The sequence below is a fragment of the Salvia splendens genome, chromosome 7 (genome assembly GCF_004379255.2).
Source record: "Salvia splendens isolate huo1 chromosome 7, SspV2, whole genome shotgun sequence".
NCBI classification, from domain to species: domain Eukaryota; kingdom Viridiplantae; phylum Streptophyta; class Magnoliopsida; order Lamiales; family Lamiaceae; genus Salvia; species Salvia splendens.
In genome coordinates this window covers 14685547-14829725 of record NC_056038.1, presented here as the reverse complement: position 1 = coordinate 14829725, position 144179 = coordinate 14685547, and the positions used below count along the sequence as shown (strand labels likewise).

At 40.4% G+C, this 144179-nt stretch overlaps 6 protein-coding genes and 3 long non-coding RNA genes across 16 annotated transcripts; 4 read left to right on the top strand and 5 right to left on the bottom strand.

The window, feature by feature from the left end:
- Nucleotides 1-1322: 1322 nt before the first annotated feature.
- On the top strand, nt 1323-2581 carry LOC121810458 (polygalacturonase-like). The gene is made up of 3 exons (XM_042211224.1): nt 1323-1718; nt 1964-2253; nt 2344-2581. Exons 1-3 carry the CDS (start codon nt 1323-1325, stop codon nt 2579-2581), a joined length of 924 nt encoding a protein of 307 aa, XP_042067158.1.
- A 61056-nt stretch (nt 2582-63637) lies between these two features.
- Nucleotides 63638-71429, top strand: LOC121741424. 2 transcript variants are annotated; one of them, XR_006037864.1, is made up of 3 exons: nt 63638-64162; nt 70356-70454; nt 71088-71429. It is a non-coding gene; the product is annotated as an uncharacterized LOC121741424 (long non-coding RNA). The 2 variants fall into 2 exon arrangements; XR_006037863.1 differs by having other exon boundaries at nt 63639-64162; nt 71052-71427.
- A 3575-nt stretch (nt 71430-75004) lies between these two features.
- Nucleotides 75005-75909, top strand: LOC121741295. Its single transcript, XM_042134005.1, has 2 exons — nt 75005-75742; nt 75819-75909. The coding sequence occupies exons 1-2, from the start codon at nt 75169-75171 to the stop codon at nt 75836-75838; spliced, it is 594 nt and encodes a 197-aa protein (XP_041989939.1). The 5' UTR covers nt 75005-75168; the 3' UTR covers nt 75839-75909.
- A 1583-nt stretch (nt 75910-77492) lies between these two features.
- LOC121740836 lies at nt 77493-78025 on the bottom strand. Its single transcript, XR_006037685.1, has 2 exons — nt 77886-78025; nt 77493-77769 (listed from the first exon to the last, which is right to left on the bottom strand). It is a non-coding gene; the product is annotated as an uncharacterized LOC121740836 (long non-coding RNA).
- Nucleotides 78026-87644: 9619 nt separating this feature from the next.
- LOC121740837 lies at nt 87645-88176 on the bottom strand. The gene is made up of 2 exons (XR_006037686.1): nt 88038-88176; nt 87645-87921 (listed from the first exon to the last, which is right to left on the bottom strand). It is a non-coding gene; the product is annotated as an uncharacterized LOC121740837 (long non-coding RNA).
- Nucleotides 88177-94715: 6539 nt separating this feature from the next.
- LOC121741214 (polygalacturonase-like) lies at nt 94716-96723 on the top strand. Its single transcript, XM_042133915.1, has 4 exons — nt 94716-95141; nt 95734-96023; nt 96169-96397; nt 96502-96723. The coding sequence occupies exons 1-4, from the start codon at nt 94716-94718 to the stop codon at nt 96721-96723; spliced, it is 1167 nt and encodes a 388-aa protein (XP_041989849.1).
- A 348-nt stretch (nt 96724-97071) lies between these two features.
- Nucleotides 97072-102094, bottom strand: LOC121742711 (type I inositol polyphosphate 5-phosphatase 12-like). 3 transcript variants are annotated; one of them, XM_042135946.1, is made up of 12 exons: nt 101410-102087; nt 100945-101308; nt 100586-100838; nt 99711-100512; nt 99496-99620; nt 99296-99380; nt 99042-99201; nt 98899-98939; nt 98542-98812; nt 98331-98454; nt 97880-98240; nt 97072-97521 (listed from the first exon to the last, which is right to left on the bottom strand). In XM_042135946.1, exons 1-12 carry the CDS (start codon nt 101854-101856, stop codon nt 97240-97242), a joined length of 3315 nt encoding a protein of 1104 aa, XP_041991880.1. In that variant the 5' UTR covers nt 101857-102087; the 3' UTR covers nt 97072-97239. The 3 variants fall into 3 exon arrangements, with proteins under 3 accessions (XP_041991880.1, XP_041991879.1, XP_041991881.1); XM_042135945.1 differs by having other exon boundaries at nt 98899-99201; nt 101410-102089; XM_042135947.1 differs by lacking the exon at nt 97072-97521 and having other exon boundaries at nt 98083-98240; nt 98383-98454; nt 98899-99201; nt 101410-102094.
- A 901-nt stretch (nt 102095-102995) lies between these two features.
- Nucleotides 102996-106635, bottom strand: LOC121742386 (probable thiol methyltransferase 2). Its single transcript, XM_042135509.1, has 8 exons — nt 106372-106635; nt 106136-106266; nt 105320-105406; nt 104453-104553; nt 104261-104360; nt 104119-104165; nt 103905-103983; nt 102996-103285 (listed from the first exon to the last, which is right to left on the bottom strand). Exons 1-8 carry the CDS (start codon nt 106547-106549, stop codon nt 103232-103234), a joined length of 777 nt encoding a protein of 258 aa, XP_041991443.1. The 5' UTR covers nt 106550-106635; the 3' UTR covers nt 102996-103231.
- Nucleotides 106636-115928: 9293 nt separating this feature from the next.
- LOC121741165 (probable thiol methyltransferase 2) lies at nt 115929-121753 on the bottom strand. Of its 5 annotated transcripts, none has more exons than XR_006037801.1 (9): nt 121488-121753; nt 121257-121387; nt 120092-120178; nt 119482-119582; nt 119290-119389; nt 119152-119194; nt 118945-119023; nt 118580-118666; nt 115929-116208 (listed from the first exon to the last, which is right to left on the bottom strand). XR_006037801.1 is itself a non-coding variant. In XM_042133858.1 (9 exons), exons 1-8 carry the CDS (start codon nt 121663-121665, stop codon nt 118613-118615), a joined length of 777 nt encoding a protein of 258 aa, XP_041989792.1. In that variant the 5' UTR covers nt 121666-121753; the 3' UTR covers nt 115929-116208; nt 118580-118612. The 5 variants fall into 5 exon arrangements, 4 of the variants coding, with proteins under 4 accessions (XP_041989792.1, XP_041989791.1, XP_041989793.1 ...); XM_042133858.1 differs by having other exon boundaries at nt 119152-119198; XM_042133857.1 differs by lacking the exon at nt 115929-116208 and having other exon boundaries at nt 118381-118666; nt 119152-119198.
- Between the last annotated feature and the right edge of the window lie 22426 nt (nt 121754-144179).

Genomic DNA, 144179 nt, shown 5'->3' with positions numbered 1-144179 from the left:
TTGCAATTGCTCTATCATTTGATATATATTAATTAGTGGTTTTAAATTGACCAACCTTTAAACAATAAACATAACACAAAGATATTATTTTCCATAAGACAAAAACTGCACCAGAACTCAAAAGATGATACGTTCTAAACAATATTTATGATTCGACCATTTGAGGGAGAAAAGATAAATTTATAGACATAGTACCCTTTAATTTAGTTTTAATTTTAGGATATAATTTTGGATATTTTTTAACACTACTATTTTAGGAAATACATTATTGACCTAGATTTTTTAATTAATTATAATATTAATTAACACACTACATAATTATAAAATACTATATTTAATTTAAAATAATTTTATAACTTAATATAGTACTATAAAAGTTTCGAACAAATTAATATTTATTCAATTATAAATTCAATATCTAGTTTTTCTTTGTTATTTGTATTACTCTCATAACTTATTTCTTTTTTCATTAAATTTTTAAAACAAATTATCATGAAGTATAAATCTTCAATAGAGTAATAAATGGAAAAGTTAATCTAAATAAATGATTTTTTTTAAATAATTAATCATTTTCCTTATTAAAATATGAATTAAATACTAAAATAAAATAGCCATATTGATTAAGCCTATTTCTTTTGCATTTTCTTTTTATTTTTATGTTATTTTCCTTTTGCATTATTTTTTCTAAACTTATTTCTTTTTTCATTAAATATTTTAAATATGTAAATATTTTTTTATTTTAATGTACTTTTAGAGACAAATATTTTTTTATTAAAATATTACTCCCTCCGTCCCACAATAGGAGTCACTCTTATTGTGGTACAGGCTTTAAGATATGTAAAGAATAGTAAGTTGAAAAAGTTAGGGGAATATTAGACTCACTTTTTTATATTGGGTTTATAATAAAATGTGAGTGAAGTGAGTTAGTGGAATGTGGGACATACTTACCATTAAATGAAGTGTGACTCTTATTGTGGTACGGACCAAAATGACAAAATGACAAATGTGACTCTTATTGTTGGACGAGAGGTGTAATAATTATCTTTTCTGTATTTAACACGGAGGGTGCTGATTAAGTAAATTAAAAAATTCAGTTGAAATAGTTAAATTCCATTACTTAAGGAAATCATAAAAATGACATAATTATCCGAATTATGTACATACAATTATATAAATTTATCACACCCTTGAAATATAACATTCCGGTAGACTGAAAAATATTACTAAATCTATACATACGCACCCTTTATAAATTCAGCAGCACCACCCCATTTTTTACAAATCAAAATCTAATATTCGCCTTACTTCTTGAATCTCCAATCATGCCTAAGTTAGCTGTATTTTCTCAGACATTTTTCCTTGTCTTGAATATTGCAACATTGTTGCAAATATGCATTGCTAAGTCATACAACGTTGTTGATTTTGGGGCAAGGGCCGATGGCAAGACCGACTCATCATCGGCCTTGTTGAAGGCGTGGGTGGCTGCCTGCAGCTCAGGCTCTGAATCAACGGTTCTTGTTCCACAAGGAACGTTCCTGGTGGATTCGGTATCGTTGTATGGACCATGCAAGAATAAAATGCAGTTCCAACTATTAGGAAATATTGTTGCTCCAAGTTACGAATCACTGAGCAACCATCAATCATGGATATCATTCAATAATGTTGATGGGTTGTCATTTATTGGTGGTGGCACTATTGATGCCAAGGGGAAGTTATTGGTCATGTAAGAAGCAACAAAGGGGCTGCCCCTATGGAGCAAGGGTAAGTTCTAATTTCAAACTATTGAATTAAGCATAAAGATGTGAATTCTCATTATGTAAATCCAAGATAAACAAATTTAGATTAAGTGAAATTATACTAAATCACTTATAGTTGCACACATTCTTGAAACTATATATAAAACCTACTATTATCAAATTAACTATGCAATCTCACGTATTCTTTGAGACTATTGTAATTGCAGTCATTCTCTCTTCAAGGCTGCAACAATGTACTGGTTAACGGCTTGAAATCGTTCGACAGCGAGGGTGTCCACATTTCTATCAATGAATGCAACAACATCACCATGCAAAATTTGATATTAACTGCCCCAGCTGATAGCCCTAACACCGATGGCATTCACATTGGGAATTCGAACTTTGTTAGTGTCCTCCACAGCAAGATTGGCACTGGAGACGACTGCATATCAATCGGCCCAGGCACTAGGAACATGTGGATGGACCATATTGTGTGCGGCCCCGGGCATGGCATCAGGTACATTTGATAACACCATATATTTACCTATATTCGACAACATTGTAATCACAATACCAATTTTCTTTTATAAATATTCGTTAATTGCAGCATTGGAAGCATTGGTGGAGCACCACGCGAAGAAGGAGTCGAAAACATTGAAGTGCAAAATTCAGTGTTTACAAACACAGACAATGGTGTTCGGATTAAAACATGGGCGAGACCTAGCAATGCGACCGTTACGAATGTCAAGTTCACTAACTTGGTCATGAAAAATGTTACAAACCCTATAATTATCGATCAAGAGTATTGCCCTCAGAGCAATTGCCCAAAAGGCGTACGTACTTGAATTTACTCTCGTATTATGAAATTGTGGATGAACGAACGAATGCTAATGTTGTATATTCTACAGAGCTCCGGGGTGAAAATCAGCAACGTCAAAATCAGCAGCGTAAGTGGAACGTCAAGAAATCCGCAAGCTCTAGTATTGGATTGCAGTCCCACAAATCCTTGTCAAAATATCAAATTGCAGGATATAAATCTAGTTTATTCTGACAAGATGAAGCAAACGCAGCGTGCAACCTCACTCTTTAAACATGCGTATGTTAACTAAGGCGAAGACACACAAGTGCAGGTGAACTCAACCATAGCGCAAGACAGGCCCGAGCGTCAAGTTGTGCGGCCGCGCTATTCGAGAGATCACGTCTAATTAAAGATTTGTTTTGTTTTACTTTTCTTTATTTAAATATCATTTAATTGGGTAGAGCGCAATTATGAGCTTTGTTCTGCGTTTTCTTTGTCGGTTCTTTCCAAGAATGAAAAGGGAAGATTTTAGATAATTATAAATAGGGTCATTGTATTATTTCTTCAAACAAGAAATGCAATATTAGAATTGTTATTTCTCCGTCTCTTCCAACTACTAGTGTTTTTGATAACCCTAGCAACCCCAGCCTCCATCATTCTTATTCTCTTTTGCAAAAAAGGATCAAGCTCTACCTCTTCCGATAAGATCTCCGTTTATTCCAATTTACTAGGAAACTTCATATACATACATATATGGACTTAATTAGCTACTTTTTTTGGGTTCCTACATAGCTATCTAATAATATGAATAACAATATTCTCTTAATAAGCCCATTTTGTTCAATTAATTGTCTTATCTAAAAATGAAAAAAATTTCTCTCATATTTCTCTCATATTTTATTCACTTTTTCTCCTCCACTCTCATGATTTATGCACTTTTATTCATTATTTTTCTATTTTATCAATTTCTCAATAAAACCTGTAGCGTCCACCAATAGGACTATTTTTGGTGAACATTGGGAGTACTAATTAACTGTTAGGAAATCATTTCTCTATTCATTTTTCTAAAACAATAAATAATACTTCATCCATCCGAAGATAATTGCAACGTTTCATTTATGCATGATATTAAAAATTTGATGTTTAAAGGTTAAAGTGGAGTGAGGATAAAGTATGAAAGAAACTAAAATATGAAAGAGAAAGAGAAAATAAAGTAGGAGATTGAATAAAGTTTTTGTCAAAAAAGGAAACGACTCAACTCAACTACTAGAAGAAAAAAATTTCATTTTATTGATTTTGTTCTTTTGCTCTCTTACCCTGCTTCCTTGTAGAAATAAATAAGTACTCTCCTCATCTCATTCAAGATGTCCATATTCTTGAGGGCACGAAATTGTAGGAGGAATTGTTTGATGGAGTAAGTAAATAGAAAAAAGTAGTTGATAATTTAATGAGGAGAGGGATTTATTTCAAAATATAAAAAGTGGGCATTTATATAAGACAAACTAAAAAGAAAGGTGGACATCTTGAGTGGAACAGATGGAGTACTTATTTCACAAACTAATAGGAAAATGACTATATATCATGAACGCTTGCAGTGTCAAAACTAAAGTTTGATAACCTTGGAAAGACGAATGACACTGGTGTGCTATAACACAAAGGCAGTCAGATTTAAGTCCTTACTATTTATTAAAGGACGAGATCTCAGGTATTAATACTACCCCATCAATCCTCCATTATCTGACCCATTCGAATCATAAAATGTTTTCAAAAGTATGAAGAAAAGTTAGTTGAAAATTTAGTAGAATGTGGGTCCCACTTTTATCTACTCTCTACGTTCATAAAAAAAATAGTCTCATTGGTGGATGGATGATAAGTCTCGTTTTAGGCCTTGGTTACTGGTCAGTATAACGTGCTTTATTGGATAATATCTGCAAAAATAGTTGCTAAAGTGTGCAGGATGAGGTACTAATCAGGAGGAAAGGGTCGGAAGAGAAGCAGGTGAAAAGAACGCAAAAAGGTGCTATACTGACCCAAGATGCATGCCATAAAGCTGGAGCACAAGAAGGAGCGAAATGTTGCGAATGATCATCTATCTAGAAGGGCGAAAATCATCATTTCAAGAAGGAGCAGCCCTAGGGTTTTGAGCAAGCAACCCTATAAATAGAAGAACCACATTGAAGAAACTTTGTCCATGCTTAGACCACTTGATAATTTTACTGCACTTCCTAGATAGCTCTACATGCTTTCCCTTAGATAAACTTTACTGATTTCTCTTAGATTAGAGTAGCTAGTGTTTCATCTGAAGTTCCGGCCACTTGCCGGAGAGGGAGTCTACCGTCCGTTCCAGCCAGAATACCACCGCAGTTTCAGAAGTTCCAGTTTTCAAAGAAGAACATCATTTTTACATGCTTTCTTAGTTTAAGAACTTGTTTTACTTGCTTTAGACTTGGATTTGAGTAGCTACTTTGTTGGAAACATCTTTTGGTTTGAATATCTTTAATGAAATTAAGTTTTTGTGGTTTTATTTGAGTTTCAGCTTGTTTATTGCTTTCCTTCAACCGAGGAACATAGATCTGGTAGTTTTACATGCATTTTGTTTGTCAAGTGTTTAGATCCGTCTTAGTTAAGTTAGATCTAGTTTTTATTCAAGTTTCTAAAAGTTTCAATGTGTTGTTTTTCCTTAAAATGCATAGATCTGATGTTTTCCACCATCTTGCATGCTGATCTGAATGCATATGTGTTGATTTCTGCCTACCTAGTTGCATATGTTTGATTTTCGCTTAGATCTAGTATTAGTGTGTGTTTCGCGGTAGATCTGAGTTGTTTGATTCTGACCTCAAAGCATTCATCCATGAAAGTTTAAGTTGCTGATCATTTTTCGTTTGCTTGGTGAAGAAGATAACGTCGCATTCTAGTCTGGGACCACCTTTTGATTTAGTTGTTTTTTCTGTTTGTCCTTTGTTTTTTCAACCTTTTTGTGTCAGTCCAGGTAGCAGTTAGCCAATGAGTCTCTCACTGTTATTCCTTTTTTGCTTTTTTTTGTATCCATTTAGGGTAAAGTTTCACTTTTCATATGCACTAGTTGTCCAACCCTAACTTTCACATACACTTTCCGCAGCATTCAACATTTAGTTACTTACTGGTCAGGATAGGTAGTGTCCAAATTTTATTTTATCGCCTAGGTAAAACTCAACCCCAAAAGCGTGGTTGCTAACCAACCATCCCATATTGTCATCGCAAGTGTATCTCGCCCACATCCATCTCTGTTGGATCGATCCTTTACTCCGCTATACTAGCCAGTAGAAGTGGGTTGAGATTTTTGATAGCAGGTCTAGGGTAAAGGTCCAACGACACAGCTAGGTCTAGGTATCCTTCTGACTGGTTGACAACCCCTGCACTCTAAACCTTGCCTCTTATCAGTGGACAACACGAGTTTTAAGTCAAAATTAATAAATTATGAGAGAGAGATGAAGGGGTTGGAAGCGGAAGCGTGAGTTCAAACGGATCACATAATAATTATGATCTATTTAGCAGATTATATAGACAAATTCTATTCGCGTAATTCTCACATGTATCATGCTTATAACTTGAATTTAAACATGCTTTAGCGCAATTAACACCTAAAACATGTTTGCTACGGAGTAAGCCAATTTACCTCGTTTATTCATTGAAGAATCGAAGATAGCTCGCGCCTTCTCCACGTGAAGATCTTGAGAACTAAACCACGGATCTTCTAACTGGTTCCCGGACTGTAATCTGATATCAGTGTGGGCTGATCTCACCAGAGTACTAGGACTTAAATAAAGAAGACGGAATTTGCTCACGGAGGAGAGCAAAAATCGTCCCTCTGCTTGAAGGAGAGGGGGGCGAAAATTTTATAAAATAAATCTCTTATTTTTTGTCTCCTTTATTCTCCTATTTATATTAAGTCACATATTGGGCCCAGTCAGGGATCTATGGAAGAATTTGGATATGGCCTCCCCCAATTAGCTTTTTACTAATTAAATTGAACCCACAATTTAATATAAGCTTATATTAGAATATTACGAACAGTCTCTACATAAGTAATATTGCACTGCCCATCCAAATCCGAAATTACAAGTATTCCGGGTTTCCATTTGTTTGTCATTTATTTCCAGTGCTTAAGATAGAAACATCTATTAATTAATTAATGTCTGCTATGAACTTAATTAATTAATATATTATTAACTCCAAGAGTGAACTTAACAAGAAACACTTATTCATTATTCATAGAGTAATCAAACTCCAACTAGCTAGGTTCTGAATAATAAAACCTTGTTTCGAGCTCCTCTTGTGGATGTTATCAAACGAGACTCACCAGACTCACCACGCGCACGATTCAACATAATAGCAATCCTAGCACCGCTAGATATTAATCACCACTACCCAATATACCAGGATCATTGGGTTACGAAAAACTCGCACCTATTGGTAAGTCAAAGTAGTACATGATCAATATCGTATGCTCAATGCTAACGTACATTGATTAAGAAATTAATTATCAAGACCTCGTCTTTCAGTAGATAGCATAAAGACTCGTCTTGCCGTTAGATCCAATTCAGTGCTATACCACACCAATGTCATCTTATTTCAGTAAGACTCAGAAATATGCGGACTGACATTGCAACCTTTCACGATAGGTAGTCTAGGCCTATCTAGGTTGTGAAATTTTTATTTTTCTTTGTTCAGAACTGACCGTGTTACCTTAAAGTGGACGACGCCCACAACCGGTCTACTAAAACAAAGACTTAGACTTTGTTACGTAGCTTATACATTTAAATATGCAATAAACATCCAATAAATGTAAAACATAACAACCTTATGAAAAAAATAATCTGTTGCATTCATTGAAAAATAAAATATAGAGTTTTACAGTATTCAATCACTCGAAAGGTGATTTCTAGTATACAAACCCTAACAACAAATTCATTAAAATGGGTAAAGTATGAGATAAATAAAAGATGTGGATAATATAGGAGAGATAATATAATAAGTGGGTAATAAATTGAGAGTAACTCTCAATTTTTAACATGTGACTAATTTTGGTGGACGGATGAAAATTTTTCGTGGATGGAATGAGTATCAATATTCTCAAGACATTTGAGTGAAATAAGTTAGTGGAGTGGTGTGACACCACTTATCAATTGTAGTAAAAGTCAAATGTGATATCTAATGACGAACGTCATGAAATGGCAAAATGAGGCATTTCATGGTGGCAAGCCTAGTTGACCAAGTGGGTGACAATATGGTGCAAACGCACTCGTCCGAATAGAGCTCTCTGGTCTACGCGCACAAATCATCCGATCGGGTGACTACTCGGTTTACTTTTCACCTAGTGGGCGGAAGAGTCTCTGGATGGTTCGATCATTCTACCCGACTAGATGGAATTTTGATGGGGTTTGCAGCAAAAGAATTTTTGAAAACAAATAAATTCACAAATTGTCCATTTAGATGCAAATAAATTCACAAATTAAATTTTATTTAGATGGTTAGATGGATTGATGCAATTCTTGTTTAAATCACATTGATAAGTCGTATTCTAGGCCTTGGTTACGGGTCAGTATGATGTGCTTAATTGATTATATTTGCAAAACAGTTGTTTAAAGTGTGCAGGTTAAGCATTCTAGCCAGTAGGGAAGTTTCGGAATGTTCAGGTGAAGGAGGCGCCAGCATGATCTCATACTGATCAGTATTCGTGCTAAAACGGCTTGAGATGGAGAAGACGGATAGCTGGGACAGATTACCCACAATTAAGGGCAAAGAAGTCAAATTGCAACGAGGATTTACCCTAAAATCAAGGGTAGCCTCCCTATAAAAGGAAGCCAAATTATAGAGACACAAAGACTCATTCACCACCATCTTTAGGTAGAAAGTTTTCTCGGTAGTTTCAGTCTTTTAGCCGTGTCCCGCTTCTTGCCTCGCCGTAGCCATGATCACTTGACGTTCAGATGTTCCCAGAATTCCAGTCATCGTCCATTCCAGCCAGCAAGATCGTAGTTTAGAGTCTCATCGCCCGGAGTGGCAAAACACTTTTACATTGCTTTCGTAGTTTTAAATTTCTCGCTTTCCTTACGTTGGATCTTGTTTGCCTTTGGATATTTTCTGCTTTTGAAGTACTTTGTTGAAGATCCGAACGTGTTATGCTATGAAGTTGATTTCCGTTTCGTTTATTGTGGTGTTTCTTTATTCCCTTGCCTAGTTAGCTTAAATCTAAGGTTTCTCGGTGTTTAAAGTGCTGAATCTCTCAATTCCGTTTACGTAACAAATTTCTTTAGGATAGATAAACAAGTACTGTTTGATCGGAAAGTAGATCGTTGCATGCAAAGCTTAGTTTTAATTTCTGAATCGTTCTTTCATGTTGACCAGTATGCAGAAGTCCAGTTTCAGTGTTTGATTTCAGATTTGATTTCTTAGTTTTGGATCTGTGTTTGTGAGTTGTTAATCTGAGTTTTCCGTGTTGAATCTGGAATTGTTATCTGAATTTTGGAAGTGTTTGTTGAAGAAGATGATGTCTATTTCAATTGGAGGGGACCACTTACTTTTCGAGATGCTTTTGCTTTTGTCCTTCACTTTTAGTTAAGCCCTGTCAGCCTAGTCATCAAACTTCCACTACACTCTGAATATTCTGTTTAGCCCAAAATAGAAACACGTACCTTCCAAATATTTTCTGTTACAAAATTGTCTCCCCATTCCACGTACACAGTTACATTCCAAATGTTTTCCTTACCGTCTGACCAGTAGAACACCTCCTTTAAGTTCCAGCTTAGGTAGAAACTCAACCCAAGCGTGGTAGCTAACCAAATCTCCAAATTGTCACCGCGGTAGTTTAAGAACGCACCATCTCTGTGGGATTCGACCATTACCACCACTATACTGATCAGTAGAAGTGGGTTGAGGAATCTTTGAAACCAAGGTCTAGGTTAGTTAGGATCTCTATCCTGATCAGTAGGATATATCCTTGCTTGAACGACACCTACGCACCTTAGGTCCTTTCACACATTCATCAAATTAAGAACGTAATTAATCCATGAATAAGGAAATATAAATCTTAATCTCATTATTTCTACAGATTGGTAGCCAAAACGAATTTATGTTGTGAATTACAGTTTTATGCAAGGAACTGACTATTTCACCTGGGGTAATGAGATCCTGAAGAATCAAGGATCTTCAACGTATCCCCAGGGCCGCAGTTGAGCCAGAAATGCAAATCAGATCTCGCATTTGATAAGATCGGAAATGTGATGTTGCTTAAGCAGTACAAGGCGATTTACAGGGATACAACGGCGATATTCGACATCGACAAATAAAGTCATGATATATTTTTAAAAAATTAAGAAATTTAGATTTTTTTTATTTAGTCAGTGTAGTTGGAATTATAAAAAAAATTGAGTTGTGGCCGAAATGGCTTGCGGGCTGAATGATTCGAAACATAAACGTGTTATTTTTAGGGCAAATTGCCCTTAAAATCAAAACTTTTTCCATTCTCCGATGTTTTCCACGAACTAAAAAATCGGTGTATAATGACATGAATTTTATCGGGTTATTAGAATTTCTCATTTGACCAAACCATGGAGTTTTCTGGTCGAAATCTTGTGCACGTGGCAAGCCTGAATCTGATGTGGAAAACGCCGGAAACTCATTAACCCTAAAAGTCACAAACTTTTCCCATTCTCTCGTCACGATTTCTTCTCCCACCTGTCGCGATTTCTGCAGTAATCCAATTTTATTTTTTCTCGTTTCAAACAATCGATTTTTGATCAATTTCGATTGAATGTGCGATTTTTCAATTTATTCGAATTAAGTCAAATTTCTGGTTTGAATGTGTGGTTCGATTTCAATTTCGTTTTTTCAGAATAATCACTTTAGCTCTCAAATCTTGACCAATTCAGCGTATCTTTCAAAAATTTAAATGGCTCCATTCCAAAAGGAATAATTTCTCGGCACTTCTCTTTGTGGGAAGCCTCTTGACATCATGTGACCCGAAACTCTGGCTATTATCGCCGGCGGAGGGAAGAAAAAGCTTTGTGGCAGCGCCATTGCGGGAAATTGCAATTGAATCTGTTCTAGAGATGAGGATCCAGAGATCGGTACCCTTAACGCGCATACCGAGGGAGAACCATCGCAAGCCATAGTCGTCACTCCAGGGCAAACCGCCTGCGATGTGAAGCCTCATGTGATCGCGATTCTGCCTACATACTGTGGGAAGAGCTATGAAGGGCCGTATGAGTTTCTGCATGAGTTTTGTAAAATTTGTAGGGCGCAGAGGAGACCAGCAGGAGCGAATGAGGATGATTATAGGTTGAAGGCCTTGCCATTTGTGCTCAAGGGGGAAGCCAACACCTGGTTCATGCGCCTGCCCCCCAACTCCATTGAGACTTGGGCCGATTTCAAGTCAGCATTCCTAGGCGAGTTTTTCCCGTCATCAAAGACAAGCGCGCTGAAAAGGGAAATAACTAATGTGAAGCAAGGGTATGATGAACCCTTGAGCGATTATTGGGCAAGATACATGGGTCTTTTGGAATCATGTCCCAACCATCGCATGGCGGACATTGAAGTGCATCATACTTTCTACGAAGGTATGAACGCGGTAACCAAGGATCTAGCAAATTCATCGTCAGGAGGAAGCTTCACACAATTACGGGTCAGCGAAGCGAAGAGAGTCCTAAGGAAGCTACTGAATGCAAAGAAAGAGTATGACCATTCAAGGGAAGGATACAACCGAGAGCGGGCTGCTGTTGTCTTGTCTACTGATCAGGAAAATAAACTGGAGCAGAAAATGGACTTGAAGATGGATGAGCTGAAGAAGTCACTTCTGAGTGCGATCGAGAAAAGCACCCCACCACCTCCCCCAGCTGGGAATTACAAAGGTGCAGAACAGGGAAATCAAGGACCGAACTATGAACAGCCTAGTGACTACGTGAATATGGAACAGGTCAATGCTGCGGGGTACTTCAATTCCAGTGGGCATTGGATTCAGGGTAGACAACGGGATGCACCATGGAGGGATCATCCAAACTTTCGATGGGGAGACGGGGGCCAAAATCAGAACCAAGGACAGAACCAGTATAACCCAAATCCAACCAAAACCCTAACCGTGGACTAGCAAACCCAGACTACCAGCCCAACTGGTCAGGAAGAAACCAACAAACCCAAAATCAAAGCCCACAATGCCAAAACCCGAATCCTGTTTATGTACCACCCCACCAGAGAAACTTCCACAGTTTCCAAAATCAGCCAAATCATGCACCCCAACACCATCAGAACCAAAATCAGTTTCAAGCCCAGCACCAGGATCAATATCCTCAAGATCAGTACGTCCCTCCTGCCCAGTATAACCAATACCCGCCTAATCAAGGCCAGCAAAACTTCCAGAACTATCAACACCAAGGGCCGAATCATTTCCAAAATCCGAACAGGCCAAGGAGGTCCGTTGAGGACATGATGGGTGAAATGCTAGCGTCACAACAGAGCATCAAAGGAGACTTGCAATCCCATAACGAGGTCGTGCAGGGGATGCAAAATGCCCAGAAAGAACATAAGGCGAACATGGATATGATGAATAGGCAGTTAGCCCAACTGGCCAGTTCGGTGGGGGATTTGAAGGGAAATGCAGGTAAACTCCCATCTACAGTCCAAATGCCCGACAAGGCAAATGTGAGTAAGGTTACGTTGCGGACCGGAACTACTTATGACGCGCCTCAACCCAAACGACCTAGTGGAGGATCTAACGGAACAAAGATAGGAAGCGATACCGTTTCAGCGGAAGAACTAGGGAGGCCTATGCCTCAGATGCAGGATCCATTCTTCTTGGATGCTACACCAATTGTAGGAGATGAACCCGAAACCCTACTGACCAGGAAGGAACCTCATCGAGAGGAAGAGCCCAGAATGGAAGCCCAGACTCAGGAACTACCCCGGAAAGACTCCAAGAAGGTTGCTAAGGGACAAGTAGATGAGAAAAAAGGGGAGAAACCATTCCCATTCCGATTTGTTACAAAGAGAAAGAAAGAGAACCCGGTTGACTATTTGTCGATTTTTGGGAAGTTGGATGTCACCATACCATTTCTCCAAGCCGTGAAACTACCCCCTCTTGGGAAATTCATAAAGGACTTCATAGCCGGGAGAGCCCAGAAAGATGGCAAGATTATGGTGGAAGGGATAGCGTCAGCAATAGTGCAAGAGACGTTACCACCCAAGAGAGCCGACCCAGGTATGTTTACCTTACCAATAACTGTTGGAGATGTGAAGGTCGAACATGCAATGTGTGATTTGGGGGCGTCTATAAATGTCATGCCATTGTCTATCTATAACCGGTTGAAGGGAGTGAGGCTGTCAAGTACTAGAGTATTGATCCAACTGGCTGATAGGTCGTGCATAAGTCCGGAGGGAGTTTTAGAAGATGTATTAGTTAGAGTGCATGATTTTACATACCCTGCTGATTTTTATGTGATCAAAATGAGTGAGCATGAAGCGAGGGAGTCTAGTGGAGTCTTGTTAGGAAGACCATTTTTGAGAACGGCCAAGACGATCGTGGATATGGCTGAGGGGACTATTTGCATTGATTTTCGTGGGGAGAAGTTTACCTTTGATATAAATGATGCCATGAAGAAACCTATTGATTCTGAAAATCTATGCTATGTTGATGTGATTGACCCTTTAGTCCAAGATTTTCTTGAGACCGAACTATTGCAGGAGAAACTCCAGGCTTTAGATGTTTATGAACAGGCTGACGTAGAAACTGCTGCATGGTGTGATCTGATCAGTAGCCAGGGGTTGACCGATGAAGAAATTGAAGGAGCAATCAAGGATTTTTGTCAAAAGTCGGAGTTCATAGGAGCCGCAGGGGCTCAGCTACCAGTCAGTATAGAAGAACCATCAGAAGAAGATTTAGAAAAAGGGGAAGAGTCCGAGAAAAACCCCCTAACCGAAGACACACTTCCACCCCAAGTTGAGCTGAAGAAGTTACCCTCGAATTTGAAGTATGCCTTCCTCGGAGGTGAGGACTCCTATCCAGTGATCATCAGCAGCAGCCTTACGAAGGAACAAGAAACTAGGCTACTGACCGTGCTGAGCAAGAACAAGAAGGCGATTGGATGGAGTCTTACAGATTTAGTTGGAATTAGCCCCGACGTCTGCATGCACCATATTAGGCTGGAAGAGGGAGCTCGAGATGCCCAAAGGAAAGTAAACCCTAACATGCGAGAGGAAATATTGAAGGAAATCTTGAAGTTGTTGTCGCTAGGGATTATCTATTCAGTGCCAGACAGTGAGTGGGTCAGCCCGATCCACATGGTTCCAAAGAAGTCGGGAATCCAAGTCGTCCAAAATGAGAGGAATGAGCTGATTCCAACGAGGCTAGTCACGGGTTGGCGAATGTGCATCGATTACCGCAAGCTGAACAATGCAACAAGGAAGGATCACTTCCCTCTGCCTTTTATCGACCAGATGTTGGAGCGACTCGCTGGGAAGAAGTACTTTTGCTTCTTGGATGGGTACAGCAGATATTTCCAAATCTACGTAGATCCTGAAGACCAGGATAAGACCACCTTCACTTGCCCATTCGGAACTTATGCATACCGGCGCATGCCTTTCGGCCTATGCAACGCTCCAGGTACGTTTCAACGTTGCATGATGAGCATATTTTCTGATTTGATTGAGGATTGCATAGAGATATTCATGGATGACTTTACGGTCTACGGAGACTCGTTCGATTCTTGCCTTCATCATTTGGATATAGTTCTTGAGAGATGTCAAGCGAAGAGTTTGGTTTTGAACTTTGAGAAGTGCCATTTTATGGTCACCGAAGGGATTGTTCTGGGACACGTGGTCTCGGAAAGGGGAATCCAGGTGGATCGAGCAAAGGTGGACGTTATATCTAAATTACCGTTCCCTACTGATCAGAAGGGGATTAGGGGTTTTCTGGGGCATGCCGGATTTTATCGACGATTTATTAAGGATTTCTCCAAAATCGCCCAACCCCTTACCAGGCTACTTCAAAATGACGTGGAGTTCGTTTTTGATGAGCAATGCAAGGCTGCTTTCAATCTTCTCAAGGAAAAGCTGATATCCGCACCTATCATACGGGCTCCTGACTGGGACCATCCTTTCGAAGTAATGTGCGACGCCAGCGACTTTGCGGTAGGGGCCGTGCTGGGTCAGAAGATCGATGGGAAGAGGTACGTAATTTTTTATGCGTCCAAGACTTTGAATCAAGCCCAGCGGAATTACGATACCACTGAAAAGGAGATGCTGGCAGTGGTGTATTCTTTCGAGAAGTTCCGGCCATATTTGTTGGGATCCAAGGTCATAGTATATACTGACCATGCAGCCATTAAGTATCTGATTGCCAAGAAAGAATCCAAACCACGCTTGATCCGATGGGTACTCTTGTTACAAGAATTTGATTGGGAGGTGGAAGATAAGAGATGAGTCGAGAACAAGGTGGCAGACCATTTGAGCAGAATAATGCAAGATGGAAACAGTGACGAAGTGCATGATAAGTTTCCAGAGGAACATTTATGTGAGGTGATTTTTGCGCCCAGGAAAATTGATTGGGAAGAAGTGTACAAACTTACTGGTCAGAATGATACAGCAAAAGGAAAGGAGAAGGTAGGGCAGGAGCCATGGTATGCAGACCTGGCCAACTACCTAGTAACTGGAGAACTTCCAGAAGCACCAAGTGTTACCAAGGCACAAAGGATGAAGATCAAGAGTGAAGCAAAATACTACTTTTGGGACGACCCCTACCTATGGAGGGTAGGATCCGATCAAGTGATAAGAAGGTGCATTCCTGACTGGGAGCAGCGGGATGTTCTAACCCACTGCCATTCGTTAGCATGCGGAGGACATTTCGGATCCAAGAAGACGGCAAGGAAGATTATGGATAGCGGCTTTTATTGGCCAACACTCAACAAAGATGCGTACGAGTTCTGCAGAAGTTGCGAGCGTTGCCAACTGACCGGTGGAATATCTGCCCGGGACGAAATGCCGCAGGTACCCATAATAGTTTGCGAGCTATTCGACATATGGGGAATGGATTTCATGGGGCCTTTTCCTTCGTCCTATGGCAATCTGTATATCCTAGTCGCGGTAGATTACGTCTCCAAATGGGTAGAAGCCAAGGCCACAAGTACGTGTGAAGCAAAGGAGGTGGCCAAGTTCTTAAAGAGTCATATCTTCAGCCGGTTCGGAGTTCCAAGGGCGATAATATCAGATCAAGGTACACACTTCTGTAATCGCACAATTGAAGCCTTAATGAAGAAATACGGTGTGCACCATAGACTTTCCAGCCCGTACCATCCGCAAGCCAATGGTCAAGCGGAGATCTCTAACCGTGAGATAAAGAAGATTTTGGAGAAGACTGTGAACACTTCAAGGAAAGACTGGAGTGTGAGGTTAGAGGATGCTCTCTGGGCATATCGAACAGCCTACAAAACCCCCATAGGCATGTCCCCTTACCGGATCATTTTTGGGAAGATGTGTCATTTACCGGTTGGGATCGAGCATCGAGCATACTGGGCAGTACAGAAAGTGAATATGGATGCTACAGCCTGCGAAGAGGAAAGAAAGTTGCAGCTGCAGGAGCTTGAGGAACTTAGATTGGAGTCATTCGACTCAGCCATGTGGTACAAGGAGCGAACCAAACTGTGGCATGATCGAAATCTGAGAACTAAGGAGCTCCACGTTGGCCAGAAAGTACTACTCTTCCAGTCAAGATTGAAGCTTATGCCAGGGAAACTCAAGTCCAAATGGACAGGACCTTACATCATAACTGCACTCAGATCCAATGGAGCAGTAGAAATTTCAGGGAGTTTTTCTAACTCGGAACCTTTCATAGTAAATGGACATAGGTTGAAAATATTCAGGGAGAATAGCGAATTGGGTGTAGTGGATGAAATTCCACTGCAAACACTTACATCGGTTTCATACTGATCAGAAAGATAGGAATTTGGAATTCCACATGGCTAGTTCCATTTTGATAATTTTCTGCGTATACTGGCCAAGTAGGATTCCAAATTACCCAAGAAAGGTGTAAATATTGTAAATACGTAATTAGTCTTTGCATGTCAGATAATTTCTAAGAAAATCCAAAAATATTTTCGGGCCTTAAATTTAATTTGGAATACACATTGACCAAGAGACTACCTATTTGGTGTTATTTCAATTCTAATTTAAGAGCCCATTTGAATTATTTCCCTTATTAGGCAAGTAATGGTAGGTTTCGAGAAAAGACGAAATTTTGAATTAAGACTTATGCAGCTTTTGCAGGGTGGCAGCGGCTGGAGTGGCGTGGAGCAGAGAGAGTAGACGCGATAGCCAATCAGGAGCCAGCATTCCTAACCGCCTTCCGTCCAAGCGTCGCGACCGGCAACTCCCTATAGCCGGTTGTAACCACCTGCAACTGCTATCTCTCGCCTAAATTAAACGACCGTCCCAAACTTTATCCCTCACAAACCCTCATTTTCAAATTCCTTTTTTTCAAGAGATATTATCTCATACTCTCTCAAGAAAGCGTAAATCACAAACCCTCATTTTCTTCCATTTTCTCCCAGATATCAAGACCAAATTCCACTCTTTACAAGCCCTAATTTTCAGCCATGGGGAAGAAAGCATTTGCTACCAAAATCAAACCGCCCTCAAAGAAAACCAGTGAGGAAGGAAACCTTGAAATACCACCACCACTAAACCCACAACGTCCCGCGCCAACACAACAAGCCCCGCCGATGGTCTCTCTGGATGCAATGGCGGAGTTTCTCCGATTGCAGGATCCGAATAGGAATTGGGCAGCGGAGTTAGAGTATTTTAACCAAGGTAGAGGGCAAGGGAGCGGAGCCGGAGCAACTCATGCGGCAACCATGCCAGTAACCACTATGCAACCCTTGACTCCTATTTCATCTACATTGCCGATTCCGTCGATGATTCCCCAAGAAAGCAACCCCCCAACTGAAGCCGAAATGATAGAGACGGAAGGAATTTTTCCGACGACCCAGGAAGCCGAACTTGAGGATCTCGAGGCCATTGCGGCTTATTATGCCTCTGATGAAGAAGAAAGAGCGGAAAGGCTGAGAAGGGAGCAACAAGACCAGGAAGGGGGAGAAGGAATTGAGGAGACGCCAGAAGTGGAAGCGGTTCGCCAAGAAGTAATTAGGGAGGAGATCGACCTGAATAAGTCGGCCCAAAAGCGCGGCCTCATGACAGAAACGGAGTTTGAATCAATAGTGGAAGAGGTGAATCGTAGGGAAGATACTGCTCTAATGGCTGAGGGTCTAGACCTCGCTTCGAGGGCAGTAGGAGAGGATGAACAAGCTTTTACAGAACCCATACCGAAGGATAAGGCATCCCAGTCAGTAGGGGAAGAGGAGAGGGAAGAACAGAGTGAAGAGAAATGGCCAGAGCCAGTTGATACCCAAGTGGAAGCAGGGGATGATCGAATACAAGTAGATGAGGAGAGACCAACCGTAGACACTCAAGTACCGGAAGCTGTGGCGTCTCCCGTCTTAAAACCCCACCCAGTGAAGCGGCAATTGGTTCTGAAGACGCGGGTATCTCAGCGATGCCTGGGTAAAAGAGCATCCAGCAAGGCCAAGACAAGCACGGCTGAGAACCCAGTAGAGATCGAGAGCGAGGAAGAACAAGCCACTCCAACGAAGGCAGGGGGTGAACCTGCACAGCCTACTGCTCAGGAGGAAGAAGCACAATATCAGCGAGCCAGAAAGAGGAAAGGGAAGGCTCCAATCCAGAAGAAAGCAGTAACAAAGAGGTCCAGGGCAGGAAACACAGGAATTGTGATTACCGAAGCTTCTCAGAGGATCCCATCGAGCCGGCAAGAGCAGAGTGATAGTGAGTATGAGATTAGTGAGGAGTCTGAATCCGATAGCGATACGACCATGGAAGATGAGGAGTACAAGGAGCAGCAACTCCCTAACGATCATCGGGAACTATTGCATCCACCTGCAGAACCACTCCGATATAAGCGTTGGATGGTGGAGCTCACAGATGACGTGGTGGAGGGGATGCAATTTTTTGACTCCAAGGAGCTCCAATCCATCTATCGCACCAAGAACGCAAAAGGCAAGAAGGTTAAGTGTGGAAAGGTAATTCATCTCCCCTCGTTAGATGAATTGAAGGTTCGGGAATCGTTTCTCGCCCTTTTCCATGAATTGGGTTTTGAATGGCTGTTAAGGAATGAGAATTTGAATGTTCCGGTCGATTTGGCCAAAGAATTTTTCGCGACCTTTCGATTCAAGGTCACAACGGATTTGGATGTAGAGTGCATCAGTTTCAGAGTATTTGGAGGAGAGATTAGGATGAATTTGATTGAATGGACTGTTCGGCTAGGGATATGCAGTTTGGAGGAGGCCATAGGGCCCGAGTGGAGAGATAGGGAGCGGGGGATTCCCCGCAGGCATGTGGACTTTGAGCCCCAGGTAGCTTGGGAAGAGCTTACTCACCCCGGGGCAGGACAGTTTCAGTCCACTATCTCCCGATCTATCCATCTCAACGATCCTAATCTACGCCTGGTTCAACTCTTCTTGGGTTACAACCTTTTAGGACAGTCGAATTCGGCAGTCCGGACATCGATGACGGAATTGTATCTTATGTGGTGTGCCAAGAGAGGCAAGAAGTTGCACTTAGGGTTCTGGACTGCATACACATGTCACCTCATCGCTACCCACCCAGCACGGAATATTTCCCTCTGCCATATATTGGGAATCTTTGTGAGAAACAACGTCACCGTTTCAGAGGACGAAGACTTAACCCCCTTGACGATGGTGGACGCCCCAGGATTGTTTGATACCCCCCTATTCGTCCGGACGAATGCGGTATACATGAGGCAAGGCGTGCCACACTTCTACGCGATGGGAGAGGAAGCTACACCCACTGCTCGGTTGGCAGCAGCTCATGAAGCACCGGCACACGACCAGAGACAAGAGGGGATGGAAAAAGCTGTGGAGAAGATAGCGGAGGGATGCAGACAGATAAGGGCAGAAATGATCGGATTGGCATCGGACCAGGAACAGCGTCAAGCCAGAATGGAGAAGGAAATGGATGAAGTTAGAGAGGAGAATAAGCAATTGAAAGCAGAGATGGTCAAGCTAGCGGCAGTAGTGGAACGGGTGTTGAAGGAATCTGCGGAGCAGAGGATACTGACCCAGAGGCAAGCGTCTATGGAAGTGATCGTGACTAAATTAGGAGAGGAGAACCACAAGATACAGACGGAGATGAATAGGATGTTGTCCATGATCGACAATATCCTAGAGGAGGTGAGCCACCAGAGGGCGGCTGAAGCTATGAGAGTAAGGGGCAGTGTAGCCCAGGATACCGGACCAAGCGGCCATGCTGGCCAGGATGTTGAACCACAAGTCCCAGAGACCGTAGTGAAGGAGCAAGAGGAAGAGAAAGCCGAGGTGCCGGCAACTGCCGAGGAGCCGACAAAGGATGATGAGAACCAAGCTGGAATGGAGACAGACCAACCGGAGGACCAACCGATAGAACGACCTGCACCACCTGCCCCACGAAGGAGCAGGAGACTCCGATAGACCCCCCCCCCTACTGACCAAGTTAGTTTTTCTTTTAAGTTTCAGTTTTTCTTTTAACTTTTCGTATTGTTGTTATGAGTTGTTTTTTGTTTAGGTAGTATAATTTGTGTTTGCGCGCAAACCCCACTTCATAACACTTAGCCTATTCCATAGTCTAAGTGTGAGAAGTTAAGGGTTTGTTTCTTTGGAGCATGTTTTCTTTGTTTTGATGTCGCATGCATGTTAGCTCACACTTAGCCCATTGCATGGTCTAAGTGTGAGGAGTTTGTATATATGTGTTTGTGGTTATGTTTTGTTGATCTCTGTATAGGTGATAAAACCTCTCTCACTTAGCCTATTCCATAGTCTAAGTGTGAGAAGTTTTTGTTTTAGTTTTGCTGTTTGTTGTCTGTGTGCCATCGTACTGGCCATTACCTTTTTCCACTTCACAGCCTTATCTGAGGGCAGACACTTGTGAAGTGAGAGGGGGGACGCAATGGCCAGTAGGATGTATGTATATATGTGTAGTCTTTGTGTTTGTGCTTTTGTTTTGTTTTGTTAGGTCTAGTTTTATGTTGTGTGTGATTGGGCTTAAAACTCAACCGTCTTGAGCTGAAGGTGAGGGGAATTGAGGGAGATAGGACATGCTGGAAAACCTAAACCATCCCCGTTAGTACCTCCTAGTCAGGATAGATGAGGTGAGTATGAGAGAAAAGCCCATACTTAGAGCCAAACACGAAAGCCCTCTAAAAATGTGAGTTATAAGCCTTAAAGTGGAACCACTTTCCACATATATTGGAAAGAAAAGAGAGGCTGCCACAATTCGCCTAGGGTGAAGTGATCACGGGTAGCAAATACTGAAGGCAGTAGGAACCCCCCCCCCCCCCCGTTTAAAAAAAAAAAAAAAAAAAAAACCGCCTTTAGAACCCTTTCTTCTTAACCTTTTATATACTCAGATAAACACCCCAGCCGACTGGGACTGTGTAAGGCATGAAACAAATGGAGCTTACTGGCCAGGAAGAAGTGCGGAAAAGCAGAAACCAGCTCGGCGAAAAAGTTAGAAGAAAATCGACCAGGGAGTCATTCCCAGTCCAAAAAAGAGAAGAAGGAATAAGGGTGGCGAAGCCACGAAGGAACGAAAAAAAAACGAAAAAAAGAGGGAACCGAGAAAATGAAGAAAATGGTCAGAAAGATTTGACCACAAAAAAGAGATGAATGAAGGAATAAGGGTGGCGAAGCCACAAGATGCTACTGACCAGTGGAGACCAAAGCCAGAAGCGCCAACTAAAGAAAGCAACTGATCAGAAGCCTAATATACACAGTCCCCCCCGCATAAATAAAAATAGAAATTTTGAACCTTAGAGCCTTAGGAACATCCACCGAAAACATTACAAGCCAACAACCCCGTTACAAGCCTATATGTCCTTCAGTAGCCGCTCGTGGAATCTAAGTCCGAAGCAATTGTGGTGAGCATAATGAGAGAATGCAGTCCTAACATTCCTGGTGAGGTATGAGTGACTGAGCGAACCTAGTGTTGGGCCGAGAGTGTGGGCGATCTTGACAAACAGATATACTGACTGGAAGAGAAAAGGGGGGTGGCAGAAGTTCAAGGCTGTCTAAGGCCGGATTGCACCTGATCCAAAGGGGAGGGATGGTTGAAAATATAGCCCGATCTATGTGTTTTCAGTCTTTTATGTGTTTATGTTTCTCTGTGTTTGTTTGTGTTTTTCTTTGCGTCATAGTTTAGAGTCTAAGTTAGGTAGAGTCGGTCAGGGGAGTAACCAGGCTAGAATTCGACTTATTCTTTTCTTTGTTTGTTCTTCACGCTTGAGGACAAGCCTGTGGTAAGTGTGAGCAGTTTGATAATTCGTATTCTAGGCCTTGGTTACGGGTCAGTATGATGTGCTTAATTGATTATATTTGCAAAACAGTTGTTTAAAGTGTGCAGGTTAAGCATTCTAGCCAGTAGGGAAGTTTCGGAATGTTCAGGTGAAGGAGGCGCCAGCATGATCTCATACTGATCAGTATTCGTGCTAAAACGGCTTGAGATGGAGAAGACGGATAGCTGGGACAGATTACCCACAATTAAGGGCAAAGAAGTCAAATTGCAACGAGGATTTACCCTAAAATCAAGGGTAGCCTCCCTATAAAAGGAAGCCAAATTATAGAGACACAAAGACTCATTCACCACCATCTTTAGGTAGAAAGTTTTCTCGGTAGTTTCAGTCTTTCAGCCGTGTCCCGCTTCTTGCCTCGCCGTAGCCATGATCACTTGACTTTCAGATGTTCCCAGAATTCCAGTCATCGTCCATTCCAGCCAGCAAGATCGTAGTTTAGAGTCTCATCGCCCGGAGTGGCAAAACACTTTTACATTGCTTTCGTAGTTTTAAATTTCTCGCTTTCCTTACGTTGGATCTTGTTTGCCTTTGGATATTTTCTGCTTTTGAAGTACTTTGTTGAAGATCCGAACGTGTTATACTATGAAGTTGATTTCCGTTTCGTTTATTGTGGTGTTTCTTTATTCCCTTGCCTAGTTAGCTTAGATCTAAGGTTTCTCGGTGTTTAAAGTGTTGAATCTCTCAATTCCGTTTACGTAACAAATTTCTTTAGGATAGATAAACAAGTACTGTTTGATCGGAAAGTAGATCGTTGCATGCAAAGCTTAGTTTTAATTTCTGAATCGTTCTTTCATGTTGACCAGTATGCAGAAGTCCAGTTTCAGTGTTTGATTTCAGATTTGATTTCTTAGTTTTGGATCTGTGTTTGTGAGTTGTTAATCTGAGTTTTCCGTGTTGAATCTGGAATTGTTATCTGAATTTTGGAAGTGTTTGTTGAAGAAGATGATGTCTATTTCAATTGGAGGGGACCACTTACTTTTCGAGATGCTTTTGCTTTTGTCCTTCACTTTTAGTTAAGCCCTGTCAGCCTAGTCATCAAACTTCCACTACACTCTGAATATTCTGTTTAGCCCAAAATAGAAACACGTACCTTCCAAATATTTTCTGTTACAAAATTGTCTCCCCATTCCACGTACACAGTTACATTCCAAATGTTTTCCTTACCGTCTGACCAGTAGAACACCTCCTTTAAGTTCCAGCTTAGGTAGAAACTCAACCCAAGCGTGGTAGCTAACCAAATCTCCAAATTGTCACCGCGGTAGTTTAAGAACGCACCATCTCTGTGGGATTCGACCATTACCACCACTATACTGATCAGTAGAAGTGGGTTGAGGAATCTTTGAAACCAAGGTCTAGGTTAGTTAGGATCTCTATCCTGATCAGTAGGATATATCATTGCTTGAACGACACCTACGCACCTTAGGTCCTTTCACACATTCATCAAATTAAGAACGTAATTAATCCATGAATAAGGAAATATAAATCTTAATCTCATTATTTCTACAGATTGGTAGCCAAAACGAATTTATGTTGTGAATTACAGTTTTATGCAAGGAACTGACTATTTCACCTGGGGTAATGAGATCCTGAAGAATCAAGGATCTTCAACGTATCCCCAGGGCCGCAGTTGAGCCAGAAATGCAAATCAGATCTCGCATTTGATAAGATCGGAAATGTGATGTTGCTTAAGCAGTACAAGGCGATTTACAGGGATACAACGACGATATTCGACATCGACAAATAAAGTCATGATATATTTTTAAAAAATTAAGAAATTTAGATTTTTTTTATTTAGTCAGTGTAGTTGGAATTATAAAAAAAATTGAGTTGTGGCCGAAATGGCTTGCGGGCTGAATGATTCGAAACATAAACGTGTTATTTTTAGGGCAAATTGCCCTTAAAATCAAAACTTTTTCCATTCTCCGATGTTTTCCACGAACTAAAAAATCGGTGTATAATGACATGAATTTTATCGGGTTATTAGAATTTCTCATTTGACCAAACCATGGAGTTTTCTGGTCGAAATCTTGTGCACGTGGCAAGCCTGAATCTGATGTGGAAAACGCCGGAAACTCATTAACCCTAAAAGTCACAAACTTTTCCCATTCTCTCGTCACGATTTCTTCTCCCACCTGTCGCGATTTCTGCAGTAATCCAATTTTATTTTTTCTCGTTTCAAACAATCGATTTTTGATCAATTTCGATTGAATGTGCGATTTTTCAATTTATTCGAATTAAGTCAAATTTCTGGTTTGAATGTGTGGTTCGATTTCAATTTCGTTTTTTCAGAATAATCACTTTAGCTCTCAAATCTTGACCAATTCAGCGTATCTTTCAAAAATTTAAATGGCTCCATTCCAAAAGGAATAATTTCTCGGCACTTCTCTTTGTGGGAAGCCTCTTGACATCATGTGACCCGAAACTCTGGCTATTATCGCCGGCGGAGGGAAGAAAAAGCTTTGTGGCAGCGCCATTGCGGGAAATTGCAATTGAATCTGTTCTAATCTAAGGTTGTTTCTCTTGTTGTTACTATTATTTATCCTGTGTAGGAACCGGAGCAGAATGAAGTCGCGGTCAGTCGAAATCGCGGCGTTTAAGAATCAGGAAAGTGAATCCTCCGCCTCCACGCAGAAGCCCCTGGCCGCCGTTGTGCTCATCATCATCGGCAACGATTTGAGAGTGAAGTGAAGGGAATTTGTGGGTGAGAATTTAGGGTAAAAAATGGAGAGTGAATTAGGAGGAGAGTGAATTAGGAGTGAATTTGTGGGTTAAAATACGAGTAATCATAATTTGAACAAGTCAGTATGCACTCAGCAACCACTCTAGCTTAAAAGGACACGTGAGCTGGATAAATTTTTAGTTCGTGGGAAAAACCGATAAATGAGAATAGTTTGTGACTTTTAGGGCAGTGAAAGTTTGTTCGGAACCGTGTGTGCTTTTATGCTAGGTCAGGCTTCTCAAGCCCAGAGAATCCACTAGATCACGAGGTCTAGGAACTCAGAGGATCTTAGAAGTCTCAGTCGCTGGACACACAAATTCCTCATTCAAAACCCTCAACCCTTAATCCACTCCGGATCCAAGAAATCCGAACCCAACTACCACCAAAATCAACTCCATAAACTCCAATTCAACAAATCTGTTCCGATCAACAACAATCATCAACGATTCTACTCTGATTCGACAAGCAAATGCGAAAAGCATCCAATTGGGTAAATAACTACGAGCTCAGAAATAAAACATCATTCATACTCGAAATAAACATCACCATATCAGAAAATAGAAATTGCATAAATCCACGATAATTTTTCAGCAAAACAAAGTCGTTCTTCGAACAACGAAGCTCGGTGAAATTCATAGCAACAAAATGAAATGAAAGCGGTAAATTGTATCTTCGCCCTACGCAAGGACGGTGTTACCCAACAACAAACAGAAAGTGAAACCTGTAATCCCCTACAACTTCCTGGACATCCCCCCAAGTGTGTAGAAGTAAGTGAGCTAAGAGAGCCAAAATAAAACCTAAGGAGTCGAAAAAAAAAACTCTTTTTTCTGCATGCTCTCTCCCTTATATAGGCGCGGAGGATCTTCTAGAAGCCTTCGCAGAAATCTCAATTCTGCCCTTCAGCTTTGCTGTTTCCTCCGTCTAGTCATTTTTCCCATATTGCTCACTTTTATCGCCAATTCCCTTCGCCATGCAATCGTCCTTCTTTCTTCCTGGTCCTGGCGAAACTTACTACACACCTAGCTTAAAAACATGTGTTAGACCCCGTAAATGCATGAATTCAACCCTTTAATCAATGCATGAAATTAGCCTTATCAGGCAGTTTGACACGTCAGAAGCCACATCAGCTTAAAAAGACACGTTAGCTTACTTCCTGGACGGAAAGCCAGTCATGGGAAAACGGCGACCGAATGTAAAGTTCATGACATCCAATTTTTTAGTTCGTGGAAAAAACCAAAATATTGAAAAAGATTATGACTTTTAAGGCAATTTGCCCTTATTTTTATAAGAATGAACTATATAAATAGTCCTAATGTTTCAGCCATGAACAAAGATAGTCCCTAGAGAATTTTTATAGTCTTTTTGGTACTGGAGCCAATTTTTGGGCCCAAAATGCCAGCAAGCCATGGAGGGCATTTATGGACTTTCCACCTAAGTACTAAATAGTACTCCCTCCGTCCCGTGCTACTCGCACGTTTGCTTTTCGGCTCGTCACAAAGTCCTTACACTATTTATAATTTAAGTTAGAATTAATGCATTTAATTAATATGTTAGTTTAAGTTAAGAGCTCTTTTATTAAGTGATGTCTCATTACACCTAAAATTCTTTTTTAATTACACAAAAAAATCAATCCCAAATTTACGGCCTAAAATGAAAAGTGCGAGTAGCATGGGACGGATGGAGTATAATATTTTCTTAAACTTTCTATCCAAGTACTAAATATGATATTTTCATGTATCCAAATATGAGAATATCATGTTTAGTACTTGGATGGAAAGCCAGGTAAAATATCATATTTAGTACTTGGGTGGAACGTCCAAAAATGTCCATCATGTCGTGGGGCATTTTTGTACGAAAAATGTCAAAAGTATCAAAAATGCTACTCCCTCTCTTTTCTAAAAATATAAATTCTTTCATTTTTAGTTTGTTTCCTAAACATAGAAATTCTCCATTCAGAAAATGTACCCACAATCCACTAACACTATGTTCACTACTTTTTCTCTTCGTCTCTCTTTACTCATTTTTTCTCTTCCTCTCTTACTTTACCAATTTTGCGTTAAAACTCGTGTCATTTCCTAAGTTCCTTTTTTTAGGAAACGGATAGAGTACTACTATCTCCGGCCCAGTCAAGACGTCTACATTCTTAAGTAGCACGAGATTTTAGGAGGAGTTGGTTAGGTAGAGTGAGTAGAGAGAATTAAAAAAATTTGAATATTTTAATGAGGAGATAGGGGTTTATTTCCAAATATAGAAAGTGGATATCTTGAATGAGACAACTTAAAAGGAAAGGTGGACATTTTAAATGGGACGGATGGAGTATTTATATTCATGACTGAACATCGGAGACTGTTTGCAATTCACTCTTTTTATAATTCAATGCAAATGTTAAAGAAACTAATCAAATAATAATTTCTCTAGAAACAAAGAGTATATTTTTTAAATTGAATTTATTGATATTACTCTTTCCGTCCAGTAAAGATGGACTATGGATTTTTGGGACGACACGTGTATTAATGTCAAAATGGTAAAGTAGACGAAAGATGGAAAGAAAAGATGATTGAAATATTGTTAGTAGATAATGAAGCTTATCTTATAGTCCCTTCATCCCACGTTACTTGAAGCGTTTCTTTTCGGCATGAAATTTAAGAATTTTGTGTTTAGTGAGTTAAATAAAGTAAAATAAAGTAGAGGAGAGAATAAGGAAGAGAGAGAAGAGTAAAAGAAAGAATAAAGTAGGGTGATTAGATATTTTATTTTCAGTCAAAAAGAAAAATGACTCAATTAACTTGAGACAGCCCAAACTGGAATACTATTTAAGTAACTTGGGACAGAAGGAGTAGGAGATAATAACTTGTCAAAATAAAAGGACTAATTTTGTAAACCTATTGTTTCAAGACTGAGGGAATTTAGGATATATTTAATCATATATATCAAAATCTATTGATATTTATTCCATTAATTATGCAAATATTCATTTTTTCAAAATAATTAAAAAAAAAATTTACTAGATAAGTCAAGATATAGAAAACAAAAAAACATTTTGGTAAATAATAATATAAAGAAAGAAAATAAAAATATTAAGCTCGGACAATGAAAATAGAAAATATATTTTATAGATAAAAAAAATTTGTTGCTAGGAGAAAATATTGATTGTAATCAGATAAATGTGTGAAAACATAAAATGTAAATATAGAAAAGTAACAAAGTTAACTAATATTATCAGTATGAATACTGAATACTACATGATATTTTTATAACTAAGGGGCACATATAATAATAACATAAAAATAAAATGCTGTAATCGGACCAAAACTCGTCGTAGGTTTTTTTTTCTAACTTTAGGGTCATTCATTCCAAAAATAAGAAAAAAAATTTACAGAAGTGGTAAAAATGTATAGACGAGATGCGTGTTTAAAAATGTGTTTCACCTAAGTAGTCTTAAACATGCATTTCGCAAACGCATCCTATATAGGGCTGCCAAAACGGGTAACACGAGGGTAAAAATATGTATTGTAAATAGTAAAATGACTTTAAAATAGAATAAAATAACCAAAAATCATAAACTAAGGGATGTGGTCGAGTGATATGAGACTCGTCCATTCTAAACAAAATAATCAGAAGATCGATCCCAGCTTTAAACCATTTGGTTAGCACTGTCTATAAATTAGTCTAGGAATAGTCGCTGGCCCACCGATAAATACAATTGCTAATTACCATTAAAAAAAAACGTATTACCTGACAGCGGATTTCCCTAGAGAATTTTGACTACTACTATTAAATTGCATGCAGTTCTTCCATATGAAAAAAATAGCATGGTTCATTTACAATAAGTAGCAACATCAAAATTAAACCATAAGATGAGGCCACCGTCGGCAAATAAAATTATGATTCTTAATAAATCAAAACGAGCTTACAAGTGCATGATTACTACATTTGCCTATTTTCCCGCCTCATAGTCCTCGACGTATCACATGGCTTCATTATCCACACATTCATTAATCATGTACCTTCACATATTTTTATTTAGAAATTCATCTGAACTCAATTTTTTAAAATGATGTACAATTTTTTTGTCAACTAGGTATAAGATTAACATGTGTTAAAAAGATATATTTAGACTTGGTTATAATTTAATTTCCTGTAAACCGCCTTGGATGAATCTAACGAAATCTATATATACTTATATAAAACAATTGCATGAAAAAATATTACTCCCTCCGTCCCGGCTAATTTTAGGAACTATTGATTAATGTGTTTAATTGGAGAGAGAAAGGTGGGTGTAATTATTAAAATAGAGAGAGAAAGAAAGATAAATATTTTAATAAGGGTGAGAAAAAGTGGTTGGGTGTATTAATTGGAGAGAGAAAGTTTCTAAAAAGGGAAATGTGTCATTTTATTTTGGACAAACTAAAAAGGAAAATGTGTGGGATGGGGGGAGTAGTTAAATATTATAATGAAGTAAATTAAATGATATGAATCGTATGATAATGAAAATCTAAAACTGCTTCTGTTAAAATCCCAATTTGATTGTGGCATCTCTCTTGAGTACCACTAAAAAAAACTTATTGGATTTAAAAAAATTGAGACACAATTATTTGTATTGGAAAGTTTGAAAAATAATACTCCCTCCATTCTACAAGAATATGCATTCTTTTCTTTTTAGTTCGTCCCACAAGAATATGCACTTTCCAATTTTAGACAATATTTTCTCTCTAATGAGGTGAGACTCATTCCCCACTAACAATACTTTAATTACTTTTTCTCTCTACCTCTCTCTTACTTTACCAATTTTGCATTAAAACTCGTGCCTAACCAAAAGTGCATATTTTTTGGGGACGGAGGGAGTAACAGCTTAGGACGCAGAATAGAACGTTCCTAAATTAAACACGAATTAACTTAATTTTTTCCTCTAATTTTATTTGGGACACTAACAATAAGGACGTTTTTTGAGGCGTTGGTGGTATATTTAGAAACACAAATTAACATCCCTAATTTCATTAAAAATTATCTTTAACGATTTTGTTTTGGAATGTACGGAGATTAAGAACTTATGTCAAATAAAACAAATGAAGATTAAAATAAGATAGAAGTGCTGAAAATAAAGTATGAGGGATAAGAGAGAGTAAGAGAATAAAGTAAAAATGATTATATATTTTGTTTTTTCCCATATAGAAAATAACTTAACAAAGTTGGGATATTCCAAAAAAAAATACGACTTAAATAAGTTGGGATGAATAAAGTATAAAGATGAAGAAAATTCTATGTTATGTTGAAGTGTATTTTTGAATTTCATAACAATATACTCCCTCCGTCCCATTCTAAGTGGAGCAATTTTATTTAAGCACGAGATTTTATGTAGTGTTGTTTTGTGACTAAAGTAGAGAGAATAAAGTAAGAGAGAGTAGTGTTTCTTTTTTTAGAAATGTGTCATTTAGAGTGGGACATCCAGTTCAATTAGAGTGGGACGGGGGGAGTAAATAACAACTATCCTACATTATTATGTGGATGAAATTATCAAATGCTATGAATGAATTATGAAATGACGTTTATTTAAAATCGCACTTTCATTTCTTTCAAAGGATTGTCAATGCCATAAATATTTTTCTTTTGTCAAGATACCTATCTGCTTGGCCATGCCAAATCGAATGAAGGGAATGATTACGAACTCCAATAGGACTGAAGGAATGTACAAATATGGTAGATTGATGGAAAGAACTTAGATTGCGGTCGAACTTTAAGCTCATTGAGAACTTAGTAAGCTTGGGCCTTTTAAGATAAAACCCCTGAGTGTTACTGTGATGGCATGGTAATAAATCTTTTATGTGTGTGTATCTTTTGGCAAAGTATTCACTGAGTACTCTCGTACTTAGCATTGCATGTATTTCTAAATGTGCAGGTTGAGCCGTGGATGAAGTCGTACTGAGTGAGATTGGTGATTTCCGTATCTTTGTAGGACCCTGGAAGGCATATGTCTCCATACATATTGTCACGTTCAGACTGATGGGATACGAACTAAACAATTAGACAATAATTGCGAGCCCAATAGCAGTGGCGGCCCGTCAGCCCAAAACCCAAGAAAGAGTATCAGTTCGGCACAACCAAAGAGTTCGGTCACAGCCTATAGCTCGGTAAAAGCCGACCAATCGAGCTCAACTCTCAGATCGGCACAACCAAAGAGTTCGGTCACAGCCCATAGCTCGGTAAAAGCCGACCAATCGAGCTCAACTCTCAGATCGGCAAAAGCTGATCGGCAAAGTTCAGCAGTTCGGTCTCAGCAGTTCGGTCTCAGTATTCGACCGAACAAGGAGATAGTGGACCCATGCAGGATCTCCACGACCTCCACTACACCCACGATCTATTTAGTGGTATTAAGCAGTTATCAACCCCACTACCAGGGCTGCAAACCACGATCTTAGTTCGAATGTATAAATAGAACATAGATCAGATAGACGAGGGTTAAGCTCTCTAGATCCTGAATCTTATAGCAAATCAGTATTGTAATCTGTAAGCGAGACCAAGCAATACAAATTTGCCCTCTCTTCTTCCCGTGGACGTAGATTTACCTCAGTAAATCGAACCACGTAATTTTCCGTGTTGTGATCGTTTATTACTTGCATTTATTCCCATCAAAAATTTGCCACATCATCACTGGCGCCGTCTGTGGGAAACGACAGAAAACCAAAACTGTGATAAAAGCGAGTTTTTGACCCTCTTCCACCAAAAAATGCATACCAGATCACATAATACCCATACTTCCGTCCGTGATGAACGTGAGGAAGCTAGTCCAGCCCGTAGGTCTGGAAAACAGCCTCGGGAGAAATCTGCCTCCAGTTCACACGGTGAAAGAACAAACCACTCAAAAAGTCATCACACCGAGCCTCCCCAGCAGCTCGCTTTGAATGAGGCTGTCAAGTCGTTCTTGGCTGAGAAGCAGGATGAGTTCTTAACATTCCTGCAAAAGAGCCAGAAGCCGGAGAAGAAAACGGCGGATTCTCCCTCCCCCTCCAGACATGAAAGTCACTACCGCAGTAGTGTCGTATCTTCCAGGAGAAAGAATCCTCACCACCGACATGTTCCTTCTCCTCCTTGTTACCGAAATCACAGGAGAACTCCATCTCCACCATACCGTAGAGATGTCGGATTCGCTATGTATGGAGCGCTGAAGACTCCATTTTCGGATGATATCACCAGAACTCCGTTGCCACAGAATTACCGAACTCCGTCAGTGACTTATGACGGGTTAGTGGATCCTCATGATTTCCTGGGACGCTATCAGTATAATATGGCGAACCAAGGTCTCAATGAGGTTCATACGTGTAAGCTGTTTCCTGAGCTGCTCATCGGGAACGCAAGAAGGTGGTTTGATAGCCTCCCTCAAGGCAGCATTAGATCTTACAGAGATCTGATGGATGCTTTTCATAGGAGGTTCTTCCAGAAAGCGGAAACCCGAATCACGTCGGCTCAGCTGCTTTCTATACGTCAAGGTCGCGATGAAAAGATTAGCGACTTCATGACAAGATTCCACAAGGAATGCCTACAAGTAGATGATCTCAATGATCTACTTGTCATTTCGGCGTTCCAAAATGGAATTCTGCCAGGAGCTCTCTACAGAAAGCTTGTTGAATGCAGTCCGCAAACAGCTCAAGAGATGTGGGACATTGCGGACCAGTTTTCTCGTGCGGATGAGGCAGACCGTCGAAAACGGTCTTTAGACAGCTCTTCCCGAGGAGACAAGAGGAAGCCCGATCATAGCGATCAGGGACATCCTCGCCGAACTCCTTTTGAAAGAATTCAAAGGGCACCGGTACAAGACAGATTGGGACCACGTCTCAATCCTGAGAAACCACCCGCTCAGTTCGTACCATTGAACAAGTCGAGAGCGGAAATTTTCGAACTGCATTCTGATATGTTCGAAAAACCAAAGTCGATGACGAAATCGGCCACGCGCCGAAGTCAGGATAAATATTGCTCCTTCCATCAAGACCACGGTCACGATACCGAGGAGTGCCGAAATTTGGCAGCAGATATTGATGTTCTTGTGAAAGCAGGGACGTTAAAAAAATACCAAAGCAAGCCGCCGAAAAAGAATAAGAAACAGAGAAGTGCGAACTGCGCTCCTCAGGATCCTAAAAGGCAACAGGATCCCGAAGACGATGACGAGCTGCAATATGATGGAGTAATCCAGACTATTGACGCTCTCCCAGCCGGGAAGACTAAATCGTCTCTAAAATCAGAGCGCAGAGGCTTCAACCGAGAGGAGCCAACACATAAAAGGCTGAAGAAGGAGGAAGTGATTACATTTTCAGATGCAGATCCCGTCCCGGCCATTTCTCCTCATCAAGACGCTATTGTCATTCAAGCTGGAGTGGCAAACAAACTGATCCACAGAGTGTTTGTGGATACAGGAGCGTCGGTTAGCATTCTTTTTAAAGAATGTTTTGATAAACTGGAAGTGGATCCAGCTCGGCTCAGTCCGGCCCCACTTCCTCTGAAAAGTTTCGCCCAGGAGGACACCTGCCCTGAAGGTATCATCAGCCTTCCGATTACGGTAGGAAGAGCGCCTACAAGCTCCAGTACGATGATCGAGTTTTTTGTGGTAAAAGCTCGATCCCCGTATAACATTATACTGGGAAGAGACTGGCTCAACACAGTTCGGGCCGTTTGCTCTACTTATCACCTCACAATCAAGATCCCCACTAAAGGAGGGATAGCAGTCATCCGAGGTGATCAAAAGAGAGCAAAAGAATGTCTGCAGATTGCGCTTAAAAGTGCCGAACAATCAGATCGGCACCATCAAGCATAGCAATCACAGCAGCCGGAGTCAGAGGCAGGCGAAATGAATGAAGTCACACCGGAGCCGAACTCACGACCAGTTCAGATATACGAAGACGATCCATCCAGAACGGTCAAGATCGGTTTCGCGGGAACACCTCTACTCCGGGAAAAGACCATCCAGCTCCTCAAAGAGTACAAAGATGTCTTTGCGTGGTCTCCGTTGGACATGACTGGAGTGTCTCCCGAGGTAATTACACATCGGTTAAATATTGATCCTTCAGTCCGGCCTATAAAACAGAAGCAAAGACTCTTTGCGGCAGAAAGAAATCAAGTCATCCACGACGAAGTCCGCCAATTACTGAAAGCGGGTGTATTATTTGAAGTAAAATATCCTTCTTGGGTGGCCAATCCTGTGATGATCAAGAAAAAAGGAGGATGGCGGATGTGCATAGATTTTACGGATCTAAATAAGCACTGTCCTAAAGATTGCTACCCCCTTCCCAGCATAGATAAAAAAGTAGAAGCTCTGATAGGCTTCGAAATTTTCTGTTTTCTTGATTTGTATAAAGGATACCACCAAGTTTTAATGGATGAGAATGATGCTTCAAAAACGGCTTTCATTACTGACTTCGGTATTTTTGCTTATAAAAAGATGCCATTTGGTTTAAAGAATGCCGGAGCCACATATCAAAGGATGGTAGATAAGCTATTTCGGCACCTGATCGGAAAAGAGGTTGAAGTATATGTTGACGACATAGTTGTTAAAAGCAGAAGCACTTCGGAGTACGAAAACAATCTCAAATCCACTCTCGACGTGCTCAAAAAAGCCAACCTCAAACTCAATCCCCAAAAATGTACCTTTTTGGTAGATTCGGGAAAATTTCTGGGTTGTTGGGTTTCAAAGGAAGGACTCAAGGCAAATCCCCTAAAGGTTCAAGTTGTTCAGAACATGGCAATGCCGAAGTCCATACATGATGTGCAAAGGCTAACTGGATGTCTAGCCGCACTGAATAGATTCCTTTCCCAAGCAGCCGAAAAGCAAATGCCGTTCTTCAATGTTTTGAAGAAGGCACCAAAGTTTGAGTGGGGAGCCGAACAGAAAAAGGCTTTTGACGAACTCAAAAGTTATTTAGCCGAACTTCCTATTCTCTCTGCTCCAACAGATGCCGAAGTGATATTCTTATATTTAGCAGCATCAGATCAAACCATTAGCGCGGTGCTTGTGCGAGAAGAAGGCCTAAAGCAGCGTCCTATCTACTTTACAAGCCGAGCATTAAGAGGTCCCGAAACAAGGTATCAACCTCTGGGAAAAATTGCTCTGGCATTAGTAAATGCAGCAAGGAGACTGCGGCCATATTTCTATGCTCACAAAGTATGCGTCTTAACCGATCTTCCACTTCGGCAAGTTTTGACTAAGCCAGAAGCGTCAGGCAGAATTGCCAAGTGGGCCATAGAGTTGGGAGAACATTCAATAGAATATCTACCTCGGAAAGCCATCAAGGGACAAGCCTTGGCAGATTTTCTTGTAGAGGCAAAGTTCGATAAGGCAATCCCTATTATTGCCGAACAGAAAAATCCTACCAATGATGAACTGACACAGCCCCAGAAACCCGAAGTAGAGCCGTCGGACTGTTGGATTGGATTCGTAGATGGAGCTTCGAATAAGACAGGAAGTGGAGCTGGTATTCTACTTATCGCTCCCGACGGACACGAAGTAACTTATTCACTTCGGTTCTTATTCCCGACCACTAATAACGAAGCCGAATACGAAGCCCTTCTTGCCGGACTTCAGTTAGCGCAACGTCTACTTGTCAAATCTCTCAAAATTCATTGTGATTCACAAGTCATAGTGAATCACATGCTGGGTACAAGTGAAGCCCGTGATGAAAGGATGAAAAAATACTTGGGCAAAGCGCAAAGTATTAGCCGAAATTTCTCTTATTTTCGGATAATCCGCATTCCCAGAGCGGAAAATAGCCGAGCAGATACTTTAAGTAAGTTGGCCTCATATCCGAGCTCAAAGGTGGAGGAATTACCGCACAGAAGCATTGATGAAGCTGAAGTACACTCAGTAACCAGTTCACCAAACTGGATGACGCCAATATTAAACTTTCTAGATCAAGGACAACTGCCCGAGGATAAAAGAGAAGCAAGGAAAATCACATGCCGAGCACGTCGGTATGAACTTCATGAAGGAGTCCTATATAGAAAGTCCTACCTTCAACCGTTATTGCGATGTGTGGGACCAGAAGAGACGGATTACATCCTTAGAGAAGTTCATGAAGGATCTTGCGGTAGCCACATCGGAGCTAGAACATTAGCTAAAAAAGTTCTGAGATGGGGATATTATTGGCCAACTTTGGTACAAGAAGCAGTACGGCTAGTTAAGAAATGTACGAAATGCCAAATCCATGCAAATATCCCAAGGATGCCGCAGACTGATCTAAGTGCTATGCAAAGCCCTTGGCCTTTTATGCAATGGGGCATAGACATAGTAGGACCACTACCACAAGCTCCCCGGCAAATGAAATTCTTGATCGTTGCCGTGGATTACTTCACAAAGTGGGTGGAGGCTGAACCATTAGCTACGATAACAAGCTCAAAGGCATTAGATTTTGTCTGGAAGAACATAGTTTGCCGATTTGGCATACCCCATATCCTCATTTCGGATAGTGGGACTCAGTTTACTGACAAAACATTCAAGAATTGGTGCCAAGAGTTGAATATTCAACAGCGGTTCACTTCGGTCTCTCACCCACAAGCAAACGGACAAACGGAAGTAACAAACCGTACTTTGGTGAAAGGATTAAAAACTCGGTTAGAACAAGCCAAAGGACAATGGGTAGAAAATCTTCCTCAAGTCCTATGGTCTTACCGAACTACGCCAAAAACCTCCAACGGTGAAACTCCGTACAGTCTAGTGTACGGCACTGAAGCCGTAATTCCGGTTGAGATCGGCATACCCAGCCCCCGAACTCTTAATTTCTCAACAGAACTGAATGACGACGGGCTGAGAGCCGAACTAGATCTTGCCGAAGAAAGAAGAGAATTGGCCTTCATAAAAGAAGCCAAGTACAAGGAGCAAGTAACCCGATATTATAACCAAAGGGTGAAAAAGCTGCAGTTTCAAGTGGGAGATCTCGTATTGAGAAACAATGAAGTAAGCCGAGCAGAAAAGCTGGGCAAACTTGAACCCACATGAGAAGGTCCGTATCGGGTGTCAGAAGTCCTGGGAAAAGGGTCTTATAAATTGACTCACATGTCAGGAGAACAAGTACCCCGAACATGGCATATTTCCAACCTCAAGAAGTTCTATTTGTAAGAGACAAGGTCCGGTCAGTCTTGTGTCTAGTTCGGTCCTAGGGTTACGTGCTTTCTTTTTGTATTGTTCTTTATACTTGTCGTTTTTTAAAAGATTAAAATCTTTTTCGTCCTTTTTATTTGTCTCTCTATGTGCGTTTTGTCTCTCTATGTGCGTTTTGTCTCTTATAAATGTTACTGAGGTATATTGTTCTTTAAAGGCTGATCCCCTTTTTAGATCAATTATTAAAGACAATTGTGAGTCCAAGCTTCTAAGGAAGATACAAGACTCCACAATTCAGCTTAAGAAACAAGCAATTCGTCTGAAACGAACTGCAATAAGCCGAAAACCACTTCGGTTAACTAGGGAAAGTCCAATCCAAGCGATAAAACTCGCCAAATAAGGACACTAACTAAGTCCGGTCAAAGAAGAGTTTACTTCATAAGACGGGACGAGTACAGGGAAAGTCCAATCCAAGCGATAAAACTCGCCAAATAAGGACACTAACTCAGTCCGGTCAAAGAAGAGTTTACTTCATAAGACCGAGGACGAGTACAATAAATGAAATAAAAAATCGCTGAACTGTAAATACGCAGTGACAGAAGCGAAATGAAAAAATTTCATTTACTAAGTCTTGTTGGGCATACAAATGACTATTCTACTGTCTACGATTGCTAAAGTTGAGCCACCTATCCAAAAAGTCCTCATGATGCTGAGTTCGGGCGTTCCGAGCAGTTGAAGAATCAATAGGTGGACGAGATGCTCTGATCGACCTACCGCCTCTTCTCTGAGTCCGGGAGGTTCTAGCACCTCGGCGGCGAAGAGTCTCTTCACGAAGCATTCGCTGATCTTGCTCACTCATATTCACCACTCCTCTACGAACTTCAGGGCGTTCTTGTCTTGACGTTTCCGGTTGCTCCTGAGTCCGTTGCTGACTTGGAGTACGTTCTTGTCTTGACGTTTCCGGTTGCTCCTGAGTTCGTTGCTGACTTGGAGTACGTTCTTGTCTTGACGTTTCCGGTTGCTCCTGAGTCCGGTGCTGATTTGGAGTAGAAGTTTGAGTAAGTGGATCCGAGGTTTGAGTTGGAGTGTGAGCATCTGTTAGCGGGAAACGGCTAAGGAATCTCTCGATTGAGGGACGCCGGGAAAGAATGATGTCGTACAGAGAAGCCAAGCGCCGCAATGATTTCACAACTTGTTGGCAAGCCGAGCTCTCCAGCACATTGTTCTTCCGGAGTACATGAAGCTCCTCCCACAGTTCGTCAACTTGATTCTGAACTTCAGATATAGTCATTCCCCCGCGCCCGCAGATGAAATCTTCATATGCAGTCCTCTCAGCGATGACAGTATTCAGCTCGGCCTCCAGATCTTTCTTTATGGACTCTAAGTCCTTATTGTTGGACTCCAGCTCCACTAAACGAGCCAAGAGTTCGTCATACTTCATCTGGTCATCTATAGCTTTTTTCTCAGCTTCATTTAAAGCCGAAGAGTATAGCCGCTTCCAGTGAAGTACCTCCAGCTCCTTAGAGTAAAGAATACGAAGCAGCTATGTCAGTTCGGCATTTCAGTTTACCGAGCAGGCAGTAAACCACAATAGGAGAAAGAGATTAAGAAAAGCTATAAAGACACGAGTGTAGAAAGGAGAATTTTTTCATTCAAAGAAAAAATTTACACAAGGAGGGCTTCAAGGCCATTTTACAAATAGAAAGAAACTAAACTAAGAAAAGGGAGACGAAATCATACTTCGCCAGTTTCGTCTCCGGCTTCCCTGGGGATTTCAGCTTCTTTCTCCTTGTCGACCTCGGTCTCAGCCTCGGCCTCCCTCCTCCCTCCCTCCTGCTCGGCGCCCCCATCGCCGATCTGCTGCACCTCTTGTTCGGCGTGCCCGTCGCCTGTCTGCTGATCCCTCTGCTCGGTCTCCTTGCCGGCCTCATTTTCTTGCTCACCCTCTTTGAAAATTGAAGCGGGTGAAACAGGCCCCAAGGAGGCAAAGATGGCCTCCATGTTCTCGTCACGGTCAGCACGGCAGTTACGGACTCGTTCAGCAGAAAGCAGGACCGATGAAGACGCAAGCTCCTCAAGGAGCGGCAGACTCTGGAGGCGCGCTGCAATCTCTCGGCCATACAGCGGCAAAACGACTTCGGGTTCCTGCTCAGCGTTATCGGTCATCAATTTCAGCAGATCGCCGATAAGGGCCGAAAATTGATTGCTCAAAAAGAGTTTCTCCGTGTAAACACGGAGAGCCTCCCCCTGAGCAACCACGGCAGCAGCCTCCCTCTGTTTCGACTGCTCTCTCTGGATGATGAGCTGGTTTTTGGCACGCTGGGCTTCATCCTGAGCCGAGATCCTAGCGGCCCTTGCCTCCTCAAAGTCTGCCCGAGCCTGTTCGTCCTGGTGACGAGCAGCATTCAAATTCCTCTGCATCTCATCATAATCGCTGGACGCTTTAGAGAGTTCAACGGTGACGAGCTTGCAGAGCATATTGTTCCTCTGAAAATGGAAAAAGGAAAAAAGTCAACAGAGGGGCCACAAAAAATATAGGAAAGAAGCAAAACCAGAAAATCAAGAAGGAAATTCACCTCCACAAAGTCCTTTGGCCATAAAAAGGGCTCAGAGATATGTTCCGAAGTGGCCGCAACCGCTCCGGATCCACAGCCCCCCAGGACAATGTCTCTCTGTGGCGCTTTTGGGGGTTTCTGAGTCTTCGCCTTCCCCTTTGCCGAAGTCGATTCCGGCTTTTTTGGATCCGAAGACTGACTCGAAGAGGTCTTCTGCCTCTTCGGATTCTTCTCGGCATCAGACGCCGAGCTGGTGGCTCTCTGTTTCTCCGGCTCCTTGGATTCGGAGGATTTGCGACCTAGCCTGCTTAGCATGTTCACTGCCAAAAAGCGAGAAAACAAAGTTAGTTTTCGCCGCTAAAGCAGTAAAGCATAAAAAAGAAATCCTTACCCTCAATCTCTTCGTCCGAAGACGAGGAATCGAACACGAAGTCGCCCTTGACGAGCTCAGATTCCGAATACTGTTTCCTAATCATGGGAATCTTATTGAGCTCGCCCTCAAGCTCGTCCAACGGTTCTACCCGAGGATGAGGAATTACGGACTTCGGCCCTCTCCAGGAAAAGTCCGGAGCCGCTGTCCTATTGTAAAAAAAGAAACGATTTTGCCACTTCGGCCATTTGGTTTTACAGAATGCTCTAAAGGGCTGTAAAGGGATCAAGTAAAACCAGGATCCCTTTCTCTTAAACTGAAAGAAATTAAGGATTGCCCTCAGAGACAGATCCTTTTCTAGTCTACGCAGCTCGGCAGCAAAGGCCGATAAGTGCCTCCAAGAATTTGGAGTCACCTGACCTAAAGGAAGTTGAAAAAAATCAAGAAGCTCTACAAAGGCAGGGGGAAGAGGGAAACGAAGCCCGCATTCTAAGCAGGCTTCGTAAACGGTGGCATAACCCTCCGGCGGCGAGTTAGCCCTATGAATGTCGTCGGGAATCACCACTAACCCCCCAGGAAGAAAATATTTTCCGTGTAAGGATATCACAGTATCCTTACTCAAAATGCTGTGAAAATATTCTACAGTCTTCTCCCCGGACCTTTTCCGGCCAGAAGACCCCTTACCCCCCTTCCTACCACTACCTGATTCAGAAACAGATTCAGAAGAAGAAGACATGATTCTTACTCTTTGATGGTCGAAAGTCGGAAGAAATTCTTGAAGAAGCGGAAGAAAATTTTACGAAAAAGAGAGAGAATACAGAAGAAATAATCGCAAAAGTATTCCAATGATGAAGAGAGGAAATATTTATCAGATTCGCAAAGGCATTTCAAATTCGTCGCACCGTTTCAAATCCCACTTTTTCTGGATTCTCTGGCCGGATTTGCTGTCACATTTAATGCAGACACGTGCGGAGCACGTCCCCTGACGTCAGCCTCCCCCTTACACTTATCCGAAATGCCGAAGTGATTCACTTCGCTTTTCGGGGGGGGTGGTGATGGGATACGAACTAAACAACTAGACAATAATTGCGAGCCCAATAGCAGTGGCGGCCCGTCAGCCCAAAACCCAAGAAAGAGTATCAGTTCGGCACAACCAAAGAGTTCGGTCACAGCCTATAGCTCGGTAAAAGCCGACCAATCGAGCTCAACTCTCAGATCGGCACAACCAAAGAGTTCGGTCACAGCCCATAGCTCGGTAAAAGCCGACCAATCGAGCTCAACTCTCAGATCGGCAAAAGCTGATCGGCAAAGTTCAGCAGTTCGGTCTCAGCAGTTCGGTCTCAGTATTCGACCGAACAAGGAGATAGTGGACCCATGCAGGATCTCCACGACCTCCACTACACCCACGATCTATTTAGTGGTATTAAGCAGTTATCAACCCCACTACCAGGGCTGCAAACCACGATCTTAGTTCGAATGTATAAATAGAACATAGATCAGATAGACGAGGGTTAAGCTCTCTAGATCCTGAATCTTATAGCAAATCAGTATTGTAATCTGTAAGCGAGACCAAGCAATACAAATTTGCCCTCTCTTCTTCCCGTGGACGTAGATTTACCTCAGTAAATCGAACCACGTAATTTTCCGTGTTGTGATCGTTTATTACTTGCATTTATTCCCATCAAAAATTCGCCACATCATCACAGACCTTCTTCCGCTGTGCATATTATAGTTTTCTTGTGATAGACTTATTGATGAGAACTATGATAGGAGTATGAAGTATTAGTTGATGAACTCTTTTTCCCATGTAAATCCATTGTGAAAATCCAAATATATTTCGTAATAAAATGGATGTTTGGTTTCCTTCTTTATTTTTTCTCTTATTCTCCACCCATGGCTTTCGAGCTTTGTTATCATTAGCACTTATTTGTTATCATTAGCAAAGTGCAGCAAAGTGCGATAATGATTGATTTGTTGTCAAATCATGAACGAGGATCATATCCATTACCATGGAGAACTGAATTAAATTTTATTATGTCTTACTATGAACGGTCAAATTTTATGCATTGCGAAATTCATAATAGCCGTAATTAGGAATATACTTTACAAATAAAAACCTATTTTGTTGAATTCATAATTAGCGTATTCAGCAAATAACAGTAACCCTAGTTAACCCAAAATAAATCATCAAAACTTGGAAACATCACCCGAAATGAAGGGTACATGTACGGGTAGTTTAAGGGCTGAGCTGATATGGTATACCAAACGAATATGTTGCATCTTATATCGTATCAAAAATATCGGTATGAAAGAATTCCATATTGTTATCGTATCGAAAGTTTTGGTGTACCGAACTTTCGTATGGATAATATCAATATCTTTATAGTATCGATATTTCAGTATATCATATCGAACATCAGTATATCGTTCAAAATGGTATATCAAAGTTCGGTACGATATACCAAAATATCTTACCATTTCGAATACCTATATATCAAAAAATATAATTTCAATACGTATTGATTTTCAATATATATTCGTTATATGCGATATATATACCGATAATTCAATACATATTAATTTTCAATATATTTCGTTATACTAATAATATCGATATAATACCGTATATTCGGTATACAACAGTATACCGCGGTATAAGAAAATTCATATTGTTATCGCATCAAAATCTTACAATACGCTATTGTATCGAACCAAAAATTACACTATACCAAAAATTAGTTTTTCTTTTTTAAAGAGTTGAGATTTCCTTGAGTGATCAACAATCCATCAAAACGTAAAAATTTAGATGGGCCTGATCGGGTTATGGGTTGACACTGGCTAGTGACTTGAATTGATTCGCATATCAAACATCAAGTAGAATTACAATAAAAAAAATAATTATAGGAAAATGAATACTCCTATCCTATAAATTTTAAAGACCGCACCATGATAAATGAATATAAATTTTATATACACATAATACCCTTTTTTTAGGATATAATTTTATCATTAATTTATCCTTAGTATATAATTCTAGATGTATTTAAAACTACTATTTTAGGGAAAAAATTATAGATTTCGATTTTGAATTAATTATAGTAATACTATTAATTAACATACTATTTAATTAAGTTAGTTTATTAATTTTAAAATAATTTTATAACTTTACATAGTATTATTATATATTTTTCAAATAAATTAATCTATATTCAATTTTTAGTTTAATATCTAGTGTTTTTCTTTGTATTTGTATTATTCTTTCATAACATACTTTTTTTTGTTAATTTTTTTAAAACAAATTATCATGAAGTATAAATCGTCAATACAGTAACAGTGAAAAAATGTATCTAAATATATGGGAAAAAAATTGAGCATTTTCCATTTTGAAATGTGAATTACATAATAAAATAGTATAGCAATAATGATTAAGCATTTTTCTTTCTCATTTTTTTTTATTTTTATGTTATTTTCTTTTTGTATTATTTTTTCTTTGCTTGGTTCTTTTTTCATTAAATATTGAAAAGCAGATATGTTAGTATTTTTATTTTAATTACCTTTGGAGATGAGCATTTCTGCATTAAAAATATTAATCTTTATCTTTCTATAATTAACTGATTAGGTAAATTAAATTCAATTAAAATAGATAAATTCCATTACTTAAAGAAATTATGAAAATGACATAATTATCCCAAATCCCAATTATATATACATACAATTATATTATAAATTTATCAGTACCCTTGAAATATAATATTCGGGTAGACTGAATATATAACAAATTAATTAACATACCAAATATAGACATACACACCCTACAAAAATTAAGCAGCACCAACCTATTTTTTACAAATCAAAATCTAATATTCTCATTATACTTGTTGAACCTCTAATCATGCCTAAGTTAGCTGATGGGGTACAGACTAAACAAGCCCAACAGCAGTGACGGCCCATCAGCCCAAAGCCCAAGGAAGAGTATCAGTTCGGCATTACCAAAGAGTTCGGCCCCAGCCTACAGCTCGGTAAAAGCCGACCAGTCAAGCTCTACTCTCAGATCGGCTAAAGCTGCTCGGCAATAGTTCAGCAGTTCGGTCTCAGTATTCGACCGAACTGGAAGATAGTCAACTCATGCAGGATAGTGGACCAAGTACAGAGATAGTGGACTCATGCAGGATCTCATGCAAGATAGTGGACCCATGCAGGATCTCCATGACCTCCACGACATCCACAACCATCATTAGTGGTGATGCAAGCCACGATCTTAGTTCAATGTATAAATAGAACTTAGATCAGATAGAAAAGGGTTAAGTTCTAAAGAAGCTCTCTAGAGATAAAACCATCATATAGCAAGTCTGTATTGTTAGCTGTAAAAAACAGATCAAGCAATACAACTCTGCCCTCTTTTCTTCCCGTGGACGTAGATTTACCTCAGTAAATCGAACCACGTAAATCTCTGTGTCGTGATCTGCATTTTCTTGCATTCACCACCATCAAAAATTCGCCAAACCATCACTGGCGCCGTCTGTGGGAATCGAGAACCAAATTTGTGATAAAGCGAATTTTTGACCCTTTTTACACCCCAAAAAAAAAAAAAAATGCATACCAGATCACATAACACCCATAATACCGTTCGTGATAACCGTGAGGAAGCTAGTCCAGCTCGCAGGTCTGAAAAACGGCCTCGGGAGACATCTACCTCCGGTTCTCACGAAGAAGGAACAAGCCACTCCAGGAGAGATCGCACCGAGTCTTCCCAGCAGCCCGATTTAAATGAAGCTGTCAAGCTGTTCTTGGCCGAGAAGCAGGAGGAGTTCTTAACCTTCCTGCAGAAGAGCCAACAGCCGGAGAAGACAACGGCGGATTCTCCCTCCTCATCCAGACATGAAAGTCACTACCGTAGTAGTGACGTGTCTTCCAGGAGAAAGAATCCTCAACCCCGACATGTTCCTGTTCCTCCTCGGTACCGGAACCACAGGAGAACTCCATCTCCTCCGTACCGAAGAGATGTCGGGTTCGCCATGTACGGAGCATTAAAGACTCCGTTCTCGGACGATATCACCCGAACTCCTTTGCCGCGGAACTACCGGACACCGTCAATGACTTATGACGGGCTAGTGGATCCTCATGACTTCTTGGGATGCTATCAATATAATATGGCGAACCAGGGTCTCAATGAGGTCCATATGTGCAAGCTGTTCCCCGAGCTGCTCATCGGGAACGCCAGAAGGTGGTTCGACAGCCTTCCTCAAGGCAGCATTAGATCCTACCGAGATCTAATGGATGCTTTCCACAGGAGGTTCTTTCAGAAAGCGGAAGCCCGAATTACTTCGGCTCAGCTGCTTTCTATACGTCAAGGTCGCGACGAAAAGATCAGCGACTTCCTGACGAGATTCCATAAGGAATGCCTACAAGTAGATAATCTCAATGATCTACTTGTCATTTCGGCATTCCAAAATGGAATCCTGCCCGGAGCTCTCTACAGAAAGCTCGTGGAGTGCGGTCCGCAAACAGCTCAAGAAATGTGGGACATTGCGGACCAGTTTTCCCGTGCGGATGAGGCAGACCGTCGAAAACGGTCTTTAGACAGCTCATCCCGAGAAGAGAAAAAGAAGCCCGATCAAAGCGGCCAGGTGCTTCCTCGCCGAACTCCTTTTGAAAGAATTCAAAGGGCACCGGTACAAGGCAGATTGGGGCCACGTCTCAATCCTGAGAAGCCGCCCGCTCAGTTCGTACCATTAAACAAGTCAAGAGCGGAAATTTTCGAACTACATTCCGATATGTTCGAAAAACCAAAGTGGATGACGAAATCAGCCGCGCGGCGACCTCAGGATCAATATTGCTCCTTCCATCAAGCCCACGGTCACGATACCGAGGAGTGCCGAAATTTGGCTGCAGGTATTGATGTTCTTGTGAAAACAGGAACGTTAAAAAAATACCAAAGCAAGCAGCCGAAAAAGAACAAAAGGCAGAGAGGTGCGAACTGCAATCCTCAGGATCCGAAAAGGCATGAGGATCCCGAAGACGACGACGAGCCGCAATATGATGGAGTAATCCAGACTATTGATGCTCTCCCTGCCGGGAAGACTAAGTCGTCCCTAAAAGCAGAACGCAGAGATTCCAATCAAGAGGAGCCAACACATAAAAGGCTGAAGAAAGACGAAGTGATTACATTTTCAGATGCCGATCCCGTCCCAGCCATCTCTCCTCACCAAGACGCTATTGTCATTCAAGCCGGAGTGGCAAACAAACTGATCCACAGAGTATTTGTGGATACAGGAGCGTCAGTCAGCATTCTTTTTAAAGAATGTTTCGATAAAATGGAAGTGGATCCAGCTCGGCTCAGTCCGGCTCCACTTCCTCTGAAAAGTTTCGCCCAGGAGGACACCCGCCCTGAAGGTATTATCAGCCTTCCGATCACGGTGGGAAAAGCGCCTACAAGCTCCAATACGATGATCGAGTTCTTTGTGGTAAAAGCTCGGTCCCCGTACAACATCATCCTGGGGAGAGACTGGCTCAACACAGTTCGGGCCGTTTGCTCTACTTATCACCTCACCATCAAGATCCCCACTAAAGGTGGGATAGCGGTCATCCGAGGTGATCAAAAGAGAGCAAAAGAATGTCTGCAGATTGCGCTTAAAAGTGCCGAGCAATCAGTTCGGCACCATCAAGCATAGCAATCACAGCAACCGGAGTCAGAGGCAAGCGAGATGATCGAAGTCACTTCAGAGCCGAACTCAATGACAGTTCAGTTATATGAAGATGATCCATCCAGAACGGTCAAGATCGGCTTCGCAGGAACGCCTCTACTCCGGGAAAAGACCATTCAGCTCCTCAAGGAGTACAAAGATGTCTTTGCATGGTCTCCGTTGGACATGACCGGAGTGCCCCCCGAGGTATTCACTCATCGGTTAAATATTGATCCTTCAATCCGGCCAGTAAAACAGAAGCAAAGACTCTTTGCGGCAGAAAGAAGCCAAGTCATCCATGACGAAGTCCGCCAATTACTAAAAGCGGATGTACTATTCGAGGTGAAATATCCTTCTTGGGTGGCCAATCCTGTGATGATCAAGAAAAAAGAAGGAGGATGGCGGATGTGCATAGATTTTACCGATCTAAACAAGCACTGTCCTAAAGATTGCTATCCCCTTCCGAATATAGATAAAAAAGTAGAAGCTTTGATCGGCTTCGAAATTTTCTGTTTTCTTGATTTATACAAAGGATATCACCAAGTGTTGATGGATGAGAGTGACGCTCCGAAAACAGCTTTCATTACCGATTTCGGCATTTTCGCTTATAAAAAGATGCCATTCGGTTTAAAGAATGCCGGAGCCACTTATCAAAGGATGGTAGACAAGCTTTTTCGGCACCTAATCGGAAAACAGGTTGAAGTGTATGTCGACGACATAGTTGTCAAAAGCAAAAGCACTTCGGAGTACGAAGACAACCTCAAATCCACTCTCGACGTGCTCCGAAAAGCCAACCTCAAACTCAACCCCCAAAAATGTACCTTTTTGGTAGATTCGGGAAAATTTCTGGGTTGTTGGGTTTCAAAGGACGGACTCAAGGCAAATCCCTCAAAAGTTCAAGTTATTCAGAACATGGCGATGCCGAAGTCCATACACGATGTGCAAAGACTAACTGGATGTCTAGCCGCATTGAATAGATTCCTTTCCCAAGCAGCCGAAAAGCAACTGCCGTTCTTCAAAGTGTTAAAAAAGGCACCAAAGTTTGAGTGGGGAGCCGAGCAGAAAAAGGCTTTTGACGAGCTCAAAAGTTATTTAGCCGAGCTTCCAATTCTCTCTGCTCCAACAGATGCCGAAGTGATTTTCTTATACTTAGCGGCATCCGATCAAACCATTAGCGCGGTGCTTGTACGAGAAGAAGGCCTAAAGCAGTTTCCCATCTACTTTACAAGCCGAGCATTAAGAGGTCCAGAAACAAGGTATCAACCTCTGGAAAAAATTGCTCTGGCGTTAGTAAATGCAGCAAGGAGACTGCGGCCATACTTCTATGCTCACAAGGTATGCGTCTTAACCGATCTGCCTCTTCGGCAAGTTTTGACCAAGCCAGAAGCATCAGGCAGAATCGCCAAATGGGCCATAGAGCTGGGAGAACACTCAATCGAGTACCTACCTCGAAAAGCCATCAAGGGACAAGCCTTGGCAGATTTTCTTGCAGAGGCCAAGTTCGATCAAGCAATCCCTGTCATTGCCGAACAGAAAAATTCTGCCAATGCCGAACTAGCACAGCCCTTGGAATCCGAAGAAGAGCCGCCGGACTGCTGGAGCGGATTCGTAGATGGAGCTTCGAATAAAACGGGAAGTGGAGCTGGTATTCTGCTTATCGCTCCCGATGGACACGAGGTAACCTATTCACTTCGGTTCTCATTCCCAACCACTAATAACGAAGCCGAATACGAAGCCCTCCTTGCCGGACTCCAGCTAGCGCAAAGTCTATGTATCAAGTCTCTCAAAATCCATTGTGATTCACAAGTCATAGTGAATCACATGTTGGGTACAAGTGAAGCCCGTGATGAGAGGATGAGGAAATATTTAGACAAAGCGCAAAGCATTAGCCGAAGTTTCTCTTATTTTCGGATAATCCGCATTCCCAGAGCAGAAAACAGCCGAGCAGATACTTTAAGTAAGTTAGCCGCATGTCCAAGCTCAAAGGTGGAGGAATTGATGCATCGAAGCATTGATGAAGCTGAGGTACATTCAGTAACCAGCTCGCCGAACTGGATGACGCCGATCTTACAGTATCTAGATCAAGGACAACTGCCCGAGGATAAGAGAGAAGCTCGGAAAATCACATGCCGAGCACTTCGGTACGAACTTCATGGAGGAGTCTTATACAGAAAGTCCTACCTTCAGCCGTTATTACGATGTATAGGGCCAGAAGAGACGGACTACATCCTCAGAGAAGTTCATGAAGGATCGTGCGGCAGCCACATCGGAGCTAGAGCTTTAGCTAAAAAAGTTCTAAGATGGGGATATTATTGGCCAACCTTGGTACAAGAAGCAGTGCAGCTCGTCAAGACATGCCCGAAGTGCCAAATCCATGCAAATATCCCAAGGATGCCGCAGACCGGTCTATCCACTATGCAAAGCCCTTGGCCTTTTATGCAATGGGGTATAGACATAGTAGGACCACTACCACAAGCTCCTCGGCAAATAAAATTCCTAATCGTTGCCGTGGACTACTTTACGAAGTGGGTGGAAGCTGAACCATTAGCTACGATAACGAGCTCGAAGGCATTGGATTTCGTCTGGAAGAACATAGTGTGCCGATTTGGCATACCCCACATCCTCATCTCGGATAACGGGACTCAGTTCACCGACAAGACGTTCAAGAATAGGTGCCAAGAGCTGAATATTCAACAGCGGTTCACTTCGGTCTCTCATCCACAAGCAAACGGACAAACGGAGGTAACAAATCGTATCCTGGTGAAAGGGTTAAAAGCTCGGTTAGAACAAGCCAAAGGACAATGGGTAGAAAATCTCCCTCAAGTCCTATGGTCCTACCGAACTACACCCACAACCTCCAACGGTGAAACTCCGTACAGTCTTGTGTACGGCACTGAAGCCGTGATTCCGGTGGAGATCGGCATACCCAGTCCCCGAACTCTAAATTTCTCAGCAGAAATGAATGACGACGGACTGAGAGCCGAGCTAGATCTTGCCGAAGAAAGAAGAGAATTGGCATGCATAAAAGCAGCCAAGTACAAGGAGCAAGTAGCCCGGTATTACAACCAAAGGGTGAAGAAGCTGCAATTTCAAGTGGGAGATCTCGTCTTGAGAAACAACGAAGTAAGCCGAGCAGAAAAGCTGGGCAAGCTCGAACCCACATGGGAAGGTCCGTATCGGGTGTCAGAAGTCCTCGGCAAAGGGTCTTACAAATTGGCTCACATGTCAGGAGAACAGGTACCCCGAACATGGCACATTTCCAACCTCAAGAAGTTCCATTTGTAAGAGACAGTCCGGTCAGTCAGTCTTGAGTCCTGTTCGGTCAATGTGCTTTCTTTGGTTTGCTTGGTCTTTGTTTGTCTCTGTGCGTTTTGTCTGTGTGTTTTGTCTGTCTCTGTGCGTGTCGTCTCTTACAAATGTTACTGAGGTATCTTGTTCTTCGAAGGCTGATCCCCTTCTTAGAACATATACAAGCCAACGATTGTGAGTCCAAGCTTCTAAAGAGGATACAAGACCACAATTCAGCTTAAACAAGCAGTTCGTCTGAAACGAACTGCAATAAGCCAACGATTGTGAGTCCAAGCTTCTAAAGAGGATACAAGACCACAATTCAGCTTAAACAAGCAGTTCGTCTGAAACGAACTGCAATAAGCCAACGATTGTGAAGTCAAAGCTTCTAAAGAGGATACAAGACCACAATTCAGCTTAAACAAGCAGTTCGTCTGAAACGAACTGCAATAAGCCAACGATTGTGAAGTCCAAGCTTCTAAAGAGGATACAAGACCACAATTCAGCTTAAGAATCAAGCACTTCGTCTGAAACGAACTGCAACAAAAGTCCGATTCACGCGATAAAACTTGCCTGAATTAGGACAAGGGAAAGTCCGATCCACGCGATAAAACTCGCCGAATTAGGACAAGGGAAAGTCCGATCCCCAAATTAGGACAACGGAAAGTCCGATCCGAGCGATAAAACTCGCCAAATTAGGACACAAACCAAGTCCGGTCAAAGAAGAGTTTACTTCATAAGACCGAGGACAAACATCAACTTACCCCGTACCTTTATCCAGAATGCCGAAGTGACTCGCTTCGCCGAAGTGATTCACTTCGTTTTTCGGGGGGGGTAGTGATGGGGTACAGACTAAACAAGCCCAACAGCAGTGACGGCCCATCAGCCCAAAGCCCAAGGAAGAGTATCAGTTCGGCATTACCAAAGAGTTCGGCCCCAGCCTACAGCTCGGTAAAAGCCGACCAGTCAAGCTCTACTCTCAGATCGGCTAAAGCTGCTCGGCAATAGTTCAGCAGTTCGGTCTCAGTATTCGACCGAACTGGAAGATAGTCAACTCATGCAGGATAGTGGACCAAGTACAGAGATAGTGGACTCATGCAGGATCTCATGCAAGATAGTGGACCCATGCAGGATCTCCATGACCTCCACGACATCCACAACCATCATTAGTGGTGATGCAAGCCACGATCTTAGTTCAATGTATAAATAGAACTTAGATCAGATAGAAAAGGGTTAAGTTCTAAAGAAGCTCTCTAGAGATAAAACCATCATATAGCAAGTCTGTATTGTTAGCTGTAAAAAACAGATCAAGCAATACAACTCTGCCCTCTTTTCTTCCCGTGGACGTAGATTTACCTCAGTAAATCGAACCACGTAAATCTCTGTGTCGTGATCTGCATTTTCTTGCATTCACCACCATCAAAAATTCGCCAAACCATCATTAGCCGTATTTTCACAGACATTTTTTCTTGTCTTGAATATTGCAACATTGTTGCAAATATGCATTGCTAAGTCATACAACGTTGTGGATTTTGGGGCAAGAGCCGATGGCAAGACTGACTCATCATCGTCCTGGTTAAAGGCGTGGGTGGCTGCCTGCAGCTCGGACGAAAAATCAATGGTTCTCGTTCCACAAGGAACGTTCATGGTGAATTCGGTAACGTTCTATGGACCATGCAAGACAAAAATGCAGCTCCAACTATTAGGAAATATCGTTGCTCCAAGTTACGAATCATTGAGCAACCATCAAGCATGGATATCAATCATTCAATAATGTTGATGGGTTGTCATTTATTGGTGGTGGCACTATTGAAGCCAAGGGGTCAAGTTATTGGTCATGTAAGAACCAAAAAGGGGCTGGGTAAGTTCTAATTTCAAACTATTAAAGTAAGCATAAAGATGTGACTTCTCATTATGTAAATCCAAGATACAAATTTAGATTAAATGAAATTATACTAAATGACTTATAGTTGCACACATTGTTGAAAGTTGAAACTATGTACTCGTTAACGGCTTGAAATCGTTAGACAGCGAGAGTATCCACATTTCTATCAATGGATGCAACAACATCACAATGCAAAATTTGATATTAACTGCCCCATCTGATAGCCCTAACACCGATGGCATCCACACTGGCAATTCAAACATTGTTAATGTCCTCCACAGCAAGATTGGCACTGGAGACGACTGCATATCAATTGGCCCGGGCACTAACAACATGTCGATGGACCATATTGTGTGCGGCCACGGGCATGGCATTAGGTACGTTTGATAACGCCATATATTCACCTAAATACGACAACATTGTTATCACAATATATACCAATTTTCTTTAATAAATGTTCATTAATTGCAGCATTGGAAGCATTGGTGGAACACCACGCGAAGAAGGCGTGGAAAACATTGAAGTGAAAAATTCTGTGTTTAGAAACACAGACAACGGTGTTCGGATCAAAGCATGGGCGAGACCTAGCAATGCGACCGTTAAGAATGTCAAGTTCATTAACTTGGTCATGATAAATGTTACAAACCCTATAATTATTGGTCAAGAGTATTGCCCTCAGAGGAATTGCCCGAAAGGCGTTGATACGAGGGTACTCGTATCGGTTCCGGCAGCGCGAAGTCGCCGGAGAAGGGTTAGGTTCGTTCGCGGGGTCTCCCCGTCGAGCAGCCTAGATTTCTCAGCCAATTAGGGTTTGGCGAGATGAATTTGTAGTGAAAGTAAATAACTAAAAGTAAAAGACGAATAAAAAAGATAAATTGTATTTCTTCAATGAATGATTCAAAAGATAACAAAGGTTCCTATTTATAATACTCCCTAATAACCTAACTTAGTGATCAAGAAATAGGAAATATATGCTAAATCAATAATATATAAAATAATAGAGATATGAGAATATCTTATAGATATACTCGTATCAACTTCCCCACGGTTAAAATTCACCTTGTCCTCAAGGTAGAAACCATGAAACCCCGATGAGATTTAAAAGTCGAAGCTCTAGCGAGGTATCTCCTCCCAGATCAAACGCACACCGATTAGTAGAGCATCTCCCTTCATCACCTCCATCAAAAATCATCAAAAGATGTCCATTGTGGTTGCCAAAATTCATCGTTAAAATGGGAAGCTTGTCCACGCGTTCTAGAATGCTCAAACACGACGTGTCCTTGCGCGGAGGAATCCACTGTGTATCACCGTCAAGCGATGTTGGTCGATGATTCATTCTTGCAACATCACCATCAATTGGATTCGCGTCATCATTAAAACCTATATCATCCAAATTGTGAAATGTCTGTGTAACTCCACTCTTGCCGAGAGAACAACTAATGCAGTCGCGTTTCATACCCTTTGAAATCCTCAATTTTATAGAATCGGGGAAAACAAGAAGTACAAAATGAGTGACCGATGTTGGAATAGTATTGGAGTCGCTCGACTGAGAGATCACGGCCAGTGGGAGTGGGTCATCGTCGTCGCCCTCATCTCCATCGATATTGGGGCTGCACGGAGGAGCTAGCGGGGAGTTTTGCGTTGGTGGCTGCTGCAGGCTGCCTACAATGTCGGAGTTGATGTGAGGTTGCTCGGTGTAGGGTGCAGCTGAGTAGTGCGACGCTGAACGGAGGGGCTGGTGGACGCTGAACGCTGGGTCTGGTGGAGGACGCATTGCAGCGTGTGAATCGCTCAAGCGACGTTTGTTTGCATCCATCCGAGAAACCAATTGCTCGACAGTTGTAGTCAAGTGCTCAAGCTGTGAAACCAAGGCAGCCCACTGTAGGTTCGGTTCCAAATTCGGCGTCACCGGATCACGTGCCATGCCGAGAGGCTCCATATGGCCGACACTGTTGTGAGGCGGTTGGTAGGGAGGCGATGGTGGCTGGAGGGGCTGGTAAGGCGACTGCGCAGCGGGGTATAGCAGAGGCCCGTATGGTGGGTCAGGTTCGGGTCGCGGGTAGGGCACCGAAAAGGGCCTTGGCACACTAATGGGAGGCGCTGGAATCGGACGCGCCGGGTCTGGATAGGAGTATCCAAATTGCACGTTCTGGCTCTGGAGGTACCAACACGATGTGGGGCTCGGCATGGGCAGTGGTGAGAGGAACGGTCTATTGAACTTGCGATGGACGTAGTCAGTGTAGGTGTATGACATGATGGCGGAAATACGGAGGATGAGTTCTCAATGAAAGCACCAGATGATACGGTGATACTCGTATCGGTTCCGGCAGCGCGGAGTCGCCGGAGAAGGGTTAGGTTCGTTCGCGGGGTCTCCCCGTCGAGCAGCCTAGATTTCTCAGCCAATTAGGGTTTGGCGAGATGAATTTGTAGTGAAAGTAAATAACTAAAAGTAAAAGACGAATAAAAAAGATAAATTGTATTTCTTCAATGAATGATTCAAAAGATAACAAAGGCTCCTATTTATAATACTCCCTAATAACCTAACTTAGTGATCAAGAAATAGGAAATATATGCTAAATCAATAATATATAAAATAATAGAGATATGAGAATATCTTGTAGATATACTCGTATCAGGCGTCGTACTTGATTTTACTCTCGTATTGTGAAATTGTGGATTAGTGAACGAATACTAATGTTGTATATTCTGCAGAGCTCCGGGGTGAAAATCAGCAACGTCAAAATCAGCAGCGTAAGTGGAACGTCAAGAAATCTACAAGCTCTAGTATTGGATTGTAGTCCTACAAATACGTGTCAAAATATTAAATTGCAGAATATAAATCTAGTTTATTCAGACAAGATGAAGAAAACGCAGCGTGCAACCTCACTCTTTAAACATGCTTATGTTAACTAAGGCGAAGACACACAAGAGTCCGGTCCAGGCGTCAAGTCATGCGGCCACGATATTTGAGAGATTATGTCTATTGTCAAAAGATTTGTTTTGTTTTACTTTTTTTTAAAATATCATATAATCGAGTAGAGTGTAATTATTAGCTTCGTTCTGAATTTTCTTTGTTGGTTCTTTCCAAAAAAAAAGAAGATTTTAGATAATTATAAATTGGGTCATTGTTATTCTTTTCTTTGGTAAAAAAAAGCGGGCAGAACCTGAATACAAGAAAAAATCAACGAATATAAGCAACACCTAGTATGTCATGCAGCATCCAACAAGTTCATGAACATTTCTATGATAAGAATAAGCATAATGCGATAAAAAAATCAGCAGCAAAGTTCCATTCTCGATACACATGTTGCAGAGGAAACTTCGTATGCATACATATATATATGGACTTAATTAGCTACTCCATTCGTCCTATAAAAATATGTGCACTTTTCATTTTCGTTCATCCCTGATACGCTCGGATTTTACCCAATTTTAAGGCCATTTTTGGTCCGTTTTGAGTGTCAAAGTTGCATTACATGTCAATTATTTGCATATTTTATCTATTTTGGTATTTTGACGTGTTTTGTGAGAATTGTGCAAAATAGAGCTAAAAAATGGCATAAAAACGTCAAAGTTCGGAAGCTGGAGGAGAAGGCAACCCAGCGGACCGCTAGCGCACGCCAGCGGTCACTGAAAATCACTCCAGAACATTCTGACTCTCTCCAGCGTCCGCGGGGCCCATGTCAGCGCCCTCTGGGCATGTTCGCGCACGACAGCCTCTGTTCAAACTTCATTTGCCGGCGATTCTGAAGTCCGGTCAGGACATGCTACATCATTCTCTTCCTCTTTGAAAGAGCTTCGCGTTGGTACCTTGATCATCTAAATCGGAGTTCGGTGGGGAAAGTTATGGCCATTCTACCAAAGTCGCGCAAAGCTGTCAAGTGCAGAATTTTAGGCAGAAATTCAAGGAAGGAAAAAGACGTTACCTTGTGAAACCAAATCTTTTCCTTAACCTATGGGGCACGAAAATTCCATATTTACTATTGCTTGGAGGAGACTTTTTACCAAGTTTAAATCATTTTCAAGCCTATAAATACTCCATAACATAATTCATAATATTCACTCTTCCATAGCCCCCCAAATAGGGGAGCCTCCAAGGCTCCTCCCTCTATACTCCATATTTTAATTCTTCCATCATTCTTGGAGATTGAAGCAATGTAACAAGAGCATGAAGACTTCAAGATTCAACCTTGGGTTTTGTTTGTTTATTTCATGTCTTGTACTTTAATTATTGTTTTAGTTCATCTGTCTATGGATTACTAAACAATCGAATTTTGAGGTTTGATAGTAATTAATTTTTATGTAGTTCTTTTTATGTTTAATGTTTAGAACTCATTCCACTTGATTTTTCTTGAATTTTTGTTCGACTAATTGGCATTTACCTTGATTATTGTTAATCTTTGATCGGTGATAGCTTTGATTGGTTTATCTTATATGTTCATACAATAATTGTGACATGAGTATTGATGCATGATAGGGAGAAATCGTGGTAAAACTTGACTCGGATGAACATAGAACTAATTAGAATAACTAAAGAGTTAGTGAAATTCCTCTATGTGCCTAATTCTATCTTATTTGCTTTGTTTCTTTTATTTTATTTTATTTTTATTTAGTTTCAAACCCAAATATCTGTGTTTCTAGATAGTATTTGACGCTTAGTACATGATAGTCAGTTGCAATTCTATTCCCTGAGTTCGATATCCCGGTACTGACCTTTAGCTATAATTTTTCTACCTTGTATACTTGCAAGTAGTTGTAGTGCTAAAAAATAGTGCATCAAGTTTTTGGCGCCGTTGCCGGGGAATATTCTTGGTTTAAGCTGATTTTGTAGAAAGGTTGATAATACTAATTTAGAGTGTAACATTATTTAATTTTAGTTTTCTTTCTTTTGATTTTTTTGAGGTACTTGAGGAGAGCAAGGAGCGCAACAACGGAGGTGTTCCAATATTACTTTAATTTTTTTTAAGGTTTTAATTTTTGTTTTGGGTTTTCTAAAATAAAATATATATATAATTTTTTTCTGTTTAGTTTATTTTCGTTTTTCTTTTAAAAAAATTACTGGAGCAGGGTCAGCGGTCTGCTGAGTTATTTTCAGCGGCCCGCCGAGAGAAGAACGATGAGGACAGACCATCCACAACGGTCCGCTGAATAGCAGTCAGCGACCGCAGAGGCGAGTCAGACACGACATTTTACTTAAGGTGGGTTTCCTCTTTTCTTTGTTTCATTCTTTTTCTTTCTAACCCTAGGCTCCACTTATCCTCTCTCTTTAAATTCTATATCTCCACATTATTCACACACCCACACTTCAAATTTGCTCACCTACTCAAATTCTTTGGATTCTATCAAATTGTTCTTGTGCTCAACTGTCAACCAATGCAAGGTACGTTCTTCTTGTAATTTCTGAGTATTGATCTTGAATTCTTCCATTGAATGACTTTGTTGTTGATATAAATTTTGGTAGTTTGAATTGGAGTTTGATGGGGGATGATATACTTGTGATAAATTGTTGAGTTGGATTTGTTGGAATTAATCATTGTTGTGTATCATTGTTGGGTGTGCTTGAATTAGCCTTTTTTTATGGATGAAATTTGATTACCCTGTTGACTTGATTGTTGATACGCATAGTTCATGTTCATAGCATTGTGAGACTATTTTATCTTGCATGACTTGTGTATATTTTTTAGCTTATATTGTTTTGCATGATCTTGGTCTATTATTGAAAATTCTTGCAAATTATTGGGTGATAGAGATCATGATGGGGGGATGATTTTTGAATCAAGGTAGATTACTTGGTCTTGCATATGATTATTTTTACACCTTGAATTCGAGTTTGGGGGATTGCCATGTATTATGTGTTGTATCATACTACAATTTTCTTCATTCTATGCTCACATTGCGAATTTGTAGGTACAAAGGCATCCCAACAGAATTCCCACGATGGGGGATAAGTGATGAACTTCAAAGAACGTCAAGCTAAAGATGAAAAATAAACGCTTGTTAGGAGGTAACCCAGCCATTTATTTCCAGTTTTTGCTTAAGTTTTCAAGTACTTTTTGTGCTTAATTTTCGTTTTTGTGTTGATTGAATTTTCGCAGGTTCTGGACTCTCCCCAGCGACCGCTGCAGAGCTCGCAGCGGCCCGCTGGGAGCTCACTGGAAACATTCTGACTCGTCGCCAGCGACCGCTGGAGGGCCCCCAGCGACCGCTGCCCAATTGCAGTTTTTCAGCCTCAATTTTTTTGAATTTTTTGAATTTTTGCCCCATCCAGCCACTACGCGAAAATTTCAAGGTATGTTTTATGTTTTTCTAGTTTACTCACGTCTCTACCAACTCTACAAACTTATTTTACACTTTTTTGTAAATAAGTTTGGGGGGATGAAGTGGTGGACCGTGAGTTTAGGTTTTAGGTTTTTGTTTTTAGTTTTTGTTTTTATTTTTAAAACCCGAGGTGAATTGCGTCATGAGCATAACATGAAGAACTTAGAAACACGTATGTTTAGTGACACATTAGACCGAGTTGCCAATGATATTAAGTTCTTTTCATCTTTGATTAAGTATGGCTTGACGTTTTGATATGATGGTTTGGTAAAAAAGGTTCATAATTAGTGAATTGCTTGTTCGCCTTGAATCATGCTTATACATTGTGAGATTTGAGCCTAAATTCTTTCTTGTGTGATTTATCTGCATGCATGTATATGTTTCTAGAACTTACTCCTAGTCTGCCTAAGTTTACATAGTGTTTAAGTTGATGAAGGAGGATGTTAGGCCATTTTTTCTTAGCTACTTTTATACCCTCGCAACTTTTTCCCTTTGGAGCCAATTTTGAGCCTTTAAAAGCCTATTCTTTGGAAGTCAAAATAAATAGGGACAATTCATTGGGTTAGTATAGTTTTTATTATCTTTTGTAAAGGAATTGGAGAGATAAGGATGATAGTTATAGAAAGTAGTGTGCTTAAATGTAAAGAAGTGCAAGTTGTGAAATAGTGAAAATGCAAAATGTGTGTTTGTTCTGGGAAGGATGTTTATGAAAAAGAAAAGAAAAAGAAAAAGAAAGAAAGGTTGTGAAAAGAAAAGAAAAATCAAAGGTTTGGAAAGTGAGTTGAAGGAGAAAATAAGTGTTAGAAGTGTCTTGGGTTTTTAGAAAAGTGGAGTCACTTGGGATATTTTTATTTTTGAGTCACTTTTTAGCCAAACTAGTTTTACCACCCGTGCTATGCACGGGCCATAAAACTTGTAATAAATTCTACGATAAATGAACTTAAAAAAAGTAGATGATAAATATTGTATGATTATGCTTGCAGACAGAGAATTCGTTGTTTGTAAAAAAACACATTGTAAATATCAAGACAAATACATAAGTGTCTATTTCCAATGAACAAATAATTGTTATGAATTTAAAACGCAGATATGAGGGGAATAAATAAAATATAATACAGAATAAAGATGAGAAAATGATACATATAAACATACATAATACGTAAGAGAATTGTAAAATAAGTTCATTAAAAAAATGCAATGTTCATAAATAGGAGCTTACGCAAACATAAAAAATCCAATAGTTCATAAGTTTTGAAAAACTTCTTTATAAACAATGTTAACAGTAGAATCACCATTGCCTTCACCTTGTTCATCTTTACACACCAAAATTTTCAAACCCTGAAGTAGAAGATAAGAAGGATGCAGTTCACTAATGCGTTGTAACTGCCCTGACTTCTCTACAACAACAATATCTCTGTCACCCAAAGCTTCATCAAAATCCCCAACGACAAGCACAGCAACCTCAGAAACAGAAGGTAGGTTATAAGTTCTTCCATCCCTACCTGTCTTACCAAGCAACCTCAAACTTACATTGGGTCGATTTTCATGTCCAATAGTTTCTTTGGCCATACGAAAAGACTTTACTAACGCATTTTCTTCATCCAACATATGTTGCAAATCACTAATAATCTCTAAATGAAGATTATTCACTGCATCCCTTTGCCTGTTAAATCAAAATTACTATATTTATTTTTTAATACAAAATAATAATAATTTAATATGTTACAAAATGAAAACAATTTACCTCACAGACGTTATTCTATACTTGATCTCATTGTCCGTATCATAAACATATAACTGGGCAACCTTTGGTTCGCAACCATCTAATGGTAGTAAACTTTCAATTAAGTGGTAATTTTGCCCGTGTAAACGAAATACAGGGGGACCACCACCGGTGTTCACATTATTATCAACTTTACCTCCCATAGAGGTAAAACCAAACATCGAATTTTATGAACGAATATTTTTCAAATAGTGACTACTTTTGGCGTCATTAGAGAACATTAATTGGTGCAAAACGTCGGGCGGAGAAGTCAATTTTGGAATCTTAATATTTCCATTCATACAACAACCCGAATATCTTGGATTAGTGGCCTTATTTGGTTTGCCAAGATGTTCCTCATACCAAAATAATGTCCCACAATGTGAACACATATATGAAGGATCATCAATATCCTAAAATTCAATAAAACAAAATGTTAGTAAAGCATAAATAACAAACTGGTACAATTTTAAATATACAATCAATCAAATAAGAAATAACAAAAGTAACCAAGCTACGATTAAAAAATACCTCCAGTATCATCACCCGTGCTATGCACGGGTCTTATGATTTTCACTTACTGAATACAAATTCGAAATAATTAAATAGAAATAAAATGTAATATTATTATACACACTTCACAAAAAAATGTACTTCTCTTATCCCACTCTGAGTGGAGCATTTCCTATTCGGCATGAGATTATATACACTTTTATTTTGTGAATTTATAGCGGAGAATAATGTAACACAGAGGATAAAGTGAAGATATGGATATTGCATTATCTTGAGTAAGACATCAAAAAGGAAAATGTGTTGCTTACAGTATTAGGACAGAGGGACTGTATATTAAAACTTTAGTATAGAACTAAAAAAAAGTTTGAAGAATTTAAAAACAAAAAAAAATGCTAATTATAATATTTTTAAATTTCAAATAAAAACATAAAAATCACACTTTAACAATATGTATACTTAATACGAAAAAATTAGTAATATAAAATACCTTCAATATTATGACCACCCAAGAGGCCAAGACTTCTCCCTAATAAACATGTAATTATCAACTGGGTTTTACAAATAGTTACTCTATATTTCATTATTTATATACAACCTAAGTATAGAACAAAAACAAATACAAAATTAGTAAAATTTGATTATAATAATATATTATGTACATCATAAATATTAAAAAAAATCTTTGTAGAGACGTTAACTGTAGGATATCACAACCAATATTTGGACCTTTAATAACCACATCCCAGTTGACTACTTTTTCGTTGTCTCTTATTTGAAGCCTCAATATAACTTAAGAGCATCCACAACCGTGCTCTTGCCAGCGGCACGGTTGTGGGCCTGGGCGGTACTATTCATGCCTGCTCTCTGGCAAGAGCACAACACCCACAACTGTGCTCTTCCGCAAGGACGAGCACAATTAATATAAAATTCAATTACACAAAAACATTTTCATAATACTAAAATTCATTAAAAAAACCACAATAAAAATAACAAATTACAAATAAAATAAAAAGACATAATTAAAATCCTAAAAATTAAAAATTACATAATTAAAATACTAAAAATTAAAAATTACATAATTAAACTCCTAAAAATTAAAAATTACATAATTATTGGCTAATATAACCCGAGGAAGACTACGCATCCGGCGGCACCAACCCCAATTGTTTTTGGAGACCCAATATCATGGACTCGTGCGTTTGAAGTTGCGTGGGGGTCATAGTTGACCTATCGGCCATATTGAGTTGGGCCAAAAGGGCCCACAACGAGTTGTTCGGGGGTGGAGGTGGAACATAGGGTGCGGGTTCGGGAGCAGGGGCAGATGGAGTCGCGGCGCGACGTCGTTCGGCCGCCGCCTTCTTCCTACCTTGCGGTCGGCGTCGGGAACCGCTTGGTTGGGCATCGGGGCTACCCAAGTTAGCTTCGGCGAGTTGGCTAGCCACTTCTTCGCCGGCGTCGGATAGGGATGCCGACCGTGAGCGTTTGGAGGAGCCGCTAGAGGAGGATGTTATGCCTCCCTTATACTTCGGGTGCGTCCGCGTCTCCTGCCAAACGTTAAGATATTTGAACGACTTACCGTTCATGGATTGGTAGGTGCTCAGCGAGGCGGTGATGATGTCGACCTCGCTTCGGCCGCTCCCGGCATTCCGGGACTCCTGGATGAAATAGCCGTTGAACTTGCCAATTTCTTCGTTGGCTCGGCCGATGCAGTTGCGCACCATACTCTCGTTGCGCTCGATCGTTCCCGGCGGCCGGTGTGCATTGTACCGGCTAGAGACGCGCCACCAAAAGTGATCGCCGGATTGGTTCGTTCCAACCACCGCATCTTCGGAGATTTCCAAGTACGCCTTGAACAATCTTTCCATCTCCGCCGGTGAGTACGGTGTGCGGACACCGGCGCGAGATGGAGGATTCGGCATTTGGGAAAGGGCGCGAGGCCTAGGCTCCGGTGTCCACCCGTAGCGCCCATCGGAGGCAGCTTGATCGTCGATTGGGTATGGCCGGTAGCCACTCGGAACGCCCGAATCTTGGGTGAGAGGAGGGGCCGAATATTCCGTTTCCGGACTATGAAACGGTTGCGAACCGAACCATTCGGGGTTCCAACCGTGAGAGCCGCTTGGGTTGTCGTCGTTACCGGACATAGTGGTGTTGTAGGGTGTGAGAGGAAGATGAAAATGGATATGAGAGATTGATGATGAGAATTGTGTAGTGAAAGTGTGAATTTTTTGGAGTGAAATTGGGGGTATTTATAGATGAAAGTGTGTATTTTTGGGGTAAAAAAATAAAAAAAAAATTAAAAAGTGGGGAAAAACGGTTATAAACGGATATAATTTTTTGGGGAAGTGAAAATTTTTTTTTTTATTTTTTATCGATTTTTTTAATAAAAATCCGATTTTTTAAAAAAAAAATTAAAAAAATGTTTGAAACCAACGGTTATGCCGTTGGCGAATGGGAGACCGCCACGTGTGCGTCCGCTGGCACGGACGTGCTCGATACATCGAGCAGCGCCGTGCCAGCGGCGCGGTTGCAGCGGTGGCGATCCTTCACCTTGCCGCTGGCACGGACGGCGGTGGCGCCAACCGCCACCGCTGCGGATGCTCTAAGACGCATGGCTAGAGGCCATATGCATTTTCTATATTTGAAGAATACATACTGTCGATATCGACATATAGTTATACTAATGATAGGAGAATACAAAGTATAAATGATAGTACTTGAATTTTAAATTCAAAGTATAAATGATAGTTATAAATGATAGTATTTGAAGAATACATACTGTCGATATCGACATATAGTTATACTAATGATAGGAGAATACAAAGTATAAATGATAGTTATAATTAACTCGTTATTATCTAATACACATCAATTTTAAATTCATATATAAAAATATTTGAAAAATAATAAATTTCATCATAAAAATATATTTCCCCAGTCCCACTAAAATGATTGAATTTCCTTTTTTGGTTGTCCACACGGTTGATTGATTTTCATTTTTCACAAAAACAAACATTTACTCTTTTTTTTTACTTTATTCCATTATTCATAATGCTCTCTTTTATGCATGATTATTAATTCTTATGAATATTCGTATTTTAAAAGTATAAGGAACATATCACATAAATTTATACTATAATATAATTGTTTAGTGTTTATTAAGAATTTATTATTTCAAAATATTTTTATTTATAATTTATGAATCATGATATATAGAGCATTTTTTCTCATTATTATTTGTTTTGATCATGTTTTTATTAATCTCTTTAATACTTCACAACATACTATAACTTTATTTTATTATTTTTTGTATAGTATTGTTATTACTTTTTTAACTTGAAATAAATATAAAACTTAAAATAATACAACAAACTATACTAATTAATAATTATCATAAAATATTTGATCAATGCGAACGTATATGCAATTCAATGGTCAAATACCATCAACTAAAAAAATTAGAATTATTCTTTTTAAAATCTGTGAATTTACTCATCATCAGGGATTTCAATAATTAAAATTTACTCAAATTAGGAGATTCAAAAAATATAATTGGGCAATTAATTAACCTCAAATTAACTTGGCAGGGCCTAAAAAGAGAAATCAGCCCAACTCTTTAATCGCAGCCCAATTTTATTCCCTAACCCTGCAGAAAAGCCTCCATCTTCCTCCCTTCTCTCTTTCTCTGCTTACACACCAGCCCACAGAATTCTCTCTCTCTCTCCTCCTCAATTTTGTTATGTGCGCCGCTCCTCTGCACTCACCTCTATCGCTAACCGACCATAGCCCAAACACCTTCCTTCCTCTACAAAAAAGAAAAGAACTCATGTTCATATCCAATCTCCCAACTTCAAAATTCCTGAAATAAAAGGTTAGATACACTCTAAAAGTAGCAAAAGTGATCAAATTGGACGTTAATTAGAGATTGTAATTAGACGTTTCCTCTTCGAACAGCCTCAGCCTTTCATTTCATATGGTTCTGCTTCGCTGTTGCCCTCTCCGTCAGCCTTGGATGTCATGGTAAGTTTGGGTTGTGTTATTCATCTTATTCTGATGAAAAAAATTTATTTAATTTTCTTTTCAATAATTTCCTCAATTTCACTCCGCCTCTTCTCTCTCCCCTCTCTGCTGCCGCCCTCACCGCATCCTCTTCTCTCCCCGTTACCACCTCTCCGACGCCTCATCTATCGCGCGGCCACGCTCACGGTCGTGCTGTCTCGCTGCCCCACCGTCCTCCATCTTCGTTTTTTCTTTCACCCGCCTTGTATTAATTGTGTTGAGTTTCTGATTTTTCTTTAGTATTTATAGAGTTTTGAAATTTATTCGGAAAGCCTCATCTGCTTCAACACAACTTTTAAGAAGTAGGAGTAGTACTGATTTCATTAGATCTAGACTTTTTCTCTCTTTTTTGATTTGTTCGCTTGAAATGGTATGCCTGCTCTCATTATTGATTATAATTTTAAATTAAATTATAATTAAATCATTTTAATTGTTGCAAGTTTTTGCCTAAGAGCATCCACTATAGGCGGATGCTTTCAATCACCCCGCCCCCTTTTTTTGTCCACAGCCCCACTTTTTTGTCCATAGCTCCAATTTTTTCCTCCACTGCCTCACTATAGGCGGACACTTCCAATAGCCCCAAAATTTTATAACCAATTTTTATTTTAATTTTTTCGTTTCGTTTTTAAATCAGCTAAATTGAAATATTTGCAAAACGAGGTAATTGAGACCGAATATTCGTTGTATTGGCAAAGGTAAAATTATACAACAAACGTAAAAAAAATACAAATAAAAACGCCGCCACCGTCTAATCGGTGGCGTCGTCTGATTCCTCTTCCTCAGCTCCGTCGCCTTCTCCATCGCCTTCAACGTCTCCCTCGTTGCCGCCGGCCGCCGCTGCCCCAGGACCCTCATCAGCCAAGCGCAGACGACGCTGGATCCGACGTATGAGGTCAGAGTATATATTCTTGATGTACGGGTCGGTTGCCGTCTCGTAATTTCTGCAGGCATCATTCAATTCGTGCGCCAGCTGCACATATACGGTATCCCTCAAGACCGCGCTGGCAAAAGGGGCCCTTGAAGGCAGTGTAGACTCGGGCTGCGGGGCGCGCGATCCAGAAGCTGCCGACGATCGTCGAGAGGAACCGCCGGCTTCTCTAGCGCGTCGGATAGAGGCACGTTGTCCCGGAGGGCGGGCGCGCCTAGAGTGTGTAGCGGAGGGCTCTGCGGCCATATCCCGACGGTCCGCCGCCATATCCCGACGGTCCGCCGCCATATCCCGACGGCTGGGATTGATTGCCGCCATATCCCGATTCGTGCGAGCCGGGGGATTCGTCGTCTCCACCGTGCATTTTTTTAGAGTGAAAGTGTTGATAGTGATGTGTGAAAATGAAGTGTGTGAAAGTGGGTAAAAATGGATGGTGGAGGAGGAGTATTTATAGATGTAATTTTCGAAAAAATTAAAAAAATAAATAAAAAAATCAAATTGGGGCGGACGTGCATAGCCCGTCGCCCCACTATAGACCGCCCCACCCATCGCCCCATTTCGCCCCGCGGCCCCCACCATCGCCCCGCCATCGCCCCGTAGGAGGCGATGCCTCTACCGCCCCACAATAGCCCCATTTTTCTTGTCAGCCATGGGGCGGACGTTTGCTGCACTATAGACAGCCCCACAATAGCCCCAAATTTTTGTCCGCCCCATTTACGCCTATAGTGGATGCTCTAAGGTTTCCACAATGGTGGCCTTCAAAGACCGCACCATTTGTGGCCCGGCCACCAATTGTGGCTCCCATGTGGCCTTTGTAATGGCAAATGTAAAAAAGTCAATGCAAATTCAAAGGGCCACCAAATGTGGCCCTCTAAAATGTTAATTTTTTTTTTGTTTTTTTTTTAATATTATTTTTTAATTTAATTTAATGTTATTAAATTTTAGTAGATTAATAATTTGGATAATAAAAACAATTTAATAAAGAGAGAAGTAGAGACAAATTTTCGTCGTACTATTAATATGGGAAAATTCTACAATGAAAATTTTTTAAAAACACAACATAATAATAAAAAGAAAAAAACGTCACCGCTTCCTACTCGGTGGCGTCATCGGAATCCGGCACATCATCTTCACCTCCTCCACCGCCACCGACACCGGCCCCACTGCCGCTTGCTTCGCCAGTCGCCAACCCATCGGAGAAGCCCAACTTCGACCTCAACCTAAGAATGAGGTCGTAGTGCATCATCTTGGTGATAGGGTCCGTCGACTTCTCGTACAAGGACAAGTTATCCTGGAGTTGCTTCATCATCTGCACCTCCAGTGTTTGAGTCAACGCCGCGGTCGGTGTTGAAGGGTGCGGTGTCGCCGCGCTCGCCCGAGAGACTTGGGAAGCGGATCTAGCTTCCCGGATGGCGGATTGTTGGCCCTGCGGGCGCTGGCGCCTCGACATTGTCGAGGGGGGCTCATCCCTCACATCGTCATTCAGGTCGAATGCACGTGAGTCGGTACCACTGCTGTACGTGCCGTCGGACCTGATTTTTGTCCGCTTCCCAGTAGGACCGGTCTCATCGTCGCAGATCGCCTTGAATTGAGGGGAGTCTCGGAGAAGCATGTATTCATTCCAGTAGGTGAACTTGGGTCAGTTTTCAGTATTAAACAACTGATACGATAACGCCCGTACGTCGCCTTCGCTGCGGCCGCTTTCGGCATTCTGGAGCTGTCTCTCGTAAATGTTCCTGAACCTCTTCACAGGGCTACTAATCCGGCCGAACTTCTTCCGGATCTGGCCTTCATCACGCCCGGCACTGCCTTCTGGTTTGAAGCCGTTGTACACCGTCAGGATGCGCCTCCAGAAGCAAATGTCGGTCTGATCCGTGCCGATGACCGGATTCGTCGTGACCGCCTCCCAAGCCCGCGCAACAGCGAGGGATTCGTCGTCGTTGTACTTCTCGCCACGCCGATCACCACCGCCGGTGGCCGGCTCTCTGTCTCCACCTCGCCCGCCGCCGGTGAGCCCATGCTCTCTGCCGCCTCGCCCCCCACCGCCTCGCCTTCCACCGTCGCCGCCGCCTCGCCTCCCACTCCCACCGCCGCCAACTCGCCCCCCACCACCGCCGGTTCGGCGACCCCTGGTGGGGGCCTCCATCTCCACACTACCGGATGTCGGGGTCGTCGGTGTACCCATCAACTGTTCCCATGTGAATCTATCAGATTCAGACAGAGGACACGGGGAGGATTGGAATTGGGAGGATTGGAATTGGGAGGATTGGAATTGCTGGGATGAGTTGTTGATCGCGTCCATATTCGGTCGGTAGTCCCCGAACCCCGATGGTTGGCGAACCAAGTTCCTCTGCTGGGATGGCTGGACCCGGAATTGGGGCGAGTGCGGACTCCACGTCTGATTGGGGAAGTTGTCGTATCCCGAGTCTCCATACCCCGGGGAATTACCATCTCCACCTTGCATTTTTTGTAGTGTTTGAGAGTGTAAAATGAAGGGATTTGAAGTGTAGAATGAAGTGAAAAAATGGAAGTGAGAGTGTATATTTATAACAAAATTTCGAAAATTAAAAAAAAAAAAAAAACTAATTTCCGCGGCCCAGCCGCGATTCGCGCCGCTTGCAATGGGAGGGCCTCGGCTCACACGGCTCAGCCGCGTGAAGGCCGCGGCCGTGGCTCAGCCACGCTTCTCGCCTCACCGCCCCTGCTCTCGGCCTTTGCAATGGGGGGCCGCGCCCCGAGCCACGGGCCGCGGCTCCCCCATTGTGGACACTCTAAGGCCATCCACAATAGGAATAACCCAGCAATAGCCCAGCCATAGCCTAGCCACTGCCACATCATCAGCACTAAAAATCCTCCTGCCACTTCATAAATAGTCCAGCCATAGCCTAGCCACATCATAAATAGCCCAGCCACATCAATAGCCACATCACTAATAACAATTATATAAAATGACATAATTAACAATCACACAATATACGGAATTTAATTTACGAGACATATACGGGAAACATTAATAATACTATTAAAAATTTAAAAAGTACAATAATTTAAAAATATTACAATAATTAAAAAAAAGTACAATAATTCACTCATCGTCGTCGTCTCCTCCGTCGCTGTCGCCACCATAGCCTCCGCCTCCGTCGCCGTCGCCTCTACTCCCGGCAGCTTCCCTCCGTGCCAGCCAGAGTCGACACCTACTCGGAACTTCTCGGAGTCGTTCAGCACAAGATAGCAGTTCCAGTAGGTGAAGTCCTTGTACACCCCCTTCAGGGGAAAGGCTTTCTCCGCTATCCTCCTGCAGTCGTCCTCAGTTTGCCCACTGCTCATCATGCGGAGGGCGTTGGTGTACAAGCCCGAAAATTGGGAGACCGCAACCCTGATTCGGTCCCACGCCTTCTGGCAATCCTCCCCATTGCGTGGCCTCCCCTCCGGGCAAAACCTCTGGTAGGCTGCTGCTATCTTGCCCCACAAGTTGACGATCCTCTGGTTGTTCGAAATGAGAGGATCGTCGCAAACACTCACCCACGCCTTGGACAGCGCGACGTTCTCCGCGTCCATCCACCTCCTCCGTACCGAGTTGTCGTCCTCACCCGGCTGCGAGGACTCGCCGACCCTTTTCCCCTTGCCTTTCTTCTTTGGGGCGCCCCGACCCCGCTCTGCACCCCCCGTTTGAACGGGAGCATCCGGAACACCGGAAAGATCTAACCCCAACTCATCGAAGGAGAAAGTGTCAAACTGGGCCGGAGGCGCAGCCTCCGTTGGCGTCGATGTGTGCGACGAACCAGTCGAAAAATCAATACTGGGGCGATAGACGTCCCCCGGCGTCCCCTGTGTCACGGGCGTCCCCTGCGTCGCCGGTACCCCCGGGCATCATCTGCATGCCGGGTGCCCACCCCTGCATCTAGACACTGGGTGCCCACCCCGACATCGCCCGAAACGCCCCCAGCGGACTCCCCCCCGCTGCCATCCCGGGCATCATCTGCTGCCACGGGTACATGTTGTAGTATGGGGGCATCTGACTCCATCCACCTCCCACGGGGATCGGGGGAGTTTGAGACGCGCTACTCCCTGAAGTAGGCTCGTTGTTGAGATCCATTTACCGTTGTTGATCTTGTATAGAAATTTAGATAGAGAGAGTACTCGTTAATACAAGTGGTGCGAATGAAAATGACAGGCAAGTCGTGTATATATAGTGTTTCGGAAAAAAAAAATAAATAAAAAAAAATTCGCGCTAGCCGGTGCGCTAGGCGATCCGGACGCTGCAATAGCGCCTAGCGGATCGCCTAGCGCACCGCCTAGAGCCGCGGAACCGCCGAGCGCTAGGCGGTTTTTTATCGCGAAATCCGCTAGGCGGTTGCAATAGATCGCCTAGCGCCGGTGCTCGGCTAGGCGGTGCGCTAGGCGCTATTGTGGATGCTCTAAGAGCGTCCACTATGGAGTGGACGCGGCGGACGCCGCGAAGGGGGGCGGTAGGCGCGGCGGTCATAGTGGGGGGGTGTCCGCCGCGAGGGTGGACGCGGGTGGTGGGGGGGGAGTGCGGCGGACGAGGCTTCGCCGCGAGTGGGGCGAGGACGCGGCGGTGGGGGTATAGGAGCGGCTATTATAGTAGCGGATATCCGCCGCGGCGGTTGCATGCGATTTTTAATTTTTTTTTTACACTTCAATTCACCTATAAATACACCCCACTCCATTCATTATTTTCACACATCATTCAAACAAAACATCTATACAAATTTTAATCTTAACGTAGTGTGTGATTTTAATTTTAATTTAGTGTGTAATTCTAATTTTAATTTTAATTTGTATTTTATTTTATTTTTATTTTTATTTTTATTTTAATTCGTATAGTCGGCTTCTTCTAATCCACTAAGAGCCCGATAAATTTGTTCATAATTACTTGAAATATTATAAAATGAAAGTTGATTATAAAATTTGGGGCTATTGAAGGTGTCCATCATAGTGGCGGACACAAAATTTTGGGGCTATGAACAATAAAATTGGGGCTATGAACAAAAACTGGGGTGGGACTATTGGGCGTGTCCGCCTTATAGTGGACACCCTAATATTTCATTTTTTTCTGATAAGATTGTCTTGTACACTTCCTACTTTTTGGACGGGCTATAGTTCTCTTCTTGAGCCATTTATTTTTTCGAATACTGCACATTCTAGTTTTTTCGAATACTGCACATTGCAGAATACTCAATATAGATCTAGCTATATATGCAGGCCTAAGGTATAGCGCATGGGCAGCGTTCTAAAGATTGCACTACAGCTGGATGACTAACATACTCCATTTTTATCACTTTCCCGCCAAAATGCTGCCAGGTGCCAGACCAAAAACTCTCACTTTAGATATTGATAGATATTCCTCACCTACCAAAGAGCCTACATTACAACAAAAAATAAAAACTTTTCGGACTTTTGTTGCTTAATCACATCTAATAGAGGAGGGATTAGACTTTGAGCAAGCCTATGGTAAACTTTGCATGGTGCATGATTTGAGTGCTATACACATTGCCATATACACTTTGAGAGCGAGAGGTAAATACACTTCCCATCTTTGGAAGTTTGCCATATGTGAGTGCATGAATTCAAGGTGTTCCATGAGTTAGTAATGAAAGTGCACTGATAAGTCTTGCTTGATTTGATTGCGTTAATTCATACTTAATCTATCTTTTCCATAATTTGAGGCAATTATGACGTCTAGTCTTTATGCAATCCGTGCGCCTATTTATGTTTCTTTCTTGTTTTGTTTGAAGACAAACAAATGTTCAAGTTTGGGGTATGATACGCTTGGAATTTGCACTATTTTAAGGCCATTTTTATCCATTTTGAGTGTCAAAGTTGCATTACACGTCCATTATTTGCATATTTTATCTATTTTGGTATTTTTACTTATTTTGTGATAAATGTGCAAAATAGAGCTAATTCACTCCAGAACGTTCTGACTCTCTCCAGCGCCCGCTGGGCATGTTCGCGCACGACAACCTCTGTGTCTCTAGATAGTATTTGACGCTTAGTACATGATAGCCAGTTGCAATTCTATTCTCTGAGTTCGATATCCCGGTACTGACCTTTATCCATACTATTTCTGCCTTGTATACTTGCAAGTAGTTGTGGTGCTAAAAAATAGTGCATCAATCCCATAAAAATATGGGCATATCGATTTATGGAACTTTGTCCTCAACTTATTACTGATATACATCAATTTATTTACAACTTATACTACTAGGACTCACCATTAAAACTCATTAAACACTAATAATAATGCGGGTCTCACTATACACTAGCACTACTTTAACTACTCCCTCCGTCCCGGACTACTCGCACATTTCCTTTTCGGCACGAAGATTAAGGAATGAGTGTATAGCAAAGTCAACAATTGCGGCTGTAGGTGATAATTTTTACTAAAAATGGAAAGAGTGCAAATAACTTGGGACGCCCAGAAAGGAAATAAGTGCAAGTAGTCCGGGACGGAGGGAGTATTATTCTTCTCCTCTCTCTTGCTTTATAAATTGAGCATTAATTCTCTTATCAGTTCAAGTGCATATATTTTATGGAACAGAGGGAGTTCTTTTGTTCTCTTAACCGGCTTACTTGTAGAAATAAATAAGTAATTATTTCACAAATTAAATAGGAAATTAACTTTATACCATGAGCGCGGTTGCAGTTCCAAAACTAAAGTATGATAACCTTAGAATGACGAATGATACTAGTGTGCTATAATACAAAAATTGTGAGGTTGAGATAACCCTTTACTAGTACTATTTACTAAAGGATGAGATTATTATTATTCCATTCGTTCGTCGTTAACTGACCCATTTAGAATCAGCAAGTGTGTTTAAGAAGTGTGAAAAAAAATTAGTTGGGTTGAATATCATCGTTGTATTCCTGTAAAATTTCATGTTTGGATACTTAAAAATATGGCATGCGGTTCGTCTAAGGCGGATCCATATGGGGTTGAGTGGGTTATGGGACCCACACTGCTGCTCTTTATTTTTACTGCCTTCTAAATTGCTTAGGAAAATGAAAAATAGTAACAATACAGATGTAATACTAGCACTTTAAATTCATTATATTGTGTTGTGTATGTGGATCTGTCAACGTAAAATAAACTAATTGCTCATTGTAAAAGTTTGAATAATTACATAATTAAGGGCACCTAATATAAAATTATCCTATAATTTAATAGTTTGAATAATTACATAATTTAATAAAACGAATTAGATATATGAAATAGTACTGTATTAAAAGTATGTTACAGAACCATAATAAAACGTCAATAATTCAATTTAGAATATGTGACTAAATAAATTAATTTTATAATCAATTGTTATTTTTAATTAGTAAACTATTTATCTTATCATTCTTTATAACATAATTTCTAATCACGAAAGCTTAAGATTTTATTTAATAAGTTTACATTTTTGTTAATTCTCAAACTATATATTTTGATAAACAGGAAAGTAAGAGTTTGCAATAACAATAATATTCGCGGCGCGTAATGAAAATGACGAAGACGAGGATAGAGGGATAAAACAATTATGAGTAGGTATCAGAGCTAAGATACGACATCAATGTTCTTCCTATATCCGACCTCGCAAATTCATTTTTTGGGATCCATCACTAAGTTGATTCCTATAAAAAAAATGGAATGGTTCATTTACAATAAGACTCGTACCAACATCAAAATTAACCAGGTTAGGAAAACAATAAATAAGATGAGAGGCCATCTTTGACAAATAATACTACTATCTCTGGTTCACGATTATATGTCCACATTTGGCGTAACACGATTTTTAAAAATATAGTCTTGTACCAGTATTTAAAGAGATTGGAAAAAGTTAATAAAGGTGAATTCTACTTATATATATTAGTTTTTATAATAAAATTTAAGTGTGATAAAATTAGCGCAATGTATGATTTATTACCAAAAATAGTAAAAAATATATGAATTTTAAAAGGCGAAATAACCAATGGCGGAACTACATTGAACCTATAACTATAAGGGTGTGTTTGATAGGGCCCCAATACTCTAGAAAAGGCAATGTTTTGGTCAAAATATGGTGTTTGATACCAAATGAAAATTTTTCAGGCGGCCCATGTAAATAAGTAAGGCCCGGTCAAGCCCATGAATCTATACTAAAATATGGCAGATAACTTTTCAGAGGTAAAGGGGCCGATTATATTCTATCCTGTGTCAAGAAAAAGATTGTCATTTCCAATGCTACCTTCCTCTCATTTCAATCCTTCTTCCACAACATAAGCCACTCAAACTCCATCGAGGACGGCGGGTAATCGGCGGAAAAACCATAGAAGCTGGCGAGGATTTTCCGGCGCCGTGTGTGGGAACCAAAAATTACCCATCCCCATCCAATTGCAGATCCATAATCATTTTCCAGGTTGGTTAATTTGAACTTGAAAAAAACAAAGAAGGAAAGAAGTAAAAATTTACTGCTTCATGCATAAAATTGGAAGAATAAATGAGTAGGTGATTGAGATTAGAAGAAAAGAAGAGATAATGGCGTAGTTCTTCAAATTCTGTGCTAATTTGTGTGTGTTTTTGGTAAAATTCAGTCTTCCTTGGCTGGATGACCTTTTATGTTGAATAGATAGGGCTACTCTCCATGAGGGTTTAATCTTCATATTTTTGTTAAAATTTTTTTGTTTCTGGTCATAATCATCTACAATTCCTTTGATGTATTTTCTTCTCATGCCCTAAGTACTGATTCAAGTTGAACTACTTTATAAGCTCATTCCCAAGCTGCTTTGATGGTCTCTGCTAATACTTGAAATTCACACAAAATTAGACTTCTTCGTTTATAACCTTTTTCTCACAACTTCTTGTTTAACTGCCTCACTTTGTGGTGATACCTCATTTGTCTGAGGCACGTCTTGTATGCAATTTCGCTGCAAATAATTAAACATTTTTATAGCCAAAAAAATCAGAGATTGATTTATACTACGTTTATATAAATTAGTGAGCTGATGAATGTTTCCTACAAATGTGATAGGAAGAGCAACTTCTCTGTTGGATTATCTTTCAAAAACAGTTAAAATGGAACATATACTTAAATAAAGTCATCTAATATTTGAATGCATCATTTATTTATGTAGTATAATCCTCTAACATGTGTTGTTCAATTTGGAAAGACAAGTTGCACCAGTAGGGGTCGTGTTACCATGGATAATGGTGGGTTGTCAAACGAAGCACTAGCGTTGATGATCTTTGACATTATTCGCGTGCATCAACTACGGATTATATGTTGTCTTCAAGCCCATGGAATGCTAGCAGATGTTGAGCAAGGTGAGGACGGGAGGAGGGTTAGGCGTAAATTTTCTCGTTTAGAGAGAATCCCTGCCCAAGTTCATCACCTCACACGACTGGTCGGTTTGAACGACAAGGAGTGCATTGATAATCTTCGAATGGATCGTAATTGCTTCGGGAGATTATGTGTATTGCTGCGTGAACAAGCTGGCTTAGTCGATGGGAAGTATGTATATGTTGAAGAACAAATTGCAATGTTCTTAGGTGTGCTCGCTCATCATGATAAAAATCGAAGGGTGGGATTTCATTTCTGGAGATCCGGGCAAACTATATCACACTATGTTAATGTCGTCCTTAAAGCCGTTATTATGTTACATGAATTATTTCTGGCAAAACCCCTTCCTGTGGATGACCAATGTCAGGATTCAAGATGGAAGTGGTTTCCGGTGAGAGTGTAAATTTCAAAGTCATTCAAAAAATTTAGATTGTTATGTTCTTTGTTAGCTATTGAAACTCAGCTTTATTGTGAATTCTAAATGTTGTGTATGTCATTTTTATGTTAGTGACATGAATCGTGTGTTTCTGATTGTTGAATGGCATAGGGATGCTTAGGTGCCCTAGATGGGACCTATATCAACGTGTTAGTTGGTAGCGACGATAAACCATGCTACTGCAATAGGAAAGGACAAATTGCTACAAATACATTAACTGTATGCACTAGGGACATGCGCTTTGTGTACGTGCTCGCCGGATGGGAGGGATCGGCCGGAGATGCGAGGGTGTTACGTGACGCAGTCACACGTCCCAGTCTCGTTTCTTCTGTTTGCCATTACTTTTGTCTCATTACATTGGTTAAATTTGATGAAAATATTAATCCAATCGTTTCCAATAGGGCAATATTATCTATGCGATAACGGTTACGCCAACAGCGAAGGCTTTCTTACTCCTTACAAAGGTGTCCGTTACCATCTCCAAGAATGGGGCCCTGCTGTCATGGTGCCCGAAAACCCTAAAGAAATGTATAACATGCGCCACACCAAGGCGAGGAATGTGATAGAGCGCGCGTTTGCCGTTGTGAAGATGAGATGGGGAATTTTGCGTAGTGCTTCGTTTTATCCGATCACTACACAAATAAGGTTGATCCTTTCATGCTTTCTCTTGCATAACTTCATACGTGACCAAATGACTGTCGATCCAATAGAGCAAGAGTTAGATGTTGAGCACATTCACCTTGGACTTGAAGAGGAGCAGCCAGAGCACAACGTTTATGTAGACACAGTTGAGCCCACACCGGCTTGGAACAATAAACGCAATGAACTTGCTGAAACTATGTGGCTTAGTGCAGGTAAGACTATCTAAATTAGTTCAATATTGACCTACTATTTTTTTAATTCATGCCTCATTACGTCGGAATATGCCAGGTAATGCTCACCATGTTTAAGCTCAAGTTCAGGTGGAAGCCATATTTTCGTCGGATTGGCCCACGTGCAATGAAACACATTTTTAATGACTACTTCGTTATGTTATATTGTAGATTGACCTACTTTATTTTTGCTATTGCTTTGTGTTGTCTTTGTGTTGTGTTGAGTGAATAGATGCTCTTGATTATGAACTATGTATTGATTCATTGAGTGTGGAGTAAGTCTGTTTCATCACTATGGTTTTTGTTGTGGTTTGTGACTCAATGTTTGTTGTTATGGTTTGTGACTATAGCCTTTAAAGTAGCTGATCATTGTTTGTATTCAACCAAGCATATGACAAAAATCAATTAAGTCAATAGATTTTGATTGTATTTATTTGAGTAGGTTTCATTAGCTGTAAGTGAATAATTTAACTAGCTATTGACAAAATCAATTAGTGGTCTTGAGTAGATGATTTCCACGACAAAACATTTGTATAGTTGTATAAGGCCTTCACAATGTAATTTAATATCCTCTGACAGAATGGTATAAACATCACCGAAAAATTGTATAGTTTGCACTATATTCAAAGATTATTAATACTTGGATGACAATATGAAGAAATGAAAACTAACAAATCTGTAAGTAGCAACATCAAAAGTTTCTCCTAATTGATAAACAATAACTGCAATTTAAGTTAGATTAATATAGCTTACAAAACACATCCAAATGGTTAACCTCCTTGCACTTACATAACCAAAATCAAATAAGAGGTCCTATAACATTACCAGTTTAAGTCTCCATTTCAAAGTTCAAGACAAAAAATATAGGAGAGTAAGCAAGGAAGATAACATGTTAGAACTCAAAACAGTTATATTTGCAGCCCCTCAAATGTGTCTGTACTTCTCCAGCGCACGCGACACATAGGTAAGGCGAGACCCTTCTGCGAGACGCATGAAATGTTCAACCCGCTCAACCTTTTCAAGGATGATCTCGGTGACGTCAATTTGCTGCACCAGAGTAAGCTCCGGCATAGCACTTAATATGTCAACAACTTCGTTACGTGCTTTGCTGGCGTCAAACTCAAAGCCAATGCGTTTGGTCAACTTGTCAAGCCTCTCATTGGTGTCATCTTGCATCCGTCCGAGTATTTGAATCAAACCTATGTTGTCCGTGGCTGCCTTTCTCTTTTCCCCCTTGTGTTGGTTTGCATTGATCCTTGTAAGCTCTGTCCAGTGCTCTCATCTGGGGTAGCTGCTGGTCCTTGTTCAGGGTATGGATTCGCAGCCGAGAACTCTTCAGCTCCGAATGGGAATTCGAGTCCCTCGTCATGTAGTTGAGATTGAGTTTGCCTAGCAAAACCGTCATGAGCATCGTGCGTGTCTTCAGCGACACTCCCACTGGCGTGGTCTTTGCCAAAAACCAACTTCCAATCATCATAAAGTGGCCATGACCTGTGTCGCATACCGCGAGCGTATGGGTCGCGCTGGACAACCACAAAAGAAAACTATAAAGTCAATTAACATTCTTGAAAATGGAAAAGCATTTTGCAAATAATCCAATGACACGTATGAATGAGTCTAAAAAGAGCAACACATGAAAGGCCGAACCTTAACAATCTGACTCCATTGATCGTCTGTAATAGCCGAGACTTAGATTTCTCGGGAATTATGAAATAAAATACTAGAACTTTTATTGACGAATGAAAGAGTATTTTTATTTCTTGAATAAGGGTACAAGTACAACTTCAGAAATTTCAAAGCCACCAAATTTCAAGTGTTTGGAATTAAATACACACCAATAAACTTTTACATGTTAAGAAAAAGAGAGAATTTCAAATAGAAACCCTATCTCTTTACAAATGAAACTACTAGCTTCGGGCCCTTCTTCTAGCATGGTTTCGGCCCAGTTTCCGATGGCCCGTTGGGCTGAACAGACGAGACAGCAACCGAGAAGAGTCAGCCTCTTGTCCCTGCCAGAAAACAACAAGATAAACAAGAGGTTACATAAGACACTAAAGCTTTTAGTTGGCAAAGTAAGCAAGGATAAGGAACAAACCTACTTTGAGCTTTGAAGACCAAAACTTACCGAAAAAAAAAGAAAGGTAAGAGGTTGCTTTATCCCTGCACTCCACGGCTCACACCAGCCAAACGAGCAGCCACCAAGCACGGCAGTTCGGCACCGAGTTCGGCAGTTCGCCACCAAGCACGGCAGTTCGGCACCGAGCTCGGCAGTTCGGCACCAAGCTCGGCAACTCCGTGATCTGGAGAGAAAGATCAAAACATGAAGAAGAGCTCGGCTGTTATGACAACTCGTTTCAACAGCCGTTAGATCTCCTCAATCGTTTACAGAGACAACAAGAGAAGTGTATTAAGAAAGGGAAGGGGAAACAATACCTTGCAGAAATGTGAGTGAGTGTTGGACCGAAAGAAGCAAACTCCAGCCAGCAGGCTCCCCTCCAGCTAATACTCTGCAAAGCTGCAGGTAACAGCCCTTGCTTTCCCTACCCAAACCGGTTATAGTCCGGAAATCAGCCCCCACAGTGCCACCTCTAGTGTGCACCTGCAAAAGAAGACAAATTCATGAATGAATCAGAGTACAAGGCAGCACAAAACACCAAAATCAGTTAAAGAATGCTGCAAGGTCAGCCAAGTACCTCAGTCATTGTGCAGCTTTCAGTTACAAGCTGTGCATAAATATGCCAATCTCCTCCTCAGTTCCATCCCCCACCACACAACAAACTAGTTACTAAACGGAGCAGCAAGCGGAGGAGCAAGAGAGGTCAAGACCAAGGAAGGGAGTAGCTTAGCAAGTTCAGCGGAGTTACAAGGGAAAGGTAACACCCATCAGCTTAAATCTCAAGTTTAATGGCATCATTCGAGCATGATAGAAACAAAACATGGAAACGATTTATGATAACATGAGAATCTGAGAAATCAGTAAACCTCCCTTGCACATACCCCAGCCTCATTAGGATGCATGTCTAGGGTAGTGTAGCACTTTTGAGACTGGAGGAAAGGAACCATGGAATGGTGTCTTCCACACAGAATCAGTCACATAGAAGCACAACCACATTGCTTTTCAAACGCGAACTAGGACTAGACTATGACAAGAGAAAGAAGATAACTAGTAGGAACTTAGCTTCGGCGAGGCGACTGCCTGATTAAACGGCGCACTGCTACGAGGGTCTCCGCAGCGGCAGAACCGCCGTCTGCGTGTCACCCCTAAGCCGAGGGGTCCAGCGTCGCCGAAGGGAGGAAGATGGAGGCGACGGCAGCGTGGACCGAGGGATGCCGCTGAAGGACGGAGAATACGACGTCTTCCCTCCACGGGTGATCCCTCCGCGAACAAAACGTCGTCAAGATTGCCCGTACAAGGTTATGCCTCAAAGGGGGAAGAGATGGTGGGTAGTGGGTCGCCGGTTAGACAGCGACGAGTCCTCCACCTCCCCAGGTTTCCGAATTTTAGACCCCTTCTTGCCGAGTAGGAGACAGAGGGTGGGAGCGGTCGTGCGATGCGGAGAGGAACGGAATAGAAATGGGCTGACTCCGGTTCCTCACACGCCGGCGAGGAGCGCTGAAGGTGGCGGGGTGCGAAATCGCCGAGAGGAAGGAGAGAAAGGGGGCTAGGGTTCCTCATTTTCAATTTGGGGATTTTTGAGAAATGAGAGAGAGATAGTGACGATGGTTGGTGAAGGGGGTATTTGGGCCTTTTCCACTATTCATCACTTGGGCCTGGAATTAATTAAGCTGGGCCAGATTAAATGAGAAGAAGAAAAGAATTGGGCCAATTAGTTAAGCTGGACCGAAAATGCTTAATGAAATAATACCTTGGCCCAGATTAAGTAAACTCCTTGCTGAACTTAAGAAATTAGTTCTCGGTTTAATACTTTTAGTGAAGAGCCTCTTTTCAAGTATAATGGAAATTATTTCCTAAGCCACGGAAGAAAAGAACTTATAAACCGTGAGTGAAATAAAGGCCAGTGAATAATTAAGGCGGACTATAATAGTCACAGAAAGTATTTCTTAAATACTTAAGATAATCCGAGAATTCTAATACCGAACGGGTCAGCCGGTTACAGAACAAATTAAATCACCGATTTAAAGATTTAAGACTTCTAATTTTAGAAGGCAGAAATTAAAATAATAAGCACACGCTTAGGCATGCATTCATGCAAGATTTTTGAGGTCTAATTTAAATATATTAATTTTGTAAAGGAACGTCGTCGTTCGACGCATAATCTCAGAACAGGGGAAAGCACCTATTTTGCAAGAGTTAAGCAATTGAGGTGTGGGCTTCTTTCCTTTTTATTTACAGAACTCTATGAGAATAAGTGTGAACGTTTGAATGAATTGTCATGCCATGTTTTATTTTGTGATTGCCATTCATGGTTAAAACGAATTCGGGTCCCAGTAGGTCAGTAAATCCTACTCGGACTAGTGTACACATAGGGACCGTGAGCTAGCGCAAGGTTGGCCGGTTCGTGGGTCGTGAGCTAGCGCCAGGTTGGCCGACCCAGTGATCGTGGAATGTGGCCACATTCCCGATTCACACAGCTTGACATGGTATATCATCAGAAAGTTAAAAGACTGCAGTCTATTTCAGAAAGAAATAACAGATTTTAGTGACCGGGACTTGTTTTCAGAAAAACCCCGCGTTCACTCAGCTTGGCAGACAATTAAAAGAAAAACAGTTTCGGCATAAGCCACTGAGTATATCAAGTACTCAGCCCTGCATATTGTTTTCCTAAATGTGCAGGTTGATCGATCGAGGCAGAGGAGGTGTTGGGACTGAAGATGAAATAAAAGAAGGGTAGCTAGTGTAGTATGTCTCCATACATGTTATACTTGTCTTGGAACTCTTCCGCTGCATAGACCTAGCTTTGTCTCAGTAAAGACAATGTCCCCCTTTTCACTCTGATGTAATAATTTGCTATTTTGATGACTTTTAGACAGTATTTCCTTAATTTCAGTAATTATGATGATGTGTTGAGACCGTTTAGAATTTTTAGTCGCGAAATAGCTGCGCTTTCTTTGACTAGGAAGTTGTGGTCGTGACAGAGTGGTATCAGAGCACTTTTCTTTCGCTCTGACCCAAGAACCTTCTTTCTAAGCCTCAGTCCAGAACAGTAGCACTAGGCTAGAAAGTGAACAGAATGATCAGTACAAGATCCCAACACCTCAGCTCGACACGATCAACTGCACCAGAAACAGGGGTCGACGCCCGCTCGTCCAGAAAAGAGAATTCTGAATAAAGAAAATATTTTTTTTCATTTTGAGAAAGAAAATGAAATTTTCTAAGTTTTTCCAGAAAAAGAAAATAATTTTCACAGCCCTCATGGGAACGAAAATGTTTATTTGAAATGCTTGCAAGATGCAACGTGATAGCTGATACTTTGCATGAGATATGCTTACTGTATCTGTGTTTTATGAGCTTGACATGAATGTATAGATGTCATGGGGACTATGTATGTGAACCTAGAGTGCTTTAGAGAAGTACCTTAGGTAAGACATGCAGAATCAAGTATTAGCAGAATGAGAACTTGTTACCGCCTTCCACGGCGACGAGACCAACTGAACTCATCAGTTAGGGAGAACCCCTAATTCCACAGAATTTCAAAAAAAAAAAAAAAAATCAATCAACAACGAACCAGAAAGTATCGTTGCAATATCAATAGACAGCAAAGAAAGGAAGTCCATTCCTTTGAGCATACAGATAGTACATATATAGATATATGTGTATACCAGCCGGTTATGAGACATAGCCACAGACAAATCTAGTACGACCTCTTCGAGAGACAACGACTCAGTTCATACCATCTTTTACAGCTTTTCGCATACTTGTATATGCATACTTTCAGTTACGAGCCGTTTTGAGGGCTTTTCTTCTTTTATGTAGAGATGGCACGACAGCGTTTTACCCACCGACGCCCACTCCGGACAGGTGCTGATCCAGATGCGGTGGTACGTTACTACAGGACGTACCGGCGTTGCCACGGGGACACTCTCGCCGAATTCGTCGCCCATTATGGTAAGCTATGGGAGGAGGCGAATTGGCATGGGGTGAAACCCTACGAGGGCATCATGAGACTGGTGGAGTTGTTCCCACCGGAGTGGCAGGGGTGGATGGCAACCACAGCCCAGTTGTACACTTCTTCGCGGCCTCCGACCTATGAGCCGATAGGAGACATGCCGGGCTTCTTGAGTGCAGTCTCGGCAGGGTGTTTCCACTTTGGGAACGGGCCCCCGCCAGACATGCAGGCCCCGGGGAGTGAGCGGTTCCGTAGCCTGCCACCTTTGGCCCTGATGCGGGCGGCAGACGGGGTATTTGAGGAGGGACAGTCGTCCCGAGTTCCCGGCCGTCGCAGGAGTAGGGCAGAGATAGGAGATGTGTCGGAGTCCAGCGACGAGTTTGAGCCGATGGAGAGTGGCACAGGAGGTGGAGAGAGCAACGAGGATCCAGAGGAGGAGGATCCAGAGGAGGAGGATCCAGAGGAGGAGGATCCAGAGGAGGAGGATCCCGAGGAGGACATAGTAGGGGACGATGATGATGACGAGGAGCCGCAGATTGGCAGTCTCACGGACCAGATAGTGGGGGTCAACCCTCCACAGCCCCTCGAGCCACCACCAGAGATTCCTCCACCACCCATGGAGCCATTTCCCGAGGAGTTGGAGCAGCCCCTCCACCCAATAGATGAGGCGTTCTACAAGGGGCTATACTACTACGCCAAGCATGTGGACAAGGATTTCGTCTCCGACCTCGACGTACCAGTGGCGCCTTGCATGGCCCCAGAGATCCCGCAGCCGGTCGTCGCCTCCGAGGGCGAGGAGGAGGTATGGTCACCTATAGAGATGCCCCTCCCTGGGACGAGCCACGACGACCCGATGTGGATCGACAGTGACTCGGAGTAGGGGTCGGTCAGACGGGTCATAGCCGTGCTAGCGTAGTAGATTAGTTTCCTTTCTTTTGTAGAACTTCGATGATGTCATATGTAAAAGATATTAAGACCTCGCGAGAGGCAATTTTCCACTCTATGATGAATGCATATGACGTTGCACAAATTATGGCTCCTATTGATTTATTTTAAGTATATGCATGAAAGAAAATGCATAAGATATGAAATGAATCCTAAAGAGATACACACTTTGTTATTGAAGAAAGTGAATAACTAGTACTAACATCACTTTATAAACAGAATGCCTCCCAGAAGACAAGCAGGCAGGCCGAGAAGGTACGCGCAAGTACCAGAGCAGATACCTAGGAGAGACCAGGCTGGGGGAGCAGGAGCACAACCGCCACCTCCTCCACCACCGCCTCCTGCAGTGCCGGAGAGGCGAGTGGAAGAAACATTTCTCAAACAGAACCCACCTGTGTTCAATGGTCTGGGGAATCCTGCTGCAGCAGAGACCTGGGTGCGTGCGATCGAGCGCATCTTTGATTTTCTTCGGTGCACCGACAGAGAGCGACTCTCATGTGTGAAGTTGCTGCTGGTTGAGTCCGCCGACTTCTGGTGGGAAGCTAGGCGAAAGGTTATGACTCGCGAACAGTTGGAGCACCTGACCTGGGAGGAGTTTAAGAATGAGCTGTACGGCAAGTACATCCCCAAGAGCTACCGCAAGGCCAAAGAGGTGGAGTTTTACAGTTTGAAACAGGGAAAGATGACAGTGACCGAGTACGATAGGTTATTCTGTGACATGTCACGCTATGCGCCTGAACTAGTAGACACGGACGAGAAAATGGCCGAAAAGTTTTGTACTGGCCTGAGATCGGAAATAAGAATGGCTCTGGCCAGTCATGGAGGTCTGTCTTATGTCGAGTCATTGGGCCGGGCCCTGGACATTGAGGCAGCTATGCCCAAAGAGAGGCCGACGACACATGTCACCACTGCTCCACCGCCGCCACAGCAGCGGTTCCCTCGAGAAAAGAGGAAATGGGAAGGAGACCGAGTCCCGACTAATGCTAAGCAACCACAGTTTGCCCCTAAGCCACAGCAGAACCGTTGGTACCAAACTGCCCCGACTCCAGCTGCGGAGCGCGGAGCCCAGGCACCTCTATGTGCGAGATGCTCGAAGAGACATGACGGCGAGTGTAAGGCCGGGACTGGTGGATGTTTCCACTGCGGGCAGAAGGGACATTTTGCCAGAAACTGCCCGAGCAAGGCGACTGGAACGGGAGGACAGCGTCCGCAACTGCGGGCACTCCAGGTTGAACCAAGGAGAGAGAAGGCGATGCTCCCTGCACCACGTCCTCAGCGACAGCTACGCCCGAGACTTCCCCCACAGGCAAGAGCCTTCGCACTGCAGCAGAAGCAGGCCAGGGCCGAGGAAGGGAAACGGGAGCAAGGCAATTTGGCAGGTATGGGAACTCTCCTCAACGTACCAATCGCCCTTTTGTTTGATACCGGTGCATCACACTCCTTTATATCAACATCTTGTGTGGATACTTTGAACTTGCCTACGGACGTGATGGAACATAGTATGAGGGTGTCCTCACCCGTAGGAGGCCTGATAGATATCACACGAACGTGCTCAAACATAAAATTTTCCATGGGAAACCTGAACCTAGTAGCTCATAACTTACATGTGATGTTGATGTGGAGCGTCGACATTATACTAGGAATGGATTGGTTAGCCGAGAACTACGCCACAATCCGTTGTAAGGAGAGACAGATAGCGCTACAATACCCTGGGACAGAACCCGTAATGTTTCATGGGATCTCCATGAGGAAACGAAAATCGATTATTTCTGCCCTGCAAGCAACAACCATGATGAGGAAAGGATGCCCTGCATACCTCGTCTTTTTGAACGAAGAAGAGAAAAAGGACAAGAAAATTGAGGACGTGGCAATAGTACGAGAATATCCTGATGTATTCCCAGAAAAGCTACCAGGCTTGCCACCAAACAGGCAATTGGAGTTCAGCATCGATCTGGAACCAGGATCAGCTCCAATATCAAAGGCGCCTTACAGAATGGCACCAAGGGAGTTAGAGGAACTCAAAATGCAATTACAGGAACTACTAGACCTGGGCTTCATTCGACCCAGTGTGTCGCCGTGGGGCGCACCAGTACTTTTTGTAAAGAAGAAAGATGGCACCTTAAGGATGTGTATCGACTATCGAGAGCTGAACAAAATAACCCTCAAGAACAAGTATCCTTTACCGAGAATCGACGACCTCTTCGATCAGCTGCAAGGAGCTGGAGTGTTCTCGAAGATGGATTTGAGATCGGGTTATCACCAGTTGAGAGTTCGACAAGACGATATACCAAAGACTGCGTTCCGCACCAGATATGGCCATTATGAATTTACGGTAATGCCTTTTGGGCTTACCAATGCTCCAGCTGTGTTCATGGACCTAATGAACCGCGTGTTCCACCCGTACCTGGACAAGTTCGTTCTGGTCTTCATAGATGATGTGCTCATCTATTCGAAGAACAAAAAGGAACACGAGGAACATTTGAGAGCCACCTTGGAAACGTTAAGAGCCGAGAAACTCTATGCTAAGTTCAGCAAGTGTGAGTTCTGGCTCAATGAAGTGAATTTCCTTGGACACATAGTGACAGCAGAAGGGATCCGAGTAGACCCCGCTAAAGTTGAAGCCGTGCAACGTTGGCAGTCACCAGCAACGCCCAATGAAATTCGAAGTTTCCTAGGACTGGTAGGATACTACCGAAGATTCATTGAGGGGTTTTCTAAAATAGCAAGGCCGATGACTCAACAACTCAAGAAAGGAGTTAAAGTCAACTGGACCCCAGAATGTGAAGCAAGTTTCCAATTGCTTAAGGAAAAGTTGACCACAGCGCCGGTGCTAGCCGTACCAGAGGCGGGAGTCGACTATGTGGTGTATACAGATGCATCGAAGGTCGGACTCGGGTGCGTGCTGATGCAGAGGGGTAAGGTGATAGCATATGCGTCACGCCAATTGAGGCCGCACGAGTTGAACTATCCGACGCACGATCTGGAATTAGCAGCAGTGGTCCATGCGCTGAAGATTTGGAGACATCACCTCTACGGAGTTCGGTGTGAGATCTTCACAGATCATAAGAGTCTCAAATACTTTTTCGAACAGAAAGATCTGAATATGAGACAGCGCAGATGGCTGGAACTAGTCAAGGACTACGACTGTGGTATAAACTACCACCCAGGCAAAGCCAATGTAGTAGCAGATGCTTTGAGCAGAAAGACAGCGCCTCAAGCAGCTGTTTTCCTCACACAAGAGGAAGAGCTTATCCGGGAATTCGCCAAGATGCGGCTGGAAATAGTAAGAGCCCCGGAGACAGTGGACAGCAGAATATCCACCTTGGTCATAGAACCAGATTTAAGAGCCAGAATTGTGGAAGCCCAGAGAGACGATGACGCTCTAGAAAAGATCCGTCTCAGAGTAAGGACGGGAAAAGGGGAATACTACCACGAAGAGGCGGATAATGCTCTCACTTTCAAAGGGAGATTATGCGTACCCAATAAGGAGACACTCAGAAATGAGATCATGAGTGAAGCTCATGAGACACCCTATACTGCCCATCCTGGAAGTACGAAGATGTATCAGGACTTGAAGAAGCAATTTTGGTGGGATGGCATGAAGAGAAGCATAGCGTCATTTGTGGAAAAATGCCTGGCTTGTCAGCAAGTGAAAGCTTTGCATCAACGACCCTATGGAAAGTTGCAGCCTCTCGAGATTCCAGAATGGAAATGGGAGCATATAGCAATGGATTTTGTGACAGGATTGCCAAAATCACAACGGGGAAACACGGCCATCTGGGTTGTAATCGATCGCCTCACCAAAAGTGCTCATTTCATACCAATTCGTATCACATACGGTTCAGACAAGTTGGCACAGATTTACGTGCGAGAGATCGTACGTTTACATGGTGTCCCAGTAACGATCACCTCAGATCGAGATTCAAAATTTACTTCTAGATTTTGGATAAGCCTACAGCGAGAGTTAGGCACTCAGCTGAATTTCAGCACAGCGTTCCATCCACAGACGGACGGACAGTCCGAAAGGACGATCCAGACATTGGAAGATATGTTAAGAGCTGTAGTGCTCGACCGTGGAGTGAGCTGGGAGTCAGTACTTCCACTTATAGAGTTCGCCTACAATAACAGTTACCAGGCAACTATTGACATGGCTCCATACGAGGCATTATACGGGAAAAAGTGCAGATCACCACTTTACTGGGATGAAGTTGGTGAGAGAAGGATTCTCGGACCGGACTCGGTAGAGGAAATGATAGAAATTGTCCGACAAATCCGAGGGAGAATCAAGGAAGCTCAAGATAGACAGAAATCCTATGCAGATGCTCGCAGAACGGATTTACAGTTCAAGACAGGAGACAAGGTCTTTCTGAAAATATCCCCATCGAAAGGGATAACCAGATTTGGCGTCAAGGGCAAGCTGAAACCGCGTTTTATCGGACCTTATGAGATCCTAGAAACAGTCGGCCCTGTGGCGTACAGATTAGCGCTCCCGCCAAGTTTCGGGAATGTTCACAATGTGTTTCATGTATCACAGTTGAGAAAGTACGTGTTTGACCCCAAACACATAGTGCACCAAGAAGAAATGGTGTTAGAACCAGATTTGAGCTATGAAGAAAAGCCAGAAGCAATTCTGGACAGAAAAGTTAAAGAGTTGAGAAATAAGAATATTGTAACAGTGAAAGTCCTATGGAAGCATCACGGCCGCGAGGAGGCGACGTGGGAGCTCGAGGACCAGATGAAAGAGAAGTACCCACAGCTTTTTACCTAACTGAGACAAAATTTCGGGACGAAATTTTTGTTAAGGGGGGTAGAATGTAATAGCCGAGACTTAGATTTCTCGGGAATTATGAAATAAAATACTAGAACTTTTATTGACGAATGAAAGAGTATTTTTATTTCTTGAATAAGGGTACAAGTACAACTTCAGAAATTTCAAAGCCACCAAATTTCAAGTGTTTGGAATTAAATACACACCAATAAACTTTTACATGTTAAGAAAAAGAGAGAATTTCAAATAGAAACCCTATCTCTTTACAAATGAAACTACTAGCTTCGGGCCCTTCTTCTAGCATGGTTTCGGCCCAGTTTCCGATGGCCCGTTGGGCTGAACAGACGAGACAGCAACCGAGAAGAGTCAGCCTCTTGTCCCTGCCAGAAAACAACAAGATAAACAAGAGGTTACATAAGACACTAAAGCTTTTAGTTGGCAAAGTAAGCAAGGATAAGGAACAAACCTACTTTGAGCTTTGAAGACCAAAACTTACCGAAAAAAAAAGAAAGGTAAGAGGTTGCTTTATCCCTGCACTCCACGGCTCACACCAGCCAAACGAGCAGCCACCAAGCACGGCAGTTCGGCACCGAGTTCGGCAGTTCGCCACCAAGCACGGCAGTTCGGCACCGAGCTCGGCAGTTCGGCACCAAGCTCGGCAACTCCGTGATCTGGAGAGAAAGATCAAAACATGAAGAAGAGCTCGGCTGTTATGACAACTCGTTTCAACAGCCGTTAGATCTCCTCAATTGTTTACAGAGACAACAAGAGAAGTGTATTAAGAAAGGGAAGGGGAAACAATACCTTGCAGAAATGTGAGTGAGTGTTGGACCGAAAGAAGCAAACTCCAGCCAGCAGGCTCCCCTCCAGCTAATACTCTGCAAAGCTGCAGGTAACAGCCCTTGCTTTCCCTACCCAAACCGGTTATAGTCCGGAAATCAGCCCCCACAGTGCCACCTCTAGTGTGCACCTGCAAAAGAAGACAAATTCATGAATGAATCAGAGTACAAGGCAGCACAAAACACCAAAATCAGTTAAAGAATGCTGCAAGGTCAGCCAAGTACCTCAGTCATTGTGCAGCTTTCAGTTACAAGCTGTGCATAAATATGCCAATCTCCTCCTCAGTTCCATCCCCCACCACACAACAAACTAGTTACTAAACGGAGCAGCAAGCGGAGGAGCAAGAGAGGTCAAGACCAAGGAAGGGAGTAGCTTAGCAAGTTCAGCGGAGTTACAAGGGAAAGGTAACACCCATCAGCTTAAATCTCAAGTTTAATGGCATCATTCGAGCATGATAGAAACAAAACATGGAAACGATTTATGATAACATGAGAATCTGAGAAATCAGTAAACCTCCCTTGCACATACCCCAGCCTCATTAGGATGCATGTCTAGGGTAGTGTAGCACTTTTGAGACTGGAGGAAAGGAACCATGGAATGGTGTCTTCCACACAGAATCAGTCACATAGAAGCACAACCACATTGCTTTTCAAACGCGAACTAGGACTAGACTATGACAAGAGAAAGAAGATAACTAGTAGGAACTTAGCTTCGGCGAGGCGACTGCCTGATTAAACGGCGCACTGCTACGAGGGTCTCCGCAGCGGCAGAACCGCCGTCTGCGTGTCACCCCTAAGCCGAGGGGTCCAGCGTCGCCGAAGGGAGGAAGATGGAGACGACGGCAGCGTGGACCGAGGGATGCCGCTGAAGGACGGAGAATACGACGTCTTCCCTCCACGGGTGACCCCTCCGCGAACAAAACGTCGTCAAGATTGCCCGTACAAGGTTATGCCTCAAAGGGGGAAGAGATGGTGGGTAGTGGGTCGCCGGTTAGACAGCGACGAGTCCTCCACCTCCCCAGGTTTCCGAATTTTAGACCCCTTCTTGCCGAGTAGGAGACAGAGGGTGGGAGCGGTCGTGCGATGCGGAGAGGAACGGAATAGAAATGGGCTGACTCCGGTTCCTCACACGCCGGCGAGGAGCGCTGAAGGTGGCGGGGTGCGAAATCGCCGAGAGGAAGGAGAGAAAGGGGGCTAGGGTTCCTCATTTTCAATTTGGGGATTTTTGAGAAATGAGAGAGAGATAGTGACGATGGTTGGTGAAGGGGGTATTTGGGCCTTTTCCACTATTCATCACTTGGGCCTGGAATTAATTAAGCTGGGCCAGATTAAATGAGAAGAAGAAAAGAATTGGGCCAATTAGTTAAGCTGGACCGAAAATGCTTAATGAAATAATACCTTGGCCCAGATTAAGTAAACTCCTTGCTGAACTTAAGAAATTAGTTCTCGGTTTAATACTTTTAGTGAAGAGCCTCTTTTCAAGTATAATGGAAATTATTTCCTAAGCCACGGAAGAAAAGAACTTATAAGCCGTGAGTGAAATAAAGGCCAGTGAATAATTAAGGCGGACTATAATAGTCACAGAAAGTATTTCTTAAATACTTAAGATAATCCGAGAATTCTAATACCGAACGGGTCAGCCGGTTACAGAACAAATTAAATCACCGATTTAAAGATTTAAGACTTCTAATTTTAGAAGGCAGAAATTAAAATAATAAGCACACGCTTAGGCATGCATTCATGCAAGATTTTTGAGGTCTAATTTAAATATATTAATTTTGTAAAGGAACGTCGTCGTTCGACGCATAATCTCAGAACAGGGGAAAGCACCTATTTTGCAAGAGTTAAGCAATTGAGGTGTGGGCTTCTTTCCTTTTTATTTACAGAACTCTATGAGAATAAGTGTGAACGTTTGAATGAATTGTCATGCCATGTTTTATTTTGTGATTGCCATTCATGGTTAAAACGAATTCGGGTCCCAGTAGGTCAGTAAATCCTACTCGGACTAGTGTACACATAGGGACCGTGAGCTAGCGCAAGGTTGGCCGGTTCGTGGGTCGTGAGCTAGCGCCAGGTTGGCCGACCCAGTGATCGTGGAATGTGGCCACATTCCCGATTCACACAGCTTGACATGGTATATCATCAGAAAGTTAAAAGACTGCAGTCTATTTCAGAAAGAAATAACAGATTTTAGTGACCGGGACTTGTTTTCAGAAAAACCCCGCGTTCACTCAGCTTGGCAGACAATTAAAAGAAAAACAGTTTCGGCATAAGCCACTGAGTATATCAAGTACTCAGCCCTGCATATTGTTTTCCTAAATGTGCAGGTTGATCGATCGAGGCAGAGGAGGTGTTGGGACTGAAGATGAAATAAAAGAAGGGTAGCTAGTGTAGTATGTCTCCATACATGTTATACTTGTCTTGGAACTCTTCCGCTGCATAGACCTAGCTTTGTCTCAGTAAAGACAATGTCCCCCTTTTCACTCTGATGTAATAATTTGCTATTTTGATGACTTTTAGACAGTATTTCCTTAATTTCAGTAATTATGATGATGTGTTGAGACCGTTTAGAATTTTTAGTCGCGAAATAGCTGCGCTTTCTTTGACTAGGAAGTTGTGGTCGTGACATCGTCGTCACAATCTATTTTGTAATCCTCGTTCACGTTGAAGCCTACTCCACTTCGTCCAAGTATTAAACCAAGAGAGTTGTAGCTCTTCTTCCATTGACATATCTTAGAATTGACATGAGGAGTTCCCTTTATTCCCGATTTTGGGAACTCCCTATTGAGGACCTCTTCAATCCGAGTCAAGTATCCAGAGCGGAAACCATTGTCACTTTTCCAACCACGAGCAACAAGATCTTTCAAGGTCCACATTAGTACTTCCTCCTCGCGTGCTGACCAACTTCGCCTTGTACGATCTCCCCTTGCCCTCGTACCAGGCCCGAGCCTACTGCTGTCTGAGTATATAAATGTGGAGATGTTGCAAGCTTTTTATCAATGAAAACATAATTGAATGATTTGAATGAAGGTGGAACTATATATGAAAGATCACCCTCAATGATGACCGATTACTGACCTTGTGTCTCGAGATTTTTCTCAAAGGAATTCATTCTGTAGTAGTCGCCGTTCATGGTTCTACTTACCTCTTGGAATAAGACAAGAAATATATTATTTGAAATAACATAGACATAGATATTATAACATATCCATATACACTACAAATGCAGATTTTAATAACCAAAATCACATGTTCTAACAAATGCATATCCTCATTTGGGACACTAAATATTTGACTCAGACATTGGATGAAATTAAACAAAGAACGGGAATGATGAAGATGCACATGTTTATGTCTTAGTTCCACTACGTTAACAAGCTCTTTGAGTGCACCGCACATAGCCACATTTTGCAGACAAGGAAAAGAGTATTATTTTGTCCAAACTTTTTTCAAACTCCATGTGTAGAAAGCCACATTGTACATAGATTACATACCCACATCTTTACAGAGTTTACAGCAAGAACTATACAAAAATAGTGATAATAGTTTCTGTACTAGGAAGATGTCAATCAAGAAGCCAAAGGCACACCCTAGTTAGCAAAATTCAACAGAAGAAACGCAAACATAGAGGTTCCAACACGAAATTTTTCAAAATCGAAGTCTCTAAAGCAAGATTCCATTTTGATAAAGGAAAAATTAGGAAAAAATTTTGAGTTCATGAAGATGAGTCCGTGCTCACAAAAATATAAATTTCTTCGAAACAATGGCAAAGAATTAAAATTCATGAAAATAAGTCAATAGAAATGGTTCATATGTGTACAGAGGAAATTGAAGAAGCAATTATTTGAACGTGAAAAATCAAAGAAAAGAAGTAAAAAACTTACTGAGAAATGCAGCAGAATGGAAAAATTGGAAGAATAAATGAGTAGGAGATTAGAAGAAAAGAAGAGAGATAATAGTGAAGCTCTTCAAATTTCAGATTTCCCCGCAAAATCTCTATGAGAAACGCGGGAGATGAAAGAGGGAAAATAGATTTTAGTGATTTCCAAAATATTTTAGGGTTACAAGTAAATAAAATTCAAAACTTCCACCAATGTATCAAACATCTGTTTCTAATCGTGGCCAATATACTACTACCCATCAAACATAAGATAAAAGGATTCTGTAATCATATTCTCAGTCAAACACTTGAGAATATTGTAATGGGCTTTATTCTTGTGATTATTATCAAACACACCCTAAGGGGCTTAAGCCCCTAATGAATTGAAAATTTTGATGTTTTTCTAATAATTATTTTTAAAATTTATTCAAATTTTATACAAATTATTTACAAAAGTCCCTATTAATGATCTAAATTATTTAAAAATAAATTTCTAGAGAAAATTTTCAAAATATAGCCGCTCCTACTAATGTCATTTTCTACTTCCGCAACTAAAAATAACAAAATGGGATAGTAGTATTTGTTAATGGAAGGCTTTAGGCTTGAGTATGTATTCGGCTATTTTCCCGCCTCATAGTCCTCCACGTGTCACATGGCTTCATTATCCACACATTCGTTATTCATGTACCTTCACATATTTTTATTTACAAATCATAATCTGAACTCAATTTTTAAAATGTACAAATTTTGGTCAACGAAAGTATAAGTTTAACTTGTGTGAATCTAAGCCGCCTTGTAATTAGACTTTAGTTATAATTTCATTGTAATAATATTTAGACTTTAGTTATAATTTCATTGTAATATTATTTAGACTTTAGTTATAATTTCATTGTAATAATATTTAGACTTTAGTTATAATTTAATTTCCCTTTAAACAGCCTTCGACAAATCCAACAAAATCTATATATACTTGTATACTCCCCCGGATCTGTCCTATAAAACTATGTACATCTGAAATGATACGTGAATTAATGCACAACTTGTAAAGTAAAATAGAGGAGGTGAAAGATAGTTAAAATAGTATTAGTAGATATTTAATGAGTTATAATGGTAGACTGTAGTGGTATAAGTTGTAAATAAATTAATATATATGAATATTTAGTTTGAGACAATTTTCTATAAATTAAAATGCCCATATTTAGAGTTAACTAAATATATCATGCATGCCTCTGCACAGATAGGAGAAAAATTAGATATAAAATGAGCTTATGAGTAATGCACAAAAATTGAAATGCCAATATTATATATTGTTGTGATGCAACTATTATTGTGAATGAAATGAGATACCGTAAGCAGTACCAGAAAATAATACCACGTCTACTGAAAAGTAGGCAAAATCGAACGTTATGATGATAACCAAAAATATCATGTAGCTAATTATAAATTTTTGTGATGCAAATATTTAGTGTTGCACTAAAAATAGTACTCCATTCGTCCCATAATAGATGACATAGTCGGAGAATGACACGAGATTTTAGAAGATATTGTTTTGTGTGTTAGGTGGAAAGAAAAAATAATATATTTATAATAATGTGAGAGAGAATTTTTTCCAAAAAATGAAATGTGACATCTTTTGTGGGACAAAATAAAAAAGAAAATGTGACATCTACTATGTGACGGATGGAGTAGTAATATGTAAGCATCTCTTAATGGAGTAAATTTAATTCCACATTAAAACATTTTCTCAAATTTGTATTTGTGCAAATTACAATTGTCATGGAAAAACGATTGATTAAACAATTTATATAAAATGCATGTCTATTGCAATAATAGGCTAAGTTCATTATATATACATAATGAAGAAGATAGAAAAATTGTTTAGTTCTGCAACTGGGGTATAGTCTCATTCTAATGCTACCTAAGTCATAATGTATATGGAGTATAAAAGTAGTTGACTCTATATTATTGCCCAAGCTCCAACAATTAAATGTCTTATCAAGTATTTTCTCCGCTTAATTATCTAAAAAATAAACTCAACAACCAATAAATGTTTATGTTTAGAAATTCAAACTACTAACTCGAGCATAACTCCATGTGCAAGTCCATTATATACTAGTATAATAAAGTTGACTATACTATCCATTTCTCCAAATATATTTTTTTTAAAAGAGAACTCTCTTCATATTACCTCACATGACTCCTAAACAAAAATTCCATCTTAATAACGTATCATCACATGGCACCGTACATATCATAACATGAATATTTGACATAAATAAATTAACTAAATTTAAATATTTTGATCAATTATTACAAACAATCATTGGTATCAATCTAGAAGTGACAGTTGCAAGGGATGAAATTCCCATATAAATAGCATATCAACCGTCTCATTCTCCATCAAAAAATAGAAATATTCAAGCTCAAGCCACAATAACACTTTTAGGCCAAAAATATGAATTCGATAATTTCAATCATTTTATTTGTAGCATGGTTTGGCATTGCACAAGGTGCTACAGTCACATTCAATGTGATAACATTTGGTGCAAAACCAGATGGGAAAACCGACGCAACTCAGCCGTTCCTTAAGGCATGGGCGGCGGCGTGCACGGCCACGACGGCGTCCAGGATTTACGTTCCGAAAGGGCGTTACCTATTGAGGTCCGCGGAGTTTAGAGGGCCATGCAAAAATAAGATCAGAGTTCAAATTGATGGAACTCTTGTAGCTCCGCTTGACCACCGTGCCCTTGGAAATTCCGACTACTGGATTCTTTTTATTCAGGTCAATTGGCTTTCTGTCGTCGGGGGAAATTTAGACGCTAAGGGCGCCGGATTATGGGCCTGCAAGGCTTCCGGCCAAACTTGCCCCACCGGAGCAAGGGTACATTTTTCAATTCATATTATTTCTCACAACATTTTACTATTTTCAACAATGCAACTTATTGTTTTTTTTAAGTTAGTAATCATTTTCCTTAACAGTTTTACATTTCCGCCGAACAAACATGCCCTTATAACTTAACACATTACTAACCCTTGCGATAATAATGTGGTAATTTTTCTTTTAGAATGCAGTCAAATTATGAAAATTTAATTAATGCTTTCAACTTTGACAATGCAAGTACAAAAAGAAATTAAAGAATTCGGTAACTGATCAAACCTCTTTCGTAGTTCCCATCGCCACTTGCTATATCATTTTTCAATCTTTCTTCAATTAATGTTATTTATTTCAAAATCAATTAGATTCATAAATATCATACCTTGAGGAACTATGAGTTAGTACAGATTTTTTTCTAGGTGAGGGTGTGAACTATGAACTAATTCATATTTATTGGTGAGAAACATTTAATTTATTGAAGACACACCACGTTTCTTCATACTACTATCGAATAAATTTAAGCAGATATTTTTTTTATGTATAAATATTTTGTAGGTATGCAAGTGGGACTAATCCAAGTTATGTTTGAAAATTGCAGTCAATCACATTTAATTGGGTTAATAACGGTGAGATAAAAGGGTTAACCTCGATTAATAGCCAATTGATGCACATTGTGATCAATAGTTGCAAGAATGTGAAAGTGAGCAATGTGAAGATGATAGCACCCGATCTAAGCCCTAACACAGATGGGATTCATGTACAATCCTCCACCGGAGTCACTATTACCAATGCCCTCATCCAAACCGGCGACGACTGTATATCCATCGGCCCCGGGACTAGAAATTTATGGATGGACAAAATCAAATGCGGCCCGGGACACGGTGTTAGGTATTCTATACTCCATTTCATATTTCATTTCACACTTCTAAAATGAAAATATAAATAAAAATATGATAACAAGTGTCTTCATTTTTTGTTTATTTAGCAGAGTTGCGTCACGATAATAACCCATGACTTATTTATCTTTTCACAGCATTGGGAGTTTGGGCCGAAGTTTTGAAGAAGACGGCGTGGAAAATGTGACACTAATAAATTCGGCTTTCAGTGGGTCGGAAAACAGGCTTCGTATTAAAACATGGGCCCGGCCTAGCAAGGGATTTGTCAGAAATATTAATTTCCGAAATATAGTTATGAAGAATGTTGAGAATCCAATCATCATAGACCAAAATTACTGCCCCAACAATCAAGGATGTCCTAGCCAGGTAAATATTCTTTCTGTCATTTTAATTACACTTTTTGTTTTTTAGATACCATTAATTTATGTTTGATTTTCTAACCTTAGATTAATTTAAATTACTTTTGGCAGGGTTCGGGAATCAAAATAAGCCAGATTACATACCAAAACATACAAGGATCATCTGCAACAAAAGTAGCAATGACATTTGATTGCAGCCATACCAATCCATGCAGCAATATCAAATTACATGACATTAAACTCACATATTTGAAATCAACTAAAGCACAATCTTACTGCAAAAACATCGCCGGAAGTTCCGCCGGAGTCATCATGCCTGAAAATTGCTTGTAACCGTAAAAACGAAGACAACGACCAGCATCGCAATTTTATAGGCGAGTTGCTTAAAATGTATAGCTAGCTAGTTTTAATTTTCTGAAGAGTTTCTTCATTATATCACTGCGTGATTGAAATTCGAGCGTATTAAATATATACTACTCCCTTCATCCCATCATAGTTGAGTCATATTTCTTTTTCGATCGTCCTACTATAGTTGGGTTATTAATCAAATATTAAAGTTATGTAGTTATTTTTTAATTTAAATGAAATTCGTATCTTTTGATTTTTTCCATATTTGAATTAAATTAGGATATATAAATTTACACATTTGTAAATTATAGTAAATTATATCAGATAACCATCTAAGGAGCATATAACCATGATCTTCAATTATAGCTAACATCCAAAGTCTGATCACAAAAACTATGTTAGTTAGTTCTATACATAGCAAACAAAGTAAAGAATCTCCTATTTGCCTATCCATTTCTACAAATATGTACCTTGTGATTAGACATATCAAGTTGAGGTTTATTAGACGGATTTTTGGTGCGAGTTGCCTTCTTGTGTTTTAGCATCTATCCTAATCGTGTTCCCGTTGAAGCGGTGTCGGACAGTGACATGGTGCATTTTGACGTCGGTCGAGCAACTCCCTCGCACCACTACCACCAAGATCAGCTCCTTGTCCCTGGTGTCTTCAGCCCACCAGCTTTGTGCAACTCCCTCAACCAAATCCTCCAACTTATGGAACTCCTCGTGATGCACCAATACGTCCACCACTTGGTCCGGTTGAATCAGGCCCGCCCCCGGTGTCACCTGTTTCATAAGTCCAAACCTCACTACATAAGTATAGTAGTTGATCAAACAGAAATTGTACTGATATATTATCCGCAGCGTCCCTTAAATTTTGACCAGACACGGGTTTTAAGAAATATAATGGAAAGTGAGTTAAAAAAGTTAGTGTAATATGAGTCATGTTTTAAAATATTAGTTTAATAATAAAATATGAGTGAAAATAAGTTAGTGGAACGTGAGTTAGTAGAATGTGAGGTCTACTACCAAAAATGGTAAAAAAGTGAAATGTCACAAATTTGGTTGGACGGACAGAAATGGAAATATGTGACAAATTTTTTGGGATGGAGGGAGGATTAATATAGCAATGAGTAGTAATTACCTCGAGCCAACGGGGGAAACCGAACGATCCACGTGGCCGGTACTCGGGCTCTTTTACGTCATCCTTAATGGAGCATAGTCCTAAGCACACAATTTTGTAAAACACGGACTCTTCAGCACTTCGATTGGTGATTTTCAAGTTGGACGTGTCCTGGTTTTGGAGCTCGATGTTGTTTGTGCTGACTACCGTCTCGGGGACAAAACGCAGCGCCTCAATGCTCGACCTTATCTCTTCGTTGGTCGTGAGGATCTTCGCAAACTCCTGTCTCCTAATTGTTTTATCAACATGAGCAATGTCGAGGCTGAGCTTGCAACGAACCGGCTTGTGATCGCTCTCAATCACATCCATACAGGCTTCGTACCTTGAATGCAAAAAGATCAGAACAATCACTACGAAATAAGCAAGGAAGATGGAGTCGTGTGGAGCACAACTTAAAAACATCAAGGCTTACTGTGATATGTAGGCGATCACGGGGCAATCTAAGCTGCATTCTTTCGCCATACCTGCTTTGTTATCGCGATACAGAACTCTGTCGCACCAAGCTGGGATTCGTTTCTTCTCCCCCGAGTCATACCCTACAACATATACGATTAGATTATTTCATCTACGTAAGTGTTAAGAAAGGAGGAGGAGGAGGAGGAGCAATGAGGGCGTTGAATTACCTCCTAAACCCGGTTTTCCTATCTCAAACTTGTAAGTGGGAGGAAACCTAATGAGGGCCTCGCGCATCCCTTGGAAAACTTTACCGGCCTTCATCTCTGCTCGTAGCTGATCTTTCTCGCGAAGCCAATCAAAGCTTCGCTGAGAAACCAAGTCTCGAGTCTCATCATAACTTATGCCAAATAGGCGATAATTAAAATCGCCATTAAAGACGATCATATCAGCCTCGGCAAGATCAGGCCTTGCCTCTTCAGGACTAATAGATGTAGTTTGCTGGAGACAAAAAAACACCGGAGAATTTCCCTCAAACAAAAACTCGACAAAATCATAATCTCGAAAACTAAGGGATGCACCCGTACATTTGAGTTTTTGAGCGCTTGATTAGCCGATGAAACACCAGCTGCAAAAATGAGGAGCCACGGCAAGCCAAACGAATAAAGCAGCCAAAATAAATATATGCAGAGAAGAAGAGAGCAAGACAAGTAGAGGCATCGCAGCATACCGGCAGCATTGTTGTACGTAGACCGAGTGAAAGTCATTGTTCGGAAAATATGATCGAAATCAGCATTCCTTTTGTTTACTGCTTCTAAATGTGCAGCAAAATGACAATTCACAAAACAGATGAGCCGGTCATACACTCTCAACCTCAATCCTACACCTCCCTGCAACCACGTTCCATGCTCGTGTATAAATGTAGAGACGACATAATTACCATGAGGCCAATTCGGACGCTAAGGGAGAACCAGATCTACTTACCTTATTTCCTATTGCACGGCCTAGACCGCATGCAACAGCAGCAACATCCAAGTCCCCGACATGGGGCCGGATAGTTTTTCTTACCCTAAAAGGAAGGACAACAGTGACCTATAACGTTATGTTATTGTTCGGATTGTCGACTACAACGGTTAAAAAAATAATAAAGGGTAATCTATCATACAACTTATGAAAAATCTTACCAAATCGCAATGAGCAAGGCAGCCAACTGCCTCGAGCCTACACGTTCAAAGATAGATCTCTCATCCAAAGCCTTGCCGATATGATCTTGCCACCATTGTCCCACAGAGCTCCCTTCTAGTCCTACCTAAAAATGCAAACTCAATAGTAAATTTTTTGTCAATCTAATTTTAAAAAAGAATCGAAATTCACACATTTGATGTAGTTATATGCATACTGTCTCTTTTGCAGCAGACATAGCAAGAAAACCCGCACCCATCTCCACTTCTTGCAGCCCAACAACGACAATATCAACATCGGAGACTGCAGATCCCAACCACGACTTGAGAGCGGTTTGAGAAGCTCTACCTTGGCTTACATTCCATGTCCCAACCATAATGGTCACTTTGTCCCGCCTCGTATACATGTCTGATCGTTCCGATAGTTCTTTCCGCAACGTGCTATCCATGGACGCCGGAGATGATATGTTCCACCCCCGAATGCCACCGTGTGTGGCTAAACTAAAGAGATGCCCGTGGCCGACGACTAGCTTTATAATGGGCTCGTTGTGCGCAACCCAACCAGTTACTAGGTTTCCTTCAAGGTCTAGTATCTGGATGTTCCCTGTTGCATATCCAACCCATATCCTCGAACTATGAGAGCAGATGCTCTGCACAGCAGCAGGGTGGCGAGTGAAATCCTGCACACGGTTCCCATTCCCGTCCCAAAGGATTAATACTCCATTCGAGCAACCCGTCCAAATTACACCGTCTGGAGCAATCATCATTGCTTCTATCTTCTTCATGTCTTCCACTAACGCTCCCGCCCCCTTTGCTACTCTACGAACAGCATCAGCAGCGCCTATAAGCGCATTGCGCGACCTCTGCAGGAAGCCCTGTGATTTGTCCTTTTTCCCCTTTGAGACTAACTTAACATTCACCTCGTCTTCAACTAGCTGCTCTTGAGATGGCATGTCAACGCGATTCTCAATCTGACCCTCCATGTTGAATACTTTCAGAAGCTCCCTCGTCCGAGCGTTCCTGTTCATTCGAAAAATGATCAGATTTCTCTATTTTCACAGGCCGGAGATGAATGCGATAGAGATGACGTTACCATAGTGAAAAGGTTTGAGAACCTGCTGCCCAAACCTTGGCTCTAACATTGTCAGCTAATAGATATTTCACATCCGAAGATGAAATGTTGCACACGCCATTAACGGTGACTTGAGCTCTCAAGTCAATAGCCGATCTCTCCACCAGCAGAGCAGCCATTCGTCTTTCCTCCTGAGTTAGTCCAAGAGATTTTTCAAGAGCTTCCCACGGCCAGATCCTTATCACGCCGCCTTCTGTGCCCGTCCATATATCACCTTTACACAAGCAGAGAGATTATAAGACACAATCACTTTCTTAGACGAGCAATGTGGACAATCATCAACACAAGACGAAGAATCATCAACGGGAAAAAGAAGTTACCATAAAAAGAGATTGTCATGGAAAGGACTGGGGTTTTATGTGCTTGCCACGAGAAGCCTTCTTTGAAGGCGTTGCCATCGGTGAACTGCTGATCCATCTTCCACGAACGGACCTTACCGTCCTTGTGTCCGCTCCAAACCAACTTACTCCCTTCATCAACCATCAAGGAGAGCGTTTGAGACGTGCTTGCTGACTCGTGAAATGTGGCAGTCTCCTCGTCTCCCCTTGGCAGCCTTCGCCCTGCTATCCCCGTGAAAGTCCCCGGGTCGAATGTGTCTGAATACTTCCACACTCTCACGCCGGAATCCTGCCCTGCCCACAGCTGTGTGTCTGTGCTAGCAATCGTCTTTATGGATTTTCCCCCCTTTCAAATTTTCAAATTATGATTAATTTTGTACAAATTTTCATTCTCACACATTTAGGATGCAATATTTAGGAATCAAGAGATGATTAGATGAAACGAACCTGAGATTCCCGCAAAGGATGAGGCCGAATCTCGAGACAAGGCGGCCGGTTGGGGTGCATCGCGGCTCGAATGGGGGCCTTGAAAACCCCGGCGCCGCCGCCGCTGCCGACGAACTCCGGCAGGGGCTGGTTGGGGAGGAGCTGAGAGTCATCGAAGCCGTTGGCGACGTCCGCCATGCCGACGTAATCCATCATGTCGGTGGCACCGCCGGCGCTTCCGGTGGTGATGGGGTAGCGGTAGAAATCGTCCTCGTCGGAGGCGGCGGCGGCGGCGAGGATGTCGATCTCGTCGAGGCTGTGGTTGCGGGTGTGGTTGGAGTGGCGGGGTTGGTGGCCTCCGGTCATGGTCCGCAGCTGCTGGCTGTAGTAGAGGGTTTTCCGACGCGGCGGCGAGTTGGATATCGCCTCCAGCGCATTGATGTCGGGATCTACGGGGAGATCGTCCATTATTCTGTTATTATTATTATTATTTTATTCTTTCTTTGAAGATTTTGAGTGTTTTGTTGAAGTTGGGAGATAGGAATGAGGAGAGAAGTTGATCATTGTGCGAAAATTGGGAGGGAGAGTGAATGTCGGGATGTGAAAGAAAGAGTCAGAACAACAAAAATAGTTTGGAAACACCATAAGATTTTTGGAATGTTAGGACAGGAAGGTGGCTTGATTTTAGATTTGAATTTTAAAATTGGTCAAGAAAGTTAAGAAATTTGTTCTACCATTCTGGTAAATATCAATTCTAAATAGCTTTTCGGATAATTTAGGTGGAAGAAAACAATATCGTTTTGACAAATCGGACTGATAACTGAACCAAAACAACTTTGTTTTATTTGATTGATGTGAATCAAATTAGAGTATTTTTCTCTTATATTTGATGCATTTTTATGAAAGACTGATTATGGTGTTAATTACTAGCTTTTCAAAATTGACGTTAGGAATGACATGAGTTTTAATAGGAAATCGATCAAGCATGAGAGGGATAAAATGCTATTGTCCAACATAGAAATGTCAAATATAGAAAGAGGCTATAATATTGATGCAATAGAAAAATAAGACTATTTTTTCTAAGACAGAAAGAGTATGATTTCCAAACCTTAACACTACTCAACTTCCTTGCACCATTTTTTTTACTTTGAGGCGAATCTACATTAAAGATTCCCAAAATGGAAATTCATGGTTTTGGTTACATTCACTTGAGGAATGAAGCACGGATGTCATCCAGGCAACTTGAAGTCATCACCAGAACAGAATCATCGTGTTGCTGCGAAGCCTGACCTCTCTTCTGGGACCGTCTTGTTTTTTCTCTTACAGGAGATGCAATATCGACTCTCTGTTGTTCACTATGAATGATAATACTCCAAACGGTCACCCTTAACAGAACCCCTTAATCCTTCCTCAAGTATGTTCAAGACTCTAGGCAGAATAATGGAAGAAATCACCATTTTTCGCAAATCATATGCATTACACGACTATACCGTGCATTGCTGTTTCCCTTATATCGTCAACAAAGAAAAATCATACGCATTGCACAGACTACAATTTCTAATTTAGAGATGAGAATAAAAGGCGATGGGGAGCTTCTGACCTTGCTAAATTAATTACAATGCTCGACATACATATCAACAATTCAAAATTATGTTCCAACAGCCAAACATTTTACCTTGATTGTTACAATAATCTATTAAATCTGGAAATAACCTTCTTAGAATATGTTTCATCAAAGATTACCATTTTTATAATAGAAACAAACGAAACAAGATAGAGAGGCGAAGTAGTACAGTATATGGATCTTTATAGTGAAAAAATGGTGTTTATCTGCAGTGTATGATCAAAGCGAGGCACGGTGTAGAGATCTTTTCCATCTCCCTAGTTTCTCTCGTCCCTGTCAAAGATTCAAGAACGATGTTTCAGAATTCCAGTAGCAAATTTAGCATGCGTTAAGCCAGAAATATGGTTATTAACTTATTATATCTTCGTGCTGCCCTTATCATAAGACTCGTTCTACTAGAGTTTCTGTCACATTGTCCTAATTCTGAACTAATCTATAACTTTATGCTCGAGTTGTCTACTCCAAGAGCTGGTGACTTGTATACATCTACTGATCACATAACATTATTCTCCACTTTTCAATGCATGTCTGGAAACATGACCGGGTGTTTGGCTAAAGCTTATTTTGGACAGCTTATAAGCTCCAAAAGCTCATTAAATGTTTGAAGAGTTTATACGATATAATGAGTCGAGAGCTTATAAGTTGTCAAATTTAATTGAGCTTATTATGAGTCCAAGAGAGAATAGTGTGTTAGAAAGAGAAATGAGCTTATAAGCCGTTGGAGCTTATTTTCACAGCTTAAAAGTTATTTAGGAACTTATGTTGCCAAACATTTCTCAAGAGCTTATTAGCTCTATATCGTTTATAAGCTGTTTGAAGGAGCTTACTAACTCGACCAAATACCCTTCAAGCAACATGTGAAGGACGACAGATTTCACACAATTATTTTTACCTTTCGAGGAGCAATGGCCAGCTCATTCTCTGAAATCTGTGTTGCTTCGAAACCAACAGGATGCAATGCCTCTTCATAACTGCGTAGATAGAAGAATTTTTCAACAAAAGTACACCAAGACTTGTATGGAGCCAAATTGCAAAGAGAAATATAGGTATTCAAAATTCAACATATAAATACTAGAAGACTAGAAGTGAGTCAAAGTGGAAATTACTCGGCAACTGATACTTTAAATGGAGGGCCGCCCTCATGGTCATCTATCTGACAACGTCGAGAATATGCAAAATGCATAAATGAGATTACGGAAGTACAAAATATATGAAAAATATTGAAGGACTGTAAAATTCCTGACTAACTGGATAAATTAGTGTTATGAGCTCCCCATCTGGTTTCAGAAGGTTGGACATTTTCTTGGCCCATAATGATCTTAGCTCGGGTTCGATGGCACAGAAAAACCTGTAGAGACAATATCATAACGGCATAACCTAATGAACATTGATGAAATTACAACATACTAATATCTAGAATGCACCACAGATGAAACTTACGTATAATCAAAAATGAGATCAAACAGCTGATCCGGACACCAAGTAAAGAAGTCTGTCTTTAAGAAAGTACAGTGCTCTGCGTTTGGTGAGCCAGACGACAACTACAATGCAATGCAACGATCATAGTGACTAGTGAGGATTTAACAACACTGTAGACGAAAACTACAGATTATGAAAACTAATGTTTCAGCTGGAAGAAGAAAAAAAAGAAATCACATACTCCGTCCATCCCATCCACTTTCCTTTTAGGTTTGTCCCAACCAAGATGACTCATTACTAAAAAATAGAAACACCTTTATCTCTACTTTATTCCCTCTCTCTTACTTTATTCTCCCCATAACACAATATAAAGTTGCATAAAATCTCGTTCCGCCCAAGAAAGGAATCATCTTCCTTGGGACGGAGGGAGTAGAATATAATGCTTCGTAAAATTTTAGAGTTATACCACGTGTCACTGCAATCCCATGAGGTTACTCACTAAAAATGGAGTTTTGAAAAAAGAAACATAATCCTACTGTGGATTACACACAAAAACCTCGTCTTGTATAATAGTATATCAAAAGAATGTATGACCAATATATGCTGTAATCTTCTCGTTAAGTCAGCACATAAAATATACAGATAGATATCACTCGACACAAACAAAACCAGTTGTTCAGTTTGATAGAACGACTAATTTAATCACAAAACATAGAAAAATAAACAAAATTACTTAAAATATCATTCGTATACTATAGATCAAAATAGTGACAATCCGAAGTCTTTTTTCTAGACTACCATCAATGTCAAATTTCATCATAATCCATAAGGCAAGTTGCAACTTTTTATAAATGTCTATTGATGAAATATCATAAAAGCAAGTCTTACTTCTATTGCTTTCTTAATGGCAATGTCTGACACATCCAGACCTACAACATGACGCTCCGCACACGCCATTGCCACTACATCATAACCCTGAATAAATAGAAGTTTCTAATTGATAACCAAACTAGAGAGAGAAACTGTAAAAAAAGGAACAGAAAGATGAAATCACAAACTATATGCATCCCAACCATTGACAGAGCGGTTAAAAATCAACATATAATACAACTGCAGCATAACAACATTGTTAGTAACCCTAGCCAAGTAGATCATCAAGCATGGAGACTGATCAAGAGAGTCGACGTGTACATGATCATGCAGTTGGTCCATTGAAAACCGAGAATAGACAATCTTCACTCAAGAATGATGTGGTGGAAGCAGCTCCAGCTGTGATGAGAGCACACCCTCAGATATAGAGATGTGGCAGCACGAGCTGGAGCAAAGCAGAAATAATCCATTTTCGGTTGTGATGTTAGCTCTCTGATTGAATAGTTTAGATTTAGATGCAAGCAATGTGTGATCCGAGATCCTTCTCTTAGGTCTATATATTTGTATTTGTCTTTGTAATCAGATCATTCAATCCAATACAAAGGAAACTCTCTATACTTGCTTCATATCTTGTTTAATGGCTTGGTTTATTTTCCTTTAGACATTAGTATTACTGTTAACAGAGACTAAACAAATTATACATTAACCAATCCACAACAGCAAATTTTGTGTCACCCTTCTTCTCATGAATTAAGCGAATTGCTTAAAATTAAACATAAACATCCAAATTCTGTTGAATTAATCGAAATTTGAGAGAAAGAGAGAGAGACATACACTGCCGCAGCCAGGAACAAGAGCTCTTCCCTTTGGAAGTGATCCAGTGTTGTGAAGGTGCACAAGAACAGGGGTAGGGTTCCCCAAATCCCAAGGCGTCAGACCTTGGTCCCAGCATTTGTCCCAACTATCTGAAAATTCGCATTAAAAGAATCCAATTTTCTCAACGATCAAGGAAAAAAAGAACACAGACTCAAATTTCTTAACAATTTGGTTAGAAATTAGAATTTAGTTACCGGTGGGGCTGGAGTGAAAAACTTGCTGAAATTTCTGGACTTTTTCAGCAGCAGTGATAGGGGGCTTTGGTTCCGGTAAATCAGTTGACATATAGTTGAATCGTATTCGGCGGTGAAAAGGTGGAAGAAGTCGACGAGCAGGTGAATTGTATAGCTTGGGAAGGAGGGAAAATCGCATTGGGGTTTTGCCGTTCTGGAAAGTTTTGATTCTGAGGTTTGAGATTGAAGAAAAAAAAATTAATTACGAAATTAATATGGGATTTTGTTGAGCACCCGTCCCATTAAAATTTGTTCATTAATAAAGAAAACATGATTTCTTAAAAAAAAATAAAGAAAACATGATAAATATATACTCGTTCCATTAAGATATCTCTTTTTTGGGACGTGAGATTTTAAGCAATTTTACTCTAAACTATGTTAATATCATCTCTGATGATACACCGACATTTAAAATGGGGTATACAATTAGCTTAAATGGTATTCTAATATCTATCTTACTTTTTAGTTAAAAAAATAAGTATCTATTTTTAGGTTTGCACGGAAACGAAATCAATAACTTTTTCAAATTTTATGAGTAAAAAAGGAATAAAATAAAATAAATATTCTTTTAAGTTTGAGTTTAGTTTAAATAATTTGATTAAAAATAACATTTACACTAAAATGAGTTTGAGTTTAATGTAGTGGTTGGAGATGCTCTAAGTGGGGATAGTAAAGTAAGAACATTCACAATAGGGAGAGCCAAGAGTATACTCGCTCTGTGCCATTAAAAATAAAAGGTCTTCCTTTTTGGGTTGTCCCATTAAAAATGAAACGTTTCTAATAATGGAAATAACACTCTCTCTACTTTTTCTTCTTTCTTACTTTACTCTCTCTTCATTAACTCACAAAACAACACTATATAAAATCTCGTGTCAAAAACTAAATGTTTCCTATTTAATGGAACGGAGGGAGTACTATTTATAATGATGTATTTATTGTTTAGATTAGAATAAGAGGATCATGTCTCTTTTTTATAGTATTCATAATGATGTATTTATTGTTTAGATTAGAATAAGAGGATCATGTCTTTTTTTTATAGTATTTATAATGATGCCTTTATTACTTTTGAATTATTTACAATTTATTTTCATTATATGAAAATTGCATGCCGCGGGTGGTAAAACTAGTTTCCCTAAATTGATCATGCGTTTAATTCAAGTACTACAATTTTTTCTAAATAATATCAGTTTGTATTGCTTTTGAAGTTTTAATCGTGTTCCAGGAGATTTTTTAATGCAAGATTATTTTAAATAAATCAAATAATAGTACAAATAATATTCTTTTATAAGAGTATCCACATCCATGCTCTTAGGCAAGAGCATGGATGTGGGCCCGGACCCACATTTATTCATCTTTTACTCATTACTCTCCCGCAAGAGCACAACACTTACATTCATGCTCTTCCGCAAGAGCATGCTCAAGGGTCTCACCATTCTATTATTCAATTTAAATAAAAACATTTCTACAATATTAAAATGCATTAAAAATACCCGAAATACTATTACAAATTGCTAAAAAATTAAAAACTGCATAATTAAAATCCTACAAATTAAAAATTACATAATTAACTCCTAAAAAATACATCTGTGGAAATTTAAAGAAGACTAGCCCGATGGCGGTATCCCTAATTGAGCTCGGAGAGCTCGTATCATTGCGTGATGTGAATCAAGTTGCTCGGGAGTCATCCGAGACGTATAGGCCATAGTGATTAGACCCAAAAGGATCCACAACGAGTTGGTGGTGGGTGGAGGCGGCACAAAGGGAGCGGTTGGCTGTCGCCTGTTTCCTTCCTTGCGGCTAGCGTTGGGAACTGCTCGGCCCAACGTCAGAGCTACCTAAGTGAGCTCCGGCAAGCAGGCTAGCCACCTCATCCTCGCCGACGTCGGAGAGGGATACCGACCTCGACCATTTGCTGGAGGAGTTGGAGGAGGATGCGACGTCTCCCTTATACTTCGGATGAGTACGCACCTCCTGCCAAGCGTTGAGATACTTGAATGGTTTGTACTTAATTGAATGGTAGGTTGACATGGCCGCCGTGATGATGTCAACCTCGCTCGTGCCGCTCCCTGCCGATCGCTGTTCCTGGAGGTAATACCCCTGGAACTTTTGGATTTCATCGTTAGCTCTTCCGATGGCATTGCGCACCATACTCTCATTGCGCTCGATGGTTCCATCCGGTCGGTTGGCATTATACCGGCGAGAGACGCTCCACCAAAACCTGTCCCCGGTTTGGTTCGTGTCGGTTTCCGCATCTTCGGAGATTTCCAAGTAGGCTTTGAATAACTTCTCCATCTCCCCTGGAGTGTACGGGGTGCGGACGTTGGTGTCACCTCCGGTACTGCCACGAGTACGAACACGGACACTACGAGGATGCGGAGGAGCGCCGGAACCTCCCTCCGGTGGCGTCGGGGCGCTCCCTCCCGTGCCAGTTCGGGAGCCCACCCGTATTGCCCCTCGGCATCTTGCTCGTCCACTGGGTAAGGCCGGTAACCACCCGGATTATGCGAACCTTGGGTTTGAGAAGGGGGTGAGAAATCCTTATCCGGATTAGGGAATGGCGATGAGCCGAACCTAGGCATGCACACGGGTCGGAAACCGCCGGTTTCGGTTCATGAACCGACGGTTCACGGTTCATGATTACCATGAACCGGAACCGGCCCGCCAAGGGTCCCGGCGATTCCGGTTCCGGTTCAAAAAACCGCCGGTTCACGAGGCGGTTCAAAACCGCCGGTTTTTTGCCTGAACTTCCGGTTCGGCGGTTCGTAATTTTTTTTTTTGCATTTTTTATTTGTTTATCTATGAAATGTGCGTAAATAAAATTCAAAAAAACACGATGAAAGTTGCAATTTTATTAAGATTACAAGTTACAACAATTACAAATCACAAAAAACTTGAAGTCTTGAAGACTTAAACAAAAATTTAAATACAATGAGACTACTAGTCTACAACTACAACGAAGCTAATTACAAATTACAAAAAAGACTTGAAGTTCTGAACAATAAATTTATAAGTATATATACTCTTAGTTGGCGAATGAGATCTTTCTACATAACTAAATTGAAGACACCTTTAGCAATTCAACCTTCAATGTTGAGTTTAGTCTAACAATCAACAATTATAGTAGAATTGTCAAAAGTTTCCCGAATTTAGCCTTATAGAGAAATCTACTTCATCAACTAGAGTATATACAAATATAATTATTTAATTATATTTGCATATTTTTAAACTAGAAACAAATGGGGAAAAAAAGAAATAAAGGAAAAAATACTTGAGCTCGACTTAAATTTAAAATTTAAGTTGAGGTGTCTACGCATCCCCAATGCTCATTTGCATTAGGGAATCAAAGCCCACGTAGTTCTCTTACCTTACTTACCTATTTGGCTTGGCCGGCGGTTGACGGTTGGCCTACGATTCATCCCCAATGAATTCTTCATGTGATCCCTCCTGCCGATCATCCCAATCATTTTCTTTTCTCTGACGTCAGCTTTGGCCCAATCATCAAGTAATATCACGGCTTCCATATTTTTCGCGGAGAGCTTACTTCTTGATTCATCCAACACACGTGAGCAAACATTAAAAGCGGACTCGACGGCGACAGTGGAAGCAGGAACAGAAAAAATCTCCTTGGCCATTGACGCAAGTATGAGAAAATTTTTCTCGTGTGTTCCCTACCAATCGAGGACGCCGATTTGGGTGGGAGGTGTAGGACCTTCATCGCCGAAGGAAAAGAGTGAATCGAAATATAAATTTAACTCATTTACCATACCTGAGGTCAACCTTCCGCCGGTGATGTAGCTGTATAGGTCGGCTAATTGGGATTGCGGGTCGGGGTCATCATAATCGGCTTGAAATGCGAAGCCAAAGTTATGTTGTTGAGGAGGGGGTGGCCTTCTGACTTGGTGGGTACTGTTATACTTGGTTTCATATTCGGTGTAGAGAGCACGCAAGTTAAACTCGAAGGTTTGTTGGATAATTGACAGGTTCGGGAGGTTTATTTGAAATGTTTCTGAGAGGTCTACTCCTAATTCGTCACTGGTATCCGATTGCAATGCTTTAAGTGGACCAAGATCAATAGAACTCAAATTGTTATAATAAAAATCTAAAATCCTGGAGGTACCGGCTAATTTCCATTTTGGATCCAAGACCTTTGCAATCAAAAACACCGTTGGAATCTCACTGACATACTTAAGCCATTTCTCAATCATATAATATAAAACACACATCAATTCAGGTGAAGAGTAAGCATTTTTCATCGCAGTTTTAAAAACAAGTGATATATACATGCAATGCTCTAAATCACGAACAACAGTACAATAATAAAAACCCGATAATTCAACAGTTGCATTTTTGACATATTTGAACAATTTAAATAAAGTCACGCTATGATCCCAACAACTATGCGAAAGATATAAATCAGAAACGTGATAGGTTCTAAAAAAATCACACAAATAATCTCTGTGTCAAAGTAGAATTCAGACAATCATATGTTGAATTCCATCTATGAGACACATCCATGGTAAAATTCGTATATCTTACATTTTTTTGATGGCAATATTTCTTCCAAGCTTTGCCAATAGGTGGCTTTTGATGGATTAATCTAACTGCAGTTCTAATAGGACTAACATGCTTTTGCATGAATTCAAGTGCATCTTGTACACATAAATTCAAAATATGACATATGCATCTTTGATGAAAATACTTACCTCCAATAACCGGAGCACAAGCCGCAATCAAGTCAGTAATACTTGCAGTGTTAGCAGCTGCATTATCAAAACCAACAGAAAATATCTTATTGCATTATTGAAATTCATTCAAAACTTGAATAATTAAAAAAGCAATTTCAGGTGCAGTGTGTGGTGTCTCAAATTCTCTAAAACCAATTAAACGTTTGTTCAAAGTCCAACTATTGTCCACAAAGTGAACCGTAATGCCCATGTATGAATGCTGGTTAAAATAATCAGTCCATACATCTGAGCAAATGTTCACTTTGTGTCCCAAGTTTAGTAAATAACGTGATAAGTCAAGTTTTTTCTTCAAACATTGTCTAATGGTAGATCGTTGAACGGTCATTCGACCTACTCTTTTGATAGCTACGTTCAAACCACTTTGCATAGTAACCTCAATTTTTTTGTCATCATAAACATTAAAAGGAAAATGCTTCATTGCAACCCATCTAGTCATAACGTCAGCAAAAAAATTTTGATCATATTTAAAAAGAGGGGTACCTGAGCCATCGGGTTGGAAGTTTAGATGGGTTTGGGTAGAGGTAGTGCCACATTCTACCGGATGCTTTGTCACCAAATGACGACGGAGGGTGCCATATCCCCCACCACTCGCAAATTTGTAGACTTTATCACAATAGTTACAATATGCAAGAAACGCCGATGTCTCTTCTTGAGAGTGCGGATCATGAGGACTTGGAATCACCACCAGGACCTTCTTGTAGTGTTTAACAAAAATATCAGATTTCAAAGTTTGTGTAGTGTTAGTGGGTGGAGGGGGAGGAGGCATGTCCTCATTTCCGCCGGTGCTAGACGGAATACGAGAATGAGATCTATCATCATTGTTGTCCGAGTCCGATGATATAGACACGTCGTACTCGTCATCTTGTTGGGAACCACCGCCCCCGTCCCGACCTTGATGCTTTTTAGTGAGTAGCATGGCGGTCCTATGATCTTATTCTATCTATAAATATTATATAAGTTGAAGTTTAATTAGGAACACAAAAAAAATTAAAAAACTCAATCTTATGAAATTATGAATTGTAAAAATAATTTTATTTTTTAGAACTTACTTGCATGCGTTCAGCCGCCACTCGAGAAACCTCTTCCATAACTTCTCGATGACTAGGTCGCCTTCATTTTGAGGGACGACTACTTTGATCTTGGGCAATTCCTATGCCCCGATCACCACGTCCCGGTCCACCACGAGAAGAAGACATAGTGCAAAATGAAAGTAGTATGGAATATGGAGTATTGAATAAATGGTAAATTACGAACACAACAACAAACATAGTAGTAAGTAGTAACTAGTAAACAACTTGAGCAATTAGAGAGAATGATGAGAGAATAGAGAAATTGAGATTGAGAGAAGGAAATCCTTGTTAACACAAGAATGGGGTGAGTAAAATTGATGGGGAAGTAGGGTATTTATAGGAGTAAAATTGGAAGAAATAAAAAAAATTTCAAATTTCAAATTCGGCCGGCGGTTCAGTCCAAAACCGGCGATTCAGTCCACGGTTTCTGACGGAAACCGGCAGTTTTCGTCAGAAACCGCCGGTTTTTCTGCACACCTAGCCTGAAACCCTACGCCCTAGCCGGAATCCCACCGTTGGAACCGTTGAACCGTCGGTTACGGTTCGCGATATTCCCAAACCTGAACCGGCCCGCTTGAACCGCCGAACCGCCGGCGGCGGTTCTGGTTCATGAACCGGCGGTTCCGAACCGCCGGTTAACCGATGGTCCGGTTCGGTTTGTGCAAATATAGCCGAACCATTCGTGGTTCCATCCGCGGTAGTCCAGGGGTGATCGTCGGAGCCGGACATTTTATGCAAGAGTGAAAGAGTGAGAATTTAGATGAGAATTGATGAGAGAATTTAGAGAGAATTGATGAGAGAAGTATTTTGTGTAGTGTGGTGTAAAAAATTTTGTGTGGAAATGAGGGTATTTATAGATGAAAATGTGAATTTTGGGATAAAAATAATGAAAAATAAATTAAAAGTGGAGAAAAAACGGATATAGTTAATTAGGAATTGGGAAATTAATTTTTTTTAATTTAAAATCGATTTTTAATATATTTCGATTTTTTTTAAGAAAAAGTAAAATGCCAACGGCTTTGCTGTTGGACTATCAGAACGCGACACGTCAGCATGCTCAGCGGCGAGTAGGTACTTGCCGCGCCAGCGGCACGGCGGCCCGCCTTTCGATAGGAACAGCGAGCAGGTGCTCTAAAACTCAGAAAAAATAGTTCATTTTGTGCTCAACATGCAATAATACACAGAACAATTTATGCTCAATTAAACTTTCGAGCCAGCTAATTTAATTACAGCCTCGTAAAGATTCGATAGGGACAAAAGTTGGGCCCTACTCATTACTCACATAGTAGCAGAAACTTTGAGCCACGGCTGAAATTTCAAAACTGAAATTTAATTCGAAGTTTTGTTCTAAACAATCGATATATATATTGGAACTCAAAACATAAATATCAAATAGCCATAAATTTATTTGTTAAATTTCACACTTTTAAGCGTCTCAAAAAAATATTTACTAATAAAAAAATATAATAATAACAATACTAATATTTGAATATGAGTAATATATTTACTACTCTCCGTCCCACTTAAAATGACACACTTTCATTTTTAATTTGTTCCAACTAAGATATACATTTCTATTTTTCATAAATTTCTCACCAATTAATACATCCAACTCTTTCCAAATAAATATTCAACCCTCTTTCTCTCTTTATTTAATTTTTTCCACGCACTCTTTTTTCCACACACTAATTTTAGCTGGGACGGGAGGGAGTACTTTATAAAAACAATCATGATATCTTTGACTATTTGTTTAGAATATCAAAATGCATTTTATGATGAGAAAATAAATAAAGTTTAAATTACACCCATGTTTTTAAAATGCGTGATTATTGTTTTTTATGAAAAAGAATAATTAGAAAAGTTATAACTCTTTTAAGAGACAGTACTACAAAAAATACATGGAGTGTTTGATTTGAATATTACTATTACGAAAATTACCGTAACTAAACAATATCTGTAATTAAAGAGATACTATAAAATACATGGATTATTCGAATAAGTATAGCTCTTTTAAGATATACTACAAAATACATGGAGTATTCGAATATTACTATTACGAAAATTACTCTAAAGATATTTGAAAACACCCAAACTCATTAATCACTTATTAAAGGTAATTAAAATATGTCGGTACTCCGTCAATGCATGTACGGAAACTCATTAGACTAATAAATCAAATGTCATCTAATAGTCATAAATATTAACCCCGTTAAAAAAAACCAATTTTACTATTTTTGGTCGTCCATTAAAATTAGACCAATTCTAAAAAAGAAAAGTTTTAATCCGATACTAACCTTACACATCATTCTAAATGTTGACCCCATAATTCACTAACATTACTTCCATCACATTTTTCCTTCCTCTCTATTCCTTTACGAATTGTGATTCATAAAAAGTGTCTTGAGTTTTGTAAGAAGTCGTTTGATAAGCTGCTTATTAGCACCACTGAAAGGATCATATATAATATGGTTTCGTCTGTTCATAATTTGGAGAATTTGGTTGTTAGTTGTTGGTTCTCCGGTTATGGTTTGACATCTTTGTTATGCATGAGTTACTTTTCACTCTAGATGCTCGAGGTTTCAGCTGCTGGTGCTTTACACCATGCTGATAAAATTGATGTCATTAGGTGTTGGCTTTCTCAAATTAGAGTATCTGAAGCTTTCCGATTTACTTTGATCGGAGGTGGAGTATTAGTTGAGAATTCATTGAAGATTGCACTTGTCCAAACTTGACCAATTTGTCTTTGGAATGTTAGGGGGACTGGTTTAAGGTCTCTTATGATAAAAAATGTTCATATTGAGAATTGTAAGGTTTTTTTTGTTAAATGTCAGCGATGCATTATTGTTAAAATATAAGATATACAGAGTATATTGGAAGAATAATTTAGTTTGGAAGAAATGTTTGAAAAGACAATGGATGGAATATATGAGAAATAGTTAAGAGATAGTGATGTGTGGAAACTAAGAAACTATTTATTTTCAAACTTCTCTGCATTGTAAAAATGGTACAATTCGCCCAATATTTATAGCCACTCTAACTTATTCTAGAACTCTCATACTTCATTCATTTTATATTCTAAATATCTAGATTTTTCTCTATAAAAATCTATATATTTACTTAAATAATATTTATAATCTAGAGAATTCCATATCTAGATAATTCTCATAAAATGTAACACCAGCGAATTTTCAGAGTTACAAATTTTTTTTATTGAATGCGATATGGTGATTAAATTGGAATTTTATAAAAAATAATATTTAATTCTCGCGGAGCGAGGAATTAAATATTTTGGGTTGGCGCGAGGAATTCTTTTAGTTCTATATGAACTTTGTGAAATACGAACCTGGAGGAATTAATCAAATGGATGCGATGGTGAATTATTATAGTACTTGGCACAACACCAAGGGACTATTTATTTTGTTGGATTATGCGAAGGGGAGTGCGTGCTTTGATTTAATATTCATACTTGCGTAGTGTGAATTAATTTGGTGGAGAGGAATATCATCGATCTTCGTGGAATTTATCTAAAGTACTATATGTAGTATGCGGCGTGTTTGAAACCAAGGATCGATTTTGAAGAATTAATATTTAGAACAACACTAAATATTAATTGATTGTGTTGGGCGATTTTAATCTTTATTGGGAACGAGACGACGAAATTAATTAAAGTTTTCTGTGAACTTTAATTAATAAAAAAAAGATGTAAAAAGTAAAGTAAATATTTGGGCTTCTCAAATAAACATAAGTCCAATGCTTATTACAAAAATGGCTTTGGGCCATGAGATTTTAAAAGAGTCCAAATTTAAATAAATATACAAGTTTTGGGGTACACAACTAAAGGAGTCCAATTAATTAAATAAGTGGGAGATGCTTATTTTTATATTTGAGCCCAATTCCCTCCTTTCTTCTTCTTCATGTGAATTTCACCCCAGGATCGGCACCTCCAACCTATCCAGCTTCCTACTCCACTCCGTAGCCGTTACCTGCGAGAAATTATACACCGAAATAAATTCTAAGACCATCAGCAGTGGGGCGCCCTAAGGCGCGCCCTATGGCGCGCCACGTCAGCATTTTTATCCTCCTCCTTCTCCACCTGCAGTGGGCGCCCTAAGGCGCGCCCTATGGCGCGCCACATCATCAATTTTGTAATATTTACAAAATACATACGAATTAAAAAAAAACTAAAATACATTTAAAATACGAATTTTAAAAACTTCATTCATTTAATAAAAATTAATACATTACAATGCGAAATAATAAAAACGCAAACTCAGCGACGGCGGTTACGAGCCCACACTTCTTCAATCATGTCGCTCATGACCTGCGCATGCTCCTGTTGGTTGCACATTGAGGCCTGCCTAGATAAAACCTCATCGAAACCTAACGGTAACCCTCTATCGGGTGTCTCGGTCGATGTGCCGACAGAGCTAGATGCACGGTCGTCGTCATTCCAATCGGTGATGCTTCCGCTTTCACTCTCGACTATCATATTGTGCATGATTATGCACGCATATATGACATCGGCGATGACTTCCTTGTACCAGAAACGAGCCGGCCCTTTCACAATTGCCCACCGTGATTGGAGCACCCCAAATGCCCGCTCTACATCCTTCCGCGCCGCCTCTTGCTTTTGCGCAAATAAAACCCTCTTCTCACCAATCGGGCAGCTGACTGTCTTTAGGAAAACTGACCACCGTGGGTAGATGCCGTCGGCCAAGTAGTACCCCATATGGTATTGACGTCTGTTGGCAGTAAACTCTATGGCCGGGCCGTTGCCGTTACATTGGTCGGTGAAGAGAGTGGACGAGTTGAGGACGTTGATGTCGTTGTTCGACCCGGCTACGCCGAAGTAAGCATGCCAGATCCAAAGCCGATAGTCAGCGACGGCTTCGAGTATCGTCGTCGGGTGGCTGCCCTTGTATCCACTTGTGAATTGGCCTCTCCACGCCCTCGGACAGTTCTTCCACTGCCAGTGCATACAGTCGATGCTCCCGAGCATCCCAGGAAACCCGTGCACCGTCTCGTGCATCTGCATCAAACCCTGGCAATCAGTGGCAGTCGGCTTGCGCAAATATGTGTCGCCATAGGCCTCTACTATCCCCCGACAAAAGTACTTCAGACACTCGCGGCCTGTAGTCTCCCCACAGTGGAGGTACTCGTCAAAAAGGTCCGCCGTGGTGCCGTATGCCAACTGACGAATAGCAGTCGTGCACTTTTGCAATGGTGTAAGGCCGGGTTTCCCGATGACGTCCTCCCGAAACGTGAAGTATTCTTCACGTGAAGACAATGTACGAACAATGCTGAGAAAAAGGTACCTCGACATTCGAAACCGGCGGCGGAAAACAGTCGGGCCCCAACGTGGTTGATCAGCAAAATAGTCTTCAACCAGACGCCTGTGAGCTTCCTCGTGGTTGCGTCGGACATACGTCCTAGGTCGAATAGGACGATGGACTTGCTCAGCCGCCGCTGCAGCCGCCGCCTTCTCGCGCTGCATTTGCGAATAGCATGCCGCCATGGCCTCTTCAACGGCTGCATCTAATGCTTCGTCAATCGAACGACCGGAATCAGACGAACTAGAACTATTTGTGTCTTCGCCGGGATTCATTTTCGTTGGATGTTGAGAGAGAATATGTTGAGAGATAGTCGATATGTTCGTATGCATAACTGAATGAGAAACAAGATTTATATAAAAAAACGAAACCGCGTGCCATCGTCAAAGGCCTTCACAATGGGGCGGACGATGTCGCGGACGATGGCCATCGTCCGCGACCATCGTCCGCTGCGTCCGCAATGAGGCGGACGATGGCCATCGTCCGCGGTTTAAGTCGCGCCCGAAGCATAGGCCGCGACGATAGGCCGCGACTATCGTCCGCGGCCTATGCCACACACCCACAGTGGGGGCGGACGATGAATGGCGCAGACGATGCGCGCCATCGGGCGTGCCATCGTCCGCCCATTGCGGATGGTCTAATCATGGTGTTTAATTACACGTAAATCAGCCACTAATGACCTTTTAATCACCCAATTAATTAGGACTTAATCCTAATCAATTCCTGATTCTTACTCCCTCAACATCACGGTAAACTCTCAATTCCAACACTCACAATTTGAAATTTCTAATTTAGAGATGAGAATAAAAGGAGATGGGGAGCTTCTGACCTTGCTGCAAACAAATTAATTACAATGCTCGAAATTATGTTCAAACAGCCAAATATTTGACCTTGATTGTTTACAATAATCTGGAGATAACCTTCTTAGAATATGTTTCATCAAAGGATTACCATTTTTATAACAGAAACAACCAAAACAAGATAGAGAGGCGAAGTAATAGAGTGTAAGGATATGGATCTTTACAGCGAAAAAATGGTGTTTATCTGCAGTGCATGATCAAAGCGAGACACGGTGTAGAGATCTTCTCCATCTACCTAGTTTCTCTCGTCCCTGTCAAAGATTGAAGGACGATGTTTCAGAGTTCCAGTAGCAAATTTAGCGTACGTTAAGCCAGAAATATGGTTATTAACTTATTATATCATCGTGCTGCCCTCATCATAAGACTCGTTCTACTTGAGTTTCTGTCACATTGTCCTAATTCTGAACTAATCTATGACTTAAAGTGCACTCGAGTCGTCACATAAGCTGTTTGAAGGAGCTTACTAACTCGACCAAATACCCTTCAAGCAACATGTGAAGGACGACAGATTTCACACAATTATTTTTACCTTTCGAGGAGCAATGGCCAGCTCATTCTCTGAAATCTGTGTTGCTTCGAAACCAACAGTATGCAATTCCTCTTCATAACTGCGTAGATAGAAGAATTTTTCAACAAAAGTATACCAAGTTTTATATGGGGCCAAATTGTGAAGAGAAAGATAGGTATTCAAAATTCAACATATAAAATACTGGAAGTGAGTCAAACGGGAAATTACTCGGCAACTGATACTTTATATGGAGGGCCGCCCTCATGGTCATCTATCTAACAACGTCGAGAATATGCATAAATCATCAGATTACGGAAGTACAAAATATATGAAAAATACTGAAGGACTGTAAAATTCCTGACTAACTGGATAAATTAGTGTTATGAGCTCCCCATCCGGTTTCAGAAGGTTAGACATTTTCTTGGCCCATAATGATCTTAGCTCGGGTTCGATGGCACAGAAAAACCTGTAGAGACAATATCATAACGTCGTAACCTAATGAACATAGACGAAACTACAACATTCTAATATCTTGAATGCACGACAGAGGAAACTTACGTGTAATCAAAAATGAGATCAAACAGCTGATCCGGACACCAAGTAAAGAAGTCTGTCTTTAAGAAAGTACAGTGCTCTGCGTTTGGTGAGCCAGACGTCAACTACAATGCAATGCAATGCAATGACCATAGTGAGGATTTTAACAACATTGTAGACGAAAACTACAGATTATGGAACTAATGTTTCAGCTGGAAGATGAAAAAAAGAAATCACATAGAATATAATGCTTAGTTAAGTTTTAGAGTTTACCACGTGTCACTGCAATTCCTTGAGGTTACCTCACTAAAAAATGGAGTTTTGAAGAAAGAAACATAATCCTACTGAGGATTACACACAAAAAACCCGTCTTATATAATATGTATATCAAAAGAATGTCTGACCAATATATGCTGTAATCTTCTCGTTAAGTCAGCTCAGAAAATATACAGATAGATATTACTTGACACAAAATCACTTCAAATATCATTCGTATACTATAGATCAAAATAGTGACAATCCGAAGTCCTTTTCTCTAGACTACCATCAATGTCAAATTTCATCAAAATCCGTAAGGCAGGTTGCAAATTCTTATAAACGTCTATTGATAAAAAATCATAAAAGCAAGTCTTACTTCTATTGCTTTCTTAATGGCGATGTCTGATACATCCAGACCTACAACATGATGCTCGGCACACGCCATCGCTACTACATCATAACCCTGCAAGAATAGAAGTTTCTAATTGATAACCAAACTAGAGAGAAACTGTAAAAAAAGAGAAGAGAATGATGAAATCACAAACTAAATACATCCCAACCATTGACAGAGTGGTTAAAAATCGACATATAATAAAACGGCAGCATAACGACAGTATTAGTAAACCTAGCCAAGTGGATCATCAAGCTGCATACATGGAGACTGATCAAGAGAGTCGACGTGTACATGATCATGCAGCTGGTCCACTGAAAACCGAGAACAGACAATCTTCGCTCAAGAATGATGTGGTGGAAGCAGCTCCAGCTGTGATGAGAGCACACCCTCAGATATAGAGATGTGGCAGCACGGGCTGGAGCAAAGCAGAAATAATCCATTTTCGGCTGTGATGTTTGCTCTCTGACTGAATAGTCTAGATTTAGATGCTTTAAGGGTAAGAAATGCATGATCCGAGATCCTTCTCTTGGGTCTATATATTAATATTTGTCTTTGTAATCAGATCATTCAATCCAATACAATCTTCTGAGGGAATGTCTCTATACTTGCTTTTAATCTTGTTTAATGGCTTTGTTTATTTTCCTTTAGACATTAGTATTACTGTTAACAGAGTAAAACACAAAACAAATTATACATCAACCAATCCACAACACCAAATTTTGTGACACCCCTCTTCTCATGAATTAAGCGAATTGTCTGGGATATTAGCCCTTAATTTCATGGAACTTTCAAAAAGTTGGGTTTTTCCCACGAACTTTCAACTTGGCAAATAATATCACGAACTTGACCCGAGTTTTTTTTCGTAATTCTTGGCAACAACTTCGAGAGCTTCAAGTTCTTCAATCTTTGAGGATAGTACCCTCCAAAATTGTTCTTCAATCCATTAATATAACCGAAATTTTTTCGTTGGTGGGAAATAACAAACTCGGGTAAAGTTCGTGATATTATTTGGCAAGTTGAAAGTTTGTGGGAAAATCTCAACTTTTTGAAAGTTTCATGATTTTAGAAACCAATATCCCTAAAATAAAACATAAACATCCACATTCTCTTGAAGTAATCGAAATTTGAGAGAAAGAGAGAGACATACACTGCCGCAGCCAGGAACAAGAGCTCTGCCCTTTGGAAGTGATCCAGTGTTGTGAAGGTGTACAAGAACTGGGGTAGGGTTCCCCAAATCCCAAGGCGTCAGACCTTCATCCCAGCATTTGTCACAACTATCTGAAAATTCACATTAAAATAATCCGATTTTTCTCAACGATCAAGGGAAAAAAAGAACCCAGACTCAAATTTCATAACGATTTGCTTAGAATTTACTTACCGGTGGGGCTGGAGTGATAAACTTGATGAAATTTCTTGACTTTTTCAGCTACAGTGATGGGGAGCTTTGGTTCCAGTAAATCAGTTGACATATAGTTGAAGCGTAATCGGCGATGAAAAGGTGGGAGAAGTCGACAAGCAGGTGAATGGTATAGCTTGGGAAGGAGGGAAAATCGCATTGGGGTTTTGGATTATTTGATTCTGAGGATTGAGATTGAAGAACAAAAAATTAGTTACTAATATGGGATTTTGTTGAGCAGTTGTCAGTTGTCCCATTTGTGCATCAAGTCAAGAAAACATGATAAAAATATAACATGAGATAGATATTTAGTTTTAATTGTACTCTAAAATCAATATCATTTTTTAGTAAAAAAAACCTATTTTTAGGTTTGCACTAAATCAAAATAATTTTTTTTTTCAAATTTTACGAGTGAAAGAAGCATAAAATAGACAATATTCTTTTAAGTTTAAGTTTAGTTTAAATGGTTGGAGTAGTTGTGACAGTAACACTAAAATGAGTTTGAATTTAGTGTAATTGATTGGAGATGCTCTAAGTGGAGAGAATAAAGTAAAAACATTCACAATAGAGAGAGCCCTCCAATGTAAATCATTTTAATTGTTGGTGTTTATACTCGAGAGAATGAGAGATGTGAATAAAATGAAGTGCAGTGAGTTGTGTATATAGAGGTGAAATAAAAAAATAGAGCATTCACAATAAGAGCGTTGTCCTGCTGCCATGCGAACGGCGCCCCCTACGGCACCTATTGGAGGAGGAGCGTCTTTGGATGGTGCTCGGCGATGGCCGCAGGGAAGGGAAGGGGTCTAAAATCGCGCTCAACGGTCGGTCAGCGCGCAATAGGCGTCGTTCGGCCTTGCGCTTCCCTGCGGCCATCGCCAAGCGCCGTCCAAAGGCACTCCTCCTCTAATAGGCATCGTCCGCACAGCGGCCGGACGACGCCTCTATTGTGAATGCTCTAAGGGAGGGGGATAAAGTAAAGATAAAAGTGATTTCACTTTAGTAATAAGACATCTTGATTTGGACAAATCAAAAAGAAAAGTGGGTTAGTAGAACGGAGGGAATGCATACTACTCCCTCTGTCCCAACTAAGTTTGGGCAAAACTTTTGGTAACTGAAATTAAGAGATTGTGTTGAAAAGTAGAGTATGAGAGATAAGGAGAGAGTAAAGTAGGTGTGATACGCACGGATTTTGCACTATTTTAAGGCCATTATTTTGTCCGTTTTGGGTGTCAAAGTTGAGTTACATGTTCATTATTTGCATATTTTATCTATTTTGATATTTTGATGTGTTTTGTGAGAAATGTGCAAAACAGAGCCAAAAAAGATAGCTAAAAGTCGAAGTTTGAAGTCTAGAGCATTCGAGCCAGCAAGCGGTCCGCAAGACCTTACTCAGTGGCCGCTGGCGCCCATCCACCGTTGTCCCTGCAGCGGCCCATCTCAGAAATCGTGCCTAAAAGAGGAACACGTCCATCGACTGCTAATAGTAGATTAGTAGTACAGATAGTTCCGAAAAAATTCACAGCGCCCGCTGGAAGTTGCCCACCGGCTTGCTAGAATCGGGCGGCGCATTATTTTACATAATTTCTCTCCAAGACTTACCTATCTGGGATAGAAGATTTACCATATCATCATACACGACTTGGAGGCTTAAATACCCCTCAAATTTCATCAGATGAACCTTTTGCTGCATATTACACTATAGAATTATATTTGAGAGTTCCTTCCACTGTTTATCATTTTTCCACCATACTTGGAGTTTGAAGCTTGGAAACAAGAGAAGATCAAGACTACGAGATTCAATATTTGAGTTTTATTATCTTAGTTCTTGTGATTCCTAGGGTTTCCCTACAAACTTGAGAGTCTTATCATTCTTTTTTGGAGTTGCATGTTGAACAACTTGTTGTTTTTAACATATTTAAATGTATAAGGAAAAAAACAAGTCCAAGCCTTTGCTTTTGTTGACCGGTTGTGGGTGTCGTCCACTTTAAGGTAACACGGTCATTTCTGAACAAAGGAAAAACAGTATTTCACAACCCAGATAGGCTTTGACTACCTACTGAAATAATGTGACATTAGTGTGGTATAGCACTGAATGGATCTAACAGAAAGACGAGGTCTTGATAAACATAATTTCTTAATCAATATATTTAGCATTGATCATACGTAATTGATTATGCATTACTTTGACTTATCGAATGGTGCGAGTTTTTTGCAACCCAATAATCTTGATATATTAGATAATGGTAATTAATATCTAGCGGTGCTAGGATCGCTATTTGAAAGACTAGGCTTGATTGTATACGCGTGCAGTAAAATATGTATATAAATCACAGACTGATCAAGCAGGCTAGCTAGACATATCCGCGTGTCATCAGACGCGCAATCTGAGGCTACTTTCAAAACCTTAACCCACAAGATACTAAAACTTAGCACATGGAAGTAAGGATCGAATCCCTCAAGGATGGATACATAAAGGCATGTGTTTGGGACATTCTAGAGGTTTTGGCTACTGCCACGCAACTAAAGTGGGTTAAGAATTACCTACTTGACTTAGAAGACTGAACAGGGTACTCTACCTAACTGATCAACTAGACTAGCAACGTACGAAAACATGAATGAATGACTAAACATAAAGCAAACATTTGAATATGAAATTAAACAACTAAGAGCACCTGCAACTACAACTCATACTGAAATTTCCTAAAATAGGTAGACAAGATGAAAAAGTAAGTGAGGACCATCTTTCCTAAACTGGCTGGGTTGACAGAAAAAGCAGTAAAAGTATAAAAGCATAAAGCAATTTCAGATCTGATTATCTAACTACCTCCCACTTCATCTTCTCCAAATAACTAAAGCTAAAACAGAGTAAAAACAGAGCATGCTTCAAAACGAAATGCGAATGAGAAATTTAAGCTAAGAACTACTGGATCTACGCTAACTGATCAACTAGAGCAACGAACAAACAGAAACAAGTCATAATCATGTAATTTCCAAAACAGAACAGCCTAGATCTATGAGTTCAAACGCTAACTAACAAGGATCTACAAAATTAGAGTCTATGGATCCTAAATCACCTCCTTTTATTTTACGCACACGACGTATATGGATGCTCCCTCAATCCGTTTTAGAGTCTTTAACCAAGAGATGTTGATAACGCTTAGGGAATGGTCTCTGTGTTTGGGGCTGCTGACCCTAGAAGATACATATGGTTTTAACGTGCAGGTAGCCTGGAAGCTGATGACCATGGAGGACGTTGCTCCATTTAAAACAAGTGTGTCCAAGGGTACAGATATCATAAATCTCGTTCTCCGGTTAGCTCAAGTCTTCTTGGCGCATAATCTTCTCGGCCAAGCAAACAACACCATCATCACACCTGAACTCTATTTCATGTGGTGCATGCTGACCGATGTTAAGGTGCATCTTGGGTACTGGATCGCCCAAGCTCTACACAAAATAACCCGTCGCCCTGTCCGCCATCATTACACATGCCTTCTATTACGGACATATTTGCAGAGAAACATCAAGATGACAATTGCCAGGCCTCGACCGATCATCACTATGTGTGACGCCCCCGATTGGTTTGATATTGGGTTCTTCATAAACTCAGGGTTGGTCACAAGGGATGAGGAAGGCACAATTCATTTCTATGTAATAGGCCAGGCAGAGGAGGCACCGCTCAAGTTGGATCAGGAGAAGGAAACCGAGATGACGACCACTAAGGTCAAAGAAGAGGTTGAAGGGAACTCGACTTGTACGGAGGCAAGATCGAATGCCAGCGAGGAGAAGTGGCAGAGGATGATGGACCGCATATTTCAAAAATTTGAAGAAACTCATAAAGAACAGAAGGGCCTTTTTGAGCTCCAATCTGAGAACATGAATAAGCCCATATCCCTTATGGAGAAGATGAGTGCTTTGGCAGAAATGAATTCCTTGATTGCCCAATAGCTCCTGTCCGCCTCTATTTTAAAAGAGAACCAACAGAAGGAAGCCAACCCAGATGCCACCTATGTTCGAGCATTGCGAAAAAGAAAGGATGCAGTCGCCACCACCAGCCAATCAACCGCTGAAGAGGTCGAGGGGCCGGTTAGGAAAGTCAAGATGGCACGCTCTAGGCAACTGACCCAGTAATCTGGCTCCCAAGGGAGCCAGAAAAAGAACTAAACCAGTAGAACTAAGTAAATTTTAGTTTGTGGTTCATATTTACTTCTCTTCAGCTTGAGCATGCTCCTCTTTGCTTGTATATATGCCGATTTATGATCTTTTGTGTTTTTTCTCCCACTTAGCCTAGTGCCTAGTCCAGGGGTGTCGAAACGGGTAGCGGGTAACGGGTAATCCCGAACCCGACCCGTTACCCGCCGGGAATAGGGTACCCATTACCCGACGGAATCGGAAAATGGGGCGGGGTCGGGTATAATAATTTTGGGTTTTGCGGGTATCGGGACCAGGTAATCCCGATAGTCCCGAAAATACCCGATATATATTGATATTTTATAATTTATAATTTTTTATTTTAATACTTGCTCTTCATGATGTAATTTTTTTAAGATTTTAATATTTTAAAAATCATAATGTAATTTTTTATTAGTAATATATTATAAAATATATTTTTTAAGTTTATAACTTTTAACTAGGGTTAGGGTTAAGAATCTTAAGAGTTAAGATCACAAATCTTTTTTTCCGTCTTTTCTCTTACTCTTCAACTCCTTGGCTTGATCTCAATTCTCAACAAAATTAAATAATAATAAAAAGTTTCAAGTGAGACTATTACATTCATCAAGTAGTATTTCTAAAAAAGCATCTAAAATATACATATAATATTTTAAAAAAAAAAGATTTCAAAAAAAAAAGTTTCGGGTCGGGTACCCGCGGTGTCGGGTGCGGGATACCCAACTCGGGTATCGGGTAATACCCGACTAAATGCGGGACGGGTATTGGGACTAACTTTTCGGCCAAAATCGGGTACCTGCACCCGATAGCCTAGTCTAAATATGAGAAGTTTATCTGTTGTTTCTGTTTTAGTTGTGCATGTTTAGAGTTTGACATGTTTTTATCTTCTCCCACTTAGCCCAATGCTTGGTCTAAGTGTGAGAAGTTTGTTTATCTGCTTTTGACACCAACCACCCTGTTTTCCACTTCATCAAGTCACTTGAGGACAAACAGTAATGAAGTGGGAGGGAAGAAACAGTTGGTGTAGTTAATGTCAAGGTTATGTGTTTAGCTAGGAATCTGCTGCTAGTGTTTTGCTTTATGTGTTTTCAGAAAAGAACTGGTTTAAGAAAATAAACACAAGATTCCCTTAGTAAGAGTGATTGAAGAGATGATACATGTTGATTTGTGAGTTTCCCTTCTTTAATAAACCAAAATCTGCTTGGAAGATGTGAGAATGATAGAAGTAGCTTTAATCTAATCCCTCTGTGAAGCCCTCTCAAATGCGAGTTAAAAGCCAGAGTAGAACACTTTCTACTAAAATAAAATAAAATTAGAGAGGTTGCCATTGATTCTTAGAGGGAAATGACCTAGGCTAGCAAGGACTAAAGGCAATAAGATCAGCCAGTTGAGATTAATTCTTTCGAACCAGATGAACCTGCCTCATTGTAAAGGCACCACCTAGTTACACTTTTTGAGCCTGAAATATGATCATCCCTTCTTTGGAAATCCTAAGCATTCATGTCGCGTGAACAAGGGGATAGGCTAGGGAAACTCACCGTTTAGGGATAAGAAATAGGTTGTGCAATAAGGGTGTATTAAACAAAAAGATAGAAAGAAAACGGGCAGGAAACATTGTAACCTGACCCAGAAAAAAAGGTGAAGGATAGAAAAAGAAAATTAGAAAATGGACAGGAAGAATGTATAACCTGACCAACAAAAAAAAGAGAGGGCAGAAAATGATGTAACCCGACCCTAAGAAATGTTAGATAAATAAGGCCAAAATGGCCAGGGGTAGTTCCAAAGTTTCAGATTGTACATAGGGAGGTTGTTCTAATTTTGTCCATAAGTTCACATGTCCTTCACATTTCTATATAACTTATGACCTTAGAACCCCTACGACCCTCACCTTTATACACTACAACCCTTACTCCGTTACAACCTAAATAAAGACCTTATAGAGTTAGCTTCTGTCAATAGAACTCTAGCATCAATGGTATGGCAAAATGAATGAGAGAATGGTCGTAACAATTCTGGTGAGGATTGAGTGACCGAGTGAATCATACATTGGGGAGATAGAAGCTATCTTGACAAACGGACAAGCATGATCAAGTAGAAGAGGGGAGGGAAAGAAATCTAAGACTGTAGACAATTGGGTTGACCTTAAGCTTGTGGGGACGATTGTCAAACAACATAAACCAGTTTTGTCCTTTCAGTCTTTTCTTTTTACTTGTCAATGTGTTTAGTTTACTTGTATGTTTTTCCTCTCTAGATCTTTTGCATATGTGTGTTTGTTTACTATTTCTGAATAAGAACCATGCTTTGAAACTTGCCTCTTTTGTTTTTCTTTTCTTTCATACTTGAGGACAAGTATGAGTTAAGTGTGAGCAGTTTGATGAGGCTCGTTTCATGCATGTGTTCTATAGTGAAACTGCATCAAATTCTATAAACTAACAGCTAATTTTGAGCCAGGTGTGTGTAAAAAAGTGCCATATTCAGAAAAGGAACAAATCAGTTGGGCGGATGAACGGATCAAAGTAAGAAGTCAAGAAAGTGCAGCATTGAGTTGATCAAGTCAGGAATCAGAAAGAGCCAGCAGGAGTTCCGCATGGGAGATAGAGCTGAAGACCTCCACCATAAAGTGAAGGGTAGGAATGACATTTCATAGAGGATGGTACCATAGGGGTCAGAGCCCTACGCCTCTCTATATAAAGGAAGCCCAACACAAGAAAAATGGGAGTCCCAGCCAATGGTGAAAGAGGGGGTCTCACAAGACTTCTTAGAATATCTTCTTCTAGGGCTTAAATCGAAGCTCTTTTACTTCATTTTCTTGATTTCCGTTGCACACACACACTTGGTCCTAGTCTAGTTTAGTTTTAGTTGGCGTTTGGTGGTAGTTCCCTGCACTTTAACTTTCGGTTCTGTTATTCCGCTCCGAGAAGGGGCGATGAAACAATTTATTGCTTTCGTTATTCATTTTCAGTTTACTTTTGGTGTTGTTGACTCTTTGATATTTTGATATAGTAGATTTGAAGCTACGTTTTCGCTTCCAGTTGATGTGTTCTGTTTCATACATGGTGTTTCTGATCTCCTTTCAGTTTCCTTTTCATGTTGCATGTCTTAGCTAAAAAATGCCTTGTTTTGTTTTGATTTGGTCAGATATGATGTTTTATGTTTGAGAGTTCTTAGGATGTTTAGATCTAGTAGTTTATGTTTCGTTTCTGCACGATTATGGGTTAGCTTTCTTATTTACGTAGTTGTAGCTTAGATCTTCGGTGTAGACATAATTTTATAAGTGTTAGAAAGTTTCATCTTCCGTAGCTTTTCAGATATGTTCTTTGTTATACTTTCCATGTTGATTTGGTGAAAAAGATGAAGTTGTTAAAAAGTTTTTACTTTATCCTACACTTTGCAGGGGACTGACAGTCCCCCGTTTATTCTGTTCGTCCATTTATGGAAAGTTTAGTTAAATTGATCAAGTAGATTAGTTAAGCTTTCATGAGTTGATCAGTTTAGTTTCTCTAGTCAAGTAGTTTAACTTAACCCACCCCCTAGAAAGCGTGGCAGCAGCCATTTCCAAGTCATGTCAAGCAAATAAATGTTAAACACATAATCTCTATGAGATAGATCCTTACTTCCCTATACTAGTTAATAGTATTGTGGGTTAAGGTTTTGAGAGCACTTTTGAGTTCTTTTATTCTTCTCACTCAAGTCAGAGTAAGTCAAGTTGATCAGCCTGAGTTTCCACTGGACCCACTCACCGGCATTTGGCAGGTAGTAGGCATACATAGGCTGGCTGGATCAGTTTGACGATTTGATTTGAGCAAGCCACAACGATACAACAAAGAGAAGAAGGGAAAAAGAAACATCAGAAGAAAAGCATCATCATTGATCTTCCAATGATTCGTGTCTTCATACACGAAGTCGTTTAGTAAGGACTTATTGCGCTGTGCTTTTGTGAAGTGAGAATTGTAGAATCTTACCATCAAACTCTGATTTATTGATGAAATGTTTATCCTATTTCCAAGACCATGTAATTGAATAATTGGCTTCTATTTTATGATATCAATCTATTTGGCCTTTGTGCAAATTTCTCAAGTTCTACTCCTTTTATTTCCCCGCTTCTTTAATCCTTCTCAATAGACACGGTTTACCCGCTTTCACTATCCTTAGCAAAATGCGGCCGTGACAGAGAATATGCCGTCGATCATGCCATACTCCCAACAAGAGTATCTATACTTTGAAGGATGGCTGCCGGAGGATGATAACAAGTTGCTTGAGTTCATGTTTGACAAGAAAGTGAAGGCCGTAGCTGCCGGATTGGTTGAGGAGTTTGGCGAGGACTTCATTGTTGAAGCTCAAGAAGAACTGGAAGATGAGTTTCGCTCATGGAAGGATTTGGCGAACGTCGACGCTCGGGTGAAATTCCTTCGGAAGCGCTACAACACTTTAACCTTTGTGATCAACCATGCGGGTGCTACCTGGGAGGCTGCGGATGGCTACGTACGGGCGTCTGACAAAACTTGGAAAGCTATAATAAGGGTGAGTCTTTGTGTAGTTTGTGTTTCTTGCTTATGTCAAAGAGTATGAATTCGGATGAGTGTAGGAGAATGCATACATTACTATATTCTCAATATATGTCACTGAAATAAAAAAATACTACACTGTAAGACATGCATAATATACTTCACTCTAAGCATATACTAGTTCATTATATGCACAATATACATCACTTATACTTCACTGAAATGAAAAAAGTAATACACTATAAGGAATATTAATGTAATTAGTAATAACGTACCTATTTCTTGAGTACGTTGTATCAAAAGAAACAATATCACCATAGAATTGATAATTTATCTTGGCAATTGGATCACACCAAAACAGACGTGTTCCTCTATACTTTGAGTTAGCCTCAAATTTATATGTAAATGCACCACAAATCTTCGGGACATTTTTGTACGTAAATCACTGTTGTATAAAAAAATAACATTATACTTCACTATATGAAATATTCACATCACTATAATTGATAAATCACTGTTATATCAAAAAATAATGTTATATTTCATTGTTCGTTAATACTTCACTATATGAAATATTCACATCACTATAAGCGATAAATCACTGTTGTATAAAAAATAATGTTATACTTCACTGTTCGTTACATATACTTCACTATATGAAACATTCACATCACTATAAGCAATAAATACTCCACTCCGACGTAATATAAGTAATTTAAGAGCTAATCATGCTGAGCAATTCACAAAACACGTACACTTCAATTTAAAGCATACATACTTCACGTTAAATGCTAAATACCTCACTCTAACGTCTTTTCACATCATACACACTCTAATCATGTTGATAACAAACACATAGACTTCATCTTTGTCATTTTAATTGATAATAATTGATAATTACCTCCAGATTTAGTTTTCTCTTGCTCTCCCGATAAAGAGGAATCGGAATTGAAATAATCCTCCGACGATCGTATCGGAATTGAATCCATGTGATCAGGAATTCGGCTGCAGCTAATCAATTGCGCATGAGGAATGAATTGTAGCCAATAAATCTCGATGGATGAATGAATCGCGATGAATGAATTAGAAAATTTGCGCCGGAGAAACAAATCGTGGTTGATCAATCACAATGGAGGAATGAATCATAATGAATGAAACAGGAATCCCACCAGATGATTCACGATGAAGACAATTAGAAATCTGGAATAAATAGAGATGAACAATTCATGAATTGTGTGATTTATGACGAAGAACAAAATCTGGACGATTCACGATGAAGAACAAATCGTGAACCTCGTATTTTTGGAAGAAATCTGATAAGGCTCATTTCATGCATTTGTTATGGGGTAAATTTCTGTGTTTTCGAGGAGCTAACATGTGTTTCTAACTTCAGGTGCATAAGATATCTGCCAGACCCAAGGATTTGTGCAAATTGACCTAACAGATGCAATCGAGTGGAATTTGAAGTAAAGTACCAGAAGTCGCCGCACAAACCTAGGAGAATCAGAAAGATGGCGACAGGAGCGGAATGGGAGTAAAAGAGCAAATTTTAAAGATCCTTCTCAGGAGTACAATTGTCAAATCAGCAAGAAGACACCCTAGGGATCAGAACCTCACATATAAAAAGGGATGGATATCCAAAGAAGAGGCAGCTCCACTCTTAGCTCAATTCTCCCGAGAGCTCAAAATTACTTCAATTCTACTTTTAGTCTGCACACTTGGTTATGGGGTAAAATTCTCGCTGTTGTGGTGGTGTCTTGTTCGGTTTTAGCTCTGTAACACCATCCCAAGTGAGTGAAGAAACAATTTCTACTTACTGCTTTTGTTTTTATTTTCGTGCTTTGAGATACTTAATGGTGTTTTAACTCTTTTCTGTTGAATTCTGAAGTTATTGTTAATGTTTTGTGAATCTCGACGTTAGATATTGTGATTTGGTTTATATATGATGCTATGGATGTTTTTGTTGATGTTTGTTTGGATCTGGAGGCGTTGATGTTTGGTTTTTACTGTTTTGGATGCATTTAGCAATTGTTGGTTGTTTGGAGTTGGAATCGGTTGGATTCAAGTTGGTTTTGTGGATCTGAGTTGAGGAGGATGGATCTGAATGTGGTAATGTTGGGATCTAATTGATTCGTGTGGAGTTTGAGTTTGAGTTGGTAGATCTGATATGCTCTGTTTCGAATCTGCATGATTATGGCTTGTTACTGTTCATTCTCAATTCTGTTGGGTCGAGTAGATTAGATCTGGTAGTTTCATGCTTGAATTTCACTGTTATGTCTTGATCCGAAGTTTAATCTTATTTAGTTTTGTTTGATGCCTTGTTCCACTCTGTTCTTTTCGTTGATCTCGCGAAGAAAGTGAAGCAGTTTAGTAGTTAGGATCAGATCTGCATCTTGTTTTGTTCTTTTCTGCTTTTCACAGCTTTTTCAGTTACTTGGTTAGATAGGAAAATTGGTCCCCACTTGCTTTTGCATATTGTTTGGCTATTTCAGGAAAGGTTCAACATGATCGTTTAATTACATGTGTTTTCAGTTGCTTGGTTTAGATTAAAGTGTTTGTTCAGGTTTGATATTCGTGCATACGTTGGTACTGTTCTTGTCCGCTAGGTCAATTAGATAGAATAGTTTTTTTTAACTTCTTCCGAGTCTAGTAGATTTAACTTAACCCACTGAGTTGCGTGGCAGCAGCCGAAAATCCTTTCCAAAACATCCAAAACGCATTTTGTAACACTTCCTTCCTCAGTGGGATCGATCCTGACTTCCATATACTAGCCAATAGTATATTAGGTTAAGGTTTTGATAGCAGTTTTGAAAGTGCACCCAATGACACTCGAATAGGTTTGGGATCTGCTAGACCCGTCGGTTTAGTAAATCTACTAGACCCGTTTGCTTGCTACTTGTTTTAATCTCAGTGTGCGCACGTAGAAAGAACTTAAGCTCATCAAAATCCTAAGCTGAATTTGTTTTAGATTGTGAACACAATTCACGTTGATAAATATGAGATATTGAATTCACAAAATCCTAGACCCGTCACATTTCACTTTTGCCATAAATGGTAAGTAGGTCACACATTCCACTAACTCACTTCACTCACATTCTACTATAAAGCCAATATAAAAAGTGGACTTCATATTCCATTAACTTTTCTAACCATTATTCTTTACATTTCTTAAAATTCATGCATATACCAAATGTGATTCCTATTGTGGGACAGAGGGAGTTTATAATAGTGAAAAATAAATTAAAATATTACAGTCATTCACATTCAATTATTTTATTATTAAATAATTTTTAAAATTGTAAATTATGAAAATGATATATATATATATATATATATACAAAATTAGGGTTTTTAGATCTAGTTTTTTATAGATAAGATGCACAAATTTATAAATTATTTTCATCTTCATCACGAGCCTATTTTAATTCATCCAGTGACAAATAAGTCACACTAACATATTACGAAGATTTAAGTTCATTTCAGAATATATTACTTCATTCCTGTAGGTTTTTACTTCATTCTAATAGGATTATTACTTCATTCCAGTACGTAAAGGCGGTTTTGATACGATCATGGAAGCCGTGCATCAAAGTTTGTACCTGCACCTGGATTCAACCAGTGATCAGCCTATCACGATGACGTCCAAATGCTTTAGGAAGACCACCAATGACTTCGTCTTCAAGAGAGCTTCGTGCGAGTATCTTGTACTCCTCAATCGGAGTCCGGTGGAAGGAGTTATGACCATTTTATGGAAGACGCGCAGTGCAGAAAAGCTTCACCCGGCCGGGTTAATTTCAAGGAGGATAAATCACCCGGCCGGGTGTCATTTTCAAACCCCATTCTGCCTCAACGGGCCACCCAAGCTTTAAATAGTATTTTTCCTCATTTTTCATATTTAGTTGTTGATGAAAATAGATGCTTGAGAGATTTGTTCCTCTTGAAGAAGGTTTCCAATCCAATTCCTAGTTATAGGTTGCTTGAATCCATCAATTCTTAGTGAAGCATGGATCAAGTAGATGTATACTTTGATGATTGTGATGTCCTTGAAGACTTAGCCATTGATGCATGTTAGTATGGTGTAAGTGCCTTAGCTTATTCTATCAATGACATTTGATCTCTTATTCCACATTATCTTTTGTTGATCTTCCTTCTTTTGGTTTAGATTCAATATATTTTTATTGGATCTACTTGTATCTTTTGATTGCTTGAGAAATTGAAAAACTACATCACAAAAATATTAGATAAAAAATCTTCAATTTGGGTTTTCCTTGGGAAATGGATCTTACAATACATGGATCCTTATCAGGTTTCGCCGTGGCGTACCGTTCTTTCTCTCTACAATGTCTATCACCGCTGCCACGACGCTGAAAAAAATGGAATGATAGCCTAATTGAATGGTGTAATAAGCACATGGAATGATGTAATAAACTATTTGAATGAAGTATGTGTAGAAGCATTTGAAGTCCTACTGGAATGTGTAGAAGCATTTGAAGTCCTACTGGAATGAAGTAAAAAACATTTTCCAATGAAGTAATAAACCTACTAGAATAAATTGCATTTTTAAAAGTGAATAAAGTAAAAAAACAGGTCAATGAATTCGAATGAAGCATGTGTTGAATCATTTCAAAACCTAATGCAAATAAGTAAAAACATATTATAGTTTCAAGGTATTACGTACCAGAATGAAGTAATAAACCTAATACAATGATGTAAAATGGGCATGTAATGAAGACCGGAATAATTTACACAGCAGCGCATCTCATCAAAAAACTAGATCTAATGGCCCAAATTTGGTCTCTAGTTCGGTCTTTAAAATTGATTCGACATTGATCACAACTCGGTATATACTTATTTTTTAGTGCTATCACTCAACTAATTGAAGATCATTAAATTAATTTTTGTATACTGTACATCTTCCCACAAAAATCATGAAACTAAATTTGATATGATATACCATGTCCGCCATTAAATATCTCATTTTCATTTTTGTTCATCCGTCAAAAAATGTGTCATTTCACTTTTACTACTTTTAGTAAATGGACCACGCATTACACTAACTCATTCTACTCACATTTTATTATAAAACTAATATATAAAAGTAGGATCCACAATCCACTAACTTTTACTATCCACTTTTCTTCATAAAGTCAAACAATGTCTTAAATATCGTGCCGGTCAAATGTTGGACATTTAATCATGAACGGAGGGAGTAATAGTAAAAAAAAAAGTACATTAAAATGATAATAGTCATTTACATTCAATTATTTTTCTCAGTGTTATCACTCAATCGACCATTAATTCAATTTTCATTTATACTATATATCTTCACACAATTCATTAAATGAAATAATATGCTAATAGTGAATAGTAAAAAATAAATTAAAATGATAATAGTTATTCGCATCTAATTATTTTATTTTTCATATAATTTCTAATATTATAATTAAGAAACTGACCGCGTACATCTATACTTAATTTTTTCTATGATATCACCCAGTTAATTGATTATTATGATATGGATATCCTTGTATACTCTATATCTTCACTCAAAAGTCATGAAAAGGAATTAACTATAATATATAATAGTAAAAATAAATTAATGTGATAATAGTCATTCATGTTCAATTATTTATTTTTAAACAATTCTTATAGTGTAAATTATAGAAATGATTTTTTGTATATATACTTAATTTTTCAATGCTAACACCCAACTAATTTATGATGAGTAAATTAATTTCCTTGTATTTTATACTCTATATTTTCACACAAAAATCATGAAATGAAATTGGACAAGATATATAATAGTAAAAAACAAATTAAAAATTATAATAATATATATCCAGTTAATTTCTTTGTGCTACTACCCATTTAACTGATGAGCATTAATTCGATTTAATGTATACTTTACATCTTCACGCAAAAATTAATTAAATATGATAAATAAATAAAATTGATAATATTCATTCACATCCAATTAATTTATTATTAAGTAATTCTTAAGATTGTAGAAATTATAAAAAAAGATTTCATGTATATATACTTAATTTATCAGAGCTATCATTAATTAATGATCATTAAGTCGATTTCTTCGTATACTAGTGTTTGAACACAAAAATCATGAAACAAAATTTTCGATATGATATACTCCCTCCGTGCGACACGGGTTTTAAGAAATGATATACCATTAGAAGTCTCATTTATTGGCGACACGGGTTTTAAGGAATGTTAAGAAAAGTGGGTGGAAAAAAGTTAGTGGAATAGTGACCTCACTTGTAGTATATATTAGTTTTAAATGAAATGTGAGTGAAAATAAGTTAGTGGAAGGTGAGAGTCTATTTACCATTTATGGTAAGAATGAACTGAGACTCCTATTCGCGGACGGGGGAGTACTAGTGTTTGAACACAAAAATCATAAAATAATGATAATAGTCATTTGTATCCAATTATTTTAATTAAAAAGTAAATCTTAAGGTTGTAAATTATTAAAATAACATATATATATATATAGTGGTGCATTATAATGATAACCCCAATTTCCGTAATAACCCTATAACTAAATCTGGACCACACATTTTTAAAATCACGTGGTCTAGATTCAAACTTAGATTTACTTCATAAAAAAAAGCGCGGGGGTAAATATGTCATTTCTCTCATGATAAAATTTACGTATCCAAATTTTGCTCATTTTATCATTTTATCAGTCAGTCAAAAGTATCATTTTATCAACTCAGAGTATCATTCTATCCGGCAAAACTATCATTCTATGCAATAAACCTAACATATATCATTTTATCAGTCAGTCAAAAGTATCATTTTATCAACTCAGAGTATCATTCTATCCGGCAAAACTATCATTCTATGCAATTTACCTATCATTTTATCATTTTATCAGTCAGTCAAAAGTATCATTTTATCAACTCAGAGTATCATTCTATCCGGCAAAACTATCATTCTATCCGGCAAAACTATCATTCTATGCAATAAACCTAATATAATCGGCACAATACATAATATACAAACCTACAAAGCAGTAAACGTATCATTTTATCAACTCAGAGTATCATTTTTATAAGGTTACTGTCATTTTATCCGCTTAGATTATCATTTTATCAGGTAAAAGCATCATTTTATTAAACAAAATGTCATTTTATACACCAAAAATACCTATCATTCTATCGGCTGAAAGTATCATTCTACCCGGCAAAACTATCATTCTATCGGCTGAAAGTATCATTCTATCCGGCAAAACTATCATTTTATGCAGTAAACCTAACATTTATAAGCTAAAAGTATCATTTTATCAACTCAGAGTATCATTCTATCCGGCGAAACTATCATTCTATGCAATAAACCTATCATTTTATCAGTCAGTTAAAAGTATCATTTTATCAACTCAGAGTATCATTCTATCCGGCAAAACTATCATTCTATGCAATAAACCTATCATTTTATCATTTTACGTGATATTTGGCGAAATTCAAAAATTAAATGAGGGAAATGACAGTTTTACCCCCGCATTTTTTTTATGAAGTAAATCTAAGTTTGAATCTCAAAACTATCATTCTATGCAATAAACCTATCATTTTACGTGATATTTGGCAAAATTCAGAAATTAAATGAGAGAAATGACAGTTTTACCCCGCGCTTTTTTTTATGAAGTAAATCTAAGTTTGAATCTCAACCGCATGATTAGAAATATGTGTGGTCCAGATTTGGTTATAGGGTTATTACGATATTTAGGGGTTATCATATGATCACGACTCTCTCTCTCTCTATATATATATATAGTTGTGATCATATGATAACCCCTAATTTGTGTGATAACCCTATAACCAAATCTGGACCACACATATTTTCTAATCTTGTGGCTGAGATTCCCTTGCTTACGCGTAACAAAGCCAATCACACGCGCGTAAGCATTATAAAATGAAATCCCATCCTCTAAAGTTCTTAATTTCTTTCCTACAACGGGCTTCAACTCATCCAAATACTCAGGTACGCACCGCACTGAAACAGAAACATAAATCACAGTGCATCAAATCAACATGATATCAAAAGCATAATATCTACCAAATATTGCATCGAAATTCGTATATATTGCATTATACTAGATCGTGATTTTCATAAATATGTGCTTATAAACGCGTTCTACTTGAATTTATATTCAATCAACGAAGTCAAATGAACAAACATAAAAAACTGGAATTTGAGTTCAAGCACAGAAATAAAAAAACGAAGAGCGAATTAGAACACCAACTGAACGTGAATCAACCAAAATAAAAAACTGACCTTCGCATGAATTTATAATTCCATTGATGCCATTCTTTGGTGAATGTAGATTTCGGTAGTGTGGAGATTGTATTCAACTACACAGATTGTATAAATATTCTTCAACTGTGAAAAAATGAAATCTTGGTGAAGAATGATTAATTCAACCGTAAATAAAGTAAAGATTGTAATTTCCCATTTCTCCCAGATAAATGACGGAAGTTTAGGATTTAGAATAACTGATGAATATGTACATTCCAAACTTACCCTTCGTTTATGCAAATAAGAATATTACATCAAATTCCAAGCGGGTGATTAAGTAAAGATTGTAATTTCCCATTTCTCCCACATAAATGACGGCAGTTTAGGATTTAGAATAACTGATGAACATGTACATTCCAAACTTACCCTTCGTATATGCAAATATGAATATTACATCAAATTCCAAGCTGGTGACGTGGCACAATCATGTGCGTCCGTAACTGAAATCGAATGGCCTATATTGGTGGGAAGTTGTGAACTTAAAATCTGATATTTTTGAAGTGCATCCTTGTGACAATATTGTTAGAAGTTACAACCAGTATTTTAGTTTATACAGTTTAAGAAATTGGAAATGTGCTTCAAAAAACCATTTCTTCATTATTTAACACAACTAATTTTTGACGTTTCACTTTAATTGTATACTTATTTTTCTTTTCAACTCTATTACCTAAAAAAATAGTTTTTAATAATTCTTTATATTTATTTTATTATAAAAAATTCATAATAAAAATTAGAGTTTGTAGTTTAAATTTATACTCCATCATCACATTCTAATTGACACATTGTTAAAATGGTAATATCATTATTACTATTTTATTTTTTCTCTACTCAAATTCATATAGAAAAACTATATAAAATTTAAATAAAATCTTATTAAAGTAGGACGGAAGGAGTATAAGATTAGTGATTTATTAAAATTGATTTTTGCCTATTTGATTTTTATTTTGGAGGATCAATGCAGCTTTTATTATTTAAAGAAAATACTAACTCTGTTCGGAAATAATATCACATTTTGTCATTTTGATACATCCGCAACTTAAAGCCTGATTCACTTTCTTTTAGATAACTGAACCGTCACCTTACTAAATCATTACAGTTATATTCCATTATAATTAAACTCAATATATAAAAATTGAAGGAATCGGTAATTTCTGTCAATCTTATTCATTCATAATATACAAAAACATACCCTCTATATAGGGCTACATTCTACCAATATAAGGAAAACCTAATTTACATTCAATGTGTACACCTATCCATGGAAAGCTACCATACCATATCAATCATGTATTAATTGTATATTATTCCCTTGATTTCTTTCCTACACTCCCCCTCAAGTTAAGTAACGGGATTACCGATACTCAACTTGTCCAATACTTCTCGGAATGACTTCGAGTTCACCGCCTTCGTCAGGATATCGGCTAGTTGGTCTTCAGACTTTACATAAGGCATCTCCACCACTTTAGCTTCAATGTTTTCTTTGATGAAGTTCCTGTCTACTTCCACATGCTTGGTTCGATCATGCTGAACCGGATTTTCGGATATGCTAATTGCCGCCTTGTTATCACAAAACAATCTGCACGGTTGGATTGGGCGAAGATTCAATTCTGTCATGAGCTTCCTTAGCCACAATATCTCTGTCAACCCACTTTTGATTCCTCGGAATTCTGCCTCTGCACTAGATAGTGCCACCACTTTCTGCTTCTTACTTCTCCATGTCACAAGATTACCTCCTACAAAGGTAAAGTAACCAGCGGTTGACTTCCTATCGTTCGGGTTGTCGGCCCAATCAGCATCAGTAAAACCATGAACCTCCATGTGACCATGTTTTTCAAACATGAGTCCGTGTTCAGCTGTCCCTTTCAAGTATCGAACTATCCGCAAAGCTGCCTCCCAATGCTCTTCTTGAGGTACGTGCATGAACTGGCTTACTACTCCCACGTCATAGGCGATGTCTGGCCTAGTGTGTGATAGGTAAATCAGTTTCCCAACCAACCTCTGATATCTCCCCCTGTCGGTCTGTGTTCCTTTTTCCTTCAACTGTAGTCCATGATTCTGCACTGTTGGCGTATCTATTGGCTTGCAATCTATCATTCCGACTTCAGCCAATAGGTCCAGTATGTATTTCCTCTGACTTATGAAGATCCCTCTTTTTGATTGGAGTACCTATATTCCCAGAAAGTACTTGAGAAGTCCTAAGTCTTTCATCTAAAATTCTTTGAACAAGTTCTTTCTCAACTCGTCGATTTCCTCTTCATCATCTCCTGTAATGATCATGTCATCCACATATATGATAAGGCACGTGATCTTGCCACCTCTCTTCTTCAGAAACAGAGTGTGATCTGAGTTACTTTGTGTATACCCATATTTCTTCATTACCTCAGTAAACCTTCCAAACCACGCTCGTGGAGATTGTTTTAATCCATAAAGTGTCTTCTTCAACTTGCACACTTCAGCACCTTGAAATTCTACTGAGAACCCGAGAGGAGGTTCCATAAAAACAGGTTTTGGTAGCTCTCCGTGAAGGAAGACATTGGTTACGTCAAATTGATGGAGAGGCCAATCCTTGTTTGCGGCAACAGAAAAAAGTACTCTCACAGTATTGATCTTGGCCACTGGGGAGAATGTTTCAGCATAATCTACTCCATATGTCTGTGTATACCCTTTCGCCACGAGTCGAGCCTTGTATCTTTCTATTGTCCCATCTGGCCTTCTCTTGATCGTGAATACCCATCGACATCCAACAGTCTTGGCCCCTTCAGGGAGCCTGTCTTTAACCCATGTGTTATTCTTCATTAAGGCCTTCATTTCTGTTAACATTGCTTCTCTCCAGTGTTTGTGCTTCATTGCTTCTTCAGCTGATTGTGGTTCTTCGTCATATAATGCAACTGCAAAAGCTCTTGCCATTTTCGTCAAGTTTCCCTGCACGAAGTTCGCCACCCTATATCGGCTCTTCTTTCCTATCTTTTCTGGCGAGTATCTTTTCAGTGGGACTCCCCTTGTACTCCGAGGGGGAAGAATATACCGTCCGGTATCTCCATCAATGTCGTTTTCTTCCATTAGCTCTGTTTCAATTTGGTCATTGGTAATAGGAACAGGAGTAGAGTCTGAATCGGGAATTACCTCGGATATCGTCAGAGGAGTATTTTGGGTTGGCGACTGAGATGACTCTTGTGGCGAGACCTGCTCGGCGGTAGTGACACCACTTGGTTCTGTTGGATCCTCAATCGAAGAGCTTGACGATGGCACAACCCAACTTAGGTAGTCCACAGTACTACCTGGATCACTCACCCCCTGACTACTAAGGTGGGTCTGGTAAAAGAATTCGGTTTCAAGGAAATTACAGTTCATGGTGGTGGTGACCTTTTTGGTGTGGGGATCGAAACATCGGTAGCCTTTTTGGTTTAGTCCATATCCTATAAAGACACATTTGGTTGCGCATGGGGAGAATTTGGTTCGTTCGTGCTTAGGGATGTGGACATAAACAGTACAACCAAAGACTTTTGGGGAAAGGTTTAGGTATTCGGGAATTTTGGCTTTTTTGGTCAAGGTGTCGATGGGGGTTTTCATGTGAAGGATCTTGGTCGGAAGACGATTCAAAAGAAAGACTGAGGTGGCAACTGCTTCGGGCCAAAAAGATTTTGGGACTTTAGATTCAATCATCAAGGCTCTAGTCATTTCTAGGATAGTCCTGTTTTTTCTTTCGGCTACCCCATTTTGTTCGGGTGTGTAAGGACAAGAAGTTTGGTGGACGACACCCTTTTCCTTGCAGAATTGGGTCATGGCCTGATTTACAAATTCCCTCCCATTATCGGATCGAAGAATTTTAATGTTTGTATGGTACTGTGTTTGGATAAGTTTATAAAAGGAGACAAATCTATCAAAGACATCAGACTTGTGTTTCAAGAAATAAACCCACGTCATCCTAGTGCAATCATCAATAAATATCACAAAATATCGGAATCCATTTCCACCCATAATTGGAGCCGGACCCCACACATCAGAATGTACTAAAGAAAACATGGAATTCATTCGAGTGTTTGAAGGTTTAAAAAACTGTCTACGGCTTTTGGCCAGAACACAAGTTTCACACGAAAAATCAGCAGGAATAGAAAAGTTCGGATAAAGGAGTTTAAAATAACTAGGGGAGGGGTGCCCTAGTCTTCGGTGCCAAAGCCAAGTTTCTTGTTTTGTGGACCCGTGAGCCATCATCGCACTACCATGTTGAGCTATCTCATCCACATAATAGAGTCCTTGCTTCTCAGTGCCACGCCCAAGAATCCTCCTCGTTTGAATATCCTGCAAGATGCAAAAATCAGGGTGCATTAGAAGAGTGCAGTTCAACTCCTTGGTAACATGACTAATAGACATCAGCCTTTGTGACAAGGTAGGAACATATAAGCAGTTAGTAAGACGCAGAGTGGGCGATATTTCAATAGTTCCAGATCCCACAACCGTAATCAATTCCCCATTGGCAGTTCGAATATATGATCGTATCTGTCGCCCCACAATCGAAAATCCACCCCTTCTTGTGTTTATTGGCCATATTTTCAACGTGAAATGCAGCGGAAATATTCTGTAACTGTGCAAAGGGGTTTACTGACACAAAATCACATATATTGGGGTCAATTCGAGATTTCTGGGAGTTTATGGGGTCGATATGGTATTTCAGTGGATCTGGGGGTCGATGTTGCAAAAGATGGGTCGTTTTTGAGATTTCTGGGAGTTTATGGGGTCAATATGGTATTTCAGCAGATCTGGGGGTCGATGTTGCAAATGATGGGGTCGTTTTTCTAATTTCACAAACTTCAGGGGGTTGAATTCAGATATATGAAAAAAGCTAGGGTTTGGTTTAACACCAAACCCTTTACCTCCATTTTCTCGCGCCGCTGCTCCAGTCGCTCCGTCCCCCGTTCGCTCGGCGAGATTGCCGGCACCTCGTACGCCGCCGCCACCGGAATGTCCCTCGTTGCGGTTCCCACCGATTATTGTATCCCTCTGGTGTCCGACCTCCGTCTGTCGGTTCGGTCCTTCATCATTCGCACCGGCGGCGAATTTCGCCTGCCCCGGCGTTGTCCTCGCCCTTTGAAGCTCCTCCCACCACTCCGGGTACCCCAATCGTTTAAAGCAAGTGTCCCACGTATGTTTTTGTTTCCCACAGTGGGAGCACCATAGTTTTGAGGTATCGGGGCGGTTGTTTCCTGGGCGTCCGGTGGCTGGGTTGGCTGCGGGGCGTTGTGGTGGTCCACTCCAGTCCGTGCGGTGGGGTGGTCCGTTCCGGCGTGGTGGTCGGTTGCTCTATGCAGCCAGTCCATGGCCGATTTCCCCAAATGATGAGTCGGCTTTGTCGCCGTCGGTATCTGCGGTGGGTGTGGCGGATGTTGGTGGCATGATCCGGCGTCGAGCTGCCTCCGTCTTCACCCACCCGTAGGCCGCTTCTACTGATGGGTAAGGCTCTTCTTTCAGTATCTCTCGACGCATTGGATCGTATTCTTGATTTAATCCTGTCAAGAACTTGATCAATCGTTTCTCGTTTGAGTGCACTCTGTATTGGTCGATCCCCTTGTCACAGCATGTTACGGGCTGTTTCTGGCAGCGGTCAATGTTGATCCATAATCCGTGGATTCGTCGGTAATAAGTTTCTAAATCCATGTCTCCTTGTCTAATTGAGATAACTTTGTCTTCCAAATCA

Excerpts from the sequence above, each read along its gene's own strand:
- LOC121810458 (XM_042211224.1), top strand. The coding sequence starts at position 1,323 with ATGCCTAAGTTAGCTGTATTTTCTCAGACATTTTTCCTTGTCTTGAAT. Across the intron at positions 1,719-1,963 it reads ATGCCAAGGGGAAGTTATTG|TCATTCTCTCTTCAAGGCTG; the intron begins GTCATGTAAGAA and ends TTGTAATTGCAG. Across the intron at positions 2,254-2,343 it reads GGCCCCGGGCATGGCATCAG|CATTGGAAGCATTGGTGGAG; the intron begins GTACATTTGATA and ends CGTTAATTGCAG.
- LOC121741295 (XM_042134005.1), top strand. The coding sequence starts at position 75,169 with ATGCGAGGGTGTTACGTGACGCAGTCACACGTCCCAGTCTCGTTTCTT. Across the intron at positions 75,743-75,818 it reads AACTATGTGGCTTAGTGCAG|GTAATGCTCACCATGTTTAA; the intron begins GTAAGACTATCT and ends GGAATATGCCAG.
- LOC121741214 (XM_042133915.1), top strand. The coding sequence starts at position 94,716 with ATGAATTCGATAATTTCAATCATTTTATTTGTAGCATGGTTTGGCATT. Across the intron at positions 96,024-96,168 it reads GGCCCGGGACACGGTGTTAG|CATTGGGAGTTTGGGCCGAA; the intron begins GTATTCTATACT and ends ATCTTTTCACAG. Across the intron at positions 96,398-96,501 it reads ATCAAGGATGTCCTAGCCAG|GGTTCGGGAATCAAAATAAG; the intron begins GTAAATATTCTT and ends TACTTTTGGCAG.
- LOC121742711 (XM_042135945.1), bottom strand. The coding sequence starts at position 101,856 with ATGGACGATCTCCCCGTAGATCCCGACATCAATGCGCTGGAGGCGATA. Across the intron at positions 100,839-100,944 it reads CATGACAATCTCTTTTTATG|GTGATATATGGACGGGCACA; the intron begins GTAACTTCTTTT and ends GCTTGTGTAAAG. Across the intron at positions 99,381-99,495 it reads GCCTTGCTCATTGCGATTTG|GGTAAGAAAAACTATCCGGC; the intron begins GTAAGATTTTTC and ends CCTTCCTTTTAG.
- LOC121742386 (XM_042135509.1), bottom strand. The coding sequence starts at position 106,549 with ATGCGATTTTCCCTCCTTCCCAAGCTATACAATTCACCTGCTCGTCGA. Across the intron at positions 104,166-104,260 it reads TCATAACACTAATTTATCCA|ATAGATGACCATGAGGGCGG; the intron begins GTTAGTCAGGAA and ends CGACGTTGTCAG. Across the intron at positions 103,286-103,904 it reads TGGCCATTGCTCCTCGAAAG|GGACGAGAGAAACTAGGGAG; the intron begins GTAAAAATAATT and ends AATCTTTGACAG.
- LOC121741165 (XM_042133858.1), bottom strand. The coding sequence starts at position 121,665 with ATGCGATTTTCCCTCCTTCCCAAGCTATACCATTCACCTGCTTGTCGA. Across the intron at positions 119,583-120,091 it reads CCATTAAGAAAGCAATAGAA|TTGACGTCTGGCTCACCAAA; the intron begins GTAAGACTTGCT and ends ATTGCATTGTAG. Across the intron at positions 119,024-119,151 it reads TATAAAGTATCAGTTGCCGA|TTATGAAGAGGAATTGCATA; the intron begins GTAATTTCCCGT and ends CTATCTACGCAG.